The 121896-nt window shown below is 38.7% G+C and overlaps 1 protein-coding gene and 1 long non-coding RNA gene across 8 annotated transcripts; both read right to left on the bottom strand.

Annotated features, from left to right (window-relative positions):
* Positions 1-2179: 2179 nt before the first annotated feature.
* Positions 2180-80447, bottom strand: STK38L (serine/threonine kinase 38 like). Of its 7 annotated transcripts, none has more exons than XM_077952832.1 (16): positions 80376-80422; positions 79140-79199; positions 42658-42771; positions 28354-28498; positions 24027-24078; positions 18106-18228; positions 17510-17593; positions 14106-14229; positions 12448-12602; positions 11981-12083; positions 11742-11803; positions 9644-9761; positions 9083-9206; positions 7685-7780; positions 5036-5127; positions 2180-4942 (listed from the first exon to the last, which is right to left on the bottom strand). In XM_077952832.1, the coding sequence occupies exons 4-16, from the start codon at positions 28485-28487 to the stop codon at positions 4815-4817; spliced, it is 1395 nt and encodes a 464-aa protein (XP_077808958.1). In that variant the 5' UTR covers positions 28488-28498; positions 42658-42771; positions 79140-79199; positions 80376-80422; the 3' UTR covers positions 2180-4814. The 7 variants fall into 7 exon arrangements, with proteins under 7 accessions (XP_077808958.1, XP_077808959.1, XP_028684769.1 ...); XM_077952833.1 differs by having other exon boundaries at positions 79140-79194; XM_028828936.2 differs by lacking the exon at positions 42658-42771.
* A 23303-nt stretch (positions 80448-103750) lies between these two features.
* Positions 103751-105946, bottom strand: LOC114670816 (uncharacterized). The gene is made up of 3 exons (XR_013400946.1): positions 105830-105946; positions 104665-104750; positions 103751-103972 (listed from the first exon to the last, which is right to left on the bottom strand). It is a non-coding gene; the product is annotated as an uncharacterized LOC114670816 (long non-coding RNA).
* Between the last annotated feature and the right edge of the window lie 15950 nt (positions 105947-121896).

Raw genomic sequence — 121896 nt, 5'->3', positions numbered from 1 at the left:
AGAATCACTTGAACTCAGGAGGCAGAGGTTGCAGTGAGCCAAGATCGCACCACTGCACTCCAGCCTGGGCAACAGAGTGAGACTCTGTTTAAAAAAAAAAAAAAAAAGTGGATATGCAGAAGTATTTCTCTTTTTAAGGCCTTACATGTTGTGTAAGGATTTGATGCTTAGAGTCTCTGTAGTCATCTAGCTTCTCTGAGAAAACAAGACCAAGGACAAAGCCAACACCCTTGTCATGACAAAGTAGAGAAATGGAAAACAGGGTCTTGCTCTGGTTGCCCAGGCTGGCCTCAAGGGATCCTCCTGCCTCAGCCTCCTGAGTAGCTGCGACTACAGGTGCATGCCACTGCTCTTGGATTCCTCGATGTTTCTGAGATGCTAAAATGACTACTCTAGAAGCTATCTTGTGTCTTAGTGTTACATAAGATACTCACTTTCTTTATCATTGAAGCCATTTTTACTTGTGTTTTCTGTCACTTGTGGTCAAAAGTATGCAAAGTAATAACTCTGGCCCTATCATTCCATGTATACTCCTGAGATCCCAGAAGCATATGAGTTAATTTGTCAGTGAAGCTCACTCTATGATTTGGAGGAGTAGGGAACACTGGACTTGGGTTCAAGGGCAATTTATTACTAGTGTTTTAGGCAAGTCACAATCACTCAGCCTCATGTTCATCATCTATAAAATGATAGTAATTATGTAATTACAGAGTAGTTGTAAAAAACAAGTGAAGGCATTTTGTGTACAAATATAAGTTCTTTGTATCACTAGATGTTTTTGAAAGATGAATTTAGAGTCTCCAAGTTTACTGTAATGCCCAAATTTTAACATTCGGTGTTTTCACTGTTGTGTCTTACAGTGGCATTATTGAAATGATGTATGTCAGGGAACAGCTGGAGAACAATGAGGCTGAATGGGATTCCCAGTGGCTCCCTCGAGGCTCAGTGGAAAAAGTCATGATGATTGTCAGTGTCTTCCACAGAACAGGAGGTAGTGGAACCTGGGCCACATATTCCTATGCTATTTTGAGGCATTTTCAACTTAGTGCTTGCTAATTGGTTTTGACCAAGTTGGGTAGTTGTATATAAGCTATACATCCAATAAGTACCTAAAAGTATAGCACAGTTTGTGTAGCCTATATGTTTTAGCTACAGATTTGAATGGAGATTTTAAATATAAACTTCAAATATTTTGTTCTTGATGTGATTTTCAAGTGTAAAAGTCAGTAATTTACATTCACTAAATAGTCTTTCTTGAGTTTTGGGTAACACCTATCTCAAAACTAAAAAATAAAACCAAAAAACCTCACCAACAGAAATTTTGTAAACATAGTTTTTATTCTTATCTTACCTTCAATGGAAAAGTCCTCATGCCACCAAAACATTTTTGAAACTCAGTAACTGAACACCAAACTCAGTAGCCTGATGATTACTTTTCTAGACAATTGCTGAATTATATTGCTTTAAAAAAATAGCTAAGATATATTTTTATTACTTTATTCCTTTTTAAAGCAGCAATATCCCCACATTTTTTTCATAAAAATCTAAAATATCTCTAGTAGTCCCAAGTGTCTTATATTTATGTTTGTTCTAAGCATTTGTTTCATTCAGATTTTTCAGAAATAAGTGCACTTCTAAAGAGAAAATAAATTTAAATAAAGACAGCAGGAAAATAATCATGGTTGTAGCAAAACAGTTACTTTGAATGTTCTGAGTTTTAACAATTCAAAGGAGAATGTGTTTGGTAACCAGGGACCTCTACGGACTAAATTCTCAATTCATTTATTTGTAGATCAGCAAAAGACAGATAGCTGCTGCTCCTGTCAGGAAGGACTGACTGATTGATTGTCTAAGGTTGTATACAACAAAACACCAAAAATAAATGTACTTAAAAATATTTTAAATTTAGAGATTTACACAAAAAGATGCAGGTGTTTAAAAAACAGAAAAAGTATAGAAATAAATGCAACCCTATCTTAGGCCTTACCAACCAAAGAACATTTTTAATACTCCACACTTATTTGCCATTCACTAACTAGCTTATTAAATCAGCTATCTACGGTATTCAGAAGTGGCTGGTTTATAAGCAATTCCTTATTTTCAGACAGCACAATGTTCAATACATTTAAAGATTTAAAGCTATGTTAGTAATAAATGCATAAAAGAAAAATAACATAACTTGCTTTAATACAAAGGTTTTTAATAAAAAAGTCAAAGTCTACATTAAATCAGGAAATCGATAAATCTGAATTATACAAGCTTTCTATATACTTAGAAAAACCAAAAACACACAGTTTATAATAAAACTCTTTTAATTCAAAATAGAGTCTAATTTAAAGAAAATGTCATTATGCCCAGTTGATTAGATAGGGTTTTGTCATTTAAATTAAATTATTCACCTGAAGTATGGGAAATGTGTAATAGAGAAAATTCAATCTCAAGGGTACTTTGCAAATTATCTAGTTAATTTGCATCATGAATTCTTAGCTTCCAAAGGGCAGACACAGTCTTTAATTGCTTTTAGATAGGCACTTAAGAAATGCTTTTGATGAGGAGAAAACCCCAAAGATTGTGAATCACTCTATTAACTCCAGGGAAGAATGAGACTCAACAAAGTAGCTTTCCAGAACTACCCTTCCAGTGCCAAGAAAGTAAAACTATTTGCAAGCTCTTTCTCGTAGTAAGAATGAGGGAACTCAAAACAAAAAATGCTCTATTATGCAATTAAAAAGTAAACTTACGTAAATCAGTTTCTTTTTATCAATCTCTGTCAATTTGAATTAATGGTATTTTTCAGTACCATTTCAAGAATAGTTACCATACTAGAACTAGACAATGTTGCAATTATTTCATATCTTACCTATTCATTATCACACTAGCAAAACAGTCCTTTTTTTAAAAAGGGGAGTGATGTGGGGTGAGAAAATCTCATAAACCTCAGCAAAAGTTAGTATTATTTAATTAAAGGCAGTTATAATTAGAAAAATTAGAGTTAGTCAAATTGAGAAATCCACAGAGTTTTTAATAGCTCTCTCCCCTAAATACTCAAAAACTCCAGACTAGAAAAAATGGAAGTGAACTGTTAGATAAACACATAAGTACTCAACAAATATTTAAAAAGAAACAAACCAAAAATGGGAGAGTTGGGGGAAGCAGGATGGTCTTTTGAAAACACTGTGGAGCTACCTAGCAGCAACATTTATAAAAGCTTTTGTAGATTTGCATAATGCTCCTATGCAATCCTTCCCCAATAGGAAGACATTCCTACAAATAATTCATCACGTTAGATTTTGATCACAGATCATTTATAATGGGTATCACGGTTGTATCTTTAAAAAATTTCATCCATTAACAGTTAAGACAAACATTAGGCCGTTCTTTGCTAGCATATTATTCCTCAGCTACTACTAATGAAACCAAAACCTCAGAGAGTTGTTTGAATTAGAATTAAAATATTAAGCTAGAAAAGATTATTTAATTCTTAGGGAGATACCCAAAGAATTTGATGCTGATATTCTCTCTCCTCTCATCACAACCCCCTGGCCTGCATTTACTTCCTTAATTCCATCTATATTCACCACAGTGATGTAGCTAAACATGAACAATATTGCCCTTTAATAAGCTGACCTCTATCAAAGATCTGTCAGGTCTGAATACACCACGCCCACAGGAAAGGAAAATTCTACTCAGTTGTGAACATCCATTCTGTTCAAGATCTTTGGTACATTTGGAGCATAAGAAAATAATGGCACAATAATACAAGTACTATCAAAGGAAAAATTTTCATCAAAAGAAATAAAAGTTAACCAGCCATGATATGTAACAACTTTCTAGAAAACCAAAGTAAATAGCTTTTTGTTCTCTGCAAGTCCATTTACATGATAGAAGTTTGACATTTAAAAAAATAGTTTAATAAAAATACACTAATTCTACAAGCAGCCTTCATGGTCATTTCTTAATTTCAACTCACCATAATCAAATTAAAATAATGCCATGTCCTCTTGTTAAAAAAAGAAGTCCTCTTGTCACAAGAAAATCAACTTTACATGTTATATAATACAGTACATCTCCCTATGAGTATACAGACTACATATATAAAGGTCATCAGTATTTCTGAATGCAACGTAAATATATTAGTGGAGTGCTTGAGTGAAGGTGTTAAACTTTCTCTTCCTTATTATAAACTTGTCACTCCTTACTGTGGAGTTCGTGTAATAACTTGATGATAAATTCTATTTTTTAAAGAACCAGTGAATTTCTTTTTAAATCTCTTAAAACCATCACAGAAATTGTCTTCATATATATTCTACAGATGTCCAAACCAATAGGGCAATGTTCTAACACCAACTATGGAAGATGGCTTTTACTGATTATCTAGACCCATAAGATTTGCAGTAAAACATCAATACTGCAGTGTTACCTACAGGTTAGCCTATGTTGCTTTAAATGATATGTGTTTCTCCTGAATTAATTAGAGGTGTTACAGTTCAAAGCCACAGCACACACAGGCAGAATGGACCTTAAGACGCATGTAGGCAGTGCAGTTAGAAAGGGATGTCCGTTCCTTTTATTCCAGTACCTTCGTATAATAAAGTTAACAAAAATAATAAAATATTAAAAAAAAAAAGAGCCAGCTGGCACTGCCAACCAATTCCTATAGTAGTCTCAGAAATCCTAATCCTGTAGAATTTCCTCTTGTAGTCAATAAGCACCACCGTCTTCAGGAGTATTTCAGTGTATTGTTATCTACGCCAAGCAAGCCTGGTGATGCAGCTACCTGAGTTCTCTTGGTTATGGGTGAATGTTATCTTCATTCATAATTTCCCAGCTTTCATGTAGGTAGGAATAGAGCCACGTTGAGTCAACCCTTCAAACCTTTTATAGGTATAATTGAGAAAAACCCAGTCTTTGGATTTGTAGTCCGGTTCTGTGGTATTTGGCACTAGAAAGAGAAAAATTAAAGGAATTTCATTAGTGAAATGCCATCATCTTCACAGACTTTTAATAGTGGTAGTTACATTATAGATTGTCTTACCTGGTTGTAAAATATCAGACTCAGGGAAGTCATCAAAATTTGAAGTATCATCAATGCTTTTGATTTCTATAGGGATTGCTGCTGGCCTTTCCCTATAAAAAGGTATGGAGTAGGCATGAATTCTCAATTTCCAACAAATAATTCTACTTGTAAATTCTGCATACCATTTTATAGATATTAGAAAAGCCAAGGAAATTTATTGTGGATTTGAGAATAAAGGGAGTTCAAAATAGTTGAGTATAATTTTTTATTAAAATGTTTTCATTTACTTAGAATTTAAAATTTTTTTTTTAATTTTTGTGGTTATGTTGTAGGTATATATATTTATAGGGTCCATGAGATGTTTTAATACTGGCATGAAATGGGTAATAAGCACATCATGCAGAATGGGGGGTCCATCCCCTCAAGCATTTATCTTTTGAGTCACAAACAATCCAATTACATTCTAAGTTATTTTTAAATGTACAATTATTATTGACTATAGTCACCCTCTTGTCTATTAAGTAGTAGGTCTTATTCATTCTGTTTTCTTTTTGTACCCATTAAGCATCCCCACCTACTTGTCATTTTTATATCTCTGTACCAAGCCTTTCTCATACTATTTTTTTTAAGAGGAAAAATGAGCTAATGAAAAGTAAAAGAAGAGGTTTTATTTAAAAGATTGTATAATTGTATAAAGTATGTGAGATATTATGAGGACGGGATCCTTCTTAATTGATTTAGGAATAGAATTCTACTAGTAGACAATCCATAAAATGTCATTTGGGAAAATAAGGGGCACATAGGTGAAGGAACTATATATTTGTGATGAAATCTGCATGTAAAAATTTCTGTCATATAAATTTTAAGAGAATCAAAGATACTCAGTTAAAAAGAAATCAGTCAAGAAAATGCCTTCTTATCATGCTAAAAAGTTTAACTACAGAAATGGTCAAAAGAAGCTATCAGTTTTTATTGCTTCTGTTTTTTCAACAAATATTTATTGGATTTATTAGGTGCTAAGTTTACCAAATTATGTAAAACCATATATATTTTTTACCTGAATTATTCCAAGTTTATACTTAGTATACTACTTTAATAAACCTAGTTTAGAGGAAAGAACCCTGCAGGCCTGAGAGCTGACCTTCTTTGTTATTAACTAGCAGTATGACCTTAGGCAGCCAAGTCCCTGCTCCATGACTGTTCCCTCCTTATAAAACCAAAAGAACTGACAGTCTCTAAGCATCCTTCCCACTGTAAAATGGGGGGTATCATAGTTCTATTGAATTAAGTTGTGTGTGTATAGTATTATACAGCATAGTGGTTTAAGAGGCCTCCACACTGCGGCACTATAACTTCTCTGTGCCTTAGTTTCCTCACTTGTAAAACAGGGATAATAACAGTTCCTATTTTATAGAGCTTATATGAAGATAAGATGAGAAATGCAAGTAAAGTACTTAAAACAGTGCTGGACACAGTAAATGATTTTTAAACATTAGCTATTATTACAATAGGCAGAGTGGGCTGGGCGCCTGTAATCCCAGCACTTTGGGAGGCCAAGGCAGGTGGATTGCTTGAGCTCAGGAGTTCAAGACAAGCCTGAGCAATTGGGCAACATAGTGAAACCCCATCTCTACAAAAAAAAAAAAAAAAAAAAAAAGCAACAAAATTAGCTGGGTGTGGTGGCACGCGCCTATAGTTCCAGCTACTTGGGGGGCTGAGGTGGGGGGATCATTTGAGGCTGGGAGGTCAAGGCTGCGGTAAGCCATGATCATGCCACAGCACTCCAGCCTGGGCGACAGAGTGAGAGACCCCGTCTCAAAAAAGTAAGTTAATAGTAATAAGCAGAATGCCTAGCACACAGCAGGTTCTCCAGTGAAGAGCTGTACCAAGGAAATGACACATAAGCTATCTTGGAAGATGCAAAGGAGCCAGCTAGGCAGGGTAGGGGTAGAGGCAGCGGGGAAAGGGCATTTCAGTCAGGATGAATAGCAAATGGCAAAACTTAGAGGTGGGAAGAGGAGTAGGAAAGGCCATCCAAGATGCAACTTCTGCAGATGAGGCAAGCGCTATATCCTGCAGTCCTAAGAAAGCAGTGAAGGCTTCTTAACTGTCTTCCAAGTGCAAAAGGATGCAGCAAAGTGGCATGGCCAGATTTATGCTTCTAAACTGTTGCTGTGTGGAGAACAGATCAAACCTACTGACGGTAGTTTGGCCATAAACTGAAAAAAAGCCAATGCTCACAATTAACAACTGTAAGCAAATTCTTAAAAGTTACTTGTATAATGCCCAACCAATGTTTAAAGAAGGTACCTTATTATAAATTAATTAAGGAGACACTGTGCTATATTACAGCAAGGACAAAAATGAGGGGTCACTGTGTGAAATGTAAATACATCTTTCACGTGCTAACAGCCTTCACTGTGAGTATGAACGTGAGAATTTAAAAAGGTGCCCAATGTTCTTCCCTGAAAGTGGATGTTAGCCTAAAATGAGTCATTTGGCTGTAGCCACAATAGTCCCATTCACTTACATAATCCAGAAAACACTGCACCAATGACATTATATGTTACTTTTGTATTTAATCTAGCAGAATCAGAGGTAAATTAATTGTCAACTCTAGAAATTTGTTTTTACTCAGACCTTTCCCATTCAAAGCCTAGAACATACCTTATGTGCTCCCAGTCGACACCTTCAAAAAAGGGATGACCTTTTATTTCTTCTACTCCACTATTTCCAATTCTGTTTTCAGAATCAATACAAAATCTACAACATGGAAGCAGAGAAATTATCATACAAAAGTTACATCTAAAGTATTCTAGCTGCATTACTTCAAATATTTCTTTTTTAAAGCAATATGTTTTTCTTTTATTGATGTTAACTATGCTTATTGTAGGAAATGTGGAAGAAAATAAAAATCATCTGTAAGTGCATTATTTAGTGATAACTACTGTAAATATTCTAATCTAATCTTTTACAATATTTAAATACTGTGTTGCTACCATGGTTACTATGTTAGGTCTACTTTTTTTCACTTGATATACTGAGAAAATTTGCCAAAGTCATTAAATATTTTTCAAGAATTTTTTTTTTTTTTTTTTTGTGAGACAGAGTCTCACTCTGCCGCCCAGGCTCCAATGCAGTGGCGCGATCTTGGCTCACTGCAAGTCCCACCTCCCAGGTTCACACCATTCTCCTGCCTCAGCCTCCCGAGTAGCTGGGACTACAGGTGCCCGCCACCACGCCCGGCTAATTTTTTGTATTTTTAGTAGACGGGATTTCACTGTGTTAGCCAGGACGGTCTCAATCTCCTGACCTCATGATCTGCCCACCTCTGCCTCCCAAAGTGCTGGGATTACAGGTGTGAGCCCCTGTGCCCGGCCAATAAACTTGTTTTCTAAAACTTACAAATAGAAATATTATAGCCAGTCTACTATTGAGCCAGTCCACTATTGTTGAACAGTTAAATAGTTTTCGATTTTCACTATTAAATACCATGATAAACATATTGTACTTAAATCTTTATACATATCTGATTATCTGCATAAGCGAAATCCCTCGAACTTCTGGGTCAAAGGTCATATATAGTTTAGGGATTTTAAAAAAATAATATGCTGCCAACTGCTATTCCCACAAGTTGTTCCAATTTATATTCCTTCCAGCCATTCACAGCAGTACCAAACACTTCATATTAGTTGAGGAACACATGGAATTTTTTGCTTAGAAGATTTCACATATATACTTTTCATGACAGGAATCTGCTATTAACATTTTCCCTCTTCTCTTTAATGGAATCAGGTCATTGCATTCCAACAGAAGTGACCTTCTGCTTTTATATATATCAGTAACTGAAGCAATACAAGACCTCCTCCCTCTTTTTAATTCCTAATTTTTTTTCCATATACTTCCTTTTAAGAGTTTACATTTTTAAAAACACCTTTATTGATCTCTTTGACTGTATACATCAGTGTATACATCCCCCCTTCCCCCACAAAAGTGAAATGAGTCTTTTAGGTTGTTAGGAAATTTTAAGACACTATGAACTCCTCTAGGAATTTAACCACTAACCTGAGAATTAAGTCCTTGGCTTTCTCAGATATAGGTACCTCTGGAGGAAATACCAGAGTTTCTTTCCAGTTCATCACTTTTCTGTATGTTTCTTGAGGTGTTTCAGAGCAGAAAGGTGGATATCCTAGGTATCAAATAAATAAAAAACGTTTCATCAGCTTTGTGATCAGTGAAGTTATACCCACCAAACATGTGCTACAAGAAACCAAACAACCCTGAGTGCCTATTTAATAGTCAAAAATGCCACCATTCATCAATTTACAATAACATTGCTAATAAAGTCAATAAAATAAAGGATTTAAAGCACTGCCTCCCCTTTTACCTGAAAAGCTATGAAGATAACCACTTTTATACGTGGGAGTCTGGGTTAAATACCCACCTTCCTGAAACAGGATCCCTGGAGAGCTCACTGGTATTGATCAGTGTGTATTAACATTGGGGGAGCATCAGAATTAAGTTTAAAAGACCTCAAATATTTTAGTCAATGATATCTGTAATATATTCAAACAGTGGCACTCAAGGAAATATACGTTTTGTACATAAATGAATGATAAAACATACCTATTAGCATTTCATACATAATCACTCCCAAAGACCACCAGTCACACAATTTGTTGTAACCAGTCTGCATGAATACTTCTGGAGCAATGTAATCTGGTGTCCCAACTGTGGAATATGCCTACAAAGGAGCAGCTTGTCAAACCAGCATTCTTAACATTTAAAAACTATCTATCTGAGGATGGCTTAATACTAGAAAAAGCAATATATAGAGGAGTTAAATTTTCACTTATATTTATTTTGCATGTTAATCATGTGCAAGGCTTAGTGGTAGGTAGTGAGTCAGATAATATGTTATAGCCTATTATTTTTCAGTCTGTTGACTTTCCTGAGGGAATGCTGAATTAGTTTTCCTTTCCCCACTTGGTTGAACAAATATTTATAGAGTGTCCATATGTGCCAGGCATTTTAAAAGAATATATTATTTCTGCCCCCACAAGAAGCTCAATGAAGTTTTTTATATATAGCCTTCAGTCTATTTCAAAAAGAATGAAAAAGTTGAACCTAGAAGACCTGGCTTCCCCACTCACTACTAATGTGTTCTTGGGCAAATTATTTAATTTCTCTGAGGCTCAGCTTCTGCTTACATAAAACTGGAATAATAATACCTGCCTTAATAGAGTTGATATGAAGATGAAATGATAAACGGATGTGTTTTGTACACTACCAACTATAAAAATAAGCATGAGGTATTTTCATTATAAATGTAGTTCCAGGGTACTGCTTATCTATTAGGAAGCTATGCAGTTTTAAATTCTTAATTCATATAAAATCTTACAAAAATGATTTCTACAAGGCAGTAATTGTCAACTAGGGGTAGTACTCTTGGGGCCATGGCAAAATGTATGACTGCAGATTTTGTCATCTCAGTGACATGACTGGCATTTAGAGGGCAGGGGATCCAAGTGCTAAAGAAATTTCCTGCCCCAAACACTGAGTCCTCTCTACTTCTCCCTTGGGAAACACTTGATCTAAGGCTTGGCAACTACTGGCCATGAGAATAATAAAACACATACCTGAGTAATCACCTATGAATATTTTGTAAATGGGGGGGTACAGAATTCCCCCACCATAATTTTAAGCAGTATTCAGTTTTTCCCCTTTAAAAATAGGGAATATTGCAATTATTCTCAATCGCAAAACCTAATCTAAAACTGACACATTTTAAAAGTAAAACAAAGTGTCTCTCCTTAATGTGTAACTGAATACATTTAAAAATACTGAAATGTTTTTACAAGCATAGGAAGTTTGCAGTTACTTAGGTTAATGATATTATAAACTCAATAATACAAAGGTCATTTTATTTGGTTTTAGAGGGTATTAGCCTGTTATTTTTCAGTCTATTGACTTTCCTAAGGGAATGGTGAGTTTTCCTTTCATCACTTGGTTGAACAAATATTTATAGAGTGTCTGTATGTGCCAGGCATTTTATAAGAAACGAGGAAAACAAAATCCAAAGGCACATTCTTAACCTGTAGACAGTTCATGGACCATGTTAACAGGACAAAGGGAAAGAGGAGGAAGGGGAAGCAATTATTCTATCTGCTCAGTTACAGAGAGGAAATAGTATAGGGTGAAAAATCATGTAATTCTATATTAAAGGGGTAATTAAATTTATCTGTGGCAAAGCCAGCTTTTTCAAATTTTATCTGTTTTATTGTAACACTGTTTACATCCCAAACTTCCTGTTTACTTTGTCTATAAAGAAGTTCTTAGAAACTCACAACCACTTTACTTGCTGATTGATATTTGTTGTATCAGGATTTATAACACAGGTATGAAAAATGGAAATCACAAGGCATTCATTACAATTGCATTCACCTCAGTGAGTTTTATTTAAAGTGCTAATTACTAGTAAACAGCTTACTCATAGGTATGCTCAGTCAAGTACTCTAAAGTTATAAAGTAAAAACCAACACTTTGCTTTACAGGCAAGGAAACTTAACAGAGAAACTAAGAAAACCGTGTGATTCCAAAACAAGCGCTATCATTGTTACGAAGTGAATACTAATTATTATAAAGATACAAATAATCAAGTTAAAACCAGTTAAGATTTTAGAACCAAGGCACAAAATTCTTTCTTAAAAACTGGTTGACTCACCAGTTGTCTCCTGTTCTTCTTCCAAGTTTCTGCTTTCCTCTTTGAGTTCATGTTCTGAAATGCTAATTTCAACAATATGGAATTGTAATCACGAGAGAAAAATGCTCTCCACAAAAACAAAATCACATATACATCTAAAACACAGTGGATTAAGGAGTGGGGAAAGGGAAAGAACCTTCCGTTCTCTACAGTATCTTAACCAGGGAAAAAACAAAACAAACAAACAAAACCAAACTTACAGAAGTCACTTGGTGGGTTGTGTGTGAGATTTCTATAAAATTCAGTCCTGTGAGCTTTCTTTAATCCCGTACACAAACCAAAATCGGATAATTTTACATGACCCTAAAAAAAATCCAGTAAAATTAGATTATATTAACTTTGAAAACAAAAAGCCTTGTTATAAACTCCTCTGTTAAATGCCAATTGTTATAACAATTCTTAGCTTGGGATTTATACAAGTAAAATGTAAAATTATAAGTATCTGATGATGATGATTTTTAAAAGTAGAAAATGGAGGGAGATAAAAAGAGAGCCATATTCCCTGTTGTCATTTCATTCTCAAGTTGTCTCCTAGTACCTTATCATACAAAATAATGTTGTTTAGCAATATTCTAAATTGCAGTTGCTGATATCCACTCACAAAATCAGCTCTACTGCTCTAAAAAAATAATCAACAGCCTAGTAATTCACCAGTTTATTCACATGCCTTGGCATCCAATAAAAGGTTGTCTGGCTTAATATCCCGATGGATGAAACCCAACTGGTGGATCGCATCTATTGCCAGAACAGTCTCTGAAATGTAGAACTGTGTCTCCTCTTCTGTCAAGGTGTCTTTCTTCATTAGCAATGTCATCATGTCACCTAAATAAAGGGAAGTCAAATATATTATTATTGAAAATGTCTCAAAGGTGGAATACCTTGTAAAAGCTTTCCTGAATTTTTTTTTTTTTTTTTTTTTTGAGACAGTCTCACTCTGTTGCCCAGGTTGGAGTGCAGTGGTGTGATCATGGCTCACTGCAACCTCCACCTCCTGGGTTCAAACAGTTTTCGTGCCTCAGCCACCCAGGTAGCTGGGATTACAGGTGTGTGCCACCACACCCAGCTAATTTTTGTATTTTTAGTACAGACGGGGTTTTGCCATGTTGGCCAGGTTGGTCTCAAACTCCTGGTTTCAAGCTATCTGCCTGCCTCAGCATCCCAAAGTACTGGGATTACAGGCATGAGCCACCATGCCCAGCTAGCTTTCCTGAGTTTGCATTTTATGATCTACCCAGTATATTTCTAACCATACCTTGGGCCAAATAAAAGTGCCATTGCATAAGCAGAAATTTCATGACTTTTAATGGTTTTAAGGCAGACGCCATGTGAAATCAAATCACGAAAGAGCTGATAATGAAATAATATATACCACTCAACTAACTGCTGAGGAAAATGTCAAACTGCAAAAAAATCAGAATAGTGCGCCTGGAAACCAAATATATTCTTTTGGAGTTTAGTGGGACATTATCCCACTAAAAAAAGGCACCTGCAGACATTCTTTTATTTTCAAGGAATTTTAAAAGTTTTAACAGTTTTAACTGTTGTAAACACTGGTGCACTTACAACACAGAATTGACAACTGATTACATTTTTTTCATATGTTTTTTGAGGCTTAAAAAAAAATAGGGGAGTGGGGGCAGTGGCTCACACCTGTATTCCCAACACTTTGGAAGGCTGAGGTGGGTGGATCACTTGAGGTCAGGAGTTTGAGACCAGCCTGGCCAATATGGTGAAACCTTGTCTCGACTAAATACAAAAAAATTAGCTGGGCATGGTGGCAGGCGCCTGTAATCCCAGCTACTCAGGAGGCTGAGGCAGGAGAATCGCTTGAACCAGGGAGGCAGAGGTTGCAGTGCGCCAAAATCATACCAATGCACTCCAGCCTAGGCAACAGAGCGAGACTTCATCTCAAAAAATAAAAATTAAAAACAAAACAAAACAAACAAAAAAGCAAGTATTCTTTGCCCTCCATTGCCATTCTTTTCCCCTTGCCCTCTTTGCTGAGCAATGATTAAACCTGTTTTCTTTATAAATTACACAGTCTCAGGTATTTTTTTTGTAACAACACAAAAGAAACTAACATAACTTCACTAACCATCAGTGAACCCAGAATGGTAATATTTAAAATGTGCTAACTTTATCATTCCTTTAAAACAATCTGTTTGTGGTAAAAATGAGCATCAATATGGTAGTAAATATTTCTAAACTATGACACTGTAAAGCCTCAGAGCAAGGAATATAAAAGTAAACCTCACCAATAAAATTATTATTGCATATAAAGATGTGCTTGTATCAGTCTGTCATTGATACAATGTTTCCTTTTACCTCCAGGGAGAAATTCCATGATTAGATAAAGATTCCTCTTATCCTGAAAACTGTAAAACATCTTCACCACCCAGGCACCATCTGCTTCTACCAAAATATCTCTTTCTGCTCGGATATGGGCCACCTAGATGAATATATTTTTGAAAAAAAATAATCGTAAGCACATCACACATTTGTCAAATTCATCTCTTACACTTATCCATCCATAACAGTTAATGAAGAAAAGATGGAATTTCAGAAGATTTGATACATATATGAATGATCATATTCTCATCAAATATGGAGAATCTCAAGAAATAGTTTATTTTAGCTTATATCTTTAGGTCTAAAAAGGTGAGCTCCACAGGTATATTATGTGAGGCTAAGGCCTCTGAGGTAGAGCAAGAATCATTCTAACAACTTTTTAACCAGAATCTCTACCCAGCCTAGGATCCTGGCTTTGTCATATAAAAGTCATAGTGTGACTTTTAAAGTTAAAAGTAGTAAGCCGGGCTGGGCACAGCGGCTCACGCCTGTAATCCCAGCACTTGGGAGGCCAAGGTGGGCGGATCACGAGGTCAAGAGATTGAGACCATCCTGGCTAAAATGATGAAACCCCGTCTCTACTAAAAAATACAAAAAATTAGCCAGGCGTGGTGGCATGCGCCTGTAGTCCCAGCTACTCGGGAGGCTGAGGCAGGAGAATCACTTGAACGTGGTAGGCAGAGGATGCAGTGAGCTGAGATCGCATCACTGCACTTCAGCCTGGTGATAGAATGAGACTCTATCTCAAAAAAAAAAAAAAAAAGGAGTAAGCAATGCCCTGTAAATTGGTATAGCAAAGCCAAGGTTGGCAAAAAATAGCACACTATTTTTAATTGTTAAAGGTCCCAGCTTGATCATTATTTGGTGGTTTTTTAAGAAATAGTGACAATTATAGTAACTTTATATTATATTTAGTATTATAACATAAAACCTCTATCGTATCTATAAATGTTAGCTACAGCAAATTCGTGTAACTTTTGGGGATTTTGCCACTGATTTCTCGGACACATAATTACTAGAGATATTATTATGTGAAAATGTTATAGACTGGAAAATTTTATAAACTGGATAATTTATGGGGTTGGTATAACTGGTCAGTTTGCAGAAGCTTTTGCATTAATATATTTACACACTTTTTCCAAAGGTTAATAATAAGATCTGATTTATACTTTTGCTATTTTCACTGTGAAACATTATAAACTCTGGTCCAAAGCACATGAGAACATACATTTGTAAACCGTTTTATGATAATAAAATATGATTTGCTTAAAGTGTCATATTTGGAATTACCCCTAGTGCAGTAAATATTCTGAGATCAAAGCATAAGAGTTGAGGCGTAAGAACTTGTTTTCTGGCATGAAAATACTTTATAATTTCTGTGGATCTGTTTCATTAAGTGAAAAGTGGTAGCAAGAGTGCCTCACTATTACCTTTCATGAAGCAATTTAAGGTGGTAAGGGAAAGCCCTAAACTTTGGTGTTGCATCTGGTGTGTAAGGAAAACAGCTACAACATAAATATGACTTGATTATTGTTAAATGGTTTAAAGCCAAATTACAGGATCTCTTTCCAAAACAGGATGCAAAGGTTGGAAAGTATGACCTGTGGTAATCTGGTACAACAATAGTGGGGAGATCAGTTGCTACTTAATTTTGCAGGGGTGGTTTGCATTAAAATAAATGTGATAAAAGTTAAAATACTGCTGTATTAGAACTAAGTAGAAAAAAGCTTTCTAAGACAAAATTCAGTGGTAACAAATGCAAATTAATTTATACAGGGGTAAAAACCCCAAAATGCAAAAGCAACTAAACGTTGGGCTACAGTGAGATTTCCGCCCCCCACCTCCCCACAGGAAAGAGCAGTGGTCCAGAGGCTCCTTAACTTCCCACAAAATATTCTAGACCAAGGGTTGTCCAGTACAGATGTAACGCAAGTCATATATGTAATTTTTTAATTTTCTAGAAGCCACATACAGAGTGAAATTATTTTTAATAATATAGTTTATATAACCTAATATATCCAAATATTATCACTTCAGTATGTAATCAATATAAAATCAATGAAATATTTTATGGGTTTTTTTTTTTTTGCACCAAGTCTTATTTGCTAGATATCTCAATTTGTGTCCAGCAGCCACATGTAGCTGGTATCTACACTACAGCTGGAACTAACTGCTTCCTTCTGTCCTTCCTATTATACCCTAGTAGGACTAATCCCATTATGGCTAAGTTAGATTCCTGTTGACCTCCTTGTCTCTGAGCCTATGCATCTTTACCCACATCCTTATTCCCATCATTATCTACAGTTCTCTAATCCAACTCATATCTCAACCTTCCTTGCCTTCCAAACCTCTTCCCTCTGGAGAATCATAGCCTGTCATCAACAAAATCCCCTATAACCCTGTCTCCAGATAGTTCCTATTACCTTCCTACCCTAACTGAAACTACGGTGAAAAATCACCCAACTATGCCAATGGGTTTCACTTTAAATTCAGGACTGCAAATCTCAATGAGCCTTCAATTGCATTCTTTAGCAGGTCTGCTCTCCCACACCTGAAAATGACCATTTCACAATTTCCCTCCTTAAATCTTCAAAAAGCCATCACTCCTTTACTCGAAGACACCCCCTGTAACTGCATTAAGGCACAGGAAACATGGAGAGAGCCCAGAATATTTATAAAGTTACAGATTTTAGAAATATGTAAAATCAGCAAATTTCCAGGAGACTAGTTTTGATTATCTGATATGTGATAGGGATTCTGGGAGCCAAGAACTGTCCTTTATTTTCACTGCAGTCAGAAAAGAAGGTATTTCAGAAGGTACGGACTGAATGTTCATGCATCTACAAAATTCACAGAGTAAAGCTTTAATCTCCATTGAGCCTGTATTTGGAGATGGACCCTTTGGGAATTAATTAAGGTTAAATGAGGTCATAAGGGTGGAATTAGTGTCCTTATAAGAAGAGACACCAGAGAGTTCTCACAGGAGTGTGTGTCCCCGCACACACCAAGGAAAGGCCATGTGAAAACTTAGTGAAAGGTGGCCATCTGCAAGCCAGGAAGAGAGGCCTCACCAGAAACCAAAACCTGCCCGAACTTTCATTTTTGACTTGTAGCCTCCAAAACTGTGAGAAAATAAGTTTCTGTTGTTTAAGCTAATCAGCCTGTTGTGTTCTGTTATGGAAGTCTAAGCAGACTAATACATAGATTTTAAACTTGGAAGAAACCTTAAAAGAATTGAGAAACACTAAAACAGGCTACCAAAAAGTTAATAACTTATGTAGTAAGATGTGTAAATTGCTTCTTAAAAATTCTAATATAAACACTCTTAACACCTCGTCAGTGGATGCTCCTTTATATTACATGTGTTAAAGAACTCATACCTGCTCTTTTTCAAGCATATCAGCCTTTCTCAATATCTTCATTGCATAGATATGGCCTGTATCTTTCTTCTGGACCAACCGCACCTAAAATATAAAAATATATATTATAAATGTTACATAGTCACTACTATTTGTTCAGTAATGAAAAGCAGCTTCCCTTAAAGAAAGCAGGAATTTGCCAGTGTTGGCATTTCAAGAAATATATATATATATTTTTTGAGAAGGAGTTTCACTCATGTCGCCCAGGATGGAGTGCAATGGTGGGATCTCAGCTCACTGCAACTTCCGCCTCCTGGGTTCAAGTGATTCTCCTGCCTCAGCCTCCCAAGTAGCTGGGATTACAGGCACCCGCCACCACGCCTAAGTAATTTTTGTATTTTCAGTAGAGACAAGGTTTCACTGGCCAGGCCGGCCTCAAACTCCTGACCTCAGGTGATCCACCCACCTCAGCCTCCCAAAGTGTTGGGATTACACATTAATGTAATGTGTAATGTAACACACATTACATTAAAATGTGTGTTAATATTTTAACACACATTTTAAATTATCTTAAGATACATATTTGTAGCAGTAATGACTTTTAAAAAGAAGCACACCTCTCCAAAAGCTCCTCTTCCTATAACTTTCAGAGACTCAAAGTCATCCAAGCCAAGTCTGGTCCTTTTGAGCCGTAAGAACTCTGTTTCTTTGCGAGCGTGTTGTGATCGACGTAACTTTTTCTATTTAAAAAAAAGACAATTTAAAAGGATGATTTTATAATCAGGTTTTTTTGAAGGAGCTTCTAGTATTAAAAGATGATGCACATAAAAATAAATGATAGCACTAACATGTAATATACTATTAGGCTAAAACATTTTAAGGAAAATTTTAAAAATTTTTAACAATTGATAAATCTTTACTCTTGAAGTGGACGCCATTAAATATGTAATCTAGTCCATCATATTTGTCTATATATATGTATAACTTATTCTTTCATCTATATGGTAACTTAATTCCATAAATAAAAATTTAGTGTCAGGAAATTTGAATAGTATTCAGATACTGATTTTTATTGTCAGGAAATCTGCTTTGCTTCAATCCCTTAACTTCCAAAGTTGCTCTTTCACAACTACTGAGACTTGTGACAATAAAGTAACAACATAATCGTAGTGTTTCCAAAGAGATTTACTTGTGATAAGAATTTACTCTTGGGCAAATTTTAATAAACTGCTTGAGAACTGGCATAAAACTTCCTGAAAATATAAAATTGCAAAAACAATTACAAGAAGAAGTCATTAAAATATCCAAGTCGGTAATTTTATAACTGATTCTACAAAGGCCACAAAAAATAACTTCCATTAATAAGCAACACTGTGAAATACCTGAAGGTTACATTTCGAACAGGCATTTATTTTATTATTCCAAACTTCATTTTTCCCCCCTCACCAATCAAAATTCTGTTTTTTGACACAGTTAGCTCCTCGTAGAGGAAACACTAAGTGGAAAAGAAACAGTATCTGTGAAAAAATTTAACTCCTGTTCATCTTCAACTGAATCCTGTCAAGCTGTTAGTGGTTCAGTTCAGAGGGACAGACAAGTCAAAATGACAGTAACAGCTTAGAAACACTGCTTCTAAATGCAGCTCATGGTATAGCCTCTCCCTACTCCTGTGTATATCTGTTTTTAAAAGGGTTAGGTGAACTATTAGAAATATGTATGTAAACATGTATTATCGATGCAATGGAATTCTGATACTTCTAACAAAGTTCATCTAAGAAGATAAAATTAAGAAATGTCTTCAAACAGCTAAATGAAGTTATACACTAAGGCACACCAATGGGTAAATTACGACAGTAATGAAGATAAAAATCAAGCACATAAATTAACAGGCTTTGCCTAATGTCTTTTTTTAATGTCTTTTTCCACATCTGATATTGAGTATAAAATACAATAGTACTATGGAAAAAGTAAGCAAGCAACAATGAAATATAATTTTTTTCATTAAGAAGTGAGGCAATAAGCCCGGCACGGTGGCTCGCGCCTTACTGTAATCCTAGGACTTTGGGAGGCCGAGGTGGGTGGATCACCAGGTCAGGAGATCGAGACCATCCTGGCCAACATGGTGAAACCCCGTCTCTACTAAAAATACAAAAATCAGCTGGGCGTGGTGGCGGGCACCTGTACTCAGGAGGCTGAGGCAGGAGAATCGCTTGAACCCGGGAGGCGGAGGTTGCGGTGAGCCAAGATCCCGCTGTTGCACTCCAGCCTGGGTGACAAGAGCGAAACTCCGTCTCAAAAATATATATATGTGTGTGTGTGTGTGTATGTGTGTATATATATATCCTGAAATAACAACATCTTTAAGGGAAGCTACTTAAATATTTTAACGGAGCTAAAATTACATTGATATAATGAAGAAAACAAATGTGGCCTAAAACAACAGTGAAGACTTTTTTTTGCTGCTTTTTACATAAATGCAATAACGAATACCTTTTTTTGCACATATGTATTCAAAAATACCTTTTGAATAATAAATTACTAGTGAAACAAAAGATAGCTCCAAAAAGTATCTGATTTAAAATTTTAAGACTAATTTTTAAAAGGCCACTTGGCGGCGCTATAGTGTCATGTCCTTTAAAGAAGTGCTAAGGAGGGCTTTTTTTATTACATAAATAAGTATAAGAATTTTGAAAGATATTTTGAATCTCTCCCTTTATAGATTATAAAACAGTACAGTTGGATATAGTTGCAGAAATCCTGCCTAATCTGAATGGAAAAGATGACCTCGCTATACACAGTTTCATAAATCGTCTACTAGTTTGTATAATGCAGCACTCAAACAATTTATGTGGTTTTGGCCACAGCCATTTAATAGCAAAAAGAGAGAGTCACAAGTGTATGGAACACATAATTCTATAAAAATGAGCATCACCTATAACATTGTTACATTATTTTTAAAAAATCGATTCCATGATTTTTGTCTTAGAATCAGTGTTGGGGTCCAGAGGTAGCTGAAGCAAATTCATGTTAAACAAACAAACAAACAAACAAACAAAAAAATTGGTGAAAAAGCCTGTTGATATATTTACTCACAATCTGTATAGATTAAGTAGCCTTGAAAGACAAATAGTATCCTTCTGGTAATCGCATCCTTTCCTCTTCAAAGAAGACAACAAAAATCTGTGGACAGCTTAACATTTCACGACTCTCTTTTATAGCTTGATCTTGCCTATTTAGTTTTTTGTTAAATAACAATCCATGTTGAATGGGATTTTCGTAAGTGAGATGAAACTAGAAAGTAATTTTCTTCCTTTCTCCCTTCTTTTTTATATAGGTGCTCCTCAAACTCGATCTGTAGGGTGGCCAGTATTTGTATAAGACAGACATGCATACAAAGTTTTCAGATGTAAAAGCGTTGAGCTAGCAACTTCATCTATTTTATTTTTATGAAACAATTTTATTTTTTATCAAGCCCACCCCATATAAAGATGCTGTAACATACTTATATTAAGGTTGAGAGAGCTTGTCTATTTTATAGAATTTGATATAATCCAGGCTCTAGCATGGGGCCTAATAATAAGCACTTGTGGAATTAAAAACATTTGTACAGAAAAACATTAGAAGTTTTATAAACTGGAATCATGGGCCACTGACTTTTTATGGAAAAATCATCTCCTATTTTCTACAAGTTATCCAAAAAATTAGAGAAAATAGCTGTAACTGTAGTTACTACTTGCTGATGCGGACCAGAAGTTGCAAACAGGAAGCGACAAACTATATTCAGCCTACAGATATATTTGATTTGGACTGCAAGTTGGTTTTCAAAAACAGGTGATTGGTTATTCCGCAAAAAAATCCAGATTAACAGCTTCTCTGGAAAAACAGGGCTTTGGCCACAGGGCCCAATGGTAGCAATCCCCTTTAGATGAGCCTTGGTTCCCTCATTTGTCAGTCCCCACCACTGATGCCAGTCCCCAGGAGACATGTCCAAGTGGGCTGGGACTCTTATTACAGCAATGTGAAAAGTGGCATGTCTTTGCCAACAGATAAACTGTGAGGCTCAATATTTAAAAAAATAATAAATATTTTTTAAAGAGGAAAAATATTAATATATTTCTTTGTGGAAGCAAAAAAATCATATAAGTTGAATATGGAAACAAAGTATATCTGGATCAAAAGAATATATAACCCTAGATGCCACTATGAAACTAACCTGGCCAGCTTGTCTCACTTCCGTCACCTGCTTAATATGCTTGGGCATCTGTTTTTGCGGTCTCTTCCCTACACTTCAAATTAAGATCTGATATTTAAGATTTCTGTATCAATATAATGATGTATAATATATAAATGCAATTATATGGTTATTAATTATAAGAAATTTATAATTCTAATTTTAAAATGAGGAAAGATATGCTCAGTCTTACTTTTTCTCTATAGATTGGAATACAGATTTAAGTCACTACCTTTCTCACTAAAATTTAAAGGACATAAATGAGCTTTTAAAATATTAATGTTATGTAAATAATAATAGATAATTTTAAATGTAAAAACATTTGAGTTTTCTAGATTGAGTCAACTGATTAGCAAAGTTACCACCTTTAGTATAAATCATAAAACACTGTATTGGATTTAAACATTGCAACTATAAGGAACAGGTACAGTCCTAGGAAAGGCACAGGGAAGATTAGATACTGATTTGATTTCAATTAATCATTTGATGATGGTCTACTCTTTAAATACAGAAACTCTTTTTTTTTTTTTTTTTTTTTTGACACAGTCTCTCACTCTATCAACCAGGTTGGAGTGCAATGGCATGATCTCAGCTCACCGCAGCCTCCACCTTCTGAGCTCAAGTGATCCTCCCATCTGAGCCTCCTGAGTAGCTGGGACTACATACATAGGACACGATGCTTAATTTTTAAATTTTTTTGTAGAGAACAGGTCTTACTATATTTCCCAGGCTGATCTTGAACTCCTGGGCTCAAGTGATCCTCCTATCGTGGCCTCCCAAAGTGCTGGGATTACAGGTGTATGCCACTGCACTCAGCATGTTAAACTAATCAATCTAGGTTGTGACTCCCTATTGCCTAGTACTAAAGTATACCTTCTTTAGTAAACTATTCTAAACCTAGCTTTCCATGGTGTGCTATCAACTTACTTCGCTATTTCCTTTTATTGCACCCTTTATAGCTCAAATGTAAACTCATTATTCTGTATACGTATTATTTTGTATACACCTCTTACCTCTAATGTAAATTCTACCCATTCTTTACAATTCAAATCAATTGTTACTTCTTCTATGAAACCTTTTCTGATCCTCTGAATTAGAGGAAAAATCTTCTCTATATTTTCAAAGTTCACCACATTCTATCATGCGTACGTATTTTTACACACACACACTCACTCTCCCTCTCCTAATCTAAAACTCCTTGAGGGCAAAAGTCATTATTCATTTATTCACCAAATATTTGTTTTAGCTCTGCCAGACAGCTGTGGAGATGTAATGCTCAACAAGACGTTACAGTATCTAGTCTTTGGGAAGACTGTATTTTAAGCCTCCCATGGGGATAGGAACAGTAGAATACAGAAGGCACCTTGAGAGGTTAAGGAAGATTTCCCAGTGGAAGTGATGCCTGAAGTGAGGCCTAAAGCTGCTTCTTTGCCCAGGCTGGAGTGAAATGACGTATCATAGCTCATGGCAACCTCAAACTCCCAGGCTCAGATGATCCTTCCACCTCTACCCTACCAAGTAGCTAGGACTACAGGCATGCCCCACCATGCCCAGCTACGAAAGATTCTTAAGAATAATGGGAGTTGGGTAGGAGTAAGGAAGAGTTCCAAGCAGCAGAAAGAGCATGTGAAAAGGTCCACAGGCAAGACAGGGGACATCAAAGAAATTCATACTTGTCAGCATGAGGGGTGGGTGACAAGAAGTGAGGCTAGAGAGAGAGAAGCAGAGGCCAACTAGTGAAGGGTCGTGTACACCAATGTTAAAGAGCTTGCCCATATCCTGAGATAAGGGAGCCAGTGAAGGGTTATTAAGCAAAACAGTGTTGTGATCAAATCTATTTTTAGACTGATTACTCTAGCTGCAGTACGCAGAAAAACTAGGGGTGGGAAATGGGGAGACCAGTTGGGGACAGTTATTTTTCAGGTTAAAATATATAGTAGTTTCAACTAGGGTAATAGCACTGAACTAGAGAAATAGATAGCTTTAAAAGAATATTTAGAAAAAATTTTTAGAAGAATTGGCAATTGGTTAATTCCTCCTGTAGCTTGCCTTTCTTGTTCCACACACCTAAAATACAGTAGGCAATGTTCTCTGAATATGTGTTCTTGGAATTACAAAGAAAAAAAAAAAAGAAAACCTGCCTCTTTCTAAAGATATCAATAAAAGAGATCCATGACAGCAACAAAGTAAGAAGCCCATATTCAAATGATAAAATGCACATTATTTAAGTTATAAAATAGCTGATGTCAAATGAATGAAAGGTCACTGGGGGTGCTTTTGTACGGTAACTATAGGTAATGACATTACCTCTTCATCTGCTAATCCTTCTTCTTCCATGGCCACTTCTAGTTTCTTCTGCCTTTTCAAAGGAAAAAAAAATTTAAATTTTAAACACATTCCTAACTATTCCCACTTAAGAAATATACATTTATTTATTCAAGTTAACCACTTCAGCTTGCTAGGCTTAAAAAAAAAAAATCTTTCAAGTTGGATCAAGATAATCACTAAGAATAGTTTTCTTTCTCAAAAAACAAACCCAGATTTTGCTTTCTCATATGGCCAAATGAATAATTTACTTCTAAAGCTTACTTCACTCTCCTGCCTAAATGAAATGTTGGCAATGACTGATGTTCTAATATGGAAAACTCTGCTATTTAATGTTCAATCCACGAATATCATTAATATTTCACAATGCTTATATTAGAAATACAAAAAGATGACTATAATGACTAAAAGTATAAAATTTTAAGGTAGATATCCCTGGTTCTAACACTTATTAGCTAAATGAGCTTGGCTAAGTCCCTCACTTAAACTCTAAACTCAGTTTTCCTTAATTTATCAAGGAAAAATGTTCAATGCAATTGCATTTATTTTATTGTATTAAAATTATTTGAAAATTGGGAAGTCATACATGTGTATTTGTAAAAACCCACTAGCGGCCAGGCACGGTGGCTCACACCTGTAATCCCAGCACTTTGGGAGGCCAAGGCGGTGGATCACGAGGTCAGGAGATAGAGACCATCCTGGCTAACACTGTGAAACCCTGTGTCTACTAAAACTACAAAAAAAATTAGCCAGGCATGGTGGTGGGCGCCTGTAGTCCCAGCTACTTGGGAGGCTGAGACAGAAGAATTGCTTGAACCCGGGAGGCAGAGGTTGCAGTGAGCCGAGATTGTGCCACTGCACTCCTGCACACTGCTCTGGGCGACAGAGCGAGACTCTGTCTCTAAATAAATAAATAAATAAATATTTTTTTAAAAAAAACCCACTAGCTACCACAACATTTGCTTTTCTAGGTACAGCCAGGTTCAGTTACTCATTTTTTTTTTAAACAGCACCCTTGAAGTTAGTTAAGCTAAGCATTTGACGTAAGGACAGTATGGATGAAGTAACTAAAACTACAGAGATGGTTGTGGAACACATTTTGCAACTCATTTCCAAGTGAATATTACTATTTTATTTCTATTGTATTGGTTTTCCCTAAATATAAACCTAGTAGAACTCCTCCTAATTAGTTTTGGAGTGTGTCAGAATAACAGTAACTTTTCAGGATTTAACTGAATGGGTATAAGGGTTAAGGACTGAAACCCTCTCACAACTTTTTTGATATTTGTTATTCATGGCTACATGTCCAAAGGTAAGTTTTTTCCTAAACCATCATTAAGATCACTTATTTTTCCTTCTTATAGAAGAGTTGTAACATTTAAAGGCTGTTGATACATCAGCACCCCACTGGAGAGGATGAGGCCTAAGAGCATATCCTCCATCACATGTTTCCTCAGTGCTTGTCACAGGCACCTACCTTGGTGCTTATTACACTGATTTGTATCTTTTGTTTATGCATTATTTCCCCTAGACCCCAACCCTTAGATGAGAATAATCTCCTAACATCAGCGTCTGTGCTGCCATCACCTACCCCCAGGCACTTCAGTGCTGCTTGTTGAATGATTTTCAGTTTTCTCCTCTGCAGAAAGCATCCAGAGAGTAAGAGGACCATTATTCTGGGAGGAGCTATCAACATAGAAGCAACTTTATTCTTCTGTTCAATTTCCACTGTCCCTTTCCTCAGTTATTGCCAAGACTAACACTTCATGAAATCATTCCTCATTCTGGAAGAGATACAGTAACTTTTATCCATTTCTACCATATCTAAACAGGAAGATCCATGATTTCTGTTGTACCTTTTTTAAAAATAGTTTTCCACCTAAAATGCTCTTACGCTTTGCTCTGATTAGAAATTTATTGGGCTTATGCATTTCTCCAATTAGTTAAGCCTTAAAAATACAACACATATTTTCTTAAAGTATAAGCTTTTAGAAAATATGAGCTGATTGTTTGACTTCCACTGGCACCAAGCTGAGACGACTTTTTTTTTTTAATAATGCAGATAATTTTATTGTTACTTTCCTTTATTTGGAAATAGAAAGCGAACTGAATTACTTTAACACCGCAGCAAGTAAAGACAATGAACCTTCGAAATTCTGAGGAATTTTTTTAAGTGCCTGCTTTTCTTCCTTGGTTCTCTTCTACTTTATTCACTCTCCCAGGATGATATGATCACTTCCAGAGACTTTAATTACCTTATCATTCATTTAATTATTGATATATTTATATTTATTTCAAACTTATCTTGCACTTTTTATTTTGGTATTTCATTTTTTCCATTTTTGGTATTTTAGTTTTTCTTTCTCTCTTGCATTCTTTTGAACTGACTTTTTTTTTTCTCAGTCCAATTTTTTCCTTCTGCTAGTCTGGAAATTACAAACTCTATTTTTATCATTTTATGGTTACTCTAGAAATTACAACATAATTTGTCAAACTCTGAAGCTAATCTCTATGCCCTTTCTACTAACATCATTCTAATTACTTCTTTCCTGAATTATATTTTGCTGTTGGAAAATATTATAATTCTATTTTTAATGTGTAAGATATTATTGCTATTACTTCTGTTGCTTTATAGGATTTTTGTTGAGATTTATCCACCTACTTACCATTTAGATCTTCTACTTGTGATCCCTTTCCTTCTGCCTAAATGGAACCTTTTAGAATTTCTGCTGATGCTCTTTTTTATTTGTTTGCCTCTGCTCCATTCTCGTTCCTCTCCTCCCTTTCAAAACTTTTAGAGATATGTCAGCTTTTCTCATGATTCTCTGTGTTTCTCAACTCTCTTTCGCATATTCCTATTTTAGGAATTATGTTTCCTGAATTATTTTCCACTTCACTAATTCTCACCGTACCTGTATCTAATCTACAGTTAAATCCGTCCAAAATTAAATTAGACTCTTCCTCTCTATTTCATTTAAACTGTACCACCCTCAGTTTGCCCAGGCATGAAATTTCAGTGGCAACATTGACTTATTACCCTCATATTGCATATCTGGCTAGTAGCCACATTTTATCAATTTTTCTTGTTAGTTCTCTGTTGTCACGATTCTAATTCAAGCCTTCTTTCCATTTACCTGGACTACATCACTAGCCTTTCCTGTTTCTAATTCCCACCCTGACCCCAAACTATTCTCTGTATCACAACTAAAGTTCCCTTCCAGAGAAACACTTGTTTTCATTTGATTCTTCTGCTCAAAAACATCCAAAGTTCTCCACTACCATGAAAAGAGCTACATTAACAAAGAATCCAAGGCTCCCAGGATGTTGAAATCTAGCACATCCTGTGCTTGAGCCAAATTGGTCACTGCCTGACCTGGTGATTTCTTCTGTCTCTAATATCCTTCCCTCCTGCTCTTTTGCCTCTGTCTCCTTCCTTTTATGCATATATAAATAGTTTTCTTCCTTTAGAGCCCTGTTTAAATGCCACCACTATTTACAAAGCTTTCCCAGTTGCCTAGACAAAAGCACATTCTCCCTTCCTTGTACTTATCTTAATATTCTTCACCCTTTCATGTAATATTTATGTGTGTTATCTCCTTTACTGTAAGTTTTCTAAAGGCAAAATAACATGTCATTCTTTTTTTATTCTTCTATTCCCACCGATATGCACACAACACTGTAAAAGGTTTTGGAGTAAAGTCAGTCATTCATAAAGCATCCTTTTTGAGTCTCACTCTGTTGCCCAGGCTGGAGTGCAGTGGTACGATCTTTGCTCACTGCAGCCTTGGCTCACTGCAACCTTCAAGCAATTCTCCTGCCTCAGCCTCCTGAGTAGCTGGAATTACAGGCACCTGCCACCACACCCGGCTAATTTTTTGTATTTTCAGTAGAGATGGGGGTTTCACCATGTTGGCCAGGCTGGTCTTGAACTCCTAACCTCAGGTGATCTGCCCACCTCGGCCTCCCAAAGTGCTGGGATTATAGGCATGAGCCACACCACACCCAGCCAGGCGCCCCTTTAAAAGAAAATGTAAAAACATATCATAATTTCCTGTTTGGAAAAGGTTTGTTGAAAACATAATTGACATGTGATATGGGTATATAGATACACAAGACTTGGGGCACCTCAGGAAACTACTCTGTGAAAATAAAACACGTGTTATGTGCACTGTCAGTACAGGAAACTTAAAAACAGCATGCAGGGATCCATAATATTCATATTATTCATGAAAAACAAGTTTCTATTCCACTCACAGCACAACAGCTTATTTAACTAAAAAAAAAAAGTTTTGATTAGCCCTTACTATACCTGGTTTCTCTCTCTTCATGCTGTAAAATTAGGTTGCTATAAAAATTCTCCAATGTGAGCTTGGCTACAGTCACTCTTTCCCGGGTATGGTTGCTCATAGGAAAGGTTGTTGTAGTCCCTGCCGTCATTGCCATAGTAACAGAAACTGAAACAACATAGAAAAACAAATTATTCAGTGGGAAAAAAAGCTATCTTCTATAATAAACTCTGGAACTGTTTAATTTCAACTAAGAAAAATTCTACCTTAACAGTTAACACAGCCAAGTATTTCACATGATAAATAATACAAAGCTAGGGAAGAAAGAAAAGCACTATTTCCAAAGCAAGAGAAATTCATTTTGTGGTGGCAAAACCAGGAGTTAATGACAGCAAAGAAGAACTGGTGGCATTCATATATAATACAGACACATTTATATACAAAGGTCACATTCAACAAGCATTCAAAACAAGAAAAGTTCCATCTATTTTGTCATTTCATTACTAAATAAAATCTGTAAGATAGTGCTAATAGTTATGTCCCTGATAAATGTCAGTCTCCTAAGAGTTAATACAGTTTAGTTAAATAGTAAGAAGTAGCTTCTGCCTTATGAATTCTATGAAACATGAAGTGTTGTATCAAATATGCATATAAACACCAGCCTAAAGCAGTTTTTACATATATTGTAGGGGGAAACTACTTTTAGAAACAGGCCCCTTAGGATAGGGCTCATAGCTGCCCCATTTCATTCTGAATTCTGGGTCATTCCAAAAAGTGCTATAACAAGGTATAATATACTTCTCCAGACTGTGCAGCCCATTGCATTTTCAAATGAAACTCAAATGCCTATAGGAACAAAGAAGGAAACAGAAATGTATGAATGAAGCCAGGTAACAATAGGGAAGCTCTGTGGCCTTAACTGGACAATGGATGTCTGCTTAAAGGCATTCCAGTGCCAACGTTTAGAGATCACTGGGCCACACAATCGAAGTACTGGTTCAAAGAAGATAATCTGGACTATTAGATAAGGAGTGTGGCAAAATGGCCACTTGACGGGGGGAAGACTGAACTCTGGTGTCTGCGGCAGGTGAGCACTGACCCTAAGAGACTTGCCTACCGTGGCCACATCTGGATAAAAAGACTAGAACAGTTCATACATTAAAGAGGCTTTGCTTATCTAGATGAAGATCATAACAGATCAGTCCAAAGACACAGCCTGCCAAGAGTGACCATCCAAAGCATTCTTAGTTGAAAAGTATTCCCCAAACCTGCCACCTATGCCCCAACATCCATCTTGCTTTAATTATATGAAGATACAGAGTCCTGGATGTGGACCTGAAGTGGACTAGATTCCAGGGTTGATGGAATGAACCAAAAGATGTCAAGCAAGTCAAGTATAGGTTGAAAGCAAACAAGTATCTATGGCAAACTCCCAGTTCTACTGTTGTCCTGTTAGGCGTTTATACCTCAATGTACTGCTTGAGCCTGAGAATCATTATGTCTAAAACTGCATCGATTAGTTTGGCACTATAAATTTGTTCCTCTGCTGACTACTTTAAACGAGAAGCTGATCGTGTCACTTGTTTAGAATCAGTCATGGCTCCTCATTGCCTTACTGCAAGTCAAATTAGCTAAACATGATAAAGAAGAACAACTCACATTCACTGAGTGTGGTTATATTTCAGGAACTTTATGATATTTTCTTCACTGATTTCCCCTTTTTTTTTCTCCTGAGGATTTAAGATAGAGGCACTTGCCATGCATGATTGCATTTCATCCTCGTAACAGCCCTGCAAAGTAGGGAACTGAAGTTTGGAGCAGTCACACAGCTAGTGTGATGTGGAGTCAGGACTCTAACTTGCTATCCTTATCTGTTGCTTTTAATCTTTTCGATCCTTATCTGATGCTCTTCCTCACCACTCATTCTTTTCCCAACATACCCAGCTCCTTCATGCCTCCAAGCTCTTGCATGGCCTATCCCTAAAGCACTTATATCTACCAGTGATATCCACCACTGTCTCTGCAGGAATCTGCTGATCCCTTATGGCCCAGTTGAGCTGAAATCTTACCGTGGTGACTTCTCTAACATGCTCTACCGGAAGAGATATCACATCTCTCATTTTTTGGGTGCATATTCTCTAACATTTGTAGTCAGGTACCAGTGCTTATCACTCCTAAGAAAAATTCAACCCTAACGGTTATTCCACCAAACCAGGAACACCTCCAAGTAAGAACTCTTTCTGATTCATTTTTCAAAACACCACACCACCACTGCATCTGACTCAGAGTAGCCATGAATGAATGAATGAGACAACCTATTGACTGGGGGGAGGGAGGGGGCGCAGTAGGAGTAGTTGAAAGAATTAGCCAATAGTAAAGTACTCTACAAAGACTGGCTAATAAGCAACTGTGGAAAAAGAAATTACAGAAGGTAGAAGTCAGAAATTAAAAGATCTAATCCTAGCCTTGTTGCTAAATGATCATATGGTCTTATTCAAATCACCAGAACACCCTTAACTCAAGTCACTTTTCCCAAAACAGGGTTTAAAATATTTGCTCTGCTTGGTTCACAGGCCTAGTCTATGGCCATCTGAGATAATACACAGGAAAGCCACAATGGCTTATACAAATGTAAGATACTATTCTAGGCACCTAGTTTAATCTTTGTATTGTGCTAAATGCTTTAATAATAATGAGCATTATTTTTAAAACAATAAATAGTGAAAAATAAACTCAAGAATTATCACCGCCAAGTGATTTTTAAGGATTAAGCTGCTCTTACTGGATTGCTAAGACAATGCTGCCAAATCATTTTTGGAAATTTCAGAATCATTGGGTTCATGTTCTATGTTTCAGGATCAGATGCAGAAAGGTCAAAGAATGCCAGGCACAGTGGCTCATGCCTCTAATCCCAGCACTTTGTGAGGCCAAAATCACTTGAGGCCAAGACTTTGAGACTAGCCTGGGATCTCCTCCTCTGTACGTTTTTTTTTTTTAAATTAGCTGCGTGTGGTGGTGCACACCTGTAGTCTCAGCTACTCTGGAGGATGAGGCAGGAAGACTGCTTGAACCCTTGTTCAAGGTTACAATGAGCTGTGATTGCACCACTGCACTGCAGCCTGGGTGATGGAGCAAGACCCTGTTTCTAACTGAAAAAAAAAAGAAAAAGAAAGGTCAAAGAAGGAAAAGTGAAACAGGGATGGTGCACAGAAAACATCTCTGAAATCAAATCACATTTGTTAATTGGGGCTTGGGGTGGGAGAGGAGAGATGGACTGGAAATTGAGGAATTTAAGTAAATTTAAGAAACCCAGACTACACAAAGTTAAATACGTTTCTTACTATAAGATTTCCCAGCACCTTTTTTTTTTTTTTTTTTTTTTGACAATTTCACTCTGTCGCCCAGGCTGGAATGCAGTGGTGCGATCTCCGCTCACTGCAACCTCCACCTCCCGGGTTCAAGCGATTCTCCCACCTCAGCCTCCCGAGTAGCTGAGATTACAGGTGCACGCTAACGTTTGTATATTTAGTAGATATGGGGTTTCACCAAGTTGGCCAGGCTGGTCTCAAACTCCTGACCTCAAGTGATCTGCCTGTCTTGGCCTCCCAAAGTGCTGGGATTACAGGCACGAGCCACCTTGCCCAGCCTTCCCAGCTTCTTTAATATGCTAACATGCATCCTGAATCCTTAAAAGGAGGACAGGTGTACAATTTGCAGTAGTATTCCAGTGAACCTTCCCTAGGCATATAAAATTGAAGTTCATGGATACTTTTCTTCAACTGCCTGTTACTTTTTCAACAAATATTTGGGGGGGAACCTTAAAAGTTCCATTAAAGAGCAACACCCTACGATTGTAGAATGATTTCTGACTTGCCTTATATTTGTTCTAGCAAGCAGATATTAATGAACAGAGAAAATGTCCAGAAGATCTGTAGCTAATAAAAATTTATAAAGTGGTTTGCCACTTTATAAGTTTGCCTTTACAAAAGGTCAAGACCCAACTCTAGTTGTCCAAGGCCTTATATAGTCCTTTCAAAAAATGAATGGTGAAAAACATAAAAAACCTTTTATAATGCCTCTTGAAAAAAGCAAAGAAATAACACATCACTCACAGAATTATGCTGTTCACAGTTACGCTTGCAGAAGTTGGAGAGAAAGATGTATGTTGAACTTGGGGTGTGGCCTTGGAGGGAGCTGACTGCCAAGGGGCCTTGTCGAGCAGGCTGCCCTGCTCAGTCTGCCAAGTGGCAAGGTCTGGCCCTCAGCTGCCAGTGTCTCAAGGCAATCAAATTCTGGAAGCCACTTTATCCTAACAAAGTTCACAAAAGACAGATATACAAGACAGAATGGCAGTTTATTGATTTACACAGTAAGAAACTGAGTCACAAGAAATTAGGTTCAGAAGATTGCTTGGCGAGCATGGCATCAAAACAAAGAGAACTGTTATTCAATTTAAATGTTTAATAGCATCAGGATAAGGTGGAATCTAAAACACACAAGGCTGATGGCTATCTTGCCTAGGGCGCCTATGCCCACTGGAAAGTGGCTGTAGGAGATGGTCTGCTACCGACCAGGCCTTCCCAGAAGGAAGCCAAATTGGGGGGCCAGAGGTGGACAAAACTTTTGAGGAACATTATTGAGCAAAACTTTTGAGGAAATTTTTGTGAAACATAAAGAAGTGTTAGGGAATTCAAAACAATTCCAAACAACAGAAATTATCTGCATTTAACAGTATAAAAATAGGGCCAGGCATGGTGGCACATGTCTGTAGCCCCAGCTACTTGGGAGGCTGAGACCGGAGGGTCATCTGAGCCCGGGAGTTCAAGGCTGTGGTGCACTATGGTGATGCCTATGCATAGCCACTGGACTCCAGCCTGGGTAACAGAGCGAGACCCAGGCTAAAAAAACAAAACACCCAACAGTATAGAAATACATATGAGGTCATTTTACATAAATATTTATGAACCTGAGGTCTTCAAAAAAGAAGGTAAACAGAAGATGTGGTTTCTTCCATCACAAAAAGGTGTAATGAGTTTTACTCTAAAATCAGAAGTGGATGTCAAGTAATGAAATACTACTTTTAGACACTATATAATTTATCATGATTACGATGTTCTTTCCATTGCAGTTATACATACGTGTATGCCTTGTTTAAAAACCAAATAAGAGCAAAATCTCCATCTATTTATCTTTGTAATGAAAGCATCATAGTACCTGGCAAAGTGCTGAGCACAGAGTAGGCAGTCTGTAAGTGATGGTAACTCAACTCTAATGTTATAGATTTTAAATTATATGTGTGTTTCATATATAATAATTTCATTTGGGTTAAGAAATACAGAATCATTTGGTATTCTATTAGTCTTCAGAAATAAATGTTACTTAAGAAATACATTTGCAGAAAAAACAAAAATTCCACCCTTACTCATGATTATACAGTATCTTTGCAAAGATTAGTTTTAAAAACAAGAAAAATTTATTTCCTTCTTACCAGACACAGACTTCTAAAAATTTAAATTATACAAAACTAAGACGTGATCAAATTATTACAAAGAATGGTCTAGATGACTGGCACTTATTGTATTGCAAATGTATTCCTTTAATGGATTTAACACTGTTCTTTTTGTTTTATTAAAGCCCTTTCTTTGGCCAGAAAAAGAACAGGATACAATTTGCAAGTCTAGAATTCCTGGACTGATAAAAACAACACAAGGTGCCCTTGAATTTCCTGTTCACTTGTGTTTTCTCCAGACTGCTCTATTCATTAAGGGAGACACTACCAATAGTTAAGTCCAACATTCTTTAGTTTATCAAGCCTGGGGGAAAGGAGATAACAAATCTGGCACTCAGGCCATTTATAAATAGATGTGGTATCTCCAACCATTTACCATCAAACTTCTAAAGGAAGAAAATAGAACTGCTTTACCTGGCTGTAAAACAAATTATTTAACTGGTGATTTCACCTTAGTTTTCACATACTGCATTTCAGAGGGAGTATCCTTAATGCTACTATAGTGCCCTGTAGTATAAAAATTCTCCTAAATTCAATTCACTCGTTGCAATCATAATGCCCTAGGCTACAATTAAGTCCTTAGATTGGACACTGTATAAACTGAGTCCCTAATGAAAGGGCAGCCACAGCTTCTTTCCTCTCTGAGGCACAGTCTAAAAAGCAAGAAATTCATAGTCAGGTGAAGGTTCAAATCCCAGCATTAACTTTTACTAATTGTATTATTTTCAACCAACATTTATTGCAGATATATACTATGATGCCTGTATGAAGTGCTGAGAACAAGAAGACTGATAAAACACAGTTCCAGCCCTTAGGGAGTTCATGATCTTATGGAGACACAAAGTAGGGAGAAATCAGTGCTTCAAGACGAAGGGTAATCAAAGGTTTAATAGAGGAGGTGATGCCTGAACTGAACCTTGGAGGGGAAGGGGCTATAGTAGGAGTTCACCAGTCAGGTGTACTCAGAGGAGGAAGAGCTGTAAGGCATGAAATACACTGACACACTTAAACATACAGATAGACTGAGTATATTTGGTTGAATGGCAGAAGACGAAGGTAGAAATAAAGACCTTTTCTGTCATGTTAAAAACTTATCCTGAGCATAAATGGGAATCACTCAAGGCTTTTAATTTAGTGAAAACCTTACAGCCATTACAGAACATTTATTGAGTGTTTACCCAAGTACCAGTAATTCTTCTAAGAATATTACATTCTTAGAAGCATTTAATTCTCCCAACCAGCCCTCAAATCCTATCTGATTTGCACTTCAGATAGATTATGCTGGTACAGGGAAGATCGCCAAAAGGCTGGAAGTCCAGATCAGACTAGAGGAAGTAAATCTGCTCAGGAGGCCTTAATAATGAATAGTCAGGGATTACAACCTGGTAGCCTGCAGACTTACTTTGTAAGGCCTGTACTACAATCTAGAAAGTAGAAGGTTAGAAGGTTTCACATGAAAATCCAGGTTTCTGGTTTCTCCTGAAAAGTCTGATCTGTCCACAATGAGCTCTCATTCCTGCCTGCAAAGAGACAGCTGGAGGAGAGCTGCAGCCGGCCCCTTACAATACAACATCCTACCCGTCCACCAACTCTCCATTCCCGCGTGTCCAGACTCATTCACTTTTTATTACCCACATTTTATTACCCACCTGCTTCCTTTACAGCACATTTGAGATTACCGAATAGTGAGGGCCTAATTAAGATAGTAGCAGAAGTGATGAAGAGAAGCCTCAGTCAGCTGGAAAGACTAAAATCTCTAATTATCTCTAAGTTTCAGATTTGGATGACTGGGTAAATGATGTAAGGACAGAAAGGACATCAGTAAGGACAGAAAGTATAAGAAAAGCTAGTTTAAGGCTAGTTTAAGAAAGTTAGTTTGGCCGGGCGCGGTGGCTCAAGCCTGTAATCCTAGCACTTTGGGAGGCCGAGGCAGGTGGATCACGAGGTCAGGAGATCGAGACCATCCTGGCTAACATGGTGAAACCCCATCTCTACTAAAAATACAAAAAACTAGCCGGGCGAGGTGGCGGGCGCCTGTAGTCCCAGCTACTCGGAGGCTGAGGCAGGAGAATGGCGTGAACCCGGGAGGCGGAGCTTGCAGTGAGCCGAGATCGCGCCACTGCACTCCAGCCTGGGCGACAGAGCGAGATTTCGTCTCAAAAAAAAAAAAAAAAGAAAGTTAGTTTAAGACTGATCCTGTCTCAGGATCCACATTTCTAAAGTGGAGATCATAAATGCCAGCCTTATAGGGTTGATATGACACTTTGATGGTGGCAGAGCTCAGGATGAAAGGCCAGATTGCCTGGATCTGAATTTTGGTCCAGCCATTCAGTAGCTCTGTGACTTTAGGCAAATTAAACTTTAAATTTTCTGTGTGTCAGTTTCCTGTTAAATAAATATAATAATAGCCAACTTGTGTGCATGCTTATTACGGTAATATAAGACTTAAAAGAATTCTAAAAGTACTTGTAAAAGGACTGAGATATGTCATGTGTTTGATAAACCAATAAAAAAGAGGAAAATATTTTTAAAGTATCTCCTGGCACATATTAATGCTCAAAAATTATTATTTTCTTCCCTTCCCTGCTCAATCTTCCTGCTCATCCCTCCTGCCTTGGGCTGCTGCCATTATAAGTTAGTTTGTAAATTTAATCTCTAATAGATATCCCCTCTCTCTTCTGATCTTAGCCTACTTCTTTGACAAATTAGATTGCTTTTAATGGAGAGGGGAGAGAAATGTATCAAAAAGAAATATTTAAAGTAAAAAAAGAACTCTTGTTAGAAGCCTTACTAGAAGTTAGTAGTGACTTAGGGTAGAACTAGAGGTAGAAGTGTTCCAGGGAAGAGCTAACGCTTTCTCTCACAAAACAGTGATTCTCATGAGGAAACACACACCAATTGATTAATAATCTCTTTACTGTGTCTGCTGTTAATAGCTTTTGTTTTTATTTAACGTGGCCCTTTCCATGTGGCATATGCCCTGATCATTAGACTAGAGGAACACATTTCATAAACAGACACATTTGAGGGGAAGAGACGATGGAAACTTATTTTAAAAACAACAACATTGGGCCGGGCGCGGTGGGTCAAGCCTGTAATCCCAGCACTTTGGGAGGCTGAGATGGGCGGATCACGAGGTCAGGAGATCGAGACCATCCTGGCTAACACGGTGAAACCCCGTCTCTACTAAAAAATACAAAAAACTAGCCGGGCGAGGTGGCGGGCGCCTGTAGTCCCAGCTACTCGGGAGGCTGAGGCAGGAGAATGGTGGGAACCCGGGAGGCGGAGCTTGCAGTGAGCTGAGATCCGGCCACAGCACTTCAGCCTGGGCGACAGAGCGAGACTCCGTCTCAAAAAAATAAATAAATAAATAAAATGTAGAGGGAAATTTATAGAATTTATAAAGATGAGAATTAAGTAGCCTAGGGAAACTTTTGGAGAGCATGAGAGCATGTTGTGGGGACAGACAGATATTACAGTGATCTAGAGAATCTGGGGCCAGCAGGTTTAAACTATGGCTCTAAATTGTGGGTTTGGATGAGTGAGATGATAGCTAGTACACCCAGAAGGATCTATCCTTCCCTTTGCCTTGGCAGCTGAGCCATGCTTCCATCTATCAATACATCCAGTAACCCAATATCATGAGTTTTCTTCTATATTTTTCACTTTTGTTATAAAGAATATGGGTCAGTAAAAAGTAAGATGAATGATTTTTTAAATAGGGGAATTTAAAGTTTAAAATAAATGTATGCTTTAAAATGTTAATTTTAAAGACATAAATTTAGAAATGGAAAAATAATCCTGTTCACAAAAGTAGCAAGGAGGAGGAGATGGAGTACAACATTCATAAAATATGTAAGAATAATCTTGGCTGCACGCAGTGGCTCATGTCTGTAAGCCTACCACTTTGGGAGGCTGAGGTAGGTGGTTCACTTGAGGTCAGGAGTTCGAGACCAGCCTGGTCAACATGGCGAAACCCCATCTCTACTAAAAATAAAGAAAAATTAGCTGGGCATGGTGGTGCACACCTGTAGTCCCAGCTACTCGGGAGGCTGAGGCACAAGAATCACTTGAACCCAGGAGGCAGAGGTTGCAGTGAGCCAAGATCACGCCACTGCGCTCCTGCCTGGGTGACAGAGTGAGACTCTGTCTCAAACAAAACAAAACCAAACTTTGATTTTAAAAAGTCTTGGCTTCTTTTTTTTTTTTTTTTTTTTTTTTTTGAGACGGAGTCTCGCTGTGTCTCCCAGGCTGGAGTGCAGTGGCGTGATCTCGGCTCACTGCAAGCTCCGCCTCCCGGGTTCACGCCATTCTCCTGCCTCAGCCTCCCAAGTAGCTGAGACTACAGGCGCCCGCCACCACGCCCGGCTAGTTTTTTGTATTTTTTTTAGTAGAGACAGGGTTTCACCGTGTTAGCCAGGATAGTCTCGATCTCCTGACCTCGTGATCCACCCGCCTCGGCCTCCCAAAGTGCTGGGATTACAGGCTTGAGCCACCGCGCCCGGCCAAAAAGTCTTGGCTTCTAATGAGGCAACGTAATCATAGATTATGGGAAGAGGAGAAGAGAAGACATTCAATTAATAGTATTGGAACAACTGGGTATCCATTTGGGGAAAAAAATCAAGTCAGGCATTCATTTCATTCCAGAATGCAAAATAAATTGCAAATGGTTCAAAAGGACAAACATAAAAATTAAAGGAAGGAAAGAATGAAGGAAGGAGGGGAAAAAATTAAAGTTTAAAAAAATTGAACTTCAAAAAAATTAGAGGAAAACATAGATTACTGGACCTTCAGAAGGAATGAGCTTTCTTAAAAGGAAATCATCACAATGAAAACTTGTGCTACATTTCATTCTACAAAAATTTATAATATACATATGTACATACTGCGTATCAAACAAGATTTAAAAAATAATTTGGAGAAAAACACTGTAAAATAACAATGTCAGTTATAAGTATATCTAAAAGCGCCCAGATGCAGTGGCTCACGCCTCTAATCCCAGCACTCTGAGAGGCTGAGACAAGTGGATCTCTTGAGGTCAGGAGTTTGAGACCAGCCTGGGCAACATGGCAAAACACTGTCTCTACTAAAAATGCAAAACAAAAATTAGCCAGGTGTGATGGCATGCGTCCGTAGTCCCAGCTACTCGGGAGGCTGAGGCAGGAGAATCGCTTGAGTCTGGGAGGCGGAGGTTACAATGAGCAAAGATATAGCACGCACTACTGCACTCCAGCCTGGGAGACAGAGTGAAAGTCCATCTCAGAAACAAACAAACAAACAAAAAACAAAGTATATCTAAAAGCATATATTTAAAATATATATATATTTATCAAGTAAGCTCATAGCTTTTTTTGATATTAAAGTTGTAAGGAGACAATAAAGACCCTAATAAATGGATAAATAACACTGTTTGACAATAAATAGGAATAGTTTAAAACACATGAAAAATGTTCAATTTTACCAGTAAAGCAAAGACAAAGAAACTTTAAAATTATGCAATATGTTCCCTATATGAAAGTAGTCACAATACAAGGGGAAAACACCCCCTTAGTGAGGTCTAGTCTGTTAGGAGGTACCTTTCTGTCCACCCTATGCATTTGTGTTAGCTGGCAGAGATGTGACCCTTTCTAACAGGGAATATGGTAATTTATACCAAGAACCACAGAGATATTTTTTATTTTTTTTGACATAATTCCAACTTTAGGAGTCTATCCTATGGAAATAACCAAAATTCCTGCAATGATTTTTTTTTAAATGAAAGCATTATTTAAAATAGCAAACAACTTAAACCAAATGTTTAAAATTAAATGAAATGATTGATGGAATGATGATAGTATAAAACACCACAGCACTGAAGAAAATTTTCCCTGCAAATTTTAACATGGAAAATAATGTTAAGTAAATAAGCAAGATACAAAGTTGTATTTTCAAGTACAATGTGAACTCAACTATACAAACACAGGAGAGGAAGTTAAATTGTGACGAACAAACAGTGTGAAATTATGGATGATTTAAATTTTGTCTTTTATCACACTTTGAATTTTCCAAATTTTCAATAATAGGAAAACCACCATTTTATAATCAGAGAGAAAACATTTAAGAGTGAACCTGGGAGAGTGCTGGACGTTTAGGGGCGGGGGGAAAGGGGAATCAAGTTGCACTTTTCAGCACTCAGAGGTGGTTTTTCAGGTACCTCAGTACTCAAATTTTGTTTCCTATAAACCAAATTCTTAGTTCTGGTTTAGTGGAGGATTACAAAGAACAGCAAAAAAAACAAAAAAAAAAAGCTGGATGTCATGGAACAAAACTCAAGACAAATGAGAAGAATAATAAAGAGAATTTTGAAGAAGTTTTCCAGTCATATCTTACACGTGGACTTTTAGAGCAACCATTTTTTGGTGGCTTATACCTACCTGGGCATATTTACGTAGGCTCAAACTATCACTGTCTTCTCAAATAGCTTTTCCAGTGGTGACTAGAAAGGCCCATATCAAAACCAAAAAGCAGGACTGCACAACTCCTAGCTAAATTATCTTCAAGTCTTATTTAAGGTAAAGGAAGTACTCCTTCAAACTCATACAAATGAGAGAGACAAAATGAATGTTCTAGCTTTAAGGAAGATGCCCACTCCCTTTTACTCTTTCCTTGCCTGTTTTAAGGGAGACAACGCCTGATTCAAAACATCAGTATGCCCAAAATGCATATTTGGAGCTAAAAAGTGAAAGTTTGGTGTGACCAGAGAACAACTGATGAATGGATAAGGCAGGAAAAGGATGAGTGGTGAGAGGCGGGGACACCCTGGCAAAGAGAAGGGGAGAAGCAAGCTTGGGAAGCAGCCCGCACACATAAACCTATACAAAGCTTGGGCAGCTCTGAACACTTGCTTTTCATTTTCTTAAAAGTAAACTTTGAATAGGAACGAGAGAGAGAGAGTGAGGCAGACAGACCAACCAGACACTTGCACACACAATAAACTTGAAAAATAGACTGAGTTTAAGTGAGTATGTAAAATATAAATTTCAAATATAAACTCAAATTTTAATGTTCCCATTCATTCAAAACATTCAAAGCTTCTGCATCACTGAACAGCTTCAGGAGAGAGTCGCAAGCATTTCTCAGTTGTACCAATTCCTTTTTTATTTCTTAATTTTAATTTTTAAATTGCTGTGTTATTTTGTTTGCTGTTCCTTTTCAAATGAAAACCACCCCCTGAAAGAAATCAGACCAATGTTTTAACAACGTAAGAGCCAGAAGCAGCAGTCCTTTGGGGGTACAAAAATTAGATAAGACTAAAATTAAAATATGGTATCACGAAGCTTACAATTTTAAGACCTAAGTAGCTATGAGCTATGTTTGGTTATTTTGAGTCATTTAAACTCTCCCAAGAGACTTTTTTGACCATCACAACTGACCAAAAAAAACTGTTCCCAACTAAAAGCAGACATACCATGTGACTCATCAGACTCAGATACTGTGTTAAACACACAGACCATTTGACTTCCGCAACCATGAGAAAACAGAGAAGGCATCCATCTCATTAAGATACCAGAATACAAAAAACTTTGAGGCAGGAAAGAAATTTTTATGTGGTAATGACCTTTATCATTAATACCTGAACAGCTTACTACCTAAGCAATGAACAGGACCACACTATTTTATTGACTTGTGATCTTTAGAATACAATTCTGGATTATTGGGCAAACAAATCTAGGAGAGGGAAAAAATACCTAAAATGGAATAAAAAGTAAAGTGTAGAGTTGGTTGTCATCAAGGATATCCTGTAATTCAAGTCAGCACACTGGCAAACACTCCCATAAATCAGCTTATAAGTTCAATTCTATTTAGCAACTTTCTAGACTTTACTACAGGTCTAAGATTGCAAATTTAGTTCATCAAGAGGCAAGGCTGGTAAAATCACAAAACTTGAATTCAATTTCAATTACAGAAGGTGGTCACCATTAAGTGATGTACAGACCATCTTATCTGTCATTAAGTGAGAGAGACTATATTATCTAGTCCATCTCCCTCATTTTAAAGAAGTGAAGCCCAAAGACATTTAGCTATTTGGTGGAAAAGCTTGGATTAGACCATGTCACTTAACCTTCAGGTAAAGCTCCCATTCTAGCTGAGAGTCCACAGTGCAGTGACCACTCCAGGACACTGTACTACCCCTGCAGCAAAGTTGGATATCAGAACATTAATAGCCAGGGCTGAGTCCTGGATTATGTAGCATCTAATAGCCCTAACATTGATGTCCATATCTAACACTAAGTCACTGCTTCCCATCTTACAATTACTGATCTGTGGATCAAACAACTGCCTTCTGCCTGCCTTCTTTGGATGACCAAAGAATGACAATTTTATCCCAAACTTGCTGGAAACCAAAATATTATGACTAAATGTTTCTTGAAAGCTATTAAGATTTCAATTACAGAAGTTGATCATCATTCAGTGATGTAGATTTAGCCTGGGACTGTACTTCTAAATATGTATTTGACTCTACCTCTAAATATATATTTAGCTGTGCGCCCCAAAGTTAGGGTCTCAAAATCTTATACAGTGTATGAGGTCATGGGAACTCCTTGTTCAGGACCCTTAGCATGAGGGCAATCTAAGTGTACATGTATTCAGATCTCTGGAATATGCTATAGGTAGTAAAGAATAGAGGGGAAAAAAAGATTTCTAAAATATAAAAATGCACTATTTTCTTTCCAAACTGGATATCTTCTGCCCCATATATAAAAATAAAATGTTTCATGTAAAAATATCCATAAGTATACAAATTGCAAAGTGAAAGTGACCTCACAATCCTACCTACCATAATATCCAGTTTTAACTGTTGAGTGAGAGACTGGAGTTACACTCCCTGGATTTAAATTCTGGCTCTGCCACTTACGAACTGTGAGAACTCTCAGGGTGTCAGCGTTCTTATCTACAAAACAGAGATAACGACAGCATATGAAAATTAATAACTAATGTTTATTGAGTGTTTTATAAAGCATAGGCATTGTTCCAAGCACTTAAAATATATTAACTAATTTTAATCAAGTGACTGATATGTGTGAAAGTCCTTAGAATAGTGCCTAAGACTCAGACAACTGTTGCTATGTCCTTCCAAAACTTTAATGCATAAACACACACACACAGTTTTAACATAAATGGGCTATTAATACAAATAAGTTTTAATACAGCTTTAAAACAAGCCATTGTGTAAACTGCTTTTTTGAAAGGTGTCTACGATCTTATAGACACCTTTCAATATTAATACAAATGGATCTACTTCATCCTTTTTAAGGAGCACATGGTAATAATAGTTGCTAACATATAATGAGTTACTTTGTGCTAGACACTGCGCTTTATGTGTATCATTTCACTTAATCCTCATGATATCCTTAAAAAGCATGTGCCACTCTTCTGATTTATAGAAGACAGAAGTGAGACTTAGCTGGATTAAGTTACTTACCCAAAATCTTACAGCTAGACATGGTGAAGCCAGCTTTTGAACCCTGGCTTCTCTTAAACGAAGCAATCAGGCATACTGTACCTTCTGTTAAGCGCCATAGTTTTAAACTAATGCCCATTAACAGATGTTTAAATGGTTTCTATTTTGGGGGGTATTTTTAGTTATGCTGTAATAAACATCAAGGATCACAGACTATGCACTCTTTCTCTTATTTCCTTATTATATACTTCCAGATGTGCAATTGTTGAGTCAAAGAACATTCACATTTCAAATTCTGATATACATGGCCAGCCTGCTTTCCAGACAGACAGTACCATTAATAGTTGATATAAGAGCACCAACACTAGGCAATGTCCATCTTTTTAAACTTTGTCAGTTTGACAGGTTAAAACAAACAAACAAACAAAAACCTTAGTTTTGCTTATACATTCCCTTTGATTACAATTACTTAAGCCTATTTTTACATTTTTTAAGTAACTATTTCTTTTGTAACCTGCATGATTTAAGACTGTTGCCCACTTTTCTATTGAAAAATTCATTATTTAAGAGATTGCAATTATAATTGAACAATGTAACTATCACAGGCCATTTTAAATAGCTGACATCATACCATAATGCCAATATTTAAATAATTTCAACTTATACAACAGAAGAAAAAGAGTGTGCTTTAGCTCTTGCAAGAACTGTATTTATTACACGAGAAGTAGATATTTTCCTATAAATCAATAGGATCAAATCAAAACTACCATCACCCGACTCAAAAGTTGAGAATGTAAGTAGAAACAGTTTTCCAAACTAAGATTTTCTGTTATTCAGATGTGACATTAAGACTTCATTGTTTATTTATTTGGACCAGCATATACCATTTCTTTTTAAAAATTAATGTCAGTTTACTCTGGTGTTCTGTTTTTGGTTTTGAGACAGAGTCTCCCTCTGTCACTCAGGCTGGAGTGCAATGGCGTGATCTTGGCTCACTGCAGCCTCTGCCTCCCAGGTTCAAGCAGTTCTCTGGTATCAGCTTCCCAAGTAGCTGGGATTACAGGCACTCATCACCATGCCCGGCTAATTTTTTGTATTTTTAGTGGAGATGGGGTTCCACCATGTTGGCCAGGCTTGTCTCGAACTCCTGACCTGTGATCCACCAGTCTCGGCCTCTCAAAGTGCTGGGATTACTGGCCTGAGACACCGTGCCTCGCCTCAATTTACTTTTTGACAGAAAACTTCCCAGCTTAGATCATGATTATCTGGAAATCAACTAAGCATTATCCTTATCTCCGTCCTTATCACCACTGTCGTCGTCATGGATACCATTTATAAAACATCTTCTCTGTGCCAGGCAGTACTGTGTACATTATCTTACATCATCTTCACAACAACTCTATGAGGTAGGTACTATTTCTCCATTTTAGAAACGGGAAACCGGGGCTCAGACAGGTTATTTACCAGAGGCCTCTCAACTCAAAAACATCAGAGCAGGGATGTGAACCTTGCTCACACTAGAGCTGTTGTAATGACCATGCCTACTTTTTACAACCAGAGTCAGTTAAATGAAGCTAAAGCCAAAAATAAGTCTGTAGCTTCCTAAAGGCAACTCAAGAGAATTACTGGTCTTCTCTTACATGATCACCTTATTTATTCTTAGTAAATCTTAAATGGTTTTATAATTCCTTGTTTTAAAGAAACCTAAAAGGATCAACTCGTCTAACCTTCTAACAAAGACAAGGCTGTGTTGCCATGCCAGATTCAAACTGTCCTTCTTGCCCAAACAGCTCTGTACGCTTTTTAAAGAGTTTTATAATCTGTTGGAAATCTATGCAATTATTTCAGACTATTTAAAATATGTGTTGTCTATACTATGCTATCTTCATTTACTTATCTAAATAGGAAAAAAGTATCAGAATGCTTTCTACATGAACAGCAAGACTAACCAACGTTGAGCCAGAATCCTGGCAAAGATGCCATCACAGGAGTCAGGGTTGAAGTCTAGGTTTACGGTGCATCTAGATGGGTTCCCAGGACGCCTGAAGTAGCCTTAGGAGGCCGAAAAGAAAAAGCTCCGCTGGCACAGTCTCCTAATGGTGACAAAGGACTTCCTCTCAGCTGCTTGGCAGCCTTACAATCAGAGCGTTCTTACATCTAACCTAATTATTTCCCACTGAAATTCAAACCTAATTCATTTATTTTTTATTCTCTATAAAAATGAAAAACATTACTAGCAAGTAACTTGCTCAACATCTCACAGAAAATAAAGAAAAGGTAGCTGGAATCAGCACTGATTTTGAGTCTCCTTCATCGCATAGTCAAAAGTTATTTTGCTAAGGGAAGAATTGCTTATCTCCCTCAAGAAAACTGTGAAATTGATTTGAAAACAACATTGCCTTTCTGAAATGTTCATGACTACTATATATCTTAGAATTTAGAAACAGAAACCCTTCATAGTACTTTTAAAGGTCTTCTTGTCAAAATAATAACCATGGGTAACTTTTATCAACACTTCTGTGTTAGGTACAGTACTAAAAGTTTAACATGCATGATGTTCTTTGATCTTTACAGTTCTATAAAGTAGGTGCTTGCTTCCCACATTGACAAATAAGGAAGTAGGATTAGTTAAGTCATCATCCCAAAGACCTACAGCCAGTAAATGGAACCTGTCTCCCTAAGCTCAGAACCCTCAGCTATATGGTCTCTCACCAGACTTTTATTTTTCAAATGTGTAAGCTTCCCTTTTTAGGGTATGTTGTTCTAGAAAACATCAAGTTCTTTATAATGACTTGTATTTTTCTCATCCCTTTCATTATAAACCTTGCATAAAAACAACAACCTCAAGGTTTCACAAAGCTAAAGAGAGTCACACTTAAGAATGTAGCAAATTTTTTATTTTTTTTTTGAGACGGGGTCTTGCTCTGTCGCCCAGGCTAGAGTGCAGTGGCGCGTTCTTGGCTCGCTGCAACCTCCGCCTCCCGGGTTCAAGCAATTCTCCCTGCCTCAGCCTCCCAAGCAGCTGGGATTACAGGTGCCTGTCACCATGCCCAGTTAATTTTTGTATTTTTTCATAGAGACAGGGTTTCGCCATGTTGGCCAGAGGCGTCTTGAATGCCTGACCTCAGGTGATCTGCCTGCCTCGGCTTCCCAAAGTGCTGGGATTACAGGCATGAGCCACTGAGACCAGCCAGCAAACATTTTTTTTAAACTAAGGGAAAAAAATATGCGTACTAAGACTTAGAAGCATGAATGTAAGTATAAAGTTTTTGCGCCAGAAACAGTCCATTTTGAGACTCTGTTCCTTTAATCTATTTAGACATTTATTATCACAGCTAAACCAACTATTTTATTTTCACAGCTGTATAATAAAAAGATGCTCCTTGACTTTCAATGGGGCTACATCATTGCTAAGTCAAAAGTGCATTTAATAGCGGTAGCAGAACAGACATTCCCCAACTTACAATTTTTCAACTTTATGATGGTCCAAAAATGGGGCACATTCAGTAGTAATCATAAGGACCTCCTTGATGGGCTTATATCCCAATAAACCCAAACTGAAGTTGAAAAATCCTAAGTCAGGGACTGTCTGTATTTTGACATCTATTTGGGCAGGCCCCTCCTCTTATGGTTTAAACTATCCAGCCTCAGCTGATTTCAGTTTCAGGGCTGACTTTAGCTACTTTGCCAAGGTATTTCTGCCAGCCAGGGGACAAGTATCCAAACTGAGAGTTAAGGTTTTTAAGGTCCTTTTAAAAAACTGCATCCAAACTTACAGTGTCTGTTACTGATTATAGAAAACAAAATGAGATCTTCAACAAACCTAGTAGATCGTGTTTGCAAGACACTTAGGCTTTCAGGGTGACCAAATAAAGACAAACCTTGAAGAAGCCAACTAAGCTAAAAGTTTCATCGGCTTTAGGTAAGGCTTTAGGTACTAGCAACTATCAATGTACCACGCAATATGATAGTAGAAAGAGACCCAAATAGTAGGAGACATGATATGAGCATGCTAAGATCCTATAAAATTGTCGAAGAAAAAGTTAAAACTAACTCATATAAACAATTAGCACATAAACAATTAGCCTGGGTGGGCCTTTCTGATATAAGCAGGGCTTTAGAACAGGGGAAGATCAGTGTGGGCTGCAGTGTCCAGTAAAAACTAATAGATCAAATGGCTCAGCTCTAGCTTAACTAAATGCCTGGTGGTAATCAAAATTTAGTGACAGCTATTCAGAAGTCCATGTGAAAAGAAACAGTGATTATGTCAAGTTGGTTTATAAATCAAGGCTGGGCTACACTTACAGCCTTCCAATAAAAGGGCAAAGATCCTATAAGAAAGTCTCTCTTAATTGCAGCAACTACTCTAGATCATATGCCTAAACTGTGGCCAGCACTAGATTAACCCAATGGGAAAGCCCCATGCTTTGTGGCTTATAGGTTATTCAAAACCAGAATCTGATCCTACTCTCCTTATACGTGACCTGAAAAGTCCCTCCTCCACTGGACTTGCATCCATAAAAACTCCACCCAGTTTCCTGACATCACGGAAATTTACTAGCCCACTTGGAAGACCTAGTATGTAAGCTCATCTATTTGTGGAAAGAGGCAATTCTTTCCAAAATTACTGAGTCAGAAATTTTTACCAGCTCTAGACTTTTTTTTTAAGGGGGGAAAGTTTTATCTTTTTTTTTTAATTTTACTTGAATAAACAGGATGAGCACTGTACCTCCTTCCAAGGAGCAAAAAATATGGCTCAAATAGCTGGAAAAATTGGTCAGGAGGAACTGGAGTGGAAGCTTGCTTTAAATTTTTTAAGTTATATGCAAACTCCATGGTTATTTAATTTTTAAAGAATTATGAGATAAGACATCTCCATGATTTCTTTACTCATCTGTCATTCGAGAAAACATTACTTAGAGAGGGTAGACAGCTCTTCCTTCCTCAATTATGTCCTTTGAAATGAACAGAAAACTTACCTGTGAGTTGGTTTTAAGGCGGTTTCACTAAAATCAGGGAGTTAAAGACTATTTAACCCTCTGAGGTTCCTTCCAGTCCTCCTACTGCTGTGTGTGTGTGTGTGTGTGTGTGTGTGTGTGTGTGTGTGTCTTGAGATGGAGGTCTTGCTCTATTGCCTAGGCTGGTCTCAAAGACCTGGGCTCAAGAGGTGCTACCACCTCAGCTTCCCAAAGTGCTTTATACTTTTGAAAGGTAATTACTGGTACTTTAAGTTAAACAGAGGAATAAAGCAGGGTGTGAAGTTTTCACACACATGCCTCAGGACTCTATTTCTAATGAGATGATACACTGTAAATCATGAAACACTAATTCACTTCATACCTTATAGCTTTGTATTAAGTGAAATTGGGATAATTTGGTGGGTTGGTGACGTAAATACTTCAAGAGTTGTGAAGATCAAATGAGAGAGGTAAAATGCTTTATAAAAGGCAAGACGCTATGCAACGTAAGGTTATACATGCTTTAAAACAATAAATCTAAATCCAGGATAACAGTTATTTCTGGGAGAGAGGAAAGGGAAGGATTACCAAGGCATCTTAACTCTACCTGCAATGCACTGTTACTTAAAGAAAATCTGAGGCAACAGGGCAAAATAGAGACTTGGTAAAGAGATGCAGTAGACACATGAATGTTCCTTGTATTTTTCTCCATAACTTTGTGTATGTTTGCAATAATTCAAAATATAAACTTCAGTTACTATACTGTAATTTTTATAAAATAGAAATGACAACGATTCCAAGGAATTTTAAAGGTTTCTTATGGATGATTTTTAAAAACTATTTAACCTTATACATAAATAGAGTATCTTGCTTTTTACTAACTAGTATCTACTCTCATTCATATAATCACCATTGCTTTTCTTCCTTGCACCTCCACCTGGCACAATTTAAACAACAAAGCACAACTCTCTCCAGGGCATGTGAACAAAAGGAATTTCTAGGAGATGGGCTCTGCGGAAGTCGTGGTCCTGGGAACAGCTTCACAGAGAAGGAGAAAGCACAGGGACAGGCTGCCAGATTTCTGCAGTTGTGTCTTCAACGGGCTTCGTTATTTTGTTTCAATTATCATGACTTCCCAGAATATCAGAGAAACTCATATTTAGAAGTTTAAAAACCTATCCTGTACATACTAAAATATTTCCAGATGAAATCATACAACATCGAGGATTTACTGCAAAATAACGTGAAGAGGAGTAGGCGTGGGAATAGATGAATCAAGACTGGTCATGGTTTGAGAACTGTTTAAGCTGGTGATGTGCACACATGGGGATACAGTTTACTCTTTCATTTACTTTTGTGTATACTTAAATTTTTCCTTAATGAAGTTTTAAAAAAAAAAAACCTCAAAGCTAAAATAAATGATTTGAATATCAATCTATTAAGTCTTGCACACATTTCAATTTGTTAGGCCTATCCATGGCAAGGGGATCAGGGAGCTAGGCCAGGTTAGTCCTGAGGCACTGTTAGTCAGCTGTGTGCTCTTGTCTAAGTTACTCAGTCTCTTTGATTTTGAGTTTATGGATAAGATATCTATGTTCCCTTTTAGCCATATCACGATTATCGGATTTATAAAACTGGCTTACAGATATTATATCATATAGCAAGAATTGCAAATGTTATAATGGTACACTGTGACCACATGGGAGTATCTTTCATCCCTCATTTATGTATTTGAGAAACATTTAGGGAATGCATACTATGCACCAGGCAGTGTGACATGTGGGTATAATTCAAAGTTAAGTGGCACAGAATCTCTGCCTTCAAGATGCACTCTAATCAGGCCGGGCGTGGGCTCACGCCTGTAATTCCAACAGTTTGGAAGCCCAAGGTGAGTGGATCACCTGAGGTCAGGGGTTCAAGACCAGCCTGGCCAACATGATGAAACCCCATCTCTATTAAAAATACAAAAAAATTAGCCAGGCGTGGTGGCAGGTGCCTGTAATCCCAGCTACTTGGGAGGCTGAGGCAAGAGAATCACTTGAACCTGGGAAGCAGAGGTTGCAGTGAGCTGAGACCACACCCTGCACTCCAGCCTGGGCAACAAGAATGAAACTCCTCAAAAAAAAAAAAAAAATGCAGTCTAATCATGGAAGACAGACACAAACAAATGAACAACAACACAAACTAAGTAGGATGATGGGGTGATGGAGCTGAAAATACCAAAAGGCCTTAGTAGTGTGAGAGAACAAGGAATTTGTAAATAATTTTGTATGAAGGGGTGAGAGAGGAAAGTGGCAGAAGATGAGGGAGGACAGGAAAGTAGGAACCAGATTGAGAAGGACCATGAACGTGATGCCATAGAATTTGGATGGTACCCTGAAAAGTGGTAAGGAAGTCATTTAAAGGATTTTAAGTCTGAGAATGATGTGGTCCAATTTACATTTTAGATTAATTGTTGGGGCAGGAAGGTGGATTTGGTGGTTGCTGGCAATGTTTGAGGAATGAAGGAAGAGGGGAGGAATGGAAAGGAGGTTTACTGTAATTATGAGATAACGAAAATGGCCTACCAGGATATGACTGAACTGGGGCAGGGTTATCAGAGATGACCGAGATACTGTTAGAATGCCTTCTTGGGTTTGGAAGTAGAGAAAAGAAAACATAGTGAGTTATATAAGTAATCATTAATGTACAATAAAGGTTACAAGTTCCTTCCTCAAAGTATAAAAGTGATGAGTTTGGAAATGCAAGTTGTAGGTACTCTACTTTTTCTCCCTCTGTCTTTCAAAATAACATACGAACTGCAGCATTGAACAATAGTATGTATTCATCATGAATGGCTTATGTGCTTCAAGCACAGCATCTATAGGTACTGAATAAATGTGGGTTATATGTGAACGTGATAAATTATTAAACACATGAAATGGACTGGACCTGTTTTCTCTGGTCACGGCCACATAGTACAGATGGTAACTCCCTGCTGGCCAGATTAGTAGTGATTTGATAAAATGCACAAACAAAAAGGATTCTTTTTCAGGTGATTTTTACACCATTCTGTAACCTTTCCCCCCAGATTTGAAAACCGTATCAGCAATGATCCTCACCATCATTTCTTAAAATAATGGAGAGGATAGTTAAGCTCTGGTTACTTAAGATTTAGACACTCCCGACATGTAGACTCCAACAGGACACCTTTTTTTCTTACAAATTACATAGTGTCTTTATCTGAGCTCCAAAAAGGGCCTTTCTTTCTTTTTTTTTTTTTTCTTTTTGACAGAGTCTTGCTCTGTTGCCAGGCTGGAGTGCAGTGGCACGCTCTCGGCTCACTGCAATCTCTGCCTCCTAGGTTCAACCGATTCTCCTGCCTCAGCCTCCCGAGTAGCTGGGATTACAGGTGTGCACCACCACGCCCAGCTAATTTTTGTATTTTTAGTAGAGACAGGGTTTCCCCATGTTGGCCAGGATGGTCTCGATCTCTTGACCTCATGATCCGCCCACCTCAGCCTCCCAAAGTGCTGGGATTACAGGTGTGAGTCACTGCGCCCGGCCCAAAAAGGGCATTTCGAAGAGAAGTATCAGAAGCGATCAGTCAGTCCTCAGTGCCACAAACCATACCTACTTATGTTTCAATTTTTACAAAACAACAGCAATATTGTTTCCTCAAAACACGTTATCTTTAGTTGAATAAAGATAAAAAGGCACAGAAAGGTAGATTATCTAGACAGTGTCCTGCTGTTAATGACTATTATTCTGAAATTAGAAAATTCTGCCTATCTTTTAACCATTACCTCCTTATACTTCCCAGATTTTCTCAGCAGTGAGGCTATAGTATCAAACATCAAAACCTAGAAATCTGATCATTCTATTCCATACCCAGAACTTTATTCAATGCTAACACTCTATGTTATTGACAATAATAAAAATAAGTAATTCATAATAATTAACTATACATTAATTATGTGGTAGGTAATATGCTTAATACTTTATATACATTATCTCATTTGGTTCTGATCCTCACAGTAGCCCTAACAAGTGGAACGTAAGGTTACTGCCATTTTGCAATAGAAAAAAATGGGCTCAGACATGTGTACGTTATAAATGTTATAAAACCAAAACAAGCCTGTCACACTCACTAGCCCAGGACTCCTCACACTATGCATACTACTCTCCCAAGCCATGTGTAGGTGGGCAGGTATTAAAGATTAAAAAGCTGAGGCTCAGGAAGTTGGCAAGCCTTGTCTAGGGTCACATATTTAGAAATGGAGCCACCATTTGGCTCCCAGTCCAGGACCCCTCCCACTCTGCCTCCAATACTGGACCTTCTCAATAAAATAAATCATAGCCATTTACAGGGATCAACAAAGTAGAAAAACTCCACCCTTGTTTAAAAGAAAAAAGATAAACATACAAAATAAGGAAGAAAAAATACCAAACACAAACTGGCTTTGTCAACGTAGCATAAAGGTCATTCCATTTTTGTTTTTCCAGTATTTCTTTGTATGTTTCTTTTACAGTCCACATTTAACTGCCAAAGTTTTCAGTACTTATCAGAGACCTGGTAAAAGGTTAAAGAGTATTTTTCTGTTCCCAACCCACATAGAAAACAATGCCCACAGTCAATCATCACGGAATCTATTGCCAAGTAGCAGGCAGGTGCAACTTTTCTCTGCTGTACTGTGTGTTGGGGGAGGAGAGGTTTTGAAAGAAACATTAAAAACAAACCACATTTGCGGGGATAATTTCTTCTAAGTGACTTACAACTTGTAAGACATTTGGCTGTTGACAAGATGATCCCACCCTTGAATACACGGAAGTTGCACCCAGTCTCACAAAGCAGATTCAGTCGCCCCAGGCAGAAGTCTGGACTTCCCTCCAAGACAAATATGGAATTCAATCTGTGTGATGCCTTGAATGCAGCTAATTAATTTGCAATCCTTTATTATGACCATATAAAGGAGGGAAAAGAGCTACTTTCCCAGTCCTTCCTTGTGGGGAAGTCAAAAGGAAAAAAAAGCATAATATTTAAATCCCATGGCAAAGTTCTTAAACTTTTCCACTAATATACACACCCTAGCTAATTCATCAGCGTAATACCCTACAGCGGATCACCTCAGTACTGTCTTTCCTATACATGCTCGTTCCAATGCTATGCTCATTCTACTCAAAACTGAATGGATAAGAAGCTATAATGTCTCATTCTTTTTGCTTAGCCACTTAACCCTATAATTTTTAGAGTACATGAATTGACCTTAATTCATTTTATTATTTATATTTGCTTACAGCTAAGTAAACAAACCACAGCTGAGTGAAAACTCTATCTAAAAATAGCCAAGAGCCGAAGCAGTAACAGCAACCTAATGAAAACTGCTTTATGAACCAATGAGAGTGTTTAACATCCAAAATAAAGGTTCAGAGGAGGAAAATACTTTTAACCTCACGCCTGTAATCCCAGCAGTTTGGAAGGCCAAGGCAAGTGGATTACTTGATGTCAGGAGTTCAAGACCAGTCTAGCCAACATGGTGAAACCCCGTCTCTACTAAAAATACAAAAATTAGCCAGGCGTGATGGTGTGCGCCTGTAGTCCCAGCTACTCGGGAGGCTGAGGCAGGAGGATCTCTTGAACTTAGGAGGCAGAGGATGCAGTAAGCCGAGATCATGCCACTGCACTCCAGCCTGGGTGACAGAGCAAGCCTCCATCTCAAAATAAAAAATACAAAAACAAAGCTAATGAGTAGACACATTTCAAATACGGTTAGCTATCTCCCAAATAGCTGTAGTCTTTCAGAATGGCTCTGTCTCAACTGGACAGTAACTATACAAGCTCAAAAACCAATTGGGAGTCCTCTGTGGAATATTTAAAACCATTCTCTATTAACTACCCTCCAAACATTTGCATATGGCATATAGGAAACTGAATTACAAGTTATGAATTTTCTGAAATCTTTCAGAGGCCAGCAACCACTCATGAGGAGCCAAAACTATTCATAATGAAAGCCTGATCCACTATACACTTCCATTAGGCAACTCCAGCTCCAAGTTCTGCTCCTTCCTTAAAAGTACTGGATCCCACCAACTACACTGAAAATGTATTTTCCCATTCTCTCATCATCACATTTAAAAAACAAAGTTTTAGGTGAATTCTTCTTTTAAAAACTAAAAATGAATTAGTGTTTCTTCAGATACCAAGTTGATAATATCTATGAATCTACTTCTAAAACTCTGCCACTAGACTGACTGACTTTGAATCCCTAATTCCATTCCTGCTGGCTGTGTGATCTTAAGTTACTACATCTGCCTGTGCCTTGGTTTTCTCACAGATCAAAAGGATTGTTGTGAGTTAATACATGTCATGCACTTAGGGCAGTACCTGATTCATGATATAATTTGAAGAAATTATAATTATCATTATCACTGCTATCGTCACTGTTACCTTTACAGTTACACTGTTAACGTGTCCCTTTTGTCATCCTCCAGTATTCGGAAAAATCTACCAAAAGATAATTAGGATCTCTCCACTAAAGGAAGTAATTCATAGACAGTTTGGTCAGCAAGTTACATATCACAAATAACATCGTAAAGATTCAACTAAACTCACAGTTTAAGATTCAAGCCAGGCATGGTGGTTCACACCTGTAATCCCAGCAATTTGGGAGGTGGAGGTGGGAGGATCCCTTGAGCCCAGGAGTTCAAGACCAGCCTGGACAACAAAGCGAGACCTTGTCTCTATAAAAAAAAAATGTAAAAGGGCTGGGCGTGGTGGCTCATGTCTATAATCCCAGCACTTTCGGAGCCCAAGGCAGGTGGATTACTTGAGGTCAGGAGTTCAAGAACAGCTTGACCAACATGGTGAAACCCCATCTCTACTAAAAATACAAAAATTAGCTGGGCATGGTGGCATACTCCTGTAATCCCTGCTACTCGGGAGGCTGAGGCAAGATAATTGCTTAAACCCAGGAGGCAGAGGTTGCAGTGAGCTGAGATCATGCCACTGCACTCCAGCCTGGACGACACAGTGAGACTCAAAATAAGTAAGTAAATAAAAAAGAATCAATCAGGTGGGTGTGGCGACACACTGGTAGACCCAGCTGCTCGGCAGGCTGAGGGGGGAGGATCGCCTGGGCCTGGGAGGTAGAGATTACAGTGAGCCACGATCACACGACTGCCCTCCAGCCTGGGTGATGGAGACACTGTCTCCAAAATAAAAAATAAAAAAGAGATTCATTTGGATCCCTTCTAGGCAATTGTTGCAGACTTCTGGTAGCTCCTAAAGTCTTAAGATTAAACTTTTGAAATCACAATGCCAAAAACGTTTTGACTTCGAAATAATCACTGTACATTTGGAGAGATGAATATCTACAACTAGGCGACAACACCGAAAATAAAATTGTAGCAGTTTGAACAGGGGATTAAATGGGTTAATTTTTTTCCTGGGGTTCAAAAAAAGAAACAGCAGCAAAAAATGGTACTTAAAAGTTGGCCTGGTGCAGCTGCTCACACCTGTAATCCCAGCAACTTTGGGAGGCCAAGGTGGGTGGATAACCTGAGGTCAGGAGTTCGAGATCAGCCTGGCCAACATGGTGAAACATCGTCTCTACTAAAAATACAAAAACTAGTCAGGCGTGATGGTGGATGCCTGCAATCCCAGCTACTTGGGAGGCTGAGGCTGGAGAATCGCTTGAACCTGGAAGGCGGAGGTTGCAGTGAGCCAAGATCACGCCATTGCACTGCAGCCTGGGTGACAAATCAAATCTCCATCTCAAAAAAAAAAAAAAAAAAAAAAGATTGAAAGTTATGGGTTATGACACAGAACATATACAACATGAATATGCCATGGTTACGAACATGTAGACTATTCAAGATGGCGTATTTTTGAAATAATACAATACCACGTTAAAAAATTAGCATCACAGAATGAAAAATAAGCCACAAACTAGCAGAAGATAATTGTAACACATAAAAACAAAGGATTAAATACAATGGTAATACAATGATAGCTATTCTTACAAAGTTGTTTCTATGTTTCAGGTACTATTCTAAACAATATCCACGCATCTTGAATGCATGAAGAATTCCTATATAAGAAAAACACAAACAACAAAATTTAAAATGAACAAAAAACCCAAATAGGAATTTGACAGAAGAGAAAACATAAATGGCTCATAAACACAATAAAAGATGCTCAACTACAATTCTAATCAGGAAATGAACATTAAAACCCCAAAGAAATACCACTTCATACTCCTAGTTTAGCAAAAACCTAAAAGGCTGTGAATATCTAATTTCATTAAGGAAGAACAATGGGAAAACTGTTCACTGCTGGTGAGGGTATAGATTGGTATAACTGCTTTGGAGAACAGTTTGATGCCACTCAATAAAGCTGAACACACACGTGCCCAATGACCAAGCAATTCCACTCCAGGTACATACTGTAAAAATAAACCTGCATATGTAGAATAGGAGACATAACAATGTTCAGTGGAACATGAAGCTGAGTTGGGAAGACAGCTTGAGGCCAGGAGTTTGAAGCTGCACCAGTAGCTGGGACTACAAGCATGTGCCACCGTGCCTGGCTAATTTTTTGTTGTTGTGGTTGTTGTTAGAGATGAGGTCTTCCTTTATTGACCAAGCTGGTTTCCAACTCCTGGCTTCAAGTGATCTTCCCACTTCTGCCTCCCAAAGTGCTGGGATTACAGGCGTGAGCCACCATGCCCAGTCAAGTTCTGCTTCTTAACCTGTCGTAGATACTTTGATGTTTCATTTTCCTTTATTGTACAGATATACTTCGTATTCTCATCTGTGACACAAGTCAAACTTTTTTATTTTTTATTTTATTTTATTTTTTTTTTGAGACGGAGTCTCGCTCTGTCGCCCAGGCTGGAGTGCAGTGGCCGGATCTCAGCTCACTGCAAGCTCCGCCTCCCGGGTTCACACCATTCTCCCGCCTCAGTCTCCCGCGTAGCTGGGACTACAGGCGCCCGCCACCTCGCCCGGCTAATTTTTTGTATTTTTTAGTAGAGACGGGGTTTCACTGGGTTAGCCAGGATGGTCTCGATCTCCTGACCTCATGATCCGCCCGTCTCAGCCTCCCAAAGTGCTGGGATTACAGGCTTGAGCCACCGCGCCCGGCTAAACTTTTTTAAAAAGTTAACATTTATTCCCTTTAGATGAATGATTGGCAAATTTACGTAATGAATTAATTACTGAAACAATGTATAGATTTCAGACTAGGAAAGTAACTATTTATAAAAGAAAAGCTTAAAACCTGCAACAGAAACAAAATCCTGAAACTGTAAAATTCAGTCAAACTAAAATTTAAAAAACAAAGCAATGATATAAAGTATCATTTGTCCAAATGTGGTCTACAAAACGCTTTTTTCTTAAATACGTCTGAGGAAAAACAGGTTCCAGGAGTAAAGTATGTTTGAAAAACACTGGGTTAAACAACTGAACCTATGAAGGAAGGAACAGAACTTCTCAAGCTCTTGACTCTGGAATCATTTTTACATGGCAATTAACACCATGCTTCTTCTTAGATTTGTAGTTCAGATAAACACAATCTGGGAAACATTTTATAACACAGAGGCCACACCAGATTGAATACTGCCCCCAGGAATGAAATGAAAACAGGAATGGATACTCCAGTAAGAGGTACCCAGATATCCTAATCTTCAGTAGCTGACATAAACCCTGGATAACTGGGATCAAACCCCATAACCAAATACAACTTTTTAGGAACTAAGTGGATATTCACTCTGTGTTGTATGAACATGTGGGCAATGTGTTTCCTACACAGCTTTTCCATGATTTCCCTGAGGGGCAAAAAAAAAAAAAGTACAACAAAAAAAGATCTAGGTGTAATATACAGAATTTCTACCACTGTTAGGGTAATGGTGGACTGACTGGCAGAGGGTCTTAGATGTGACTTAAGTAAGTTCAATAGAAGCTTCCAGCACAGAAATTCATGTTTCAAATTGGATTGCTCAGTCAAAAAGTTTTTGCATTAGACTTCCCCTAATCAAATTAGAAATTATCTAACTTTCCACTACAGTTTTCCCCAGGCACAAGGAATCTGTGAACTGGACCTAAAAAATTCTTCATCATGTGCTTTTATCACCATAGGAAAAGATGCACATTTATTTTAAAAACTTCTCTACACCACTATCATAAACCTTTGCACACACCTATTCCTTTTGGAAGCTAACTTCTGAGTGGCAACAAATATATTCTTAAGAAAAAAGTCTGACACAATGCCTTTACATCTTAAAATATGTCAAAATACTATTTGAAAAGAGTCAAACATCTGTCTTTTCAGGGCATCATAGGTAGTCAAACTGGAAAACGTGGCACTGCCAGGATTTCTACCTGGTGAAGGGTGGCAGACTGTTCTCTTCAGAGGGCTCTCGACAGGGCAGCATTCATTATCTTGCCAATCTACCACAACCGAGGCCTAATCCTCAGTCGTACAGGTTCAGAAATTTATTTTTATCAGCATCAATAGGGTAGCTGCATTGCTTAGAAGCAAACAAAATTAACCATGCTTCAATAGAAATTAGGATATAGATGCATTAATACAGAATGACAAATGATAGAAATAGGATTGCCTGTTTACGGTCATACATGTGATAGAAATAGGAATGCCTGTTTATGGTCATACGTGGCCAATACTTTCATTACAGCCAAACTCATATATGCAGCCAAATAAGAGGCCCCTGGATACACAGGGAATCAGAATAAAAAAAGAGGATCTGAACATTTAATAGTCTTCTTTCATTCAATCAATAATTTTTTTTTAATTAAGCAACTACTATGTCCAGGTAACCTTCTAGGTTCTGAGGATACAGAGGTCTCTGCTTACAGAAGTCATATCTGAGTAGCAGGCAAGAGTATGTGTTTCACAGAAGTTTATTATAATATATTAATAAGAGTAAAAACTTTTGGGAGCAATCTAAATGTTCAATAATAGAACTCCAATTAAATAATGATAAATCCAAATAACGAAAAATAATGCAGCCCTTTAAGAATAGCACTTGCAAGCCATAATTCATGACATGGGAAAATTATCATGATGGGAAAAAAAGCAAGCTATATATAGTGCATGATCCTATACACACACATACATACACACATATTTCCTATCCCTTTATATGCATAAGAAAACAAGTAGAAGGAAAGTCTATCTTTAGACAAAACTTGTTTACTAAAGTACTATTAATGATTATTTTTTCTTTTTCTTTATACCTTTTTGCATTTTTCAGTTTCCTAAAACAGCCTTACATGCCTTTTATCACCAGGAGAAAAATTACTTCTAAAGTAATTTCAGTCAACATGCATACTAAGAACTCTTCAGATTTATCTATTAGAAGCTGTGCATGAATGCCAGTCTCTGCATCTGTCTTGGAACTCAGAGAGGTCTTTTCCCATGGCTTTAAGCAATACTCAAAAAGACTAGCATACCTGAATTTCCTAGTCCTATGTTTTTTTCATCCAACAGTCAGTCTTATATTTCTACCTGTTTTCTAAACACTTCAACCAAAACATTTTACAGATAACTCATACAGTCATCCTTTGATATGCATGGGGAATTGGTTCCAAGATCCCCCATGTATACCAAAATCCATGGATGCTCAAGTTACTGATATAAAATAGTGCAGTATTTGCATATAACGTACACATATACTCCTATATACTTTAAATCACCTCTAGATTACTTATAATACTTAATATGATATAAATGCTATGTAAATAGTTGGTATACCGTGTTGTTTTATATTTGTATCTTTTTTTATTGTTGTATTGTTTTTTCTGACAATTTTGTTCCACAGTTGTTTGAATCAGTGGATGCAGAACCCATGAATATGGAGGGCCAATTGCATTTCATTATACCCAAAGGCAAATGCATAATTTTTTCCCCACAGCTAATTTTCTAGCAACCCCATGGCTGTCCATGGCATAAACTCTCTTCCAGTCAGAAAGTTTGGGAAGCAGGCTTAATTAATCTCTCCCTTTTCCATTTCAGGTTCATTAAAAAGCTCTTGTCAAAATCTCTTTCATTCCACCTTATTCTTTATTCTCACTTCCATCAGCATATCAGTCCAGGCCCTAGTAACATTAATGTTACTAATGGCACTGTTAGTAACATTACTTACCAGCATTCAAGTGGGTCTTCCTGGTGCCATTCTCTCCCATCCTGAAATCACTGCTCTTTATACAGAACTTATATGATGTCATTCATTGGCTCAAAAACTTTTAAAGTCTTCCTTTTTCTACCACCCCAATCTAAATTTCTATGCCTGGCTTTTATTAAAACCCATAATTTGACCCCACCCTAGCTATTTAACTTTATTTTCCACTATTTGCCAGTCTCCTCCCTCATCAACGAGAAGACATAACATAATCAACCTCACCACTAACCCTTGGAATATCTAAACTTAAAAATGGTCCTTCCTTTCCCCTTTATTTGTATTTAAAGAACCTGACAAATTATTCCTCCTCTGCTAAACTTTTCACAATTTCTTCAACCTCATTTATGTTTCACATTTTCAGAACCTGTCTTGCATTTATTAGGAATCTCACAATTAGGCACTCTCATATAGATAGATTTACAGTCATGTACATTGTCATCTTCTATTAAATTCCACACTCCTTGAAGGCAGGAGCCACGCCTTATTCTGTCCCCCAAAGTACTCAGAACGATGCAGAGCCCACAGAAAGTACTGAAATCTTGTTGACTGATCCAGTGAGAAACGACCAACTTCAGTTTCAGCCTCTCTTTAACATGTACATAGCAATTTGGGCAAGTCAGGCTCCATTCTAAAGGACATAATAGGAGACTCTTTAAGCACATTACTATGAAGGCCATTTAGGGATAACACTGGAGTGATGAGGTGCTCCATACCAGGGATAATGGAGACAGAGTTCTTGGGATTCATCACTGGGGTTCTCAAAGCATCTTCCAAGGGGATAATAAGGAAGGACTCAAACACCCTTGAATCTCCATGAGAACAGGCATGAGGTCTTCTGAAAGAGTTCTTTAACTGGAGTGAATGTCAAAGGGAAGTATAATAAAATAAAAGACCTGAGTAGAGTCCTGCTTGTTCACACAATGACACTACCTAAATCACCAAATCTCACTGAGCCTTGGTTTAACTCAAGAGGTTCCATGCCACTATAGAAGTGGTAACTGCCAACTGATAGGAAATATTTTCATATGCATAGTCGTAGTGCCCCATATTTATGAACTTAAGAGTCTTCAAAAAGCTTTCTATATACATGATCCTTTACTTTCTAACTTTTCTAAATACAAGGTGAGAGAGACACAAAGTGTTCTATCAAAACAGTCTTGGCCAGGCACAGTGACTCACGCCTGTAATCCCAGAACTTTGGGAGGCCGAGGTGGGCGGGTCACCTGAGGTCAGGAGCTCGAGACCAGCCTGGCCAATGTGGCAAAACCCCATCTCTACTAAAAATACAAAAATTAGCCAGGTGTGGTGGTGCATGCCTGTAATCCCAGCTACTCAGGAGGCTGAGATGGGAGAATCGCTTGAACCTGGGAGGCAGAGGTTGCAGTGAGCTGGAATCCCACCATTGCGTTCCAGCCTCGGCAACAGAGTAAGACACTATCTCAAAAAAAAAAAAAAGCCAAAAAAACAAAACAAACAAACAAACAAAAAACACCTCAAAGTCTACATATAACAAATATTTTGTTTTATTCTTAGTGTACTTTAAATACATTTACCCATATTATTCCTTCTTTTATTTATTTATTTATTTTTTAAATTAGAGATAGAGTCCCACTCTATCACCCAGGCTGGAGTGCAGTGGTGCCAACATAGCTCACTGAAGCCTTAAACTCCTGGCCTCGAGTGATCCTCCCACCTCAGCCTCCTGAGTCACTGAGATTATAGGCGTGAGCCACTGCACCTGGCTGTTTACCCATATTATTCTAAAATTAAGAAACATTTCAGAAATCGACTACTCAATGGTTTTATGAGTTTTCTGCCATGGAAAATGTAATGTTTGAGGATTTTTTAACTTTAATACCTAGCAAAATTTCTATAGTGCTTTGTCAAGAGGTATTTTGACTTAAACCTTTTGTACTGAATCAGTGAAAATATATGGAATTTACCAAAAGTAAATTATAAAAACCAATTTTCAATAAATTTTCTATTTTTAAAAGTTGAAATTTTACTTTAAATTTAAAGACATAATTTGTATTCAGTTTCAGTGTGTAATAGCTGGCTTCTCAATAATAGCATTATTATTGTCTGGGCTCTAATCCTTTAAGAGAAGGGACTACTGTGAGATTCCTGTGGTTTCTTCTAGCAAATGAATAGTGTCAAAAATGGTACAAATGGTACACAAATGTCTGGTTCATACCGTAGTATACAATCATCTGTAACAGACTTTTTGCTGGTGAGGAAGTATACCTTGCAAAAACTAAGAAAAGAGTGTTTACCCAGAGATGTGCTGCTGCTGCTGCTGCTAATAAAAACTAACATTTACTGACTGCGTCCACGTGCCATGCATATGCTAATAAGCAGAACTGTATACCATATATACTGTATTAGTTAATAATATGTAAGGCTTGTAAGACAACATCTGACAGATAGTAAACCCTACATAAAAGTTTATCATCATCATCTTCATATCACTTAATTCTGAAAGCAAAGATTAATGACGCAAGAAGCAGGCATTACTGCTCCCCACTCCCCATTTTACAGATATGAAAAGAAATTTAGAGAAGAACTTAAGAAATGTGTTCAGGTCACACAGTTAAAATGGTGGATGGATCTAGAGCTTTTTCTAATCACTATGTAATTTTGATTAACTGATCAAGTAGACCTTAAGCTGATCATGGAAGAAGAGATAGAAAAAGTTCAGATATTACTGTAACAATGAAAGAAGCTGGCTGGGCATGCTCTGAAAAAGAAAACTGAAAATAATGGGAATGCTTGGGTCAATTATTTGTTGCAGAAAAACAAATGGGAGAGGTGTTAGCAACAATGTGGTCTCAGGTCTGTGGAAACCCAAGCCCAGAATATGGGTATTAAATGAAGAAAGAAAACTGACAATTTACAAATAAGTTAATATACTATTAAGCATCACTGAGATTTGATGAAACAGGACTCTGCACTAGAATAGGGCAAAAGCAAGGAAAGTAGAAGCTTAAAGAATTGCTGGTATTCTAGACGCTGAGGCAGACACAAATAGGCTGTGATGGGGACTTCGACTTTTGGGATATCTGCTAGAATTCTCCCACAGCTAAAATCAACATCTCTGATAAATGCCTTGCTAACCCTTCCACCTCTCAAATATGAAAAGAAATATTCTGGACATGAATGTGACCACTGGGAAGAAATTCGATGATAAATGGAAGTACTGGGAAATGGGAGATCAATTTACCATGGAATTTTCAAGTTTGTTACAATAGCTGGGAATGGAAACATGGGACACAATTAGGCAACAAAAATTACAAAATGTTCAGAGAAAAGAAAAGTAAATCCTGCCTGAGACTCAAAAAAGAAAGATGAGTCATCTGCTTTAGGAAGCTCTCAAGAACAGAAGTCTAGTTAAACTGGCCTTGATTAATTAATTCAACAAATATTTACTGAGCATCCACTAGGTGTCAGATACTGTTCCTGGCACCTTATAAAATACAAGTGACATAAAATACCAGCCCTTACGGATCTTATATTCCAGTGGGGTAAGGGGATGGATAGAAAGTATAGGGGCTGGGAGAGGCATTAAAATTTTAAATGAGGTCATCAGAAGAAGTTTCATTGAGAAGGAGGTTTGAATGAGATGAAAAAGAATGATTTAGAAATCTGGAGGAAGGAGGGTACCGCACAGCGTGTACAGTAAGTGCAAAGGCCCTGAAGCAGAGGTATGGTGTAAGAAATAGCAAGGAGTTCAGTATGGCACAGATAGAGTGAGGGGGAGTGGTAAGCAAGAGTTCAGAGAGGTGACAGGGGCAAGAACATGTAAAACCCTGCAAAGACAGTAAGGACTTTGGATTACTCCTGAAGTATGCCCGTAAGAATTCGCACTTATTAGGCTCCCTTTCACTAAATGCTCTCTTATATAAATTACCTATATTTGACTAGGTGTTATGAGAAAAATACAAAAGAAGGTAAACATGATTATTGCCCTGAAGACAGTGTCATTTTAAGTTCTGTTGGAAGAAAATTATAAATTGAAAATGAATTTAAAAGAATAACAAGGGAAATGTTCTATATCTACACATGATCTGATAAAATACCAGACTGAAACTTGTGAGCTTTAGAATAACTCTTAAAGTTATATCACAAGAAGAATCCAGAAAAGAAAGATGAAAAAAAGAGACAAAGAAAGAGAATGAGTGAGAAAAACATGGTGGTGGTGGGGGGGGGGGGGACTTGTGTAACCAAACAAGTGATGCAGAGACTGACATAAAACCGGTATTGCTCCTATCCTTTCTTCTAGTCACAACTAAAAGATTAAAAATTGGTATAAGAAACAGAGTTCTGGCTATAAACAGCAAAGGATATTAATGACAGAAAATGGGAAGATTCTGAAAAGACTGGTTGCACAAAGAGCTCTTCAATGAACTCAGATTTTCAAAGACACAGAAAAAGAAAGGAGGGACACGTAACATGGATGCCTGTAAAAGAAACACAGGATGGTATCAGGAAGTAAAATGTCCACAATGAGCTGAACTTAAGAAAATCATTGGCCGGGCGCGGTGGCTCAAGCCTGTAATCCCAGCACTTTGGGAGGCCGAGACGGGCAGATCGCGAGGTCAGGAGATCGAGACCATCCTGGCTAACACGGTGAAACCCCGTCTCTACTAAAAAAATACAAAAAAAAAAAAAACTAGCCAGGCGTGGTGGCGGCGCCTGTAGTCCCAGCTGCTCGGGAGGCTGAGGCAGGAGAATGGCGTGAACCCGGGAGGCGGAGCTTGTAGTGAGCTGAGATCGCGCCACTGCACTCCAGCCTGGGCCACAGAGCAAGACTCCGTCTCAAAAAAAAAAAAAAAAAAAAAAAGAAAATCATTAAGGGCTACAAAAGGGACTTTTGAATTTATATCTGGAAGAGAAAGTTTACAAAAGGCCTGGTATACACAAAAGGCTGAATATGTTGGTTAAAGGAAATGGTGTACTTAATACATGACAGGAAAAAAAAAAGGGAAAGAAACCCTTCTATTTTGCTTTTTAAAAATTCTACACTCGAATACCCCCTCACAGTTTACAAAGACCTTTTACATATTTCCACCTGAAGAGGTAGGTATGACGCCTATTTTCTAAAGAGAACGTCCAGTCCAGTGTCCATCACTCAAGCCCTGCCTCTCTTCTTAGTCTAGGAGAACGACAGCAAAAACTGGCGTGTTGGGATGAAAGAACTGATGCCCGTGACACGTGACGCGGCCATAAAAGACCTGCCCCCGACAACACTGCAAATCTGACTTGACCAGTTGTGTACTGTGAGCCTGCATGAGAATTCTGCTGAATGCTACAATAACTCTTTAACAAGTAAGGAAGACCAAAGAGGTTAAGACGGGAGACAAAGTACTCCATCTTTCAGAGTGAGGACAAAACACAAACACAACAAAAGAATATGAACATGGCAAAAGATTAACTCCGTGTTTATCATTCAGCCCGAAGAAAATCCTAGAACAGATTATAAAAAACAGTTTCTGAATAGACAAAGATGGGCGATCACTGAGAATCAGTGTAGGTTCAGGAAGAACAAGTCTTGCCAAGTAACTTTATTTCTTTTGTTGGCAAAGCTATAAGACAAATCTATGTGATTATCTGAAAGGTATTTAACAAGCTCCACTCTCCAATTCTTTCTGAGACGAAAAGAGAGACGGGCTGAGTAACATGTATACAAAACCAATTAAACAACAAAACTCAGAATGCTCATAAATAAGTTCTGCAGTATTCACTGGGCTTGGGCCATAGTGTTACCAATGATCTGGACAAAACTTTTCCCAACATCCTTATCAAAATGTAGGGATGACTAGAACCTGGAGAGAATAATGAAACAAAAGAGAGCAGAGTCAGATCTAAAACAATTTTAACAGAATATTAACTTTAATAAATAAAATTTAAAAGAGAAAATGTAAAGAATTATATTTGGGTTAAAAAAAATCAAATGCTAAATATAAATTGTGAAAACTGTTGTATACATAAAAAAGCAACTAGGCTGGGCGCGGGGGCTCACGCCTATAATCCCAACACTTTGGGAGGCTGAGGCGGGCAGATAGATCACCTGAGGTCAGGAGTTCGAGACCAGCCCGGCCAACATGGTGAAACCCCATCTCTACTAAAAATACAAAACTTAGCTGGGCATGAAGGCAGGTGCCTGTAATCCCAGCTACTTGGGAGGCTGAGACAGGAGAATCACTTGAACCTGGGAGGAGGAAGTTAGTTGCAGTGAGCCGAGATCATGCCACTGCACTCTAGCCTGGGTGACAAAGTGAGACTCCGTCTCAAAATATACACACAAAAAGGCAACTAGCCCAGCACCTTGGAAGGCAGAGGCAGGAGAACTGCTTAAGCCCAGGAGTTCAAGACCAGCCTGGGCAATATAATGAAATCCCGTCTCTATTAAAATATTTTTTAAATTACATTTAAAAAAAAAAAAAAAACTAAAGAGTTTTGTCAAATAAAAGTTTGACATAGGCTGGGCATGGTGGTTCATGCCTGTAATCCCAACACTTTGGGAGGCAGAGGTGGGTGGATCACTTGAGGTCAGGAGTTCAAGATCAGTCTGGCTAACATGGTGAAACCCCATCTCTACCAAAAATGTAAAAATTAGCTGGGTGTGATGACGCACACCTGTAATCCCAGCAACTCAGGAGGCTGAGGCAGGAGAACCAGATGAACCCAGGAGGCAGAGGTTGCAGTGAGCTGAAATTGTGCCACTGCACTCCAGCCTGGGCAACAGAGCAAGACTCCACTTCAAAAAAAAAAAAAGCTTGACATAAATTAAAGTGTGAAATGGCTGCCTCTAAAATTTATCCAATCTTAATCTTAGGCTAAGTTGACACACACATGTAAATAAAGTCATGCACAAGGAAGGTGAATGCCATACTCTACACTGTACCAGCTGGCTCGTATCTGAAGTTATTCAATACTTAGTAATGCCCTATAGTCATACGAAGGGCAAAATAAATGTCCTCATAATTTGAAAATTAAGTCATCCTCTGGGAGTAATACCGGCCTGAATCAAATAGAGTGATGGAATTTAGCCATAACCATAAGTAATTCCAAGAATATGTGACTGAAAAGGCTGGGGATACCCAAGTCTGGTCAAAAGAGAGTAGGGTGTAGTTTCTGGGAGGCAGGATTGGAAAGTGAATTAAGAAAGCTGAAACCTTGTCAACTATGTTGACAGAAGGGGGTTATATTAATCTGGGGTAGTGGGGAGAGCGGGAGTTTAACAAGGAAGACTTTGCCTATGTGCCCCCAACACTGTCTGAGGTGAAAGCACACTGACCACATCCCCAGAGCGGCGCTGGACAGCTGCATCCTTATAAAGACTCTCCATCGGGTTATCCTGGCTTAGTGACACTCCCCATTAAGATTACCCATTTCATTAGAAGGGCTGGCTTCCCCTGTAGATTCTCCTATAGTGATGAGAGTGTGCTCATCCAACCATAAGCTGCCATTCCATTCACAGTTATACTAATATATTCACTAACTGGCATTCTTGGTTTTATGTCAGTCTCTCCATCACTTGCTAAATATAAGTAAATTCCCATAATTCTGATGACTTCTGGAAAATGTTCAGAAAAATGTTCACAGCTAAGGACCTAAATAAGTGAGGTCTATACCTTAAATATGACAATCCGTATCCAGCTTCTACCCATCCGAGAAGCCCTACATTTCTTTATGACAACTGCATTTGATGTAAAATGGAACCACATATTTTAAGAGAGAAAACTAAATAAAACACACGGATGGCAGTGACCAGGAAGGCAAAAGGTCTGAAATCCACATTTGAACAAATTCAATGAAGATACTTAGCCTGAAAGAGAGAAGATGTAAGACAGCCATCTTCAAACATTACTCTTGCAGTGACATAAAATTATCTCTAGAGGCCGGGCGCGGTGGTGGCTCAAGCCTGTAATCCCAGCACTTTGGGAGGCCGAGGCGGGTGCATCACAAGGTCAGGAGATCGAGACCATCCTGGCTAACACGGTGAAACCCCGTCTCTACTAAAAAAAAAATACAAAAAACTAGCTGGGCGTGGTGGCAGGTGCCTGTAGTCCCAGCTTCTCGGGAGGCTGAGGCAGGAGAATGGCGTAAACCCGGGAGGCAGAGCTTGCAGTGAGCTAAGATCTGGCCACTGCACTCCAGCCTGGGTGACAGAGCGAGACTCTGCCTCAAAAAAAAAAAACAAAAAACAAAAAAAACAAAAAAAAAACTATCTCTAATTCTGTGATGAGAACCAGTTGAAAATTATATAAGGAAACACTTTCCAGTTAGCACTGTCCTATGCCTGGCACATAGCAAATGCTCAACAAGTTTTGACACATAGTCAATGCCCAACATTATTACCTCTTACTGTAGTATGGATATTTAAAAAACATGAAAGAAATACATACTAGACACTGTCAGAAAACCTAGGAGAGGCACCTAACCCTGCTGAAGGTAAGAGGTCAAGTAAGGTAGGCCTCCCTGAAAGAGATGCCTAAGCAGAATACCAAAGAAAGCACAGGAATTACCCAAAAAGTATAGGAAAGGGCATTCCAGAAAGTAGTGTGTGAGACCAAAGGTACAAGAAAGCTAGTGGTTCAGTGTGGTTTGAGAGATGAGTAGGGGAGTGATGGAAGGTAAGGCTGGAAAACTAAAAAGGAATTCATGTGTCACACTAAAGAGCCCGGAAGAGGCCATGGGGAGTCACTAGAAATTTTAAGGATGAAAGTTACATAATCAGATTCAAGTTTAGGACAGTCCTTGAGGCAGCCACATGGAAGATGGACCAAAAGAAGGCAAGATTGGAAGCATGGAAAGATGGCTAGTTCAATCATTGGGCACCTGAATGAATATTCTGGCACTGGAGGAAGAGCAAAGGCAGAATTCAAGACGTAGTTAAGGAAGACCTAAAAAATGACTAGCTGTCAGTCATAAACAAGAAGAACGAGTCAAGGGTGATTTCTGGGTTTACAGCTTAAGAACCAAATAGAGAACAACGCCATGCACTGAGAAAGCTAAGGAGCACAGGAATGGTTCTGGGAAGGGAGAAGATAAAGTCAGCTCTGGGAGAGCAGAATCCAAGTTATCCATGGAACATACCAAAGGTGGCGAGTATCTAGAAGACAGATGGACAATGGGGTCTCAAGCTCAGGAGGGAGACCTGAGCAAGATATAACGGTTTGGAAGTCATCATTGCAGAGCAGTTATTGAAGATACCAGAGCAAACGAGATCACCCACACTCACAGTGCAGGGAGTGAGAAGAGGATTGGGACAAAAGAGCACATTAACCATTTAAGGGAATGAAAGTTAGCTATCTTGTGATCTGTTAAGTTCCTTGTCTTTAGGCAAGTTCCTAAATATTTAGGCAAAGACTAAACATCCACTTGTTGGAGATGACGTACAGGGAATTCACAACATAGTTGGGCTAGATGACCTCTAACGCATCTTTCAACTCTGAAAATCAATCAAAAACTTCAATTCAATACAGTATTTCTTACAATCAGAAATAACTTTTCACCACTATTACAGAAAAGCTAAAATCATAAGTATTTTCGTTTTTGGCTTCATCAGTCCAATATTTTGTGTAAGTTCTAAAAAATACATTTTGTGCTGTTTGATAATGTTTTCTGAAAGGGAGAGAGTACTTGGTGTACTTGAACAGGAAAGCACAGGCTCTAATTTCTTCACCCTATTTTTCCTTCTGTGGGTCCAGTTACACTCCTGGTTAGTATGATAATGCAGTTTTACTACAGTAAAAATTCAAACACACGTTCTCAGCTATTCAGCCCTTTACTTTCTGCCACCTTGTGCCTGAATTGGGCTATACAATGGGGCTAATCTATGGATTTAGATCTTAAAGCTTTAACTACATTTCAGAAATGTGCCTATAATTTTCATTGATATTTGAAGTATGCTGATTTCTGTCTCCTTTTCTGCTCAATTCTAAAAATAGAGAGACACAGGTCCATACACAATTTTAAAAATTAAATCCAGAAATGTTTGATTAAAACAAACTGCCATTTTTGGCATAAAAATACAACCAGAGTATTTTCAGACAGTACTGCTGGGAGTTCAACTTAATCCTTAAATATGGCACTGGTCCCACTAAGTGGTACCTGGAATAGGTGTGAGAGGTACTTGACCTCTTTTAACCATATGTACTTTTTCTCCTGCCCCCTCTTTATGCCTCTCCCACCACCCCACAAGCCTGCTTTTTCTCCTCCTGTTCCTTTCACTTTCCCCCTGAGAGTGCCCATAATCTTTTAGTACTACCAGTAATGCCACTAAAGCCAACACAGCTGCCAACCCCTGGCCTAGAAATACAATGGATATAATTTGAATTACAGACTACCATTAACTTTTTGGTTGTCCTTAGAAAACGACTTTATATTCTGTTTCAGTGGCCCAATCCACAGGACAGAAAAAAAAAAAAAAAAAAAAAAAGCCACTGTAGAAAGTAAATCTATGTAAAAAAGAAACCTGTAGTGCTTTTTAGCTCTAGCAAACTAATGTAGATTACATACAAAGTTTATAATTACGATTTGCAGGTACAGGTCTCTGAATGACCAAACAAGGATAGAGGAAGACCAGAGATGATGTTTGACACCATTTGAAGTTTAGGATCATGTTAGTTATTAAACTGTGTTATTTTTTAAAAATAATAAGGCTTAGAGTAGAGAAGAGGAAAAGAATCAAGGCTAGAACTAAAATAAAAGGACTTCAGTATTAGGTATTACAGTCTTGGGAAATTGTTTAAAGTTCCATAAAACCCTACGGGAAAGGTGAATAATCATGTCCCCACCACAATCCCCTCCCTCAAGTCAAGTGCTCTCGAAGCTGTGCTCTGATGCAGCATTCTGTTTATACAACAACCTTGGTGGTTCTAGGCTTCAATAAAGAAAAGGATTTCAGTGGATTTACTTTTCTCTTTATCTCTCTAGCTGATGGTATCTTTACTTTTTCTGTTTAATTTCACAAAATGGAAGCAAGGGACAATTTATCAGCAGCACTGCACTCCAGGTTGGGAGTGGGAAGCACAGAAGAGGTACTTCCAATAGGCTACCAGAGGCAACAGAAACACTTTCTTACAAAAGCTCAGAGTGCGAATGCTGGATAAATATAAATACACAGCAAATAAAAAGTTCATTGATCCTGTCCAGCATCATGGCAACAATTCCGGTTCCTGTGGCTCCCTAATATGCTTCAGTGTCTTATATCACTATGTGATAATACCTGCCTAAGGCTTCTTGGCCTGAAAAACTCCTCCTCACCCTTCAAGTCTACGCTCAAACACTCACACATCTTTGGAAAGCTTCTCTCACTATCCCAAGCAGGTGCCCCTCTCCCTTAGGTGTGCCTCTTACTGCTCTTTCACGACAGCTGCTATTCCTGACTGCAGCTATTTCTACCCCTGTGAATGTAGCTCTCCAGTCACCTGTCCGGCTTCTGAGGGAGCACTGCGTCTTTCCCTTTCCGTATCTCCTGGCACATGGTGTGTACTTTGTGTACAGTTCACAGTGAAAGAACTCCCTAGCTTCTTTCACTAGAAAGGAGAGACACATCCATGCAAGTCTCTCCTTCCCAATCTCACCTAGTTTAGAACTTCATCATTATTACCTAGATTATTTAAATTTGTCTCTTCACTGGTCTTCCCATTTCTGGTCCCTCTTTCCTTGAATTCACTCCATATACATTACTGCCACTTACAACTCTAAGTAAATGTACCAAGTTGAGCAGGTGGTGAAGTAGAGAATGAAAGGCTGGCAAACATCAGTTCTCTAAGTTCAATGGGTTCAAATACAATAGGGCAGAAAGAGAAGTAGATAATTAACAGAATTTACCAGGTGCTGTACAGATACACCCAATTTATGCTAATCCCTCTGCCTGGCATGTCCTTCACTCTGAAAGGGTCAATTCATAATTCACTTCATATAGGAAGCTTTCCTAATCTCCCCAGCCAGAAGCAATCTCCCTTTCCTTTGCTCCCACAGTACCCTGTTACTCCGTTATCACTTTGTTTGAATTACAGTTATTTGTACCCATACGTTATACGTCTTACTGGATTGAACTTTTCTAAATGGAGGGCCAGACATCTATTTGTCTCTATTTTGCCATGGTACCTAACACAGTGCCCTGCAAATAGCTGATAAATAATGCATTATGACGATTAACCTCACTAAAATATTATGAGCCTGTAATTCCTCTAGGATTTGCCAGTATTAAGAATATCAATGGGTCATATACATGCAATTCAGTCCTAAAATTTTCCACTCTAGCCACAAAAATAGAAAAAGTCTATTCTGTTTGGCCAGATAAGAGTCGACATATGGAGAACATCCTCAACCAGATCCGAAAACGTCCAAATGAAATGGATCGCTGTTGTAAAAAACACAACAAAGGGCAGCTCCCTAGTACTACAATAAACTGAGCAACCAGCCTCAGCTGCCAAATACAGAAAAGCCATAAGGGGCAAATGGTGTGGTGTTTCCACAATGGGAGCAGGTCAGTGGGTAGAGGCCTAACTAAGTAAAAATGAACACTGCTAGTAAAATTTAATGAAACAAGATACTAGTACAAGATAGTATGTCAAAAATGGATCATTAAATAAGCTGTCTGAGCTTTCAAATATTATCACTTTCCAGAAGTGAATAGTACTTGCAGCTTATCCATTCTTTTAAGGATCATATTCAATTTTCTACAAAAGTGCTACTGTAAGATACCTCAGCAAGCCCTTGTTAGGATTCCCAGTTCCTTAATTTCACTGTTTATGTCTGTCCTCCCTTCAACCTATTCTTTTATCATAATTGTTTTTGTTAGAATGTAAGCAGTTGAGTACACAATGAGATAGACAATAACTTAAGAATTAAGGACTTTAACATTTCATGATTTAAAAATCAGAACTATAAAATTCCAGCTTCTCAATTCTTACAAAACAAAACAAAGCTCAAGGCTTAAAACTTTAGAAAATGCCATGCTATAACGATATTTCCCCACTCCTAATTGGTTTAAATGAAGTCAGAACATTTGATTATATCATTTATTTCAGCACCGTAATCGCTGAGGGCAAAAACCTTGCCTCACCAACTAATTTTGTAGAGCCCTTGGTGAACAATTTGCCTGTAGTAGCTTTTACTCTACAAGGAAGACCAGTGTGTTAAATAAAGTGTTTATATTAGAGTTGAAAGACTTAAGTTTAAATTCAGGCTCTGTCTATTATTTTGAGATCTCAGACAAGTCACTTAATCTGAGTTCCTCTCTTTACCTGAAAATAGGTGTAATAGTCATACCCTCACTGCCTATACCACGTGACTGGTATGAGGATTAAGTAAGGAAATGTGTAAAAATGCTTCATAAAACTATAAAGTGTAATATAAATAAAAGGGCTCCTGGTATTATTCTTAAAATAAGTGCTAAGAGCAAATCCCTCTCTATAAAAAATCAGAATATAATTAGTTCTGCATCTTTTCCCAAGAGAATTTATGTCTGACATACAAAACTGCAAATAACTCCTAAAGGGGAAATTATCAAAAAAGGAGGGGAGAAAAGAGAAGAAAGAAAACTTGGGGTGGGACTAGAAGAGGGAGGTAAATTAAAGAGAAAAGGAGAAGTTTTTGTAGTAAAATAATGCAATATAAGAGAAAGCAAACCTGATTTGAAGAATCAACTTCTAACTCTACCACTTATGGTCTACCTGTGTGACCCTGAGCAAGTCACTTCACCTCTCTAAGCTCCAGTGTCCTCATTTGTAGGTAGAGATAATAACTCACAGGATTGCTATAAGGATTAAATGAGATAATATATACAAAGTACTTAGCACTATGTCTGGTGCATTGTAAGTGGTAAGTGGTTACTGGCATTGACAAAATTATTAGACCTGTTCCCCAATGGGTGACTTTCAGAAAGACAAAGGAATCAAAAACATTGAAGAGGGGAAGATGATATTCGGAGAGCTAAATCTATATATTACCACCGGGAGACAAAGTTTAAGAAATATAAATTACACAAAGTTTTCTTCATACTAAATGTACAGATTACTTACTGTGTCTCTAGAATTGGTGAGGAATCAAGAGAAATGTAGTCAAAATCTCCAGATCATAAAAGCAGAACAGCAATAACTGTATTCATAAAAGCAGAATGGTAACGGAAGAACTAGGCCCCTGAAAAGTGCTTATTAACGTGTACAGAGGCTTCTCTGTCCCAAACTCAATTTTTTAAACTTTCAGAACAGAACGAAAGCTACACTCTGCAGCAAAGGCACAGCAACCCCAAATGCCAAAAATACACGGCATTAGCTATCATGCTCTCATGTTAGTTTCTGCCATCTTGTTCTTTATTCCGGGTGTCTTGTATTTGTGGTTGATTTGTGATGTTAAACGTTATTAACTCCAACCTATTCAGGAACTGCAAAAGCAGTAGAAGTGTCCCAGGAATCAGGAAAAAGAGGAATAAAATCTCCTGAATCAGCTGTAGAGATAGTAAATAACTCAAAGAGGTAAGAAAACAATGGATGTTATCTGTGCATATGGGATCAGAGACTTATATATTATAACGTACAAATTCTATACCTGTGGAATCAATGAGAATCAGCAAAAGGCAAGGAAAACATGAAGCCTTCTGTATAAATGGCCAGAGAATCAACAATTTGGGCTACCAACTGATTCAGTGTTAATTCAGGGAAAGGCAAGGAGCTGTTAAGAATTTAAAAGGTAAGCATAGGCCAGGCGCAGTGACACACACCTGTAATCCCAGCACTTTGGGAGGCCAAGGAGGGTGGATGATCTGAGGTCCGGAGTTCGAGACCAGCCTGACGAACATGGTGAATCCTTATCTATACTAAAAACACAAAACTTAGCTGGGCATGGTGGCGCATGCCTGTAATCCCAGCTACTTGGGAGGCTGAGGCAGAAGAATCACTTGAACCCAGGAGGTGGAGGCTGTAGTGAGCCGAAATTGTGCACTGCACTCCAGCCTTGGCAATAAGAGTGAAACTCTGTCTCAAAAATAAATTAAATAAATAAATAAATAAAAGCTAAGCATAAGTGTTATCATCACAAACCACAGACAACTGCCAAGGCTCCAGGCCTGTTTGAATTTGTACAATACCACAGTGAATGATCAGGTCACCACATGACCTATAACTGTTAAGGTCTTCCCTAAGACTTGCAGAGCTCATCTAAGGGCAGGCTACCTGCCTCCATGGATTTTCAGTGTAGACTAACTATTCCTGGTGGGAGAAGATGACCCCAAAATTGTATTAGCAAGGAGGTAACAGTATGACTGGTTTCCTTTTGATAGACCAACTCACACACCTTTTTACTAAGACAATCTTCCAAAACTACCTGTACTTAGAAGAACCTGTAAACTTTTTATAACAAAGCGAAGTCGACATCTAAGTATCTCCATGAAGTGATGGGCTAAAGATCTGCCAATCAGGGCATGGTAAATGGAAATGATATACCATCACTACTAATTTAAGGCCTGTTTTTAAAAAAAACTTTTACAATTTGTTTTGCCATCTTTGTCTTATTTCAATTATACAAATACACATGCTTTAAATCTTGGCTTTAGTTCTGCTACTTTTCCCATTAGGTTTTAAACTCATCAACCATCAACTGTCCTAGTACAAGTGTCTTCTAGAACCTACCCCATTAAGTCAAGTAGAGGATACTTATATTCGTTCACAGAGACTATGACTCTGGAGCTGTACTTAAACTACGAGTACGGTTTAAGTACGGTTTAAGCTGAAGAGTCTGGATCCTGCTGGACAGTTAGGAAAAGGTAGGCAATACCTCTCCCACTGCTCACCTGCTGCATTCCCTGCCTAGATACGCTTTTTTTCTAACCTTTAAATCCAATTGAATTTGTGATTCCAATTCTTAAACAACAAATATGGACTATTCTCGAAACTTCATAAATAAAATCAGGTGGACATTTACACAAGACACTGCTCACTTCTACAGCACCTTTTATTTCACAATCCCAAAGAACTGTCAAAGTTGCCCCAACAGAAAGTATCAGTGATGGAACTTCTATCATTTTATACATGTACAACACTCTATTCACCCTGTTTCTGCCATTATAAGCATAGCTATTCATGCAAATAAACTAAAAGGGCTGAGACCAACATTCAATCATTAACTAAATTTCAACTTCATAATTCAACCCCAAAACTATTCAGTGCCAAGTGGTTTAAAACATTACAGAACAGGGCTGGGCACATTGGCTCACACCTCTAATCCCAACATTCGGGAGGCCGAGGCAGCAGGATCACTTGAGCCAAGGAGTTTGAGACCAGCCTGGGCAACATAATGAAACCCTGTCTCTACAAATAATTTAAAAATCAGTCGGGCATGCTTGTGCACACCTGTAGTCTGAGCTACTCAGGAGGCTGAGGTGGGAGGATCGCTTGAGCCTGGGAGGCAGAGGTTGCAATGAGCCATGATCGCACTACTGCACTCCAGCCTAAAAGACCAAGACTCTGTCTAAAAAAAAAAAAAAAAAAATACAGAACAAAGCCAAGCACAGTGGCTCAGGCCTATAGTGCCTGTTACTTAGGAGGCAAAAAGATCATTTTAACCCAGAAGTTCAAGTCCAGCCTGGGCAAGATAGTGAGGCTCTGTCTTTAAAAAAATAATAATTACAGGACAAAATATACAATGACTCAAACATTCCATTAAGCAAAAGAGTTAATATGGAATAACTTCTCACTTCTAAGTCCTTATGAGTACTTACAGGTAATAAGTCAAAATTATTAAAGAGTCCCACTCAATAGTTATATTTAATTTGTACCACGAATAACTTCCAAAAATGGATTAAAATAACATGTCAAAAATAACTCATTTACTTGGGTGTTCCTTATTTTGGAACTGTTTCTAGAAAACTGACCCCAAAATTTAGATGTCAGAAGAACGTATTTCCCAAGTCAAGCTTTTGAAACTACAGACCTGAGGAAGACCATCATGAATGGGAGAGAAAATATGGATTGCAGTTAAGCACGCCATAGGGCACAAGACAGAATGCCTGGCTCAGAATCCTGGTCCTACCACTCAGTAGCTATCTAACCTTAGTACCACAGTTACTTCATCTACAAAACGGGAAAAATAAAAATACCTACTCCATACAGTTGTTGTGAAGATTAAAGCCAGGCAAGTAAGTAGTACATGTAAAGGGTTTAGCAGGAAGCAGCATTATATATTTACTTATCATCATTATCATATGACTAGATCACTTAAATCATCCACAGAAACGCCTTTTCCTATTTCAGTCTTCCTTAATTGGTCTAGTAGCATTTAATCCCTCCCTCCTTGGCTTCCTCATAAAACACATTTTCTATGGTATTTATTTGGGTAGGTACATTTCTCTCCCACTGGATCACATCTCCTTGAAGACAGCAACCACAGTTCGTCCGAGAGTACACAGCAGCAAACACTGTTCACTGCTGCCTTTGATTTCTTTCCCTCTAAAGATTCTGAACAATAATACCCTGTCAATTAGCAAACCTTTACCTGGAGACAGAAGGCTTATGCAACCAGTGCACTTAAGTACTGGTCATACCTTGCTAAATACTTTCTTAAGACTTAAACAAAAATTTTGGGGGGAATAAGAGGAGGATATGCTTCATGTTTTTAAACTACTAACCAAAGATATATTTTTAATTTTTAAAAAAAGTTATGTCTCAAAAGCTTGCTTTCATTATTTCATTCAAAAAGACAATGGTGCTTTTAATATAAAAATACAGTAGCATAATTTCTGCATATGTCAAGTCTAACCTAATCATAACTTGCCCATCTGCTGATTTTAATGTAATCCTAAGGATGCTAGATGACAATATGCTTGTTTGATTCACCCTACACTATTTACATAAAATAAAAGCATTTTAACAATACATCGAGATGCAAGTCTTTCTGGCTGTGATTTGTGCTCTCTCTCTTAACAAAAAGTGTCACACACACCAAAAAAAGTCTGCAACTTATCCTGGATCACTGCGGAGGCACTTTCGAAAGGGCATTATCCAATTTCACTAACACAATGATGCTCTCCTTACATTTAAGAGAACAGAACTTTTCTGAAAGCAAAGAGCTGAACTGAGTCCATTGCTTTGTTATCATTTTTTAGAAAGTCCAATTTTTCCTTTGTTCTTATAGTGTCCTACCTTTAGAAATCAAGTTTGCAGCATAAAAACTGGCAAGGACATCTATTTGTTGGCACAAATCATCTTAGTCTCTATTCTTTGACTTATTTTAAAACAAACTCAAGAGCAAATGGCTAGAGAAGAACTGCTCCTATTTAATGTGGGTTTTCTAAGTCTAATTTTTTCATTCCCAGTGGCAGGGCCTTTCAAAAGAGTACAAAAACTACACCCAACTTTGCTTCTCATTCTAAACACATCCCAACCAAATGGGAAACATTATCAGCCATCTTAACAAGGAGAAAACAAAGCTAAGTGAGGTCAAACCAAAGCATTTTTTAATTCATTGTACCTCTTTTGAGATCAGGATTTTTCAGATGTAAGTAGTTCGATGAACTTATGCAATAAAATTATGTAATATCATAATTTAACATAATATTTTAGACTAACTTCTCTCTCCTCAAATAGTCACAAGGGTGGCTAATTCACATACAATACCTCTCAGCCACTGGGGAGAGAGTATAATAAACTTAATTGTTTTACATATCCTGAGGCACAGAGAGAAAGGCCAAATTCAAAGAGGTTTACAGTACCTTATATACACAGATGATTGAGACAAAGAACTTTCAAGAATCTGTACTGAGGAATCTGTACTGAGGAAGCAAAAAGAGGCTTAAGTACAATAGACCCTGCCTTAAAGTAGAGAGACCGGTCAAACGCAAGCCCCAGCGCCAAAAAGGATCTCACTCATCAATCCCCATCTTACAATCAAGAGGTAGAACTTAAATCACTTAAAGCTGTTTTTTCATATTTGAGCTGTAAAATAAGCTAACAGTCAGGCCATTTCCGATTAAGTGGCCTCTCTCAAAACTTACCACAAGTTATGTGAAATAGGCAAGAGCGTTGGTTCTGCATTTTATCAAGTGAGAAACAACAGCATCCTACTTTTGGACAAGCCACTACTTTCAGAGCCACTAGCCCTCCCCCCACCTTCCATTTCTTTTTATATCATTCCTCCAAACTTAGAACCCGAAAAGCTATTCCACAAAACAAAAGCAGCACCAGTAAAAGGAAAGGCCACTGCTTTTGAAAATAAAGTTTGTTCTTTTGCTGTCAACCTGGCAACTTTTTAAAGGTGAAACGTGCCCTACTCAATTGGTTATAATCTTTTCTGTTCCCACATCAAATAACCACTCGTTTGACCTCGATACTAAAGGTGAAAAAAGGAGTGGGATAAAATGATTTTGAAAGGAAGGGGCTACGGGTGCAATGGTAAAGATAGACTCTAAGACTGGTTTTGAGCACTCCGTGGCTTCTGGGAGCTGGGAGGCTTTCCTGAGTCTGTCTTGAGAAATGTTTGGCAATCTGACGCATCAGTTTTTAGGAACGGTACACAAACAGCCCCCACAATTGAAGAGCCATGCCTCGGATCCTGGCTCTGGGTGACATAGGCTGGAGGGCACGGGACGGGAGCGCTGGGGCTACCCGGAGAGGATCCGAGACATTTGTTATTGTTTATGAAGCCCAGGCGGGGACCCGGAGTGGGGTGCTCTGGGGCTGGGGAGTGGAAGGAGAAAGGAGCAGAGAGAAGGACAAAGATTCCTTCCCGGGCGCGAGGCTCCCTCTCCGGACACACGGGGCCAGTATCACCCCGGGGAATAAGAGGGCCAAGGCCGTCGCCGCAGGTTCCCCGGAGACATTTCCAGCCCCGGAATTAGCCCCGCTTTCCCTGGACACTCAAAGACACCTAAGATCTCCTCCTGCTCTCAGAGTTGGGGCTGGCGCGGCGAGCCCGGACCCCCAGCCGAGCGCCGCATCCGCGAACTCACCTGCCTCCGGTCGCGCCCGCGGCCGGCTCAGCCTCCGCACGGACCGCAGCCGGCCGGGCGCCCGTCCGCTCCCTTCTCCCCGCTCCGCCCTCGCCCCGCCCCCGGGAGGTGGGACCCGCGGCCTCGCCGGAATCTCGGGGCGGCCTCCCTGAACTCTCGCGAGCCCTCCCTCCTCGGCTTCTCGGTGGCTGGGTCGGTCCGACTCGCCCTGACGTCATACGCACCACAACCGGAAGTAGTCTTCTGTCGTCAACGCCGCTCTCCCCGGCCCCACCCATCTCTGGCTGGTGAAGTTCAGACTAGTTCTGAGGGAGTTGATTCTCACCGCTTCTCCTCTCACCAGCCTCACCTCACTGCCGTTTTTACTCAAAACCTGTTCAGGCCTCTCTTGAGGGTGGCCTAGTGTGTTGCGACATTAGTCACATTCTAAATGTCATCCGAATTTTTCAAACAATGTAATGCAAAGAATGTTAGAAATGGAAAGAGAATTCACACATTTTTCAGATGGGGAAACAGTGGTCAACAAAGACGGATCAGCTAAGTTGCTCAGTCGGTAGCTGTGGGGACTCGAAGCCACCCAGGTTCCTTGATGCTTCCATTTCACCATGAGGGGACTCCAGAGACTGGAAAGGAACTAGGATTTGGAAATGCCACAAAAAATACATTAAAAACCTGTTTGGGTTTTCTTGGAAAATCTAAAATAACTGACAGCACTGGCCTGCTTTATCATTAGGATTTGAGAATTGTGCAGAAGAGCACTCCCCTATAGGATGACCCAAAAGGGACAACTTTGGGAAGGTTGATGCAATTTGCGTATGGGGACAAAACTGGCCTTTGGGAAACCCAAATAAGAGAATGACTACCAATTATTGTTGACAAGTTTATCCTCAATATGAGTATTGGAGGTTTTATAAAATATCCTTAACTTTTAGTTTATTGAGACAATATATGAAGCTGGTACTGTGCTTGCAAAAATTATCACTTAGAAATGCCACCTGTCATCTTTAGGTTTCCCAAGAGCAGGTGACACAAGCAAAACACTTAGAAGCATTACATCATTTCTCTTTCTTACACGGTGCTTTTTCATTCTTTGCTCAGTAGTGGGAAAAGCTCTAGTTTGGTAATTAGTGTATTTTGGGGGAGATTAGCTCCACTTATATGGTCATTTTGAAACTCAAATGACATTTGTCATATACAAGCATAGGAGGTTTAATTGTGATCAGACAAGCTTGACAGAGGCCTATACACCCTTCTCCCTATAGTGCACGCATACACATACCATTCAAATGCTACAGTAGGATTGAGAATAGTGTATGGTTTGTTCCATAGCAAATTTATGTCTTCAAATGCGCCATGCTAGAGTAATATGAACTAGTGTAGAGTAGCAGTCTAGGTTAATATGAGATAGGCTAAGACTTTGACCTTTAGTTCCTAAATTTTCCTAAATTGAGACCATTGTAAACAATTTCCCTGGGAGGTTGTTGAAAGTACCTCAACGGAAACAAATCAGAGCTATGAACCAGAATTTTGGTGGTCTATGGACACCTTTTCAAAACAGTATTCTTAAATGCATAAACTACCTAAGGTTACAAAGGAAATTGATAATGTTAACATACAGTTACCAGAAATACTAAAAAGTGAGTTTGTGTTATAATTATGCGGTAAGTGGTAGCATCTAAGATGGCTGTCAATGATCCTGTGCTTCTGGTATTCCTGCCTTCTATAATTCCCTTCTCTAGTAACTTAGTTCTTAAAAAGGAAATACAGCAAAAGCGATTGGGATATCATTTCCATGATTAGGTAACAAAAAGATTCTGGGCTCCATCTTGCTTGTCCTTGCTCTCTCACTTGCTCGCTTTCATGGAAGCCAGCTGCTGTGTTGTGACCTGCCTTACAGAGAGGCCCACGTGGCAAGGAACTGAGAGATACCCAGTCAACAGCTACCAAGGAATTCAGGCCCCCAGTCCAACAACCTGTGATGAACTGAATACTGCCAATAATCACGTGAGTAAGCTTGGAAGTAGATTTTTTCCCAGTTGAGCCTTGAGATGACTGCAGCCTTGTAAAACCAGATACTGAGCCAGCAGGCCCAGTATCTAGCCAAGCCCAGATTTCTGGCCCACAGAAACTGTGAGACAATAAACATTTGTTGTTTTAAGCCACTAACTTTTGGGGTACTATGTTACACTGCCATAGATAACTAAAGTGGTTATATATTTGCCTCTTTATTAATGCATTAAATAATAAGATCAAGACCTACAGTAATTTTGTAGTAATATAAACAATATTTTGAGATATCTACAACAACTTTAATGGGGTAGAAAATATGTGTGATTCCTATTGAGGAAAAGTCACAGGTATTGCTAATATTCCTGTGGTTTGCTGCGTACATTTATGATGGAACAAATGCTAATTTTCAGTTTGAATTTAGTGAAAAAATTATATAACTATATAGTTTTATATATATAATATATATATTTTTTTTTCTTTGAGGTTCACAGACCCAGGTTAAGAACCATTGACCTAAGTAATAGATCATTTGTAGGAACTTCCAAAACTCTTATCACCAACTATCTGATACAGAATCAAAGTTCAGGTAATAAACATACACTATGGCCACTGCTAACGTTATTAGCCTACAGCTGAATATGACTTTGTATCCCCTTCCTCCACTTATTCCCTCTTCTTTGAGTTTATGCTAAATGTAGGCAGACAGGCTAAAATTGTAGGCCAGAAAGGATGAGAAAACTCATGATGAAAACCTTTTTAGCACTCAATTTATCTAATTTTTGTTTTTACCATTTGAAATTGTTAGCTCCTTGATCAGAACTCTTTGGTATTACTTTTACTCTCTTAGGCCTACCACATAGTAAATAAAAATGAATGCCAAATGGCAGTAGTACATAATAATAAAAGGACAGCTATTGAGGCCGGGCACAGTGGCTCAAGCCTGTAATCCCAGCACTTTGGGAGACCGAGGCGGGTGGATCACGAGGTCAGGAGATCGAGACCATCCTGGCTAACATGGTGAAACCCCGTCTCTACTAAAAATACAAAAAAACTAGCCGGGCGTGGTGGCGGGCGCCTGTAGTCCCAGCTACTCGGAGGCTGAGGCGGGAGAATGGCGTGAACCCGGGAGGTGGAGCTTGCAGTGAGCCGAGATCGCGCCACTGCACTCCAGCCTGGGCGACACAGCGAGACTCCGTCTCAAAAGAAAAAAAAAAAAAAAGGACAGCTATTGATAAAACCCTTCCACCAAATGAATAAAGCAACTTTTCCATTTATGCAATTTTGCAACTGTGGGATATACCCAAAGCAGTATTTAGAGGGCTATTGTTTTAAATGCACTTCACAGAAAACACAAAAATGAAAACAAATGAACAAAGCTTTCAACTCAGGAAACCTGAAAGAGAAAACAAAATAAATTCAAAGGAAGAAGGAGGATATAAAACTTAGAGCAGAAGCCCCTCCATTACCCTTATGTCCACCAAGGAATGTAAATCAAATATATAATCATTCCCATATATACCTCTGTTTTTCAAATGTATGTAAATTTTGTTATGATTAATAATTTAAAATATAATTTTAAAGATAAAGGCAGAAATTAACTATTAAAATTGACAATAACCAAAAACTGATTCTTTGGAAAAGTAAAGGAAATAGGAAAAAGCTTGACAAGATTAATCCAGGGAAAACAAAAAGACACAAACAGTAACAATGATAATGGAGATGCGACTACAGATAAGGAGACTTTAAAGAGCATAAAAGTTTATGATATGCAGTGTTATGCCAATAGATTTAAAAAGGAGAGAGAATAGGTGCTTTTTCATTCTCCTGGAAGTCTCTCCTGATGAAAAGCTAGTAAAGTTTTTACCATGGAAAAAAATTGAAAGTTTACAAGATTTTTTAAAAAGCTGAATGGGCCTTTCCAGTTTGAGACTAAAGGTGCTTGACTCCTGGCTCCTCTTCTCATATCCATGACTTTCAAAAGGACTTTAACCAAGACCAGACAACTAAGTGCAGTTGAGTTTGTTTGAAAATGAAGACTCTATTTTACAAGCTGCATGGGACTTTCACTGGGCCATTTAATCATGCACATGACAATCCATTCAGAGCTATCACCAGACTGTCTTCTGCAAATTACTTTATAAACCTGCAAACAGTGATTTCTAATTGATCCCTGATTTCTTTTTTAACTGACTTGACTAGACTGAAAAAAGGCTGAATCACATTAGAGATTTTTTAGCATTAATTTTTCTTGATATTATGGATTGACATCCCTCAGTTCACATTTGACATTACATCACAATCACATAGAGGGTCACTCTTGAAAAAGTATGTTTCTGAAGATTTGATATTCGTGGTTTTTAAAATTCTAAACCATTACTTGCAACAGTTTCCACTGTGTTAAAACAGTTGAACTTCCTTTTCAGTTATCTCCTCCTACTAGAGAATGTGAACTTCAGGGCAAGCTACTAGAAGTGACTCAAAAGCAATGCACACTTTACATTTCTGAGCCTGTTACCAAACTACCATCCAGAGGTTACACCAATTTCCACGCTACCAGCAGGCAGTGCAAGAAAATTCCCATTTCCCCACATGCTTGCTCACATTGGGTTTTGTTTATATTTTTAATCCAGCCAGTGAAAGAAAGACTAAGACCTTGACAGGAAAGCCACTTCACAGGCATGCAATCTATGTTCCTCTTCTTCCTTTCAGCTCTGGCCTTAGGGTTGGGGATAAGGCTATGTAGGGAAGTCAGTTACAAAACCTGTGGCTTGTTTAAATGTAGCGAATCCTAGTAGAGTCTGGGGCAGGCAAGATCATTCTTGGTGTCAGCTGGTGCTGTGTTGATAATTTTGGCTGAATTATTTTATAAAGCTACAGAGAGGAATTGTCGGGGAGAAGTTACTGGGTGTGCTTCTCATTCATTCTGCTATACTCTCCAACCTCCCCAGGAATCAGGTGATTGCTTTCAGCGGGTTAGCTTCGTGCATTTTTATGCTGATTTGATTTCCTGGAGAAAATAACCCAAATAGGGCTTTCAAGGAATTTTTTTTCTCTGATTAGATAACACAGGGCCTTGTGGAGAAGGTTAAGAAATTGTTGTCGTTGTTGTTGTTATTGAGACAAGATCTAACCATGTTACCCAGGCTGGAGTGCTGTGGCTATTCACAGGTGTGATTATGGCATACTGCAGGCTCAAACTCCTGGGCCTAAGTGATCCTCCTGCCTCAGCATCCTGAGTAACCGAGACTCCAGGTGTGTGCTACCATGCCCAGCTAAGATTTATCTTCATATAATAGCAATAGGAAGCTGTTGCAGAGCTTTGGGCAGAGGCGTTTTATTTCCAAGTATTAAGTTGTATATTGCAAGCTGTCTGGGGCAAGAGTACCTTGGCAAGCAGAAATGAATATCTGGTCTACTCACGGTATGCCCTACCAGGGCTGAATGCTACAAAGGTTATCAGATAAATTGGATAAATTAAAATCAGGTAAATCAATCATTGTATTCGTCAAGTAAATTTCTGATTTGACATCCCATGTAGATTTTCTTATGAGGTGAGAGTATGTCAATTAGCCAATAGAAATTTTTGGTTTGCTTGGCAATTACATTTCTCATTATAAATTCCCACTCTCAAATTGCCACATGTTCTCCTCTCAGTTAGACTACCCTTACTCTGTATTGGTTTCTCTGAGTTTGGTCACGTCTGACAAAGTTAAATTTCTGGACATGAAAAGCTAAGTATCAAGCTCTGACTCTCCTAAGCAATCCAGACACAATCTCTTGTTAACATCTTTGTGTTGTTACTCTCAGACTACAACAGTTCGTAGGGTAGAATTATAATGAAGTAAAATTCTTATAACAAGATTAATATGCATACTTCCTGGGAAATTTTAATATATTAAAAATGTTTGTAAATAGACCTGTTTTACAACTTGAAATGCCTATCAAAAGCCCCACTCACATATGTAAAATGGTCATTTACATAAAATGGTTCGCTCTTAGGTCAGCTTTCCTGGGAAATCTGAAATACTCAGATTCGTGTGCAGGAGATGTATTGGAAAGTGGTCTCTGGATCACCTCAGGTGAGAGAGAGAAGACAGCAAGATCAGGCAAAGAGAAGTTGAAATATAATGCAGTTGCAACAGAGGCTTCAGCCTCTCCCACAAGGGGCTCTGGAGTAGGGATGGCTCTTCAGAGTTGTCCCTGTTGAGGCACAGGACCAGGTCTTTGTACCCCAACCTCAATCAGTCATTGGATGTGGGAGATAAAGCCCACCTGGCGAGGGCAGTAACTGGAGAAGGACTCGGCTGGGGACTCTGAAAAGCCAGCAGTTCCGGCGGCTGTAGTAATGACAGCTGCAATCCTAGAAGGTGGATTTTGGTGGTGCACCACAGCATCTGCTACCGGCCCACTGAAAGCTGCTTCCTCTATCTTCAGTTTGTTAGATTGCAGATGCCAATAAAACAGTCATAAAAGCTGCTCCAGCCTGGGTGTGGTGACTCATGCTTGTAATCTCAACACTTTGAGAGGCTGAAGTGGGAGGATCACCTGAGCCCAGGAGTTCGAGACGAGCCTGGGCAACATACAGAGACCACAGCTCTACAAAAAAAAGTAAAAATTACAGTGGTGCCATGCACCTGTAGTCCCAACTACTTGGGAGGCTGAGGTGGAAGGACTGCTTGAGCCCAGGAGGTCCAGGCTGCAGTGAGCTGCGATGGCACCACTGCACTTCAGCCTAGGTGACAGGGGACCCTGCCTCAAAAAATAAAAAATAAAAATGAAACTACTCCTTAAGAATGTCCCATGCTGCCTCCTGGTGTGCTGTACTAAGGTCACATCACTTCTATATTACCCTGCTTACCCTCAATCTAATCATGAAGAAACAAAGTGGATATTTGACAAATTAATTGACCTGTACTGTTCAAAATGCAAATGTCATGAAAAGCAAAGATCAACCAAAACACTGTTCCCAATTTTAAAAGATTAAAGCCATAGTACAACTAAATGCAATGTGTAATTCCCAATTAGACCCTTGACCAAATTTTTTTTTTTTTAACTATTATTTGACAGAAAAGACATTGTTGAGACAACTGGCGAAATATGATTAAGATCTGTAAGTTAGATAATGTTAACATAAATTTTCTGGTTTTGATCATCGTTCTGTGGTATAAGAGAATCTCCTTGCTCTTAAGAAATACAGCAGCATTTAAGTATAAAAAGGTAAGATGTTCTGCTTAAGCAGTATTATTTAATTTTATCTCAAATATTCCCAGTTTTGCCCCATGAAAAAACTTCGGTGTCTGTCAGTGGAGAGGAACATGACATTTTCAGTAACTAGGACTAATTGTGCTGCACAGAAAAAATGTGTTTACCTGGAATGCCTACAAGGAGAATAGATGTTGTTTTCTAAAAGGGCCCTTTCTTATAGCTTTTTACAACATCCAGGTGGCTTCACTTTTTTTAGACTTGTACAGCTACCTCCTTCCTGCCTATGCATTTTGTTATTTAGGTCCAAAGGCTGGTTTCACTTACATTCTCTCTGATTTTTTTTAAAAGAACAATTTGTTGCGTACTAGTTCCTTATGATGGAAGTATTGTTAGTGAACTTCCATGGGGATTACAGTATCTAAATAATCTATGTTCAATCAGTAAGAGGCTTTGAATCCTGCTGCATCCTTCAGTGTGAAATAATATTGCTATAAACCTTTACAATCACTTGACGTTTTCATCAAAGGATCCCAAAGCTATTTATAAGCATTAATTTAGCAATTCAACACACCTGTGAGCACATTGAATATTCTCATTTTAAAGATTGATTCAACTAAAGAAAAATTAAAAGGATAGTTGATAGATGTATGCAAATAATGTATATGTCTTATATGGGATATAAAATACATTAGAAAACAATTTGAGCATGAGGATTAGGCCTAAGCCCATTATTTACTTATTTATATATTTCCAGTATACATAGGGTGAACAAATCCTCCCAGTTTGTCTGTGACTTTGTTAGTTTTAGCACAGAAAATCCTGTGTCCTGGAAATTCCCTCAATTCCAGACAAACCAGAATATTTGGTTACCCTAAATATACCTTCTGTTTTTATTTTAAGTTAAATTAATAAATATTAACTATATACTGTAAGAGCCAGGCATGGTGGCTCACATCTGTAATCCCAGCACTTTGGGAGGCTGAGGCAGGAGGATTGTTTGAGGTCAGGAGTTAAGACCAGCCCAGCAACATAGTGAGACCCTGTCTCTCTCTACATAAATTTTCTTAAAAATAGCCGGGCATGGTACTGTGCACCTATAGTCCCAGCTACTCAGGAGGCTGATGTGGAGGATCACTTGAGCCCAGGAATTCAAGGTTATAGAGATCTATGTTCATGCCACTGTGCTCCAGCCTGGATGACGGAGTGAGACCCTATCTCTAAAACAACTAAAGTTATAGACTGGTCAGCTCACTTGTAAACTTAAACTCACACTCTCTTAGTGAGACTTATGAAATTTACATGGGCTTTTTCATTTTCCACCTAAATTTTTAATTTTTTTAAAGAAATGAATATGTAAATAGTGATACAAAATAAAATTATGTGTTGTTCTCAACTTCTTGTGAGCCCAGTCTTAAAATTCATAACACTAAGAAATAAGTTATTAAATTTCAGAGCTTGAAACTTCATAATGGAAAGGTTCATTAGGAAAAACATAAAATATCAAAAAACACATCAACAGAATTCTCAGAGATGTTGTGAGGAATAATAAACTCTGGGGACAAATACCATATATATATATAATATCACATATGCAGAGGGATTATGGCCTGAGAGGGAGTAGACCAGATGGCCAAAACTCTTTAGAGTTCTATTTTCATGGGCTAGAAAGTGAAATGAAAATCCATGATTATTTGAAGGTCTGTAAATGGAACTATCACTTTTTTCCTACTCACCTCTTCCACATGTTTGGTAGAATGTCAGGTAGCCAGGCCCTTATCTGCGATCCATGTCCCCCTCGCGGTGGTAAGGTGGTCAGATGAAATACAAGATGTTCAGTTCCGTTTGAATTTCATATACACAATGAATTGTTTTTTAGTGTTAAGGGTGTCCCTAAGTATTGCATGGAACATACAGTACTATTAATATATAATGGTTTCTTTTTTGTCTGAAATTCAAATTGAACTGGTTGACCATTTTTCCCCCCCTAAATCTGGCAACCCTACTTCTTGGTCACAAAGTGGAGGATTTTTTTTTTTAATAGAAAGAGAACAAGAGCAGCAAGCGTATGTGTTAGACTTCCATAGTGCTTCCCCTTTCATTCAGCAATCTGGGGGCCAACCAGTGTATTGGCTGGATCCAGAAGTAAAGTCTGCCAGTAAAGTCTGGAAATCCTATCCATATTCACAATTAAATTTCCTCTTATCCCATTCTTAAATATGAATAGATAATGGGCCTTTTCATGAAAGTCCATAATATTAAAGAGAGAATTCAAGATAAATAAATAAATAAATAAATAAATAAATAAATAAATAAGGTGATCCTGGAGACAACAACTAATGCATGGAATAGGTTGGAACTTTTTAAAGATATATATATATATATATATATATATATATATATATATCTTATATATATATATATCTTATATATATATATCTTTATATATGTTTTATATATCTTTATATATAAAGTATATATAGTGTTTTATATAGCTATATATATAAAGTATATATAGTGTTTTATATATATATATCTTTATATATATATTTTATATATATATCAATTTCAGAGAAATTGAGATGACACTGTGTTATGGGTGGAATCATGTCCCCCCCAAATTCATAAGCTGAAGTTCCAACTCCCAGTACTTAGAATGTGACAGTACTTGGAGGCAGGGTCTTTAAAGAGGTAATTTTAGGTATGTGCCCAAAAGAAATATCGAAGAGATATCTGCACTCCCATGATTGTTGCAGCACTGTTCACAATAGTCAAGATTTGGAGGCAGCCTAAGTGTCCATCAGCAGATGAATGGACAAAGAAAATGTGATGCATATACACAATGGAGTACTATTCAGCCATAAAAAAGAATGAGATCCTGTCATTTGCAACAACATGGATAGAACTGGAGATCATTACATTAAGTGAAATAATCCAGGCACAGAAAGACAAACAGCACATATTCTCACCTATTTGGGGAAGCTAAAAAATTAAAACAATTGAACTCATGGAGATAGAGAGTAGAGGGTTACCAGAGGCTAAGAAAGGTAGTTGGGGCAGGGGGATGGTGAGGGGAAAATAGTGATTGTTAATGGGTACAAAAAATAGAATGAATAAGAACTAGTATTTGATAGCAAAACAGGGTGATTATAGTCAATAATAATTTAACTGTACATTTAAAAATAACAAGAGAATATAATTGAATTGTTTGAAATACAAAGGATAAATGCTTGAGGTGATGGATATCCATTTATCTGATGTGATGCCTGTATCAAAATATCTCACATAACCCATCAATACATACAGCTACTATGTACCCACAATTTGTTTTAATTTGGCAGGGAAAAAAAAAAGAGGTAATTAAGTAAAAATGGGCCCTTATCCAATTTTACTACTGTCTTTATAAGAAGAGATTAGAACATAGCCATGTACAGAGAAAAGATGATGTAAAGACACAGGGAGAAGACGGCTATCTATGAACTAAGGGAGAGGCCTTGGAAGACACCAGCCCTTCTGACACCTTGATCTCAGATTTCTAGCCTCTGGAATTGTGAGAAAATAAGTGTCTGTTGTGCCCACCCAGTCTGTGGAACTTTGTTATGGAAGCCCTAGCAGATCAACATACACTGTATTCCTAAAATAGGAATATATGCTTTGGAAAAGGAAAAATCAGAAAACAAATCTTACTCTTGGAATTTGAAAATACAACTGACAAAAAATATGTAAAATCTTGGAAAGTAATGTAAGGAAATCTTGCAAAAGTGAAAAATAGGTGAGAAAGTTAAGAAATAAGGGATCATTCACATTAAGAGGAGAGGAATTTACTCAACTCATAGGTATTTGAGGGTACAAACCCATGGCAGGGCTCAGTTCTAAAACTGTCTTATCTAAGATTCCTTCTATGAAACAGAGTTCCATCAAAGTCAATTTAAAAAGAGCTTATGTGGAAACTAATAATTATTGCTGTACTTTGTACAAATAATAGGCCAAGTATAATAAAGCAAATCAGTCTTACCATGATTTGTCTTTAGTAAAAATGGGAAACTGGAGAGAGAAATACTGTTTCAAGAACTATGGACACTTGTTATTAAATTCTAGTCTCATCAGTTGTTTTTAAGTTTGTCTCTGCAATTTAGGCTAATGCTGCTTATTCCTGTGAACCAACAAGTGATCTCTGACTGCTGCTCGGAAGAAACAAGAAGGATGGGTAATGTAAAAATCTGGATCAGTATTCTAATTCTGGGCACATTGGAATCAGCTAGTGACCCCATATCAGCTTGGTTCCAACAGTTGCCCAGTTCATGGAGAGCCTTCTCACTTAGTTTACTTGGGATAATTTTACTTATTTTGGTTTACTCTTGTGGAATATATTGCTGTTGTACTCTTTGTGTGGAAATGCAGAATAAGCTTACTTAACATTTTCTTACACTGAAATACTTATTAATCTTCCAGATATTACCTTTTGTCAGAACTCAAGAGTCATGAATGACCCTCACCATACTGACGTTTTCTGACCGAGTTCCTCTCTACTTTGAATACGAGAGACCCTAATAGTTACACAGGAATATCATCACATCTATTCAGCCTGAAGAAGTTAGAGAAGATTAATCTTCGTTCCTCTGCAACCCTTAGGATTAAAGGCTCTCTTAGAAAAAGGAGTGGGGAGCTGGGCAGGATGGCTTATGCTGTAATCCCAGCACTTTGGGAGGCCGACGTGGGTGGATCACCTGAGGTCAGGAGTTTGAGACCAGCCTGGCCTACATGGCAAAACCCTATCTCTACTAAAAATACAAAAATTAGCCGGATGTGGTGGCAGGTGCCTGTAATCCCAGCTACTCGGGAGGCTGAGGCGGGAGAATTGCTTGAACCATGGAGCAGAGGTTGCAGTGAGCTGAGGTTGCACCACTGGCCTCCAACCTGGGCCACAGAGTGAGACTCCGTCTCAAAAAAAAAAAAAAAAGAAAGAAAAGAAAAGGGAGAGGGGAAATGTCAGAAGTCTTTAAACCAGAGCAACTCCATCTTGAATAGGGGCTGGGTAAAATGAGGCTGAGACCTACTGGGCTGCATTCCCAGATGGTTAAGGCATTCTAAGTCACAGGATGAGACAGGAGATAGCACAAGATACAGGTCATAAAGACCTTGCTGATAAAACAAGTTGCAGTAAAGAAACCAGCCAAAACCCACCAAAACCAATATGGCCACCTCTTGTCGTCCTCACTGTTACACTCCCACCAGTGCCATGACAGTTTACAAGTGCCATGGAAACATTAGGAAGTTACCCTATATGGTCTGAAAAGGGGAGGCATGAATAATCCACCCCTGTTTAGCATATCATCAAGAAATAACCATAAAAATGGGCAACCAGCAGCCCTTGGGGCTACTCTATGGAGTAGCCATTCTTTTATTCCTTTACTTTCCTAATAAATTTGCATGAGAGAAGGAAGGAAGGAAGGAGGGAAGGAAAGAAGGAAGGGAGGGAGGAGGGAGGGAGGGACTTGTCTTCACTTTAAGAGAAAGAAGAAAGAAGAGAGAAAGAGAGAGGGAGGGAGGGAGGGAGAGAGGGGGAGAGGGAGAGGGAAGGAGAGGAGGGGAGAGGAGAGGAGAGGAGAGGAGAGGGGAGGAGAGAGGAGAGGAGAGGAGAGGAGAAGAGGGAAAGAAAATTTCAGAAAGTCCAAAGTGGCTACAGAGCATTTCAGAAAGAAAGAATAGCAAAATAATAGAAAAGCTAAATGAAAAAACTGTCTTCAAGTTGAAAAAGCCCTTTGATTGCAGAGCAGGATGAGTGAAGGAAGAAAAGGAGAGAGAGAAGGAAAGAAAGGGAGGGAGGAAAGAAAGAAAAATCCTAGGTATATTACTGAGAATGCATAAATATAAAACCCTAAAAGCTTCTAGAAAGGAAGGTCACACACACACACACACACACACACACACACACACACACACCCATCACCATCAAAGGAATGAACGTCAGAGTAGCTGCCAGAATTCAAAGAGAAATGAGTTTCAACCCAGAAGCCTATGGCCAGGCAAACTATCAATTAGGTTGAGGCAGAATACAGATGTTGTCAAATATGTAAGGATTTGGAAATTTTATTCCCAATGCATGCTTCCTTAGAAAGTCATTTGAATATATTCTCTGGCAAAATGGAGAAATGGAAGTCCATGGGTCCTATCGAGGAAAGCAATGAAGGGAAGTGCCAGGATAGCATTCTATTTAGCAAGTTTAAGAGAGAAACTCCTTCATTTATTCAGCAAGTATTTATTGTGCACTTGCTACATGCTAGGCGGTCTTCTGGGTGCTGGAGCTACAACAGCAAGTAAGAGAGAAGAGAGACACCATCATGCTTGCCTTCCAATGAGGGACATAGAAAAAATGTAAACAAATACGTGTGTGAGCAAATCGTAGGTATTGATAAATGCCATGATGGAAAATAAAGCAGGGAAAGAAGCATGCTGGTGCAGGTGGAGTGGACAAGCAAAGTCTCTCTGAGGGATGACACTTGGGCTGAGGCCTGAGTGAAATGAGGAACTAACTGGGCCATAGGAAACTCTGGGAGAAATGTATTCCAGGAAGAGGAAACAGAAAGTGTGAGGCCCAGCTGTAGAAATGAGCTTTGTGTGTTTGAAGAGTGAGAAGAAAGTAACTGCTGCAGGAATGTTGGGAGTGAAATAAGTGTGGTAGGAGATGATCTCTGAGGAATAAGCAGGGCCATTCTCTACTGTGTTGGCTGGGACAAGACGTCATTGGAGAGTTTTGAGCGAGAGCATAAAGTGAGCAGGATAATGGAAGAATATGGGAAAAGGGGGCCTTAATGAGCTAGAAGTATGATTGAAATGATAGAAAGTGTTAAGGATCAGGGCAAACAATAGAAGGAAAAAAATGGAAGACCATTCGAAACTCGAGGGAAAAAGGGTTGTACAAGAAAATCGATATAATCTTAGCACATTACATGGCTCTCCATTGAAAACAATAATATAAGCAGTATTCACTGACTTTTAACTTTTAGGATCAATCTTTCATAAAAGTAAAATATATTTCATTATGTTTGCATAAAAGGTAAGAAGAAGGATGAGGCATTAACAAAATAGGGAGTTGGGAGATCTTATCCATAAGGTTAATGGACAAGAAGTAGAGGTTTAATTATTTAAAATTTCAAAAGTAAGCAACCGAAGAACTAAAAATGTTTAGTTAAATATATTGGCAAGAGAGGAGAAAGGTGAGTATAGTTTTGGAAGGGAACTAAATTCTCCATGATCATAGCAGGAAGTCAGTAGACAATGTCTGAAGTTGATCAGTCAATCAAAAATGTAAGTATAAGCGTATTATTTACAGAAGTGCAGGTAACCATCAGAATTACAAGTTCTGACCTCTGGAGAGAGGTCCAGAGAAGAAAAGTGAGGGGCACAGGATTCTTAATTATTATTATAAGTCCTTGAGTCTTTAATTTTTTTCATAGCACATATATTAGTTTGAATTTAAAAACATTTTAGGCCAGGAACAATGACTCACGCCTGTAATCTCAACACTTAGGGAGGCCAACGTGGGTGGATAACTTGAGGCTGGGAGTTCAAGACCAGCCTGGCCAACATGGTGAAACTCCGCCTCTACTAAAAATACAAAAAAATTAGCCTGGTGTAGTGGCACACACTTGTAATCCCAGCTACTCGGGAGACTGAGGCACCAGAATCACTTGAACCCAGGAGGTGGAGGTTGCAGTGAACTGAGATTGCACCATTGCACTCCGGCCCGGGCAACAGAGCTAGACTCTGTCTCAAAAAAAAAAAAAAATTTAATTTTATTATATCAGTCAATCAATCAATCTAGACTCACCAAATCTACTATTTGTGTACATGAAGTCAAGATTTTATTTTATGATCCAGCAATAGGTCCAAGTGAAATAAAATGATCTACTTTTTTTTTTTTTTTTTTGAGATGGAGTTTTACTCTTGTTGCCCAGGCTGGAGTGCAGTGGCACGATCTTGGCTCACTGCAACCTCTGCCTCCTGGATTCAAGTGATTCTATTGCCTCAGCCTCCTGAGTAGCTGGGATTACAGGCACCTGCCACCACACTCAGCTAATTTTGTATTTTCAGTAGAGACGGAGTTTCTCCATGTTGGTTAGGCTGGTCTCGAACTCCCGACCTCAGGTGATCCACCCACCTTGGCCTCCCAAAGTGCTGGGATTACAGGCATGAGCCACCATGCTGGCCAAAATGATCTACTTCTAAAAGATCCACCCTGAAGTGTCTATATATGAATGTAGGAGGATGGGAGTGAAGAAGCATGAAACAGAGCTAGCAGAATAGCACAGTAGTTAGGAGCATGGCCTCTGGAAGCAGACTCTGTGAATTTGAATCCCAGCTTTGCCTTTCATTAACTGTGTGACCTTGGGAAAGATACTTAACTTCTCTGTTCTTCCGTTTCCTGTAAAATGGGGTGATAAAAGTACCTACCTCATATGGCTTTAAGGAGTAAATAGATTAATCTTTGTAATGTATGGTTAAAACAGTGTCAGCAGGGTGCAGTGGCTCATAATTGTAATCCCAGCAATTTGGGAAGCCTAGACAGGAGGATTGCTTGAGCCCAGGAGTTCAAGACCAGCCTGGGCAACATGGTAAAACCCTAACTATATAAAAAATTTAAAAATTAGCTGGGCATGGTAGCACACAGCTATAGTCCCAGATACTCAGGAGGCTGAGGTAAGAGAATAGCTTGGGGCCAGGAGGTGGAGGTTGCAGTCCAGCCTGGGTGACAGAGTGAGACCTTGTCTCAAACAACAAAACAAAAAAACGGTGTCCGCACATGGTTGGCATTAAATTCATATTTCTTTAAATTACAAAGCATGGTATGATTCGAGGGCAATAGAAGAGTGTTCCATCCAAATTTCTCTGTCCTACAGGTATGAAATTCCATTATGACAGATTTTGTTGAAGGATTTACAATATTTTAGAATTCTCTGTGAATAAAGAGTTCTCTTGAGAGGAATTACATCTTAAATTCTCATTTGCTGCAAACTTGTTTGAATTAATCAAACCCTTTCCAACCTTGATCCTTATCTGAACATAGGGCATCCTTGTTAGGTAGCTGAGATAGGGGAAGGGGCTGGTTTGCCAAAAGAGTAGAAAGCATCAGAAAAGGAGGTGAGAAGCTAGTTCCACAGGGAACTAACTAGGAGGACTCTAGGCAAACAACCTCATGTTTTGGCCAAGGACCAGACTTTAACAAATAGTCTTGGCTCCTGTTTCCCTATGGCCTGTCCTATTCCTGTCTGTCTCACACTGACACGTTTGAACCAGGATAGACCAGGGAATACATTCCGGGTTTGGCACAGGTTCAAGTTATTTATTACCAGACTGAAAAGAAAAAAAAAAAAAAGCCATGTTGTTTCTGGATCTGTCGTGGGGTCAAACCCCAAGGACTATGTTTTTCACATTTATTTTTGTTCAAGACTCACTGGCCACTGCAATAGACTAGAATCCCAAAGCGTGGTCCCTGAACCAGTTCAGCCTTGAGGGCTTGGGAGGGGCTGTTTGTTCAGGCAGGAAACAGCTCACAGAAACTCAACCCGCCTTTGGGAGTGGTTGCCTTGGGAGACCTTTCAATCCCCTCGGAATGGGGCCTCTGGCTGGCTGACCTCCTCTACTCTTTCCACAAGAACAGTGTCTGCATTTGAGTGGAAAGAACATGTGTACAAGTGAGGACTTGCCCCACTTCAAGATGAGAATTTCTGAGCCACAGACAGTCTGCTTTACGAGTTGATGAAATCTGAAGTGTGGCCTTTTATAGGAAGCTTTTTCAAGATTTTAGGTTTCACTTTGAGAGAAACATGATATATGAGGAAACTGGGCTGGATCAGTCACCGTCTGTATTTGCATTTAACATATAGAAATCATAAAATTTTAAGGCTGGAGAAGACTTGACCAGATGTTAATCTGGTCCTTCTCCCTTATTCCTATACACGAGGAAGATCTGAAGGAATTAAGTCATGAATAACCTCAGTCACCATCTATTGAGTAACTGAGATTAAACTCAAGTGTACTGACATCCAGGAATTAATTCAGTTCATCTTACTCCATTTGAAACCTAAAAGGCATTTGGGAGAAACTATATAAGACTTGGAGAAAATATACAGCTCAGGCCTGTAATCCCAGCACTTTGGGAGGTCAAGGTGGGTGGATCACCAGAGGTCAGGAGTTCGAGACCAGCCTGGCCAATATGGTGAAACCCCATCTCTACTAAAAAATACAAAAAATTAGCTGGGAGTAGTGGCAGGCACCTGTAATACTAGCTACTTGGGAGGCTGAAGCAGGAGAATCACTTGAACCTGGGAGGTAGAGGTTGCAGTGAGCCCAGATCATGCCATTGCACTCCAGCCTGGGCAACAAGAGCAAAACTCTGTCTCAAAAAAAAAAAAAAGAAAAAGAAAATATGATATTTTCTTTGTATGATTATTACCTATAAAAATACAAAAATAATTTCAAATGCTATAATTTTTTTTTAAGTTTCTAAATGGTTTAACATCTGTTAAAGCCATCTTTGTCTCATAAACACCTGTAACCTATGACATGTTCACTGAGAAACCTTCCAGAAGCAACTTGCGCTGGGAGTTGGTCTAGCCCTCTGAAGTGGAGTGTAACTGATAAGGAAAAAAGAAGCTCTAGATGTCTCTCTTGAACCCCCATTCCCACCAAAAAGGCCAGGCTTATATGTCTGGGAGTTGCCAAGGGCAAAAGAAACTTGGAGGCTTAAAACTGGCAATGGCCAGGCCAAGGCAGTCTAGCCCAGCATGTCCATTCTACTGTGGGTCCAAGGCAAGGATTCTAGATCCAGAGTACCTGGGAGCTGGGGACAGAATAAAAGGAGAGGGGACAGGAAAGTTTGGGAGCAAACAGGTAGGAACCAGACACAGAGAACTGTTCTCACCTAGGAGTAAGCCCATCACTCTGGACTATCAGCATGGGTAGTCTATGGTCTAGGGTGTAAAGTGTATCCATCGTAAAATATGCAAATAGTAATATAAGATCAGACTTTGACAAAATAAACACATGGGGACTACAAAGTGACTGAATGCTTAAAAGGGTGGAAGTAGGAACAGAGTGGGGAATGGAAGATGCCAGAGAAGAAAGCAAACTCTTCTTAATGGAGCAGTATTGATAAAAATGAGCCTTTGCTACTCAATGCTTTTATCTGCCTTTCACTGACTCATCACTTATACCTTTTTTTTTTTTTTTTTTTTAGCTAATACATTTTTAATAGGCTTCATTTTTTAGAGCAGTTTTAGGTTCACAGCAAAATTGAACGGAAAGTACGGAGAGTTCCCAGATATCCCCTACTTCCCCACACACAGCCTCACCCACTACCAACATCTAGCACCAGAATGACATCTTTGTTATAATCGATGAGCCTACATTGACACATCATTATCACTAAAAGTCCACAGTTTACACTAAGCTTCACTCTTGGTGCTGTTCACTCAATGGGTTCTGAAAAATGTATGATGACATGTGTCCACTATTATAATATTATACAAAACAGTTTCACTGCCCTGAAAATATTATGTGTTCTACCTAGTCATCCCTACCTCCCTGCTAACCCCTGGCAAACACTGATTGTTTTACTGTTTCCAAAAGTTTTGTATTTTTCCAGAATGTCCTATAGTTGGACCATACAGTATGTAGCCTTTCAAACTGGCTTTTTTTTTCACTCAGTGACATGGATTTAAGGTTCCTCCATGTATTTTAATGCCTTAATAGCTCATTTCTTTTAGCAATGAATAATATTCTATTGTTTGGATGTCCCACAGTTTATGTATCCATTTATGCACTGAAGCACATCGTTGTTGTTTCCAAGTCTTGGCATTTATGAGTAAAGGTGCTGTAAATAGTCATGTACAGGCTTTTGTGTGGACATAACTTTTCAGCTTATTTAGGTAAATTCCAAGGAAGGTAACTGCTGGATCATACGGTAAGAGTATGTTTGATTTTGTAAAAAAAACTGCCACACTGTCTTGCAAAGTGGTGCAGCCACTTTGCATTTAGTAGTTTGCATTTTTCTAATGGCATATGATATTACATTGAGCATCTTTTCATATACTTATCATCTCTGTATGTTCTTTGGTGAGGTCTCTGTTAAGGTTTTTGCCCATTTTTTAATCAAGTTGTTCATTTTTTAATTGTTGAGTTTTAAGAGTTCTTTGAAGATAACAGTCCTTTATCAGATATGTCATTTGTAAATGTTTTCTTCCATCTGTGGCTTATCTTCTCATTCTCTTGCAGAGCGGAAGTTTTAAATTTTAATGAAGTCCAGCTTACCAACTTCTTATTTCATGGATCATGACTTTAGTATTGTATTTTAAAAGTCATTGCCACACCCAAGGTCATCTAGATTTTTTTCCAGGGTTATTATCTAGGAGACTTTAATAGTTTTACATTTTACGTATAGGTCTATGATCCATTCTGAATTAATTTTTGTGAAAGGTGTAAAGTCTCTGTCTAGATTCAGTTTTTGTTTTCCATTTGGATATTCCATTTTTCCAGCACCATTTGTTGAAAAGTTTATCTTTTTCTCTATTTCATTGCCTTGTTTACTTTGTCAAAGATCAGTTTATTATATTTATGTAAGTTATTTCTGGCTTCTCTATTCTGTTCCATTGATCTATTTGTCTATTTTTTCACCACTATCACACTGTCTTTGTTACGGTATAGTGTTGGTTATCTGATTTTGTTCTTCTTCTTCAATATTGTGTTGGCTATTTTGGGTCTTTTTCCCTTCCTATAAACTTTAAAATCGGTTTGTTCATGTTCACAAAACATATTGCTGGGCTTTTGATTGAGAATGCATTAAATCTATAGATCAAGTTGGGAAGAACTGACATCTTGACCAGGTAAGTCTTCCTGTCCATGAACATGGAATATCTTTCCACTCATTTAGATCTTTTTAAAGTTCTCTTATCAGAGGTTTATACTCTTCATTATATAGAACTTCTGCATGTATTATTAGATTTCTACCAATTTCATTTTGGGGAATGCTGATGTAAATGGTATTCTGGTTTTTATTTCAAATTTCATTTGTTCATTGCTGGTACATAAGAAAGCAATTGACTTTTTTTTTTTTTCTTTTTTTGAGACAGGGTCTTACTCTATCACCCAGGCTGAAGCACAGTGGCGTGGTCATGGCTCACTGCAGCCTTGACCTCCCAGGCTCAAGTGATCCTCCCACCTCAACCTCCCAAGCAGCTGAGACTACAGGCACATGCTACAATGCCTGGCTAATTTTTCTATTTTTTGTAGATACATGGTTTCACCATGTTGCCCAGGCTGGTCTCGAACTCCTGGGCTAAAGCAGTTTACCACCTCAGCCTCCTAAATTGCTAGGATTATAGGCATGAGCCACTGCACTTGGCTGCAATTGACTTTTGGATGTTAACCATATCCTGAACTAGTTCCAGGAATTTTACTTGTTGATTCTTTCAGATTTTCCAAATATACAAATTTTAAAGTTTTGTTACACCAATTTTTTCTTTCAGTTATTGTCACTGAAGCAGCAGAGGTAGGGGAAAGGGGTTTGTGGACAGAGACCATTTTTCCTCTAATTTCCCCAGGATGAACTGAGCAGAGCTGGAATTCAGATCACAAGATACCTGGAAGGGTGGCCAGTGGAAAGGAGAGATAGTGGTGAATAAGATAATTACCCATTTTCCAGGTATTTTTGCCTGATTCTCAGCTATTGTTTCCCACCTCCCTCTCCACGATGTTTTCCTTGCCCAGACAACCGTGGATAGTTGGAGATCTTCTCTCATTCTCAGGGCTCTGGACAATGCCTCCAAAATTTCTAACTCTGAACTGTCTGGTCCTCAAGTTTGTTCTTTTTCAATCCTGGCTACCCAACTGGTCTCCAAAGTCTCTTCAGTTAAGCAGTCTGGGGCTGGAGGGTGGGGAGATCTTTGCTGATTTATCCTACCCTTCACTTCCAACCACCCAGCAGGCCTGGGCCAAGTCAAGCAGCCCCTACAAGCAGTATCCTACGAATGTGTATTCAACATTGATTTGGTCAGGATATGGAGAAATGTATTATTTTTTATCAATAAAAAGTCTAAGTAGAAACATATTTTAAAAATAATCCACTTCTACTAGCTGAAGAACAGGAAATGTGCTAAATAAAAGTTTAATGATCGGTTCCCATTTTTCTGAAGCTCATCTCTCTTCAGTTTTGTTTATTCGTAATTTTAAGAATAAGAAATCATTTTGAGAGGTATATGAAAGGGTGAGTTAAACCACTCATTCTCAGGAAACAGTACTAGGCCAACTACTGTTGACTCAGAAGTTTCAACTGACCAAGAGTGCACAGGTGCATCTCAAAACTATCCATCTTAGACGCACTGCTGCTAATAAAGTGTTGTTTTCATTTCCTTTTGAGAACTGTCAAAAGACAAAATTACAACAAATTTAGTTAGGTGATCTAATTGGCTTTTATTTGTGATGAATGGATCAGGGTACTATCTCCCATAAAATTTTAGAAAAGGTGGCTGGGCACCATGGCTCATGCCTGTAATCCCAACACTTTGGGAGGCCAAGGCAGGAGGATCATTTGATCCCAGGAGTTTGAGAACAGCCTGGGTAACATAGAGAGACCCCCATCTCTACCCAAAATCAACAAATAAAATAAAAAATTTAGAAAAGGTGATCTGATGAGCTAAGCAGAAGAGGTGGGCTTTATAGGCAGAAAAGGGGTTTAAAAAAAAAAAAAAAGCCGAAATAAGGAACAAAAAGTGAATTGGTCATTTCAAAGTTACTTTCCTTGTCATGTTAAAGCAGGGGGGACTCCTTTATCATGTCAGCTAAAACTGGCCTTGTTAAGGGATTTGGCTACACTGTCTTTCCCTCTTTCTCTCCCACCCCTCCTTAGTTTCTTGGAAGGTAGACGACTTAGTTTCTGTTTGGTGACATGAAACTTTAGCATGAGTGACTCCATTTTGGTTTGATCTGTAGAGGCCCAGTCCAAATCAATAACCTCCCACAAATTTTAGTTAAAAGAATACTGCTGCCAGGCGTGGTGGCTCACGCCTCTAATGCCAACAATTTAGGAGGCCGAGGCGGATGAATCACTTGAGGTCAGGAGTTTGAGACCAGACTGGCCAACATGCTGAAACTCCATCTCTACTAAAAATACAAAAATTAGCCAGGCGTGGTGGTGTGTGTCTGTAGTCCCAGCTACTCAGGAGGCTGAGGCACGAGAATCGCTTCAACCTGGGAGGCAGAGGTTGCAGAGATTTCATCACTGCATTCCAGCCTGGGCAACAGAGCGAGACTCTGTCTCCATTAAAAAAAAAAAAAAAAAAAAAAAGAGAGAGAGAGAGAAAAAAGAATAGTGTCTACCTCAGTGTTACTGGAACCAATTTTCATCTCCACAACTACACAAGTTGATAGAAAAACTGGAGTAATGAACACTGTTTTCCAATTCATCTCACTGGTGTGTGGAGTTGATTTGGTTTTGCCAGTGTTATTTAGCATCCTTTTAAAATCACCCCTCTCCAACCCATCTCCTCGTACAGCTGCCCACAGGCCTGGCTCAGAAATCTGTCTCAGAAACTGAGTCCCACCTAGTTTAGTCACAGTTTCTTTATGAACTACTCTGCCTTGGCTCACTGACTTGAAGTTGACAACTTACTCTTGAATAATTTAACTCCTTTCTTGGAACTGACTCCTTCGTCAGACTTCTCTTAACTTTCACTTCTGCATGTGGGAAGAAAGTAAAGGTATTAGAGACCCACTATGTAACTGGCTGCAGGGTACATGGACCCTATTTCCCCATCCCTGACAGCAAGGGCTCGTACTCAGCCTGATGTCTGGGCATAATATAAACCTAGCTTGATCTCTATTCATCCCAATCTCCACCTTTACTTACTTGAGTGTGATGATTTGTTTAAGATGTTTTGCTTTAGTCAAGAGGGTATGGAAATATGAAAAAAAGAGATAGATTGACTCATACTGTAGTTCTACACTGACACATTGCAGCAATATTAACATTAATTTAAAATTCCACATTCCACAAGTGTATTTGGCAATGTAGTTCTGGGAGGTAATATGGAAATACATATCAAAACCTTAACAATAGTTATATTAATCAAGAGCCTTGATTGCCAAAGACAGAAAGCCAGTTCAGATTAGTTTAAATAAACAGGGGAATTTATTAGGTCAAATAATTGGACAAGTCTAGGGAAGCACCTTGCTTCGGTCATGGCCGAGACCAGGAACTGAAATGATGGCATCAGGCTGGGCGCAGTGGCTGACACCTGTAATCCCAGCACTTTGGAAGCCTAAGGCAGGAGGATCGCTTGAGGCCAGGAGTTCCAGACGAGCTGGGGCCAAATTGTGAAACCCTATCTCTACAAAAATAAAAATAAATTAGCCAGGGTAGTCGTGCACACCTTAGTCACAGCCACTGGGAGGCTGAAGCAGGAGAATGACTTGAACCCGAGTTTGAGGCTGCAGTGAACCATGAACACGTCACTGCACTCCAGCCTGGGTGACAGAGTGAGACTTTGTCTCCAAAAAAAAAAGTTGTCAGTAGGAATTCCCCTTTATCGCTTCATTATTCAGCTCTGCTTTCTTCCATGTTGGCATCAAGAGGGACCTCATCAGTCCCAACCTTAAATGGTTTTTGGTAATTTCAGAAGGAAAGAGATGTTTTCATCCAAGAGTTATTATCAGACCTAGAAAAATTCCCTCTTATTGGCCCTACTCAGATCATATGCGCACTCCTGGACCCGTCACTGTGCCTGGAGTGGTAGGAGACAGGGCACTCTGATCAGTCCCAGCCGTGTGATGAAACATTTCACCAGTTGTAGGAGAGGCAGATACTAAAAGGCAATGAGAGAGTGAGGTAGGAGGTCAGTTCTATCATGTGAAAATGAGAAATTCTGGGCAGGCAGAAACAAGTGATACCAAAATACAATGTTCATCCTCGTCTATGAATATTTACCCTTAAGAAATAATCAGAAATGTTAGAGAGTTATGCAGTTATTCCTCACAGAATTATGTATGATAATAAAAATTGGCTGAACATGGTGGTTCATACCTATAATCCCAGCTTTTAGGAGGCTGAGATGGGTGGATCACTTGGGCCTAGGACTTCAAGGCCAGCCAGGCAACATAGGGAGACCCCTGCAGTGAAAAAAAAAAAAAAATTAAAATTAGTCAAGCTTGGTGGCACATGCTTGTAGTCCCAGCTACTCAGGAGGCTGACGTGGGAGCATCACTTGAGCCAGGGAGGTTGAGGCTGCAGTGAGCCATGATCATGCCACTGCACTCCAGCCTAGGTGACAGTGAGACTTTGTCTCAATTCTAGAAAGAATTGAAATGTTTAATAATAAGGGATTTCTTGAATAAACTGGTACGTGGATTCAACAGAACATTATGTGGCCTTTGAAAAGTATTACAGAGGAAAACTCAGCGACATGAAAAAATGTTCAAGGTATCTTGTTAGGCATAACAACAGTATGCAGATCATGATCCCAATTGATCTTGGGATTATGTACACACACACACACACACATATCTTTTTATATACATTTTATGCATATTATATACATTTTATCTGTTTAAAACATAATATAAATGTTATGAAAGAGTGAAATAATATACTTTACAATGTTGATTACTTCTAGTTGTTGAAATTAGGGATACTTTTCATCATTCTGGTACTTTTCTCTATTTTCTACAGTAAATATGTCTTTTTAAAAATTAAAAACATTATTGAAAAGCCTTTAATTCCTCCCTACCAATTTAAAACTGATCATACTATTCCTGTCTGTAAGAAAAGGAGCTGAAATGGAGGGTCTAATTACTGGTAAATAGCAATCATCGGTTAGACATTAAGCAGAGTATTTAGAATAATAAATTATTCACCAGTATTTTAAGATTAGCTGAAACCCAAATGTATTCTCTATTATGTCTTATTTCCATATTTCAAGGCTTTATTTGTATGCACACCGCTGACTTTTTCAGAATTAATCAACCAGCCAGCTCCATGAAGAAAGTAAAGGCCCAGATATCAGCACAGAGAGCGATTCAGGGTATCTTTTCTAAACTTCATAATTACTCTTGACTGTATCTGTAGAAAGCTGAATGCATTTCCGTGCTGCTAGAGACAGGGAATTTTTCTCAATAGCATCAGTAACATTCAGATTAGAGGAAACTACTTCAGCAAAATAGAGAACAATAAACATCCTAAATGACCAAACCTGTAGCTCCTAAATTGCTTGCTCCGCTCATTTCAGTTTTCCTTGGAGAATTCTGATTTTGAATGAGACTTTGCACCATCCAAAGAGCCTCTGCATTATTCACTGTCAGGAGAGAGGATTGAATAACTGGTCTCTCCCCAGTTTACCAACCAAGTATCAATGAGCCAAGTCTTCATACACCCAAAGGGAAAAACCTTAATTATGCCAGTGACTACAGAGATGTACAAAATTTAGGAGGAAGGACAAAGAGCGACACTCTTGTTCACTTATTTCCACCACTGTCCCTCACTGACTTGTGAGCTAGCCCCATTTCTTTTCAGATTACCCAACAAAAGAAACAACTTGATGCCACAGGAAGATGGAAAACCCGGGTGCTGTTCTCTAATGCAGATGACTTCTGTTTCTTGACATCCTTCCACCATGGGGCACAACTACTAATAGAAGCTTGTTCAACAAACAGTCCTCTTTCTCTGGCAAGACTGTTCTTGTCTCCTGAATAGGAAGCTTAACAAAGGGTGTCAGATACAACAGTGGCCCACTTAACACCCTTTCTTCTTCCTTACTAACAACTCCAAGTTTCTGTGGGGCGGCAATGTGCCTAACTTACAAACTCTATTTCCCAGGGTGGCATTTATAGAGATCTCCTTGCTTGGAGAAAGGACTTGGTACCCACTGTGAGGAGCATGGTTAGCTGACGGCCTCCAGTTATTAACTCCTGGCAGCTTTCAAGCTGAGGTCATGCGTTTCTCGGGGCAGCCCCCAGCCAACAACTAAGCAAGATGGTGGTATGAAGGCCTGCCCATTTGTACCCGACATAGGACTCCCCCAGCAGGCAGCCTTTGCTTTGGAGCTGCACGGTGGGCTGATAGAGTCTTTGTCAGGTCTGTATCAGGGAACGATGGCTCCCCTGCCCAATCCTGCTTCCTTCTTTCACAGATGTTACTCCCCATTAAACCTTTTGCACACCCAATTCCATCTCAAGCATCTGCTTCCTGGAAAACACAACTGGTGATACCCACCTTCTCCGGTGACTTTGGCAGGCAGATGACACCATTCTGGCCAGTGAGATGTAAGTGGAAGTTGTTGGATGGGATGCTAGGAAAGTTCTTTCCTCGAAAGCTTTCTCAGCTGACATATGCTGTTTTGCTCTTTGCGTTTTCCCTTCTTTTTTTTAGCTGGAATACAGATGCGTTTTGAGGGGTAGAGCAGCCATCTTGTGACAATGAGGTAACAAGCACAAGGTCTAAGACCATGTGCTATGATAGCAGAGTAGGAACATGGAGGGAGCCTGAGTCCTGGGAGGCACTGTGAAGGGATCATACCAGCCTTGACTGCTTACCTCTGGATTTCTTATTTGTGCAACACATAACTCCCTTACTTGTTTAAGCTTTGATATGTCAAGTTCACAGGGCATTTTCTTATGTCCTCTTCCGAATTCACAGGACGTAAGAAAATGTTCATGATATGTTGTTAAGCAAATATAGCAGGTTATAGAGCAATGTACAGAGCAGGTTACCAACTATTTATTAACATGTATGTGTGTGTGTGTGTATATATATATAAAAGCACACAATACATACATATGCCTTTTATATATGTATATTTTAAACACATATTATATACATTTTATCTATATAAAGATAAAAGATGTGCTTAAGAAGAAAAGGAGGATGGTAATACCCACCTATGCAGCTGAATGGGATAAATCAACCTCCTGCCACAAAGGGATTGGGAGTGACATCCAGTTTACCTGTTTATTCCTTCTCCCGTAAGGTTTTGACTCATGAGAAATAAAACAATCAGTATGTGAAAAAAAATTCATACAAAACAAAAAGCGTATATTTACGAATTGTATAATACACACTGATTTGTCTAGAAAACTGCAAAGCCCTATACTATGTATAATTCAAGCTAAGAGGTTATTTTTCTATTAGAGTAAGAGAATTCCAAATTTTTACTTTGTTGTCATCTGAGAGTTCCCAGTGAGAAGGTGAGACACTCAACCTTTAAATTACTGAACAAGAGAAGCCAGGCAGCTACCCATGCATGGGGTAGGAGAAAGGGATTTGAACCAGAAATAAGAAAATTTAAATTGTAGACAGTCCACTATTTGTAAATTTTATTCCTAACGAATTAAAAACCAGGCAGCTCCCCATGCATGGGGCAGTAGAAAGGTTTTGAACTAGAAATAAGAAAATTTGAATTGTAGACAGTGTACTGAAAAACTTTATTTGTAAAGAGGGTAATATGACTTGTCTTACTTTCTTCACAGGATGTTGTAAATTCAAATAAGATAGTTACTGCAAAATGCTACACAAATGTAATTTTTTTTTTTTTTTTTTTTTTTTTTTTTTTTTTTTTTGAGATACAGTCTTGCTCTGTTGCCCAGGCTGGAGTGCAGTGGCGCCATCTCGGCTCACTGCAACCTCCACCATCCAGGTTCAAGCCATTCTCCAGCCTCAGCCTCCCAAGAAGCTGGGACTACAGGTGCGCACCGCTGAGTCCAGTTAATTTTTGTATTCTTAGTAGATATGGGGTTTCACTGTGTTGGCCAGGCTAGTCTCGAACTCCTGACCTCAGGTGATCTGCCCACCTAGGCCTCCCAAAGTTCTGGGATTACAGGCATGAGCCACCATGCCCGGCCCACAAATGTAAATTAATAGCAACACAAACACCAGGCTTCCGCACACCAGGCACTGCACTCCATACTTTATAGATTTCTAACTCATTCAATCCTCTCAAATAGCCAATGAGATGATGCGATGTGATTATGGGGCCCAGAACACTGGGCCCCAAAATACCCTGAGGTCAGTTCTCCCTAATGTATGCATTTTAGAGGTTGTCGTACTTATGTTTAACAAATATGGTTCATTAGTATTTTTGTACATTAATAATAGCAAGTATGTTTAATTATGATCTAGTTAAACACTGAGCCACTTCTATTTCTTGTGATTCTAATTATTATTATTATCATTATTATTATTGAGACAGGGTCTCACTCTGTCACACAAGCTGGCGTGCAGTGGCCTGATCATAGCTCACTGTAACCTCAAACTCCTGGGCTGAAGTGATCCTCCCACCTTGGCCTCCTGAGTAGCTAGGATTACAGGTATGCACCACTACACCTAGCTAATTTTTTATTTTTTGTAACGAGAGATGGTCTCACTATTTTGCTCAGTTGATTTCAAACTCCTAGCATGAGGCAATCCTCCTGCCTCAGCCTCCCAAAACACTGGGATTAGAGGTAGTATAAACCATTGTGTCTGGCCCTGCTTCTAATTATTTTTGAGATAAGAATAAAGAAAGAAAAGAAAAGGAGACTGTTGGTTGAAGAGAGAAGGCCAGACATGGTGGTTCATGCCTGTAATTCCAACACTTTGGGAGGACGAGGTGGAAGGATACTTGAGGCCAGGAGTTCAGCCTGGGCAATGTAGTAAGACCCCCATCTCTACAAGAAAAAAAAAAAAAAAAAAGAGGAACCCTCTTTCACCTTTTCCTCATGTATTTGTTTTAGCCCTAAGAAGGGGAAGCCTCTGCTGTACTTCTGTCCTCTCTTAATTTATCCCTTCTTTTTTTCCTTCTCATAGGAGTGACTGAGATGATAGTTGGGGGCATTCATTGCACCAGTTTCACTAGTGGGCTAGACCAATATTGAAGGCTAAAGATCAGTGCTTGTGACTGTTTCGTCCTCTCGTTCACTTCTGAGCCCATGTCCACAGATTCTATTTCACTTCCTGGAAGGGCGGCAAGCACACGTGGATGGGGCTTGAAAACCACATTTTAGAAGGAGGCTTGTGGTCTTTGCCGTTTGTCTGCTGCTTGGGTAAGTAGAACCAGGGTCTACTCTGAAGGTTCTACCTGTGTCTTCATAGAAGCATGCCTGAAGATGCAGGTACCAAGATCTTCTCTGCCAGAAGGTTTTCCTGGCCTTTGCAGCTCTCAGCAGACAGGGTATCTCCACTCTGCGGCTAGTCCTCCCGTTCTACCTCCTCTGCCCTGCTCTGGCTGAGCCCAGGGCTTTTATGGACCTCAGAGGCGAGGAAGTGCTTGCCGATTGGTCCATGCGCAGCCAAGGGCAGGCCCAGAAGAGGCACCACAAGTACCCACTCCCGTCCTTGGGACTGGCAGCTCAGCTCCCAGCCTTCAGGCCTTCCTTGACCTGAAGGAGGGGCCTTACTGGGGACCTGCCCCCTTCCACCCAGGAATCTCTCTGCCTCCTGCTGCCATTCATGGCCCCCAGGCTCACGGGACTTTACTCTGAGATCCAAGCAGGCCATCCACAGCACGGAGAAGCCAGGCAGCAGGGGCAGGCACCTCTGAGCCTGCAAGAGCAAGGGGTCCTTCCCAGCACCCGAGAGTGCAGGGATGCCTGAGTCTGCAGCCTCGGTTTGGGCAGCTGCAGCGGAGGCCTAGGGAGCTCCTGCCCCATCTTGGAAGGGGTGTGGCTCTCTCGGGCTTCATGGACCGTGCAGCCCCAGCGGCGCCTCCCTGCTGCAGCTGGGGTGACGGCAACAGCAAGCTGTATGGAGCAGTGGCTGCCATCAGTGGCACCCTAATCCCCTAACAGAAATCCAAACTGTAATTTGTGAAACTTCATCTCTTCTGCTAGAATGGAACTGCATATTCTTCTCTGTCTCTGGGTATGACATAGGATTTGACCCATAGTAGTAGTGACTTAAAAAATGCTTATTGGATAAATTAATAAAGTATTTTTTAAGTAAAGTTTGAAAGAAAATTTGTAAAGGAGCATAGATTTCCAGAAAGATGAGAAGGTAAACTTAGCTTAGACTGGGCAAGGAGGGCTATAGACTTTCATAAAACCAAGCCAAAGTACTCTGGACTAAAAACAATACTGAACTTTAGAACTAACAGAAGGATACAAACTGAAGGGCCAGAGTCAGAACAGAAGAGCAAAAGTCCTCAGGCAGTAGCAGACATGAAAATTAGCTGTCGGCAGGTGAGCTGCTCTACTATTCACCTCTGTCTATGGGTAGGAATTTGAAATATCCACCATCTGCCTCCTGGCAGTGAGAGCATCTTCAGAAGTACAGTCAAGATATCTGTCAATATCATGTGTTTTACATGTCAAATGGAAGCAAACTAGCATGTTACAGCTTAAACTTTTTAAAACATATGTGAAAAGCGTAGGCAGATTCTACTTTTTAAAAATATTGTTTTGTGAGTTAATGGAATTTTTATCAAAATAATAAATGTACTTAAAAACAAATATGAAAAAATAATAGTTCCTGCTGCACCATTCACCAGTCCCCAAAAGCATATTGCAATAGTCAACTCTTCATTTTTTATCTATTTCTTTTAGCATATTTCTCAATAATATGATTACATTGCTATTTTTGATTTACTAGCTTTAAAAATGTATTGACTTCCTTTGATGGAGAATAAAACTCACCCCCAATTTCATTTTTCAACAGAGCTCACCACTTGGGGACAAATCAATAGTATTATTATAAATATGTAATTATTGTTTACTGTTGAAGATAAATAACTTATGATTATGATTTTGGGTTTCTTCTGTTTGCTTTACATCTCTATTTTTCCTAGAGTTAACCACTGCCTTATTTTTTCATTTGTTTGATTTTCTTTTTTTTTTTTGGGACAGAGTCTCAGCCTGTCACCCAGACTGGAGTGCAGTGGTGTAATCATGGCTCATTGCAGCCCTGATCTCCTGGGTTCAAGCAATCCTCCTGCCTCAGCCTCCCAAGAAGCTGGGAGTACAGGTGCACAGCACCACACCTGGCTAATTTTTGCATTTTTGGTAGAGAAGGGGTCTCATTGTGTTGCCCAGGCTGGTCTAGAACTCCTGGGCTCAAGCGATCTTCCCTCCCCGGCCTCCCAAAGTGCCGGGATTACAGGTATGAGTCACTGTGCCTGGCCCAGCTTTTCACTTTAAAAAAAGAAAAAAAACCCATTAGCTATATCTCTTCTTCAAAATCTCGATTTTTTGCCTTAAAAACCACTTTCTCCCTCCAGCATTAAGCCTTCCTAACAACTATTCTCACCTTCCGGGATTTCTTTCCTGTTCTCTCCCAAACTCTCTCTTATGCCAAACACTTTAGCTCTGCCCCAGTCTAGTGTTCTTAACTTGGTGCGACACCATTTGTTTCTACTTACACCAGTAAGGCAAAGGCCCCTAGATTGATTCTCTAGTTAATTAGGATCCATTTTTCTTAGAAGTCAGTGAAGGTTTATTAATGATATATTTTCCTCTTTCAAGATCAAATTCAAAATAATGAATTATTATCTACACTAAAATAAAAATTGAACTAATTTCAGTTTTTCCCTTTATAAGGAGATGCACATAAAAATCTAGGTTTACATAGCACCGAATTTCCAGTTTCTTTTCAGGTATGTTAGATTCATGCACGGGTAGCTGTCCAAGCAATCCAACAAAGAGTGGGTTAGTTGAAAGTGGAACGAGTGAAATCAAGACTGTCATGGAGTCTTCCAGAGAAAGGCAAGTGAAATGGAGCACAGCTGGGGGTGGGATTGGGGTAGAAGGCAGTGTAGCATACAGTGGTTTGATTTTCTGGGCTGCAAAGAACTGTTAGAATTTCAGGTAGAGAATTAGGTGGGGACTAGATTACAGAGGGTCTTGGGGCCAAACTGAGGCACTGTGGGTTTGTTTTTTTTTTTTTTTTAATCAATAAGCAATGGCAGCAAATTCCTGTGGAATGTCAAAAACTTATCTTGGTAAGTACAAATGGAAAGAAGTGTGAAAAAGAAGGAAGAAAAAAGGAAGAGGAGAGAACCAAAGACAAAAAGAAATAAAAGAATCCTAAGAGTTGGAAGAAATCTTGGTATGTACTTTTTTCCTTTTTTTTGAGACGGAGTCTCGCTCCATCACCCAGGCTGGAGTGCAGTGGTGCGATCTCGGCTCACTGCAAGCTCTGCCTCCTGGGTTCACGCCATTCTCCTGCCTCAGCCTCCTAAGTAGCTGGGACTACAGGCATCTGCCACCATGCCCTGATAATTTTTTGTAATTTTTTTTTAATAGAGACTGGATTTCATCGTGTTAGCCAGGATGGTCTCGATCTCCTGACCTCATGATCCGCCCACCTCTGCCTCCCAAAATGCTGGGTTTACAGGTGTGAGCCACTGCGCCTGACCTTTTTTTCTTTTTTAAGTTAAAAAAATGGGGGTCTCTCTATGTTGCCCAGGCTGGTCTCAAACTCCTGTGCTCAAGTCATCCTCCCACCTTAGCCTCCCAAAGTGCTGGATTACAGGGGTGAGCTGCCATGCCCGGCGGGCATTTATTTATTTAGCCCCACCTCCTGCCCAGTGCTGGAATCCTTTCTTCAAATCCAGTAATCAGAGTTCTATATCCTAGAGCTTGCCTAGAATTTTAATTTTAACTTTTTATTTTGAGAAAATTGTAAATTAACCTGCATTGTGAGAAATTCTGTATACTCTTCATCCAATTTTCCATGATGATGACAGCTTACCTAACTATAGTACAAAATCAAGCCAGAAAATTAATCCTGATATAATCCATCAACTTTATTCAGATTTCATCAGTTTTATAGGTACTTGTATGTGTGTGTGTGTGTGTCTGTGTGTGTGTGTGTGTGTGCGCATGTGTATTTTGTTCTTTGCAGTTTTATCACAGGTATAAATTTGTATGACCTCCACCACAGTCAAGACACAGAACGGTTCCATCACAGGGATACCTTATGCTTCCCTATTACAGCCACTGATACCTCCCTCCCTATGCCACCTGCCTTAACCCCTAGCAACTACTAATCTGTTCTCCATCTCTATAATTTTCTAATTTTAGTAATGTTATCCCATTAGGTCATTCTTACATTGCTGTAAAGGAGTACCCAAGACTGAGCAATTTGTAAAGAAAAGAGGTTTAATTGGCTCACAGTTCTGTAGGCTGTACAAGCGTGGTGCTGGCATCTGCTCAGCTTCTGAGGAGGCCTTAGGGAGCTTTTACTCATGGTGGAAGATGAAGCAGGAGCAGGTACATCACACAGCCAGGCAGGAGCAAGAGAGAGAGTGGGAGGGTAAGTGTCACACACTTTTTGAAAAACCAGATCTCATGGGAACTCACTCTCACGAGGACAACACCAAGCCATGAGGGAATCTGTCCCCATGATCCAAGTGTCTCCCACCGGGCCCCACCACCAACACTGGAGATTACATTTCAGCATGAGATTTGGGGGAACAAGTGTCCAGACTGTATCAGTTATATAAATGGAATCATGCAGTATGTAATCTTTTGAGATTTGGCTTGTTTCACTCAATATAATTCCCTGATAACCCATCCAAGTTGTTTCAAGTATTAATGTTTTACTCCTCTTCATGGCTTAGTAGTATTCCATAGCACATGTGTACTACAGTTTATTGTGAATAAAGCTGCTATGCACGGAAGGGAAGGATAGGAAGAGATTTGTTAAAGGATACAAAATTACAGCTAGACAAGAGGAATAAGTTCTAATAGAACTATAAGATGACTACAGGTAACAATAATATATTATATAGTTTCAAATAGCTAGAAGGAGGATGTTACATGTTCCCAACACAAAGAAATGATAAATGTTTGGGATGATGGCTACACTAATTACCATGATCCGAGATCATCATACGTTAACCGCATTGAGACGTCACTATGTACCTCATGAATATATATGATTATTATTTGTCAAATAATATAAAATAAAATAAAAATTTTGTGAGCATGCTTGTAGAGGGTTTTGTGTGAACATACATTTTCATTTCTCTAGGGTAAATGCTCAGAAATGCAATGGGCCATATGGTAGTGGCATGTTTCATTTTTTTGGGAACTGCCAAACAGCTTTCCAAAGTGGTTGTACCATTCTACAATCTCACCAGCAACATATGAGTAACTCGGTTTCAATACATAGACATTTTATTTTGTTTTATTCAGCTATGGAAGGGATTTTATTTTTATTTTATTTCTATAGCTTCTGGGGTGCAAGTGGTTTGTGGTTACATGGATGAATTGTATAGTGGTGAAGCCTGAGATTTTAGTGCACCTGTCACCCGAGTAGTGTACATTGTACCCAATACGTAGTTTTTTATCCCACACTCTCTCCCACCCTCCCACTTCTGAGCCTCCGTAGTCCATTATACCACCCTGTATGCCTTTGTGTATGCATAGCTTAGCTCTCACTGCTACATGAGAATATACAGTATTTGGTTTTCTATTACTGAGTTACTTCACTTGGAATAATGGCCTACAGCACCATTCAAGTTGCTGAAATAGCAATATTTTGTTCTTTGTTATAGCTGAGTAGTATTCCATGGTGTACATATACCACATTTTCTTTATCCATTCATTGGTCGATGGGCCCTTAGGATGGTTCTGTATCTTTGCGATTGGAAATTGTGCTGCAATAAACATACAAGGGCAGGTATCTTTTTGATACAATGACTTCTTTTTGAGGGGGTGGATACCCAGTGTTGGGAATGCTGGATATACTGGTAGATCTCCTTTTAGTTCTTTAAGAAATCTCCATACTGTTTCCCATAAAGGTCGTCCTGATTTATATTCCCATAAGCAGTGTATAAGCATTCCCTTTTCATCACATCCTGGCCAACAGCTATTGTTTTTTGACTTTTTAATAATGGCCATCCTGGCTAGGGTAAGGTTATGCTATCTCATTGTGGTTTTAATTTGAATTTCCGTGATGATTAGTGATGTTGGGCATTTTTTCATGTATTTGTTGGCCATTTGCCTATCTACTTCTGAGAATTGTCTGTTCATGTCATTTGCGTACTTTTTGATGGGATTATTTGTTTTTTTCTTACTAATTTGAGTTCCTTGGAGATTCTGGGTATTAGTTTTTGTCAGATGCATAGTTTGCAAATATTTTCTCCTGTTCTGTGGGTTGTCTGTTTACTCTGATGACTATTAATACATAGACTTTTTAAACAAACAAAAAGATTTTTTTAAAAAATAAAACAGTCTGGGTGCAGTGGCTCATGTCCATAAGCCCAGCACTTCAGGAGGCCAACACAGGACAATTACTTGAGGCCAGGAGTTTGAGACCAGCCTGGTCAAGGTAGCCAAACCTCATCTCTACAAAAATAAAAATAAAAAAGTTAGTCAGGCATGGTGGTGCATGTCCATAGTCCTAGCCTCTGGGAGCTAGCTAGGACTACAGACGTGTACCATCATGGAGGATGGGCTTGCGCCCAGGAGGTCAAGGTTACAGTAAGCTATGATTTCACCACTGTACTCCAGCCTGGGTGACAGAGCAAGACCTTGTCTCAATAATAATAATAATAAGTGATGAAACAAAAAACTTAATGCAGATTTAGGCTTGCTTGTTGTCAACATCACTGCCTTCCTCCTATGTAATGGAAAAGAGGAACCAAGAATTCTATTTCTTAGAATCCCCTTCCCCATACAGTTCCAGAGTAGCATCTGCAAATGAGAGGCACCCGAATGAACTGCAGAAAGTAGGCAATAAGGTGAAGTCATCACTCTCTGGAGGCCACTCTAGGCGGATATGTGGGCTGACTGTAGACCTGAAGTTCCCAGCAGTTTCTGGATGAACTAACCTGTGGGAATCCCCTATTTTAGACAGTCAGCTGCATGCAGGCTGTGATGACTTGTGGGAGCTTCCCACAGGTTTCTTGATTTTATTATTATTCATTTTTAGTTACCTTGCTGTGTTATATATTATGTATTATCTCAAAATGACTGATTCTGACAATGGTTGTGACGTTTTGCTAATGGCACGTGAACATGGAGTGTTTGGGTCAGGATCGAGTTCAAATACTAAGATAAAAAACCCAACTAGCTAGCTTACACAAGTCAGAAATTTGTTTTTTCTCATTTGTCTTCTCATGTTAGATCAATCAAGGCTGTTGGGTTGTTCTGCGACATCATCAGTGTTGACCCGTCTCCTTCCTCTGTCTATAATCCTGTCCATAGTGCTGGATTCTACCCTCGAGCTTGTCTCATGATCACTGGACAACTGCTGCTCGTTAGCATTCCAGGCAGAAGGAAGGAGGAAGAGAAGAGGATATGTGCGTGAGTACTTTCCTAGATGCTCCACCCAATGACCTCTTCTGACGTATCTTTGACCACCACGATCTGCAAGGGAGGTTGGTAAATATACTTCTCAGGGATGTGGATAAAATATGCCAGGGAGCATGCTTATGCTCAAAGTATTTATTGTTTATCTGAAATACAAATGTAAGTGAGAGTCCTGCATTTTTATTGCTAAGTATAGTATGTACAACCCTAATACTTTTATCTGACCAAATCCATTGCCGTACTTGGCAACATGGGGGTTCTAATTGGAAGCTGAGCAGGCAACTGGTGGTCTCTGCCATGTTGAGTCTTCAGTCTATTGCTTGGTCTCCCACTTTTTAACCCATGCCTCCTCTCTCTATCCCTAGAGTAATTAGCCAGCTGTAGTTTTTACTAGGGTTCCCCATCGACTGCCATATCACCTGATTTCTAATATTCAAATGCTTTTTCTTTTTTTTGCAGCACAGTAAACTCCACTATGTGTGTGAAATTTCCCTTGAGAGGTGAATTGGGAGGGGGGCATTTAGTTCAAACTGAATGTTAAAGACAACTGAATTGTAATATAATTTTTCACACTAACTTTATAGCCTGAATCTTCAGTTCCTCTTCCTTATGTAAAATGTCTCCTATCTTACTGCTTTTGTAGCACTTAGCTTTTTGTTTTAATAATTAATTTTAAGGTCATCAGTATAAGAATAAAAATGGTGATGTAATTATATTAAAAGGTGAGCAGAGGGAAAATTGGGAAAGGTGTGGAGAAGCAAACTGTGCTATCATTCATTGCAGTAGGAAGTCAAAATACCATGTTTCACATTGATAAGTCATAAATTGTTGAATGTGCATATTATTTTTAAAGGTTCCTTTGGATTTTGGTGGAGTACAGCAGGAAACTATTGCCTCTCAATATAAATCATTTTGTATTATTCAGTTTTTTATCAAACCCTGTGATTGAATTATTTCACTGAAAATTAAAATGTAAAGGAGAGGCTGGGCACAGTGGCTCACGCCTGTAATGTTAGCACTTTGGGAGGCTGAGGTGGGCGGATCACAAGGACAGGAGTTCAAGACCAGCTTGGCCAACATGGTGAAACCCTGTCTCTACCAAAAATACAAAAATTAGCCAGGTGTGGTGGCGGGCACCTGTAATCCCAGCTACTCAGGAGCCTGAGGCATAGAATTGCTTGAACCTGGGTGGTGGAGGTTGCAGTGAGCTGAGATCACGCCACTGCACTCCAGCCTAGGTGACACAGCAAGACTCCGTCTCAAAAATAAAATAAAATAAAATAAAATAAAAAGTAAAGGAAAAACTACTGACATTACATGGGAACTTATCTTCTTAGAATGAATAAGACAGCACAGCACAATGCAGCTATAATTAATCAGTAATAAGCACCAATATAGTGGGTCCTAGTAGACAGTGAACTACACAAAGATTGTATTTGGTCTTCAGAACCTTCTCACCTGCAGGGATCAGAAAGCTGTTTGCCGTGCTGTAGATTATCAATGAAACTTAAAGTGCTACATTTTTTCATGGATTTTTTAAAATTTGAAAGGTAGAAAGTATTAAGGTCCAAAAACAAAACTGTGGGTAGAACTCTGGGTCTCAGTGGTTAGAGAAGGTCTGGGGCAGCAGGCTTGCTAGTGCTCCTGAAATCCTGCTAAGGACATGGCTAGGTACATTTTACTTGTTGGTAAGGCTGTCACACTAGTAATCATTTACTTGCTCTAGAACGTTGAGTGATATCATTATTATAAGAAATTAAGATAATTTCTCCAACTTGACTTGACTTTAAAATTTAACATAGCCTAAAACAGTTTTGAAAAATAGATAAATCTCTAATTCATAGCCCTATTTTAAATTAAGGCATCATAATATGATTGTAGCTTTAATGGGGACTGTTTTGAAATAGATCACTTTGTGATAATCATAAGGTACACAGTCTCCTCTACTTTCAAAAGAATTGCTCCAACTTACAACTCTGCACTACAGTATAGGCAGGATGTAATGTGATTTTTAAAGTTCTTCATATGGGATGACTGGAAGAAATGTTTCGTTCCTTTTTAATTTTATATATTTTAAAATTGGAATAATCTTACATTGTTTTTGTTCATTCTAAAATAAGACACATTCATTGCAAAAATTAAAACATACAAAATTACATAAAATATACTGGAGCAGAATGTATTTTTTTTTCCAAAGAAGGTTGCACCCATCCCACATACTCTTCTTTTATTTATTTATTCGTTTATTTATGAGACAGCATCTCCCTCTGTCACCAGGCTGGAGTGCAGTGGTGTGATCTTGGCTCACTGTAACCTCTGAGTCCCTGGTTCAAGCGATTCTCCTGCTTTAGCCTCCTGAGTAGCTGGGATTACAGGCACGTGCCACCATGCCCAGCTAATTTTTGTATGTTTAGTAGAGACAGGGTTTCACCATGTTGGTCATGATGGTCTCAATCTTCTGACCTCATGATCTGCCTGCCTCAGCCTCCCAAAGTGCTGGGATTACAGGTGTGAGCCATGGCACCTGGCCCACACTCTTCTTATAATAAGATGTTGACACTCCTCCATTGAGAGGGAGGGTCTGGGTTCCCACCTTTTGGATCTAGACAGAACTCTGAAATTGCCTTTGACCAATAGATTGTGGCAAAAGCGACTTCTAAGGCTAGATCATAAAAGGCAATATGCCTTCTGCCTGGTTCTTTCTCTCTGCACTTGTGTCTTTGGAGCCCTGAGTTGCCATGTAGGAAGTCTACTAACTTGAAACCTCCATGCTGAAGAGATCACATATTAAGAAACACCATAGAGGATCCCAGGTACAGTGGCTCACACCTGTAATCTCAGCACTTTGGGAGGCTGAGGCAGGAGGATCACTTGAGACCAGGAATTCAAGGCCAGCCTGGCCAACATGGTAAAACCCCATCTCTACTGAACATACAAAAATTAGCCGGGTGTGGTGGTACATGTCTGTAGTCCCAGCTACTCAGGAAGCTGGGACTTGCCTGTAAATGCCTCCCAGGAGTAGAATCCCAGCTACTCGGGAGGCAGGAGAATCACTTGAACCCTGGAGGTGGAGGCTGCAGTGAGCTGAGATCATGGCACTGCACTCTAGCCTGGGTGAGAGGAGAAAAGAGAAGAGACGAAATGAAACATCAGGAAACACCACAGAAGAATAAAGTGAGAGTCCCAGGAATAGTCCCAACTATTCAAGCCTTCCCAGCCCAGGCACCAGAAGTGTGCATGAAACTGCTTTTGAGATGACCCCACTCTCAACCACAGTCTTGCTATAATCTCATGGGAACCCCTGATGCAGAACTCCCCAGTTAAGCAGCTCCCAAATTCCTGATTCACATAAATAGGGGGAGTTAATAAATGAATAGTGCTACCACATTTTAAGAAGAGTTGTTATGCAGCATTCCATTAACGGGACAACCCCTTCTTTCCTCACCCAAGATATAACTACAGTTACTAGTTGGAAGTCTACCTGTAAAGACTTCTTAATGCATATATAAACTTTTAAAAAATAAGATTATACTACGTCTATTACTATATAATCTTCTCTCATTTAATAATGTATCATGGACATCTTTGCGTATCAGCACATAGATCAACCTCATTCTTTAACAGCCACATAATACTCCCCCACATGGATGTACTACAATTTATTTTCCAATCCCCTATTGGAATGTATATATATGTAAATAGAGTCTTTTAAAAATAAATGTTTATATAAAAATACATACTACAGTGGATCACTTGAGGTCAGGAGTTTGAGACCAGCCTGGCCAACATGGTGAAACCCAGTCTCTACTAAAAATACAAAAATTAGCCGGGCATGGGTAGTCCAGCTACTTGGGAGGCTGAGGCAGGAGAATCACTTGAACCAGGGAGGGGGAGATTGCACTGAGCTGAGATCCTACCACTACACTTCAGCCTGGGTGACAGAGCGAGACTCTGTCTAAAAAATATATACATATATATATATATACACACACACACACACGTATATATATATTCTGTATTTTGTATAAATTTATAATCATACCATCATACTATTTTGTAAACTACTTTAATATCCAATATATTTCACTTCCATGCTATTAAATGTTCTCTAAAATATTACTTTTATTGCTGGAATGATAGCTATCATCTGAATGTATCATTATTAATTTAAATGAGTCTATTGTTGGACATTTATGTTGTTTTCTATAAAAAAATGCTGCAGTTATCATAATATTGGATACACTTGTCCAATAATTCTTTAGAATACATTTCTAAAAATAAAAATGCTGAACCAAAAGATATTTTGTACAAACTACTAATTGCATCTGTGTTCCAATTAATGCTCCCACCAAAAGTAAACAAGCATGTGTATTCCCTATCCATTTCTGAATTCTGATCATTTAAAAAAATGTTTAATCTTTGCTGATATCACTGCTTAAAATTATTTTATGTTTTATTCTCATTTACATTGATTTGACTATTTTAAAAGACACAGCCAATCTGAGTTTTGGTGCAGACTGCCCTTGAGGAGGTCACTGGAATAGGAACTCTCAACACCACAGGGAGTCCTGCCTAGAGAATCCTAAGCCCCCCTGCCTCCTGGGCCATCAGGTGAACTATAGCCTTGCCCAGAGATGACTAGGTTTCTCACACTGCACCCGTTAGCTTTACTAAGTGTAAAGATACTTATATGGGGCAAAGGTACTTGTGAGATATAAGTGACATTGGGAGAACCCCAATGCAGGGCCTTTTTACTCTGGTTATTCTAGGCTACAAAAAGCATTTTGGTCCATTTGGAATAAAAGTGCAAAGTGAGGGAGTCCAAGTCTCATTATTTGAATTGGTCTTGCTAGACTGTATTTCAATATGATCTCAACTGATAAATGCCAGGGCCTTTCTGTAGGCTCACAGGAGGGAATGTTCTTACGGGACTGGTTAAGGAGCTCAAGGGCTCAGGGAGAGGCAAAGGTTGGGCCCATAGCTAAGTAACGAACTTTCCTTCTAACTGTCCCTGTGCCCTGCTAGTGCTGTGCCC

The sequence above is a fragment of the Macaca mulatta genome, chromosome 11, assembly GCF_049350105.2.
Source record: "Macaca mulatta isolate MMU2019108-1 chromosome 11, T2T-MMU8v2.0, whole genome shotgun sequence".
NCBI classification, from domain to species: domain Eukaryota; kingdom Metazoa; phylum Chordata; class Mammalia; order Primates; family Cercopithecidae; genus Macaca; species Macaca mulatta.
The sequence above is the reverse complement of the archived record's forward strand: the minus strand, read 5'-3'. Positions and strand labels throughout refer to the sequence as shown.

Bases quoted from the DNA above. Each gene is read 5' to 3' on its own strand.
- STK38L (NM_001261495.1), bottom strand. From the start codon at position 28,487: ATGGCAATGACGGCAGGGACTACAACAACCTTTCCTATGAGCAACCAT. The intron at 11,804-11,980 runs GTAAGTTTGGTT...TGTTGAAATTAG, and splicing joins CAACCCACCAAGTGACTTCT to CATTTCAGAACATGAACTCA. The intron at 9,762-11,741 runs GTGAGTCAACCA...GCTCCTTTGTAG, and splicing joins AGAAGAACAGGAGACAACTG to GCATATTCCACAGTTGGGAC.